Here is a 121,900-nt window from a genome sequence, read left to right as displayed (position 1 = left end):
ATACGTAATGTCCTTTTTTGATGTGGCGCTGATAAACAGCTGTGTGCGAGTTCTTTCTTGATTGCAGCACACTGACTTACAAGCCTTCTCAGAGCTTTGTGTGGCTCTGCAGCTGATGGATTGGTTACACTGACTGCAGACCGTGTCCCGGGACGTTCACCTCACTCCTCCGACTCAATGACTCACTTATCCGTTCCACGTGCCGCCGCTTACTCATGTGTAACAAAGAGACACGAAGCAGGTGTTTTACAAGATTTGATTTATTAACTATGATACAGATCACATAAGGCCTTGCTGTATACACCATTCCCATTGAGACAAATTACCATACTCAGCAAATAATGACAGGTTTTTTGTTTGATGTTATCTTTTCTCTTTACAGTACTTCATTTCTTTTTTTCTTTTTTTCTCATTTTCTTTTCCCCCCATTATTTCTTAATATTTTTTTTTTTATCATCATCTCTTAAATAGTGAGAGTGGTGGAGCCCTCTTCCTTGGTTGGGAAGAAATCATGCACTATACTGGGCTGGTCTCTCAATCGTTCACAAAGAAATTGTTAAAAAAAAAAAATCCTTTGTATTTTTTTTAATTATTAAAATAAAACATAAAAAGAAACTTTATTTTTTTTCTATCACCACTGACTAAAGGGCAAAGTGTTAGACCCCCTAACATACCAATAAACAACCATTTGAATATAGTTTTGCTTGTTTCTCATTTTAACTTAACAGACATCTGTCACCATTGTTGCAAAAATAAAACAAAAAAGAAAAAAGAAAAAGAAAAGCAATGCAGCCACATGTTATCGCTGAACCAAAGTCACATTTTTTTCTTTTTTTTAATTCAATTGTTCTTCTAAACTGTCACTTTGCTTCCCATCTCTCCCTCGACCCTTTTTTCCACAGTCTTTGGCTGCCTCACAGTCAGTTCAGTATTAACACATTGATATACACAGGGAACGCCACTGGCTGGCGTTCACACACAAGTACCAGTGGTCACCCCTCCTTCCTCCCTCCGTCTCCTAAATAATGATCCCATTCACCAGCTCGCTGTCCGTCTTCTCTCCCCTCTCACTCTCCCCGATCTCTCCCCCATCTCTCTCACACTTTCTCTGAGGATCAGTGTGTGTAATCTGGACGAGCTAACAGGGTTACACAGCGGGGTAATGACCGCGAGGAGAACTGCATTCCTCTCCTTCACGTTTGTTTGGATCACGCTGGTGTCTGGCCGTCTGCCAAGCACAGCTTGCTAGCATGTTAGCTCAAATCCACCTACCCAAACACACACTCTTTAATTCCTCCATCACACACACACACACACACACACAAGGTACATAGGTAGTGTAGACTGATAAAAGCTCCTGTAAGAGTTCAGTGATTGGTTAAAAGGCTTGGGTTTTTTTTTTTTTTTTTTTTAAACTCCTTTTGGGAGGAGAGGACAGTCTGGGGAAACATGCAGAGATGCTATTCAGTGTCAAACAGAATAAGTGACCTTGCTGAGCATCTGCTTAACATTAACACACGTAAGTTCACATACGCACACTCTTTGTCGAGACACACATGCGCGCGCACACACACACACTTCAAAAAGCTGCTTCGATCAGGGCTCAGCAGTTCCTCTCGAGCCCCATCTCGCCGGTTTCTACGGTAACAGCAGACTGGGCCGAGGAATTCTGGGATGCTCCACTCCAGTCATGCAGACGGATGAATGGACTGTCTGTTCCGTCTCTCCCGGACCCAAATGTCTCTCTTGGACAGGGGATGACTCGGGGATGTGGTGGCATGACAGTGACAGCAGGGGGAATCTGGTGCAGTGGTTACACTCTTGCAAATCATATTTCAAGTCCAGAGAGACAGAGCAGGTTTGAGTCATCTTTCCAGAGAAAATGATGCTGTGCCGTGCGGGGACAGCGTGCTGAGGCCCGGAGCAGTGGTTACCAATTATTTCTAACAATAAAAAGCCTCCCACCTGTCTAAGCTCGTACTCTCTGTCCTGTGATGCTACATTGTGCCTCAATCTCCTAAATCTCCATTTCCTTCCACTTAAATATGGCGTCTGGGAGGTGGCACGCACTCCTCTACAAAGGGCTGAGTGCTCTGGTGAAGTGGAGACTAACAACAGAGGACAGAGAGGCAATTTTATTCACTGCATGTCTAATCAACTGCAACATAGACGCTTGCTTTTTTGGCTACAGAGCCGGAATCTGAATAATCTCAACTGATTTGTACCAGAGTGAAAACTGCTGTTGTAACTTTATTTGTCCTCAGACACTTCATGAACTCCAGAGTTAAATTCACCTGATATACAATGATGAAAAAAAAAAAAATCACAACAATTGCACCTATAAGAGACTCTGCCGCCACAGAAAAAAAAAACAGTAGGAAAATGGTGCTACGCCCATGCAGTAGTGGAGGCGAGGTTTATGGCTGCAACACCCAGTTCTTCCTCTAGATGTCAGTGGTGTGCTCCCAGAGAAAAGAGAGTAGAGGGTGGACTGACAATAAAGTGAAAAGGTGGCTGTCATGTCACAGCAGCTCCAATTTAAAATGTGCCTTCAAAGTGCTCAGAAAAGTGCTTTTTTTGAACGAGGTCCTCACTGTGGAAACTGCAGCGTCGACTCGCTCGTAAAACCACCGGAGCGTGAACAGAAGCAACATGACAGGTGAAGGTCCAACCCCGGAATCATTCCCACTATCTGCCTAATACTGGGAAATTCAGGTTACACAAAATGGCACGGATACACGCGCACACAGTCACACAGACACTTGCACACGAGGCCACTCGCTGAGCAATCGGCCAGGAGATCTCCGTGTTTTTGTGAGAAGAAGAACAGAATTTAAAAAAGAAGTGGGATTGTGACCGTGGAATCAAGATTTAGACCAATTAAAAATGGCCACTTTTTAAGCTGCTGTCTTCACGTGTTTACAAAGACGAGGTCGAAGTTCAGACCGGGAGAGTGAGAGAGTGCGAGAGAGAGAGAGAGCAAACAGGAGACCGGGAGGAGGAGCCTTCGCAGAATGCCAAGGGTGTGAGAGCCCCCATAATCCTTTGCTCCAATTTGCTGCCTAGCTAGATCCGGTTGGTTGAGATTGTTTTTTTTTTTTTTTTTTTTTAGTTTAAGTTTTTTTTTTCTGTGCTTGGCATACTGCCTCGACTGAAACTGATTGTGTGTGTGCGTGGGGTTGACTGACAGGAATGTGTAAGTCGTGGAGGACAGAACATTCTGTCGGGTGAGTAGTAAGAAATGTTTCTTGCTCCAGTCCTCTGCACAGCGGTGAAATGAACAAACAGGCTCTCCTGGTAGGTACAGCGGGTGGGTCGCTTTGCAAAAAGCCGGCCACCATAAATTCCCAGCACAGTTAGAAGCTACTACGGGATTGAGGAGGATGGTTGTCGGAGGCACACTGGCCACTGGGTGTTTGTGTCAAGCGTGTGGCTGTTTGTGTGGTGAAGCAATCCCAACATAACAGATCATAATCGCCCTTGCACTTTACTTTCCGAGGCCCCTCCCTGAGTCCCTTTAACAGTTACTGGCAACATCTCACTCTTCTTCATTAGTGTGTTTGTGTCTAGGTTCTCTATAAGGCAAGGAGGGCAGGTCTAGATGGAGCGAGACTGAGAGACAGAGGGATAAAGTGGCGAGGAGGGAGAAAGATCATACTGCCAGTTCAGAGGCTCTTCAGTGTTCCCCTTTTTCTGCGTTGCGTGTGTGTCCATGTTTTCTAAAAAAGCAAACGGAGGCTCGAGCGCCCCTTTCTTCTCCCAAACATGTAAGTTTCTCCCTGTACATACTGCATCTCACTCAATCTCTCCCAAATTCTCTTCCTACCTCCTGTTCTCAATTTATCTTCTTTAATTCCTTCCCAAAACTTCAAAATCTCTTATTCTGAACCTTTAAATCTCTCTGAATCTTGTTATCCGTCTTTTTTTTTTCCTTCTTTCCCTTGATCCCTGGTTCACAGCGTGTGTTGTTCCGTAGGGGGGTGATGGGGGTGCAGGGAGGGCGGCAGCAGGGCTGGGATCGGGGATTGAGGGGTGGCAGGAGGGGAGTGGGGCGGGGACTGATGTTGATGTTGATGGTGGAGATGGTGATGGTGGTGGTGGTGGTGGTGGATAGGGGGGCCGTAGTGGGGGATGACAGGTGGGGTGGCGGGAAGGACGTAGGGAGCCGGGGACGGAGTCGGCGAAGATGAGTAGCCTCCAGCCATGCAGGAGTAAGCCGAGGTTCCTCCCCCGGAGGAGAGCGTGGAGGTGGGGGAGCCGGGCAGGCCGTCAGCCAGTGGCTGATTGTAGAAGAAGTACGAGCACTGGTGGATGAAGCTCTCGATGATTGTCTGGTAGGTGCGAGTGGCAGTCAGGGCGTCCATGGTTGTGAAGTCCGGTCTCATCAGCGTGGGCCAGAAACAGATGGACAGGTTCTCACTGGTCATCAGGTTCAGCTTGTTGTTCTGGCTCACCCTGGGACACACAGAGATTCTCATTTCAACAGAAACTTTCACAGAAGGGATGCTTCACATGATCTGAGGCTGATCAAAACCTCATGGTGTCCTCTACATGTCCTGATCACATAAGCTGATGCTATTATGGAAGGCTTTTGCTCATAACATGGCATGCAATAGGCCAATGAATCATGAATCTTTTACCTGAAACGGTCAGAAAGAAGAACCAACACGAGTGTATACTGTTTATTTTTAGGCTGTGACTAACAGTAATTTTGCATTATTGATTTTATTAATCTGACTCTCATTTTCCAAGAGTTCTAGATTATTTCACCAAATGTCATCTTTTGTTGGGCAAACAGTCCAAAGTTTAGAGATGATCAGTTCACGGTGACATCCCTGCTGTAAAAAAAAATATCTGCACGCTGATGTTTGCTAACCATGATCATTGTATCATCTTAGCTTAGTGTGGTAGCATGCTAACATTTGCAACTTGGCACTAAACACAAGATCAGGATAATGAGAAAGAAGTTTTGCAGCTATTTGGTGTTCAAACTCACAAAAGTCAGGAGGCTGCATCATCTGGGGGCGACTAGTTGAAACCAATACAACTAGTCCTCAAAAAAAAAGCACTAGTGACGCTGAACATTTGCACTGCTTAAGATACAAAGGGCTAGTTTAACCTTGGTGTCCACGCAGGCCTAGTTCAAACTTCTGTCCAGAAGATGAAACTATGTAGTAATTCACCTGTAGCAGTGGTTCACTGACTTTTTTAACCAGAGAGTGACTGATACTTCTTTGTTTGTTTCATTTGAAGGTGGTAAAAGTCTGATTTTTTTTTGGGAAAATAACGCTACATTTGTGTGGCTGTTCTCTTTTTTTCTATAAAGTCACTCACCAATTTTACACATTTAAGAGTGTTTGCAGACGTCGGGGAGTACTACTGCACATGTGAAGATAGTATAAAGCCTTTTGTGAAAGCTGCATTCAATCGGATAATTTGCCTCCAGTGATTCACTCCGAGGACAAGTTGCATTGTGGGGAACGTAGGTGGCAGGTTGTAAAAAAGAAGACAAATGCATGGAAAAAGAAGGATGATATCTGTGGTTCTAGGAGATTTGTTTGTAAGATAATGACTGGGAGTGCAACACTGCAGAAATGCAGCAGTACTCCCCAACACCTTTATCACACACTTTAATGTGTAAAATTGACAAAGTTACCCTTTAAGCATCTTGCGACCTTTTCAGATTCATGATGGCACCTCTCTGGTCTCCTGACACACAGGGTGGGACCCATCTGATCCTTAATATAATTTGGATTTAGACTACAAACTCTTCCTGGCATTTTTGGAGCATATGCAGGAGTCAATTTGTCTTACCTAAGCTGACAGAGCGACTAATACATAAATAAACTACAACATCCATTACCTTCCACACACAAAGAGATTAAATAACCTCAGCTCAGGACTCAACCTGAGTAGAACCTCTATTCTGTCAGTTTGGGTGATGTCACCACGAGGTCACTCGACTGGCGGTGTAGTCAGCACGGCTGTCAGAGGCCATCTCTGACCCCGTCACTCACTCACTTGTTCAAGTGGCTGATGACATATTTGAAGACCTCGTAATTCTCCTTGGGGAAGCGGCGCAGAATGTCCTTCATCGTCTGGAAGCGCTGCTCCCTATCGTTGATCTCTGAATGGTGGCAGAGAGAGACAGAGAGAGAAGTGAGGTTAGAGGAGGGAGGAAAGTTGCTGAAAGAAAAGATTAGGGGAATCTGAGGAAAAGATGTCAGGGTAGTGTGAGAGTACAGAAGGATGTGGAGGGACAGGAGAAGGGGGGGCGTGTACAATAGAGGAGAGGAGAGCTTGAAGAGCACAGTGAAAGCAATTGGATTCAGCTCTCAAAGAATCGGTGCAGGACACAGTGATTTCATCCTACAACAACACAAGTTTCACACATCCAAGTGATGAAAACACACAGGCACGCGATTCAAAAAGGACTCCAGGACTACACTTCACCAGACAAAGACCACACACATTCCAGAGGAGAAACATACTGCGCATACACCCATCACATCACCTACACACACACACACACACACACACAGACACACACACACACACACACACACACACACACACACACTCATGTACACTGGGTGTGTTGAGCCTGATGGCAGCAAAGGAGTGAGTCAGAAAAAGCTGACGTCACCGGCTAACACAGTCCATCCTGTGTGAATGTGAGCGAGGCGAGGGAGCAGCAGATGTTCTCATCCACATCACAAAATGTGATTTACAATCAGAGAATCTGAGTTTGTATTCCCTCAATGAGGTCAGCGTGGATCAAAAACAGATTTTGAGGCGTAGTGGCTTGACACAGCCTCGGTTTCTCCTGCTGCACATCCATCGTCGGCAATCAAAACTTAACTAGGACTTCCTACAGCTTAGTAAAGGCAAACGTCACCATGACAATATCCACCAGTATCCATCCACCGCTGCTGCTTTTTCTACGTCTCTCTCCTCCTCCGCCTCTCTGCGAAAGAGTTCTGAAAATGCCAAGCATAGTTTTGCCATTTTCTCTCGTCTCCACCTCACTTTTTCTCATTCACTCTCTCTTCTTCTTTCCTCTATTGTGGCACAGACTGCAGGAGCTTTATCAGGTCTCTGTCACGGCTGAAGGGTCTCGCTGGGGCCGTTAAAAACACACACACACACACACACACACACACACACACACACACACACACACACAAACACAGACACGCACACGCGCCTGCATGCACACATGCAGAGCCCAGTGAGTGACAGCAGCCTTGCGGCCCTGGGGTAAATCTCTCCGGCGCGATGCAAGACTAAGCTACGCCTTAAATCTCCATTCCGAAAGATTACAGGACACAAAGAGGAAAAGAGGGGCTGCAGAGAGCACAGGAGAACCCTCGTTTATCTAACATATGACTGTTTTCTCACGACTTCATCCAGACCCTGTTATCCACAGCGCTCCTGCATCCCTCCATCATGTGCAATCATCCCCACATCCCCCCCTCCCCCCGAAGCTTTAAATATTCTCTCCTCCATCCATTTTTCCTCTGCTGCCTGGCTCCTCACCGAGGAGGCAAATCCAATTCTCCCCATGGATGGATTTGGATTGCGAGAGTTTTGCTTGTTAGGTTGAAGAAAAGTTACAATGAAAAGGGAGAGGATTTAAGGCAAAATCCAACACACCCCAGAAAGTCGCCCGACATCCCTCTGCCCCCCTCTGTGTCCCCTCACACCCAGACCCGCCCCGGGACTTACTGAAGGCCTCCACCAGCTCTCCCTGCATGCTGTAGGGCACCAGAGGCTCAGGCAGCTCAGAGAAGAAGGCCTTCATGGCTCCGGCTACCGTGTTGATGGTGAAGTCTTTCTCCACCAGGTCCAGGTTGTGGTCTGGAAAAGGGTGAAATGGAAAGAAGACATTTTGAGAAAAAAAAAAAAACACACAGCTCACATCCATACATACAGTAAATAAGGGATGTGGGCAAAATGAACAGATGATAAACTCAGTTTTGAAATGCCCTGTAGTCTGTCAACTTGTTGGCTTAGCCGATCAATGTATACATTTGCACCATTAAAACACAATATCACATTGCAGATAGCTGTGCCACAGCTATATGTAACTCCTCATCGGCCATGTTACCACCCGTAATTTATTTACAATACCCCACCCAAGGAAAAGCCATGTGAAGTAATTTGTCCAATCAGCAGAGCCATCTGGTCGGTGACATCACTCTCCTGTAGTGCTCATCTGCTTGTCAGTGACGTTATGTGAAGTTTGGACTCACAAGGACATTAAATACCGCAGTCTCTACAGTCTACCTGAAGTCTGCAGATCCCTTCATCATCAATCATGATCAAATTTCACCAGATCACCCATCCCTTCACGGTGCCTTGACTAACGAATGAACAGGAGGGTTTTGTGGAAATGATGGACTTGTATATTAGTTTTCTAGCAATATGATGAAGTGCTTTTATTTGTCAGGTTTTCCATTTTCAGGATCAAAAACAGACATTCCTGTCACGTGATTGAATTTACACAAAAATTTATTAAATCAGAATAAATAGTGTCCCTGACTTCTCAATTTCTCTCAGCCTCTGGTGATGTAACACAGCATTGTTTTGGTTTATAAACACACTTTAATAAAAGCAGAATTAACTGTAGACAATTATAAAGTCGATTTGAGCAGAGCGAGACAGCTCAGACAGTAAAACCACCAGAGTGGTGCTCTAGTGCTCTAGGGAGAGAGAGCGTGCATGTGTGTGCGCGCGAGAGAGGCTTAATTAAAAAAAAAAAAAAAAAAGCCATTTTCTGATAACTTTTCTACTTACTACAAAAGGGTAGCATGTGTGGAAGTGAGAGTGGCGAGAAATAAAGGAACACAGATATGCTGAGCGGCTTCTTGAAACAGTCTCCCATTTTGAGAGTTTTTCAGCGCGTGGCATTTCTGATGTGGTAATGAGTTATCTGAACCTTCAGGGAGCTGATGAAGTGCCATCTTCAGTACGGCTGTGAGACACCTTCGCCGTAGTTTTCGGCTGTAATTGTCTCGTCCCGTCGGCCCCGAGGCTCCGAATGATTCAACGCGGGGGCTTCAACTCCGATTACCTGTGTTGGATTTTTAACCTCGACCAGGCGTGGATGCTCCGCGTACACACATGCGTGCACAGGCCATCCTGCTCTGCTATCTATCTCGGCAGCGACACGCTTCATTAACCAAACCAATCTGGAGGTAATTAACTGCTTGCGCCAGATAGACACACACACGTGGAAAGACACACGTTGCGAGTGCTTGTACAGTACACACACGCAGGAGCAGGTAGGAGATTGAGGAGGCAGCTCCGCAGTCTAAGGAGGAAGCCAAGGCCAATTCCCTCAGTAGAATTAATACTCCTTGGTTAATTAAGGGGATCCAGGCTTGTTATAGATAGAGGCGCGCACACACGCACACACACACACACACACACACACACACATCCTCATGGCCTTTTCTTCACACGAAGCAAGTGTACAGCTGAATCAAGAATTAAGCATGTGTGAGTCAGAACAAGCACCGTACCTTGGTCAAACTGCCGCTGCATGCTCTCCATCTCCGCCTTGTTCCCGCTCACCCTGTAGATGCCCTCTGTGCTCAACCCTGTTGGAGAGGGAGAGAGAAAAAGAGGAGTTTTATCAGCCAAGGGTTGGTTTCATGTGTTTAATTTGAGGTTTTTTTACAGCAACTGATCAATCATCTCCTCAGATATATCATTACTGCGCCGGGTACAGATGCACTCCGAAGGGCTGGGAAAAAACAGTAGAGCTAACGCAGGCGTCTCTAATGGCCTCGCCCCGTGTCCTGCTCCATCTAAACACACTATTAGCACTATTTATTAAACCCATAAAGAACTCCTGCAGGCCTGCTCAGAGCCCACTGGTGCTCTGTGACAAGCCGCGGTTACTTCAGTGCCACGCGCTTTTCAAAAGACTTGAGGGACTGCAGACGCCATGTGCTCCGTGTCTCACATCCAACGCCCCACTTAGGAGGATGTTTACTGAGGATTTGCAGCATTTCGTTTGACACTTAACAGTCGCGTTGTGTGACTTAAAGTGGCAACAGACAACTTCTTGCTTCTTTATCATTTTGAAGTAAATGCTTAATGCACAGCGTTAACAGATGTAGAACAAGGCCGCCATCTGCTCACAGATTGGTTCCCTAAAAAAAATGTCTCTTACACTTTGCCATCCAGCCTGCCCACCGGGAGGGCCCATCTTTGTCCCGCAAAGATAAAAGGCAGGAGGTTTGGGCCGATGTTAGATATAATCGAATACAGTACAGTACATGCCGTCAGATGATATGTTTTTTTATAATATCGAATACTGAATTGCTGTATTTCGCAATATATGTCAAGGTGGGGAACCAGTGACAGACTACCTTCACTTAATATTGTTCACAGATAGCTTGTTAGCCTTAGCTAGCTCGGTGCCTTCAGACATGTGGGCCTGTTTAATTATGCTCACTTCAGCTCCATCCACACTCCACGTCTTTGCCTCTGTTTGATTAGCTGGGAGTTGGCGAGGGCCAACCTGTGGATGTCATCACTTTGGCTCTGTGCACTATTTCATACAGTCGATGGTTCCCCCTTACCAGCGGGACTTGAGTTTGTTCACACCAGCATTTTTTTTCTACTGCATTAGGAACAAGAGCTGCCTACTTACTAATACAAACCAGGTGTTCTAATCTGCCTTTTCATAGCACTGAGATCAGGGTTTCTAGGTCACATTGGGATGTTGATCTTGCGGTTGTTTTTTTGCTTTGGACATCAGCCAGGCTGCCAGTGACGCAGCCATGTTGCAAACACTGCGACGGTAGAAGCACTAGGATGGGTTTTATATACTATATACTATGGTGCATTTGATAATTCAGTTTACTGAGGTAGCAGCAATGTAGCACACTGCAGGTGAATACATTAGGTGCCTTCACAAGAGCGCTCCATTCATTACTCCAACAATACAAAACAAAAGTAAACAGTGGGGATGCAATTTTTCACACATTTCTGCCTGTCTGTGTTTTTTCCCCTCAACTTCTGCTTGAATATGTACCTTCCCAGACTTTTAATGGCTCACAGCAGGTGCAGTCTTAAGAGGCCAATTGAATACTTATTAAGGAGGCCTATTTGGATTTTTATAAGCCATTTACAGCAATAATCCTTTAAAATCAATCAAGTCTTCTAGAAGTTTTAAGACAAAAAAAAAAAATCTCACCGATTTGTGCGTAACTCTGTCAGGCCTTTTTAATTAAATCACCAGTCTTTCTAGTTGTCGAGCTGACAACTGCTGACTAAATAAGCAGTTATTTCCTCACAGCTGTCTAACTTTCTTCCAGCGGGGGTTAAAAAAATAGCGGTTTGCAAACTGTCAGCCTTTCAAAATATTTTAAGTTCAGAGAGAGAGAGAGTGCTTGTTTTTAGCTCGGCTGCATTGCAGGCATGTTCAAAACATGTCCTCAGCAGCTCAGCGTCAGTTCTTAATTGGCATATCACATCAGGCGTATGTACTCTGAGTAAATACCTCCCGAAATTGTGGGAATTCATTATTTATTTATATTTACTATTGTATTTTAGAAATGAATCCACCTCAAAAGGAGGACACTTAAAGAAAACTCATTAATATTTTTTTTTCCTGTTCTATCAAGATAAGGGTTCCACCTCCCACCCTTGAAATTCTGTGTTCGTCGACACTTTGGAGGCGATACAGGGAGACAAAGAGCAATCCAGAGGGAGTGAGGGAGATAGGGAGTGGCAGAAAAAGAAGGCGAGATAGAGAGAGGCAAGGAGGAAATGAGAGAGCTCTCAGTCAAGGCATACAGCATCGATCTCCTCCTTCTACCAATCAATTATCCACAAAAGCTTTTCTAGCCAGACACTAGGAAAACAGGGATGGGAGGACAGATAGGGAGAGAGGGGGAAGAGGTGTAGCAGTGGTGGGGAGAGAAAGAGAGAGAGAGAGAGAGAGAGAGAGAGAGAGAGAGAGAGCGAAAGATAGGGGCAAAATAGGACGAGCACCCATGTATGGGAGAGATAGCGGGGGAGTGTGAGGACATCTAGGAGTGAGGGTCAGACTGATGAGAGAGAGAGACGGAGGAAAAATAAAGGGATTAAGATAAGGAGGGATATATAGAGGGATAGGAAATGTGTTAGGAACAACAGAAAACATAAAAGATGGAGGCTTTGGGAGAATGAACACCACAAGGCAGAGGGGAGAGGAAGAAGAGCCAGTGGATGAAGAAGGTCCGTACAAGAGTTTTACAGTGTTCGCTCTGAAAGGTGAGCGCTCCAGAACAGACGGCAGCATCCTCTTCCTCCGGGGTCAAACAAAGCACCAGCACTTCCTGGGGTCAACGTAAATACGAGCGCTTCCTGCGGCAAACAGCATCCCGAAACAATGTGTGCTTCCAGGCCTATGGAAAGTCTTCTTTTAAAAAAAGGGACAGTTCACCCCGAATAAAAAAAAAATACATCTTTGTCTCACCTGCAGCACTATTAATCCATCAACAACCCAAGTTGTTTTGGTGCGAGTTTTAGAGACATCTGCCTTCCCTCGATATCAGATTTCCACTCCACAATTATTCATTAAAAACGTACTTCAGTGCACTCATGCATGGAGCAGGAGCAAAAACAAAATACCTTTCATTATCTAAAACTAAATAAACAGAAATGTGTTTGCCACATTTAAAAGATGTTTGCTGATCTTTTGTCCTCCATTTTGTATACTGACGGAAGACCTTCAAGGTCGAAATCAGTCAGTGTTTCATTGTTCTGTGAGTAGCCATGCTCTGAATAAAGGCTTTAAAACATCATTCAAGTTATTTTGTTCCTGCTCCACTCGCGAGTGCCTGGTGTTTGTTTTTTTCCCTCTCATTTGCTGAACCTTTTCTTCCAGAGCATCTACGTTTTTTAGCTTCCTGCCCAGTGATACAGCTAGCTGGTGTAGTTTGCTAGAAAGAAAAGAAGCTCCTCCATGAAACTGCTCACAACAAGGTGTGTGGATTATCTTGAGTAACCAGGTCATGATTTCTGCAAAGAGACATAACTGTTGAGGTTTTCAAATGTATTTTCGTGGCACTCTGAGAACCACAAGCCGAGTGCAAACTAGTTCCTTTGTGTTTGAGAGAAGGCAGATGTATCTGTGGCTGATATCTCCAGGATAAATAGTACTACAGTTAAGAGGAAAAATACATATTTTAGATTGTAGGGTGAACTGTCCCTTTAAGCTACTGTCAGTCTATACTACAGCGCACATAGAAAGGACAAATCAATACTTTTATTGGCTGCTTCTGACCTCGTGCAATGCACACATCAACAACATAAAACCTCTATGGTGACTTTGCAGCTTCTATCAGCACTGAAGTGGCCAAAATCCCCCTGTGAGCCTCCAATCACTCAAACTCTGAGAGCATGACGAGTGCTCCTGCAGCATGCGACTGTCTGACAACGCTCAAGCTGATCCCACATCAGCCCCCGACTGAAGAGTCTCTCCGGGTTCAGCAGCCCAGAGGCCGATTTCATAGTTCACCATGGAAAAAAACAGCCTGTCGCTGGGTGCTGCCCTTTACGTCGCTATGGAGGCTCCCACGGCCAGCAGATATGCCCGCGAACGCTAACACACATTCATCACCTCGGCACCCATGAGCCGACCACACTGCGGCTACACCACGCTGGGAGAAAAGGCAGCGCCGAGGAGAGATAACAGCAGACCCTCCGGATTGATTTTTATATAGCTGCTTTTCGACAAGAATGCGCAAAGAAAAAAAAAAAACACACAATAACACATCCACCCAAATTATTCTGGTGGACAAGGGGAGAGAGGTATGAAGCACAATTAAAAGGCAAGACATTAGTTTAAAAAAAATCAAAATGTAAAATAAACTGTTGTAATTTCCCACCTGTAAATCAAATCTATCTTTTACCACATAGACTGAGGTCAGTTTTTTCCAGATTCACACTATAAGATGATTATTGATGACATTTTAACAGATGAGAATAAAGGCCGGGTTTGGGTTTAACTTAGCTGGGACTATTTTTGTCAGAAGAAAGAGGCAAAAGGGAAGGATGTAGGTCAAAGCTGCAGGTCCGGGGTCAGCCTCACAACGTCACTCATTATCAGCTCACACTATAGTGTCAAACACAGTGTCAGCGCTGTGCGGTAATTTCCTGCAAGCGCCATTATACCCACAGATTGTGGAGGGCGATACGGGTGAAGTCAGACTTACGGCGGCTACGGTCAGAACCAAGTAGCACATTGTAACTCATTTCCCCTCCAGCGGCAGTCGTTCTGTGTGGGTGTGCGCCACTCTGTGCTGCGTGTGTTAGTGTGTAAACAAACTATTCTTATTGGTCGTGATGGCGAGGTGTGTGGAACAACAGTGATGGAATGTAACTAAGTACATTTATTAGTATTTACATTTTTTTCCATTTTATATTTCCACTCCACTACATTTTGAAGGCAAATATTGTACTTTTGAATCCAATACATTTATTTAATTACTTTAGTTACTTTGCAGATTACATGCCGCAACAGAGCCACAGAATAACATTTTCAAACAATTTCAATCTTAAGAATCAAATAACAAAATACTAACTAATAATCAGTAGAGCCATGGTACGCACATATATATGCATCATTTACTTTTACTTGTACGTTTGATGCTTTGAGGTGCATTAAACATCAGGCACTTTAAGACCTTTAGACGAGTTTGACTTTTGGGAACCTTTTGCTGCACTGTCAGTTTATCACAACAACATTTAACACCACCACATCTGGAGATACGTTGTTTTCACTGGCAAATCTAGTGGAGTAAAGAGTACAATATCACCTCTGAGATGTAGTGGAGCAGAAGAATAACATTCCATAAAATGGAAATACTCAGGTGAAGCACCTTGTATTTGTACCTGTACAGTATTTGAGTAAATGTACTTAGTTACTTTCCAGGTTAGAAAACACTGATAACTGATGATAATGTAGTGGAAAAAAAAGCACAGGTGAAGTGTTTTGTAATCATGTCAGTTGCGTCAGTTGAGAACTTGTTTGCCGAGTTTTCTGTTGCTGATGAAATGTAACTGAGTACATTTACTGAAGTAATGAATTTGAGTACAATTTTGAGTGATTTTACTTTCCATCTCTTGCTACTTCATAAATACTTCATTTAACATTTAACAGAATATCTTTATCTTTACTCGAGTATGATTTTTGAGTCGTCTTCACGACGCTGCAAATAACACAGGAGGTAACTAAACATTTATAGAAAGGAGCTGAGCCCAAACATTCGTCCAATTTCCTACCCTGTGTTATTGATCGGACAGGGGGAGCGATGGGGCAGAACATTACCTGGCAACCCCCCTGGCTAAAACACACACACACACACACACACACAGACACACAGACACACACACACACACACAGCATACTGACAAGAGGAAGGAGAGAAAAGCAGCGAAGGAGGGAAAAAAGGAGACGGAGGTACAAAATGCGGTGAATTGAGAGAGGTGACGGTACGACGGGGAGAAATAGAAATATGGGTTAGCAGGAAGATGAAAGAAATCAAATGTGACAAGTGAAGGTACAGCGGGAGGAAGATGACTGGATCCAAATAAAGAAGTCGGGAAACAAGGGCACGGAAGGAGAGGAGGATTGGGCAAAATACTAAAAGGAGTGAGTGAGAGGGCGTGAAGTGGAAAACACCTCGGGAGAAGCGCTGCGTGCACACAACCGGTCTGCACGTATATTCAACCAGTTCCTCTCCTTCATCCAGAAGCAAGTGACTGCTCCAGTTAACACGTGAGCGGGGAGAGGTGATATCTAACGTGATGCCTTGTTATCTAGAGCTTTTCTTTTTTGCGCCTGTACTCCTGTGCGGAGGAGGGAGGCGGATGTTTGGCGAGGCCGCAGTAATCCAGGCTTTAATCAGGACAAAGATTACACTGGAGCGATGTGGCGTGTTAGTAAGCAACAGACAAAAAACTGACTTGGAGCAAATGCAACTTATAAACAAATGTAACGATCAACTTGCACGAGTGCGGACATTTTAATCCCACATTTACGATAATGCTGTGTAAATGATACACATCTCTTCAAATCACATTCATTTCTTTGCACTCGAGGTTTTGTCAAAGTAGGTGGCGATAATGCACCTTAGATGATAAGCAGATGGTAAGTCAGGTTGAAGTTTCAGTGGAGCTTCACAGCAGGACAGTGTTTTAATCGAAGTTTCTGGAAGCAACGAAGTCCCAAATTGTTTTGCAGAGGCGTTATTGACATGTTATTTAATGCTGAATAAATCTTCACTGCAGCTGCTGAGCTAGAAGTGTTAGCATGCACGCCGTCTGAAGTGGGTCCGTGAGCTCAACAGTGCATCGAGGTTGTGAATAACACCTTTTCATGTCAACTTTTTAAACAAGTCCCCAGCTACTCCAGGTGTTTACGCAAATGCTGCAACGCTGTTTTGCTGTGAAGCAAAAAAAAAAAAAGTAAATTCTACTCCTCCTCCACCACTTCAATACTGTAAACCTGGCAGCATGGAGAGCACTTTGGAACACCATTTAGAGTGTTTTACTGAAAAATAAAACTATCACTCCTCATTTTATTAACCCAATTTCCTAATAATTCTAAGGGAAATTTCCTTGTTAAATAGAAAACGTGTCTTTGGAACTACTTTTAGCTACATATTAGTTAGTCCAGTTGAATTAACTAAATTATCATATGCAAAAAAGCTAAATTATCTAAAATGTTTAGATGTTTTGAGGAGACGGATGACTTCCGTATCTAAAATCCTGGTTGCTGCCCAGCCAAGAATAGAGACGCGTGCCAGTATCTATACATCGACCCTGTGCTAAGTCACCCCCGGTTTACTGTAACAGCTGGTGTCAGACTGAAAGGCTTGCTGGCGGTCCTACAGGACAGTGGGGCACCAGATCAGCCTGGCAGGGGGTCTAACATCTGGGCACCACGGTAGCAAGGTTAGAGGAGGCTATCCAGTCACATCTGTGCTCCCGGTACTCCCAGAAAGGAGACAAGAGGAGAACCTTGGCTTTCACTGAGGCTCTGGTGACTCATTTTATATAAGATAAGTAACCTGCTTCCCCCATGGATGTTATCACACTTCATTCAACTTTAATTTTACGAGACAGCTATCTAGGTTATCAAAAAAGTACGTTTACATCCCCTCTCGGTTCACATCCCTGGAGGCGCCCGCGTCTAAAGCCTACAGCTCAGCCAAACACCACCATTTATCAAACAAAGAATAAGGGAGACACAATAGACAGCACCGTTGCACGCGCACACAGACACAAAGGCTGCGTGTGATTTAAGGAGGACGACAGAATCACAGTCTGAGAGGCGAAGACCACAGTACGCAACAATCCCAGTGGGGAGGAGGATTAAGATAAGGGAAGAAATGCAGGGAAAAAGGAGAGATCAAAGGAGGCAGGTATAGCATTCGCAGAGGCAGAATGGAGCCTTTGAAATCATTTTAAAAAGAGTTAATACTTAAATGACTGGAAACAACAGCCCGCGCTGCTCCTATTGAGCATCTGTACTCATTATTATGTAAATCAGAGCAGAGTCTTACCTGTTGTTTCAATGAAGCGGATGCACTTCTCAATGAAGATGGGGATCGGCCTCTCGAGACTGACCACCGTGGACAGCGGCATACCGAAGTAGTTGCTTTCGATGGGTTTGGAGATGGAATGCCGGGGTTTGGGTCGTGGTTTCTAGGGAATAATATTGAGAAGGAAGACGAGATTGGTGAGAGAGATTACTTGATATAGGGGAACATTTCTAAAATGACACTGGGCCTAGTGGCACTGTTCCTGAGATGACTTGATTTCAGTAGAAGAGAAGATGACCTGTTTCAAAGTGTTTCATGTTTGTGTCTGCTGGAGCAAAAAGGTGAGCACACCCATCCCGCACATTCCTTCAAACCTCAAACTGATAAGTAATCAGACATTCCTGTCTTCAACCCTGTCCTGTGCAAAGTCAGATATACATCAGCTCCTTCATCGCTCTCGTCCCATCGTCCTCGCCCTCCTTCCTTTCGCATTCAGTGTTTCTCTCTACTGCACTGCAGCTCTCAGATAATCAAACTCACTTATTCATTGTTTAATTACTTTTTAACTCCCGTTATTCTCCTGTTAAGAGACCTCTAATACACTCCCACAACATCCTCCGCCTCGGCTCCTTATGGCCGAGGCATCAGCAGTAATTGTACTGCGCTTTAATGGTGTTCATTGGGAATGTTCTGAAGGCCCCTGAGGCCTGGATCTCTAGTAAGTCTGTCAGCCCCCCGAGGCTCTGCCCTGGCAGGCAGGGTGGTGAGGCAGGGATGCATGGTTGGCTGGGCACATACAGACTGTGGGAGCAGTGCAGGCCTGACAGATAGACACAGGGAAGGAGTGGAGGAGTGCTCATTAGAGAGAGGGAGCCCGGCGCACCCTCTGCTCCAGATACCGGCCTCGCTGCACTCCACCAAACATTTTCGATACCATGTATATACACGCTCGCTCACAGCGGTGGGCTGCAACACTAATTAAGACTGAGCAGATCAACAAAGGGTCACCTGGACTTCGTCTGCACTGCCTCTTGTTTGAACATTCAGTGAATTTATTTAGTTGTTAGGCTGTCGTTTTCAGCTCAATAGTGCTGCAAAGTTATTGTCATTCATTAAGCTTCCTCCTAAAAGAGCCTGACCAGTACATCTGCAGGCCAGTATTATTGGCTGATATGTGGTTATTATAGATGAATCATTATCGGCCCTGCATGCAGGGAGATACACAAAAGAGATGGAAAAGTAAACCACAGCAATACATGTTTTTGCAGCATTCCTATATTAAACATTTAACTGGTTATGGAACAGTCTCAATCTAATACTGAAGTCTGTATATCACCTACGCAAGCAAACAAGGTCATCAGAAAGAAGATGGCTGTTCCTACATTATTGTAATTATTCTTGATAATTTATTCAGGTTGAATGTATCAAACTAGAACCTACTTCATCCAATGCCAAACAGTCCCCTGCATACAACTCACAGGTACCAGCCACCTAAATATGCCTATTTCTTTTCATGACAATTGATGTGTTACTCCCTGGGAAATTATCAAAAATGTTGAATAATTCCCTATCTCACAATGTCAAAGAAAGTGAGAAAAATTCCTAGATGTTTCATGTCGAATGCGCATCAAAAGTTCATGGGGTCTACTCTGGGCTGTGACTCATCCTCCATCCAACTTTCATCGAGATTTCTCCAGTTTTGACTTATCTTGCCGACAAACCAAAAGCCAACCTAGAAACAGACACAGGTGAAAATGTAATCTCCTTGGCAGTGCAGAGGATGAGATGAGGGGTCTCACAGCATAAGGAAAGAAGTCAGTAGTCACTATAGTGAACTTCATTTCAACCATCACCATATTACAGTGATTGACCTTACACAGCCACAAAGAGATGGATCACCTAATTGCTGTGCATCCGGCAAACAGCAAAGTTTAAAAAAAGGGAAAAGTGTAAAAAAAAAAAAAAACATTGCTTCTTTCTTTCCTCACTCCGCTTAATAACAAACACACACTAGACAGATCAAGATCTTTACGACAGGAAGTGGTATTGCTCATACGGCTTTTGCCTGCAGGGGCCGCCAGGAAACAACAACACATTATGAAAGTTCCTTGCAGTAGCTGTAATGTGTTTTTCTTTATAGTTAAAATTCAAAATGGTTGCAATCTGCCTCGTGACAGATCTCATTCTTCAACTGCAATATATTTTCACTCGTGTCTTTTCTCTGAAAGTATTTATGTAAAAAAAAAAAAAATACTGATCAGTAATGGCTTCAAAGCTCTGGCACCATTCAGGCTCTTCTATCTCGGGTGTTCTTATACAATAAATTGTAGAAAAAGGGCACTGTCTCTGCGTCATCTGTCAACTGGCTGCTCAAGTGTCAGGAAAACAAAATGTCAAAGATAACTCGGTGGTACTGACTGCCTTTACTGGAAGAGTCGGCACTTTATTCAGTAAAGGCCCCCCCTCCTGAGATGCTGATGCCGGCTCTGGGCTGACACGTAACTGCGGACTTTTACCAGCAAGACAATAATTTCTGCCCAGTTATCTTTCAATCCTAACTGGAATTCCCTCACTTATCACTCCAGCTACCTCCCACGCAGCCCTGCCCGATCCCAATCCCTCTGTGACACTCAACATAGAGTCATCCTTATACTTGTGGCTATGTCACATATGAATGCATCTACACAAAACACCCACATGAGGCTTTAACTGAACTAAAAGGGTAAGTAATAACAGACGTGACGCTACAGGACAACAGTCTAGGTGGCAGCGGAGAACTCGGCTGTCATAACTCACTGCCAGCTTGAGTTTTGTAGCTCCAAGTAGCAGCTCATAATTTATTTGTGTCCTATCACACTGACTGTGTTGTATATCTGTGCCCTATCTCAGTTTAGCAGACTGTCTCCATGCTCTCCCCCTCCTCTCTTCCACCCACATTTTCTCTCTCACTGTCTTCTCCCCCTGCAGTTTTGCCTTCTGGCCACTCCTTTTAGTTGCTGACTGAGACAGGATATGTTGCCAGCGCTGAGAAGACAAAACAGACCTCTACCACAAAAGACAAACAAAACACATCCTTAATAATAACATACAGACATCATGGCGAGCGTTTACATACACAGCACGCTGACACACACAAAGCCGCAATGCAAAAAAAAAAAAAAAGTGCAATCATAAATCCCTTTTCTCTCTGACTTGGTTTCATTTTCTTTCTGAGGTTGTGTTTTCTCCTGTTCTTTGATTGTGTCTTCCCTGCCTCTTGTTTCTTGTGAGAGGACACTAGACTGGAACTAGGTGACTGAGGAATTTGAAGCATTCCTCTTGCTGGCTGAGGAGGTTTGAAAAAAAAAGCTGCAGGAGAGAGCGAGAGCGAGAGAGAGAGAGAGAGAGAGAGAGAGAGAGAGAACGTTTCCGGCCACTTGCTGAGGGAGGGCAGGCAGGACGGGGACACAGTTGGTCATTGCCTGAGGTAAAGGGGGTTTTAAAATGGGCTAAGACTGTACTTTCAATTATTTGTTCCTACCCGTTATGACTCAGAGTGGTAGACAATGCCCCTAAGGCCTTGACCAGGAAAGTGTTTACACTGCATAAACCCAAAATTGGACTTTGTGTTAACCCTGACAAGCCGCTTCTGTACCAACTCTGAGTCGCTGCTTTACAACACATCTCCCTGAAATGACCAAATAACTCGATAATACGTCAGTTATCTGGAGGTGAATTTCAGGCTGCAGCAGATTGAGAATGACTCTTATCTCTGAGACAGCTGTTTCGAAAACAGCTGATAGAATTTGATCACTTTGTTACAACCACAATTAAGCCATATTGCCCTTTAATGTAGACATCCAGACCCCAGACTGCTGGAGGGCGCAAATCAGAGGCACTAATTAGAGTCATGATGACGACATTGATCTCAGTTCTGCTGGCTTGGGGATATGTTTTGAAACGTGTAGGTTTATAATGTGCTATCTGATACCTTATTGATCCAACTTGCCTCCCTCTGATGGCAGGGTCACAGCTTAGGGGCGGGTAAAGTCAGAGATACTGGAGCTTGTATACTCAAAGGGTAACTCGACCATTTTTACACATTAAAGAGTGTTTACAGGTCTTCAAGAGTGATATTGCATCTGGAGCCTACATTACCCAAAATGCAACTTAGCCACTGAGTGACATCAATGGAGGCAATTTATCAAATTACACGCAGCCTCCTCTGGAGCCACAGATGCTTCGTACCCCTGTTTCCATATACTGCATCAGTACTCAATTTGATGTGTTAAATTGGTGGGATTATCCTTTAATAACGTGGGGCATGAACTGGACTGACCTTACACACTTTTTCAGAGGGACAAATGGCATTGAGTTCATGATGAGCTTATGGAGTTAGCTGGTGCACAAAGGAAAGAACGTAGTACTGGCAGTTAGAAACTATGCAAGAAGACAGCCTTCACATAGGTACTTGGACATCACAGCAGAGTGTGTGAAAACATTAATCATCTCCCTCCTGTTCCACCTTACTGACAGCCATGGTAATTATCACAGATGCACAAGCACAACATAAGCAGCTGTAACTTCTATTCAGCTGGCACTTCTGTACCACACTGTGTGTGTGTGTGTGTGTGTGTGTGTGTGTGTGTGTGAACGAACAGCATACCAGGCAGATAAGCCTGACGGTGTCAGGTCAAAAGTGTCGTAACAACACGTGTGAGAGACAAGCACTGAAAGAACAGAAGCAGGGGAGACAGACGTTTCGGGCAGCCGCTAACTTTTCATTATCAATTAATCTGCCCATTAGAACTTCCCAGAGTCAGAAAATAATATCTTTAAATTGTTTCTTTAGTCCAAACAACAGTATAAAGCCCCAAATCTTCAATTACTAATCATACCTGACAAAAAAAATCTAACATTTACGAAGCTGAAACCATCAAATGTTTGACATTTTCGCTTGAAAAATGAAATGATTAATTGATTTTCAAAATACTAAATCCATAATATATGGATTTACTAATGCTAATTTTCTTTAGATTTAAGGATTAGTCAATCAACTAATCGCTACAGCTCTATAGGACACAAATGAGAGACGAGGTTCCTGCGTCAACGAAAAAACTCAAGCAGAAAAACACAAAGGGAGAAATGAGGAGGACATTATGGGGAGTGAGAGAGAAAAAGTGTGGCAGAAATGTAAGACGCAGAAAGCATGAATCAGCAAGAAGAGCAGACAAATAATGGGAATAAGAGAGAATGAAAGGAAGGAAGCAAAGAAAGCTAAGCTGACAGTGAAGAATTCAGAGTCTCAGGGAACAACTTGACCAGCCTAGGCACATTCTGTACTTTACTGCAGCAGCACAACAGTAAACACCGCCTTAACTAGATGACGCTGATCACTAGGTCAGTAATGGCACATGCAGTGCACCCTTTGGCAGCTAAGCTGTAAACAACGTGTGGCCATATTACATGTGGCGCTGACAGCAAGTCAGACTGTACAATCCGCTTTTGTAAATAGCAATTAAAGTGTAGGTTTAATGTTTGGACAAAAGACTCCGGTGCTTAGATTCTCACAGTTTTGCATTGCTTTTTAGTACCATTGTTTCCTGAATAGCAGGGATGTTTACAGCTAATTTGCTGAGATGTAACATTAGCTTTAATTCTTCTTCATACACTACTATAGCGAGAATTGTAAACTGGATGTTTTTCCCTTTAAAATCTTGCTAAATAAATTGCAAACATTATTATGCCAGTTCTAATATAATTGGAAACCTGATGCAACTAAGCAGACATACACATGTGGACAAACAGATAACGTAGTGCAGTATATACTGTGGCTCTGTCCCTATTCATTAGGAGTTTCTGCCTTCTGGTACAGAAGTTCAGTGACTAGAGTTTGACTGTTTTTCCTCTGATGATCTGGCTTGTTTAGTGAGCTCTCACAGAGCGGTCAGGGGAAAAGTCTGCAGACATGCCTTCCAGAGGAACTTCTATAGTATCTGATGCGTTCACTGAGTTGAGCAGCAGAATGTAGCGGCATTATACTTAAATCATTCGTCATTCTTCGATTTGGTGAATCAGTTGTTGAATCTTATCTTATCTTCAAGAACTTACAATACTGGAAATGTTATCCAATTTGTGCTTAAGCAAATACATGTGCATATGTACTGCAGACAAAGTAATACACATGCACGACATCGTGTATCGCCGAGTTGGTCATTAGATACAATTTACAGTAAGTGTTTTGCTCCAAATTCTGATTTCCCCTATTCAAACAAGTGACACTTTCCCTTCCCTTTAGGAGAAACAGTGCTTTACAGTTAGGAGGTTAGTGTATTTTCAGCTTTGGTTGAGAAAACCAAACTCTGAACTTACTGAAGGATGTAAGTGATGTACTTTGGCAATGGATGTGCTCCAAAAGTAAATATGCAACATTTTGGAATAATATCTGCTGTGTTTGGGAGTAGTAAAATCAACTAATTAAATTCAAATGTTCTCAGTTTAGGATTTAACACTATTTTAAGGCACCAACATAGATACATTTGCATATTCAACCCATATGTCAGTAATATTTAACTAAAACAGGCAGTTGCACAAACACTAACCTTTGTATTTCTGCGCAGGCTCTTGAGAATATTCCTCCTTTTGGGGTCCTCACTCTCCTCAATGGAGTTGTCTTTTTGGGCTCCCACCTCGTCCGGGCCAGCCTTCGGTGGTCCCCCCATCTCATCATCACTGCCTATAGAGAAGCTCGTCCTAAAACTGCTGAACTTGCCAAGCCGTTTGGATCTGTCTCTGTAGAGCTTAGGCTTTACGCCGATGGCAGACAACTTTCTCCTGCGTTCCAGTGAACTGCTATCAGCCTCGCTATCTGACCCATTCCCCCCAGCACTCCCGTTGGAATGACCTTTGTTGGCATTGCGGATGGTGATAATCTTGCCCTGTGTGCTGTCGTGAGGGACAGAGTAAATATTCTCCTCTTCTGTGGGTCGAGGTTTGCTCACAGCATCCATGGGCTCCGCGTAGTCTGAGGGGTCATAGCCACCATCGCTACCTGGTGCCCAGGTGACAGCTTGGGGCAGGGAACGGCGGTTGGTTCCACCCTGCTGGTCCATGTAGGGGCCGAGGTTAACCTTCCGGACAGGCTTGGGCTTCACTTGTGGAGGAACCTTGTTGTTCAGCTTGCTCTCAAAGGTGCTCAGCTCAGAAATGACAGAGAAGGTGTCACTTGAATCCAGATCTGGCAGCTTGAAGGTTCCCAGGTGAGAACCGAGACTGCCATCCTCCCTCAGGGTAGGGTAAGGCGATGAAGGATCGATATCGTCCTCTGAATCCATAAGAATGTTAACTGGACTGGGGGAGCCACAGCGAGGGCTGATGCTCTCATTGGTACAGGCCTCAGCCACATTATCATACATGTGTGTGGCCTCAACAATAGTGCGCTTTTCTACCACCTCTTTGAGGAAAGATTGGAAAAGGTCGATCTTATGAAGCCCCCCCACCACCCCACCATGTCCACATATTACTGTGTTAAATCTGGCCTCTATTTCATGGGCCAGTTCCTCTCCCTGACTGACCTGCTCCTTGGCTGACTCTGAGTCTGACAGCTCCATCTGACTCTCCCCTACTGCTAGCAACTGAACTGGGATGATGTCTTGGACCTCACACAGGAAAGCACATAATGTCTCCATAGAGGCCTTGCGGCGAGCAGAGTAAACTGCAATGTAGCCATGGACAAGCCTGGTCTTGCGGAGGGAGAATGAGGAATGGAAGGAGAGCAGGGATAGCTCAATGACCTGCCTCTGACCTCCTATACTCATTTCCAACAAAACTGAGGTGCCACTGCTGAGACTGGATGCAGGACGACAATGTTGGGGCAACAGGAAGGGAGCGAGGAGCTGGTCTAGGTCATACGTGTCTCCACACATGAGGCACATGACTATCCTCAGGTCTGCCTCTAGCATTGGCTGGGACTGAGAGTCTCTAAAGGCAGAGGATGGCGGGGGTAAGGGAGGGGAACTGCTCCCTATGCTTCGCCGTGATTCTAAGAGGCCCTTCAGCATCTGATTTATCTGCTTCTCATTGACATTACGCCCGTAGCCCATGCCTGGAGATGCAGGGTCTAGGTAAGCACACTGCAGCTTTCCAGCCACCTGCTGCCCTTGTTGGATAAGAGTCTGAGCTGTCTCCCCCCCAATATCCCCTATGGACCCCACCCCACGCTTGGTGACCAGAAGGAGGGACAGCGGGAGTTGGGATAAGCTGTTTTCCCTTTCCCTTCTGCTTATAGTTGACTCTCTAAGCTTCTCTAAACTTTCTACAACATAAGAGAGGGATTCCTTTGAGTTGTACAAACACAGACAACCATGGGGTGTGAAGGTTGGTGTGTGGAATGAATTGACTGGCAGACGTACGTTGCCCTCTATGGGACGAAGGGCTAACTCATACATCCTGCCATCTAACACGTACCGGTCGTCACTGGTGCACATGGCCCTTATTTCATTTGCCATCTCTCTGGCTAGTCCATCTTTCCCTAAGATGACAAGATTTATCCGTTCAGCCCTCCCCCCATCCGGTCTTGAACTGTCTGATGACGGATAACGGGTAGGGAATCTGGAGGACAGTATTTGCTCTAACTTACTGTCCACACAGTGGGGGCTGTTAGGACAGGTGTCCTTTGTGGGGTGGTAGACGAAGTGGATATGTTTCAATACCAGAGCATCCCTTTCTGCCTGCAGCTTCTGCAGAGCTTTAAACCTTTGCTCCTCACCCAACACCTCCTGAATGGCTCCCATTTTCTCTTTACTTGGCTTTGCATCTACTTCCAGCTCATAGAAGAGCTCAGAGTACTCAAGAAGCAGTTCCTGAAAGTCCTCTTTGGCTCGGTCAATGATTTCCTTCTGGTGTTTGTTGTAGATATCCAGATATTCAGCCTCATCCAGCCACTGGTAGAAGTCTTCGTTCATGATGAAGCTTCGGGCCTCCTCCCAGGGTTTTCCTGGTGTGATGAAAGGAGAGACACTTAGCTTCTCCTTGAACTCCCATCTCATCTCAGCCCGTTTGCGCTCATTCCTTAGCTGCTCCAGGTGGGTCTCATAGATAGTTTCAGCTGCAGGAGTCTCCAGGAGGTCCTGGGGGATGCGATCATCCTCCATGTTGTCAATGTGTGGTGTGGTCTCCCAAGGGGTGTCATCCAGCACTACGAACCATTGGGAGAAATCTCGCTTTGTCTCCAGGACTTTCTGAACTCCAGACCAGCTCAGGTGGTCAATCTCGTCCAACTCTGGCAACAGTATAGACAGGGCCTGTGGTAGTGTACTTAAATAGGCCTTCCTACGTTTCTCTATGTGATCTTGTTTAAGTCTATGCACATGCTGCTGGAAGAGCTTCTTGGCTTTAGCTGTCCCCTCAAGGAAAACATAGTCCTTGTACTCAGGAGCAGTCTGCATACGGCGACTGACAACAGGCCAGGTCTCATTGTGGTTCTTCACAATTCGGTTGACCAGCCACTCATAGCGGTCTTTGGCTGAGGCAATCTGTTGACTCTGCTGTTTCAGTGCCTCAAAGTAAGGGATAATTTTGGGCTTTCCCCTACTCTTGTCTATTAGCTGAACCAGTGTAAGAAAGGCTAGATCAACATTGACATTAGACCGTGCTGATGTTTCTACCACCTGTAGATTCTTCTTGGCAAGGGCAAAGGTATGTGAGTCTTTAATGTAGCGCTCAACTCCTTCATCACATTTGGTGAGAACCAGTACCACAGGTTTCTTCGTTTTGGCCAGCTGGTTGTACAGGTTTGTCACAAACTTCATCTGGTCCTCAAAGCTACGGTTCATACCCCTGCTAACATCCACACAGAGTAAGAAGCCATCCACCATCAGCTTGCCTTCGGGCATTTGTTTCTGCTCAAAGTCCTGCTCCAGCCCCAGCTGATCTGTGCAAAAATACATCAGCTTCTCAGCCGAAGCCAGCTTGGTGGAAGCTGCCCTCTTGATGTAAGGCTGGAGTGCTGTGCTTCTGTGTGGCTGGAACGTCTGATCATCGATGAACTCTGTCTGCTCCACCACATTCATACGGCATTCTGGCCCCTCCTCCACCGTCCGCCCGGCTTCTCCCCAGAAAAGGAAGTGGTCATTGTTCACCACACGGCCTCCGAAGTCACTGGTACTGAGAACGGAGGTGTGGTCCAGGTAGAAGTCATCTGCACTTGGCCGGACAAAGCGGTTACACAGGCAGGACTTGCCCACACCACATTGGCCTTTCTCCTTCTCCGTGCCTGATAGGCCAACCACAACCAGGTTGTAGGTGGGTGCCCGGACATCTTGCTTTTTGGCCATCATCATCGCTGGCAGAGGCTCATCCTGCCATGCTGGCCGCTAGCTCTAGGGAGAGGAGAAGGCTGCCAAGGAAGGAGGGTTTCCATGCAAGAGGAGCTCACTGGACTTGGGTCTGGCCCTGTAGAATAGACAGAGAGAAAAAAGGGGGGGGGGGGGGTATAATTAATCTAGAGGGAAAAAATACAACAAAAAAATAACATTCCAATGGCAGGATTTATTATTAGAGAGCTATTGTGTCTCTCATCTAAATTCCTACTGTGTTCCTATGTGGTGTTAATAATGTTTAATCTGTGATCCTATTTCTCCACTGAATGTTTCCTGAAAAGATTGAGGTCAGTGGCAAAGCTGCTGGAATGCTGCACATTACTTAACCCAGCTGTAGCTCAGTAAAAGGCAATTTTTCCGATTTAACACATTTAATTTGGATACTGCCAGGGCCGCACTGCTAACAGGGGTGCGTTCAACATTTCACTCCTATATTTGCAGAGACTCGGTATGTGTTTTGGCTTATTATCTAACATCTAACAGTATGGCTGGTCGTCTAACTGCCGACAGCAGTAGACTAAAGTTATGTGGGGTTTACAATCGCGAATCGTACACACAAACACATGCACTACCACATACTAGCGAAAACAGGCTCACTAAGCTCCCTGCACCCCAAACGACAGACACACACACACAAAGATGAAAGCAGATAAGTGTTCCAGAGCTAAAGTTACTAATTGGCCAACTAGGGAAAGCCATCTGCATTTTAAAAGGCTGCACTGCCTGTTGGCTGACTCGTCTCCATCAAAAACATGTTTTTCTATGTTTCTCACCGAACAGCACTCTGCAAACGGATGAGAGTTGGCTGATGTACCGTCACTAATGTCTCGACATATTTACCTACAGTGGATCCAACAAATTGGTGTAGGGCTGTCTTGAAAACAGCACATACACCTACAATACATTGAGGCTTATTTGACTAGCCAATCTGAGTATAATTTATTCCATCAGTAGATCAGACATAAAAATAATGAGAGGGAGGACAGAGGGTCGGGGATGCTCTTTATGGAATAGCCCTGTTTGACAGCACAATTTGTAAGGAACAAAAATCTTCCAAGACAGCCGGCACACAGACTTGCAGTGTAAGACCACCCCCTCTATGTCATAACTGAGGAGTTAATGTAGTAAAACAGACATTAAAACCACTATTAATCATGAATAGCTCTTTTGACAGCATGCACAAAAGCAGACAAAGCCTTCATTCCTGCTGAATTGAGTTTGTCAGACAACAGAGAACTGGGGATGCGCAAAGATGAACTTCAAAGTCCAACACGCCGACAATGAAAAGGAAACAGTAGGAGGAGTAGGAAACTCAATACATTAGAACACACTGTAGATAAAAACCAGCCTCACACCTGCCAGCATATACTGAATATTTCTGGGTTATATTCAAAAAAGTTGAGTGCCACTAATCGAAGTTCAAAGCTGACAGTTATGGCAAAGCCGTGAAACCTCGAGTTTCACGAGAGCAAATTCCAATCAGCGGTGAATTTACATTACAGAGGCAAGATCTCCCAAGTGCTTCACCAGGTGCTTCAGTGAGTGCCAGAAGAAAAAGGAATCAATATCAAAAAGAATGTCTTGTGTTTTGATATTTATACAGGAAACATGCATGAAAAATGTATCAAGGCACCCAGAGACAGACTCAGTCCATGTAATAATAAGGTGTGGTGTCTGTTGTGCTCAACCAGGCCTGCCGGTCGATACCCTTGTATAGGCGGATGACCTAGGGTTTGTGGATAATTCATGGTCTTCTCTTTCCGGAACTCTCTTTTCTAAGTGTTTGCTGTATATGTCTGTGCTTGCACCAGTTTATATAAGATCCCCATTGTGCGTACACGCAGTCTGTGGAACGTTCAGTCGGAGAATGTGCTGTACATGCAGCCTTGACCTGATGAGAAGAACTGCAGGTGTGGTGTCTATGGAGCTCGAATCAGCAGGTTGAAAGTGCACCTGTGTCCTGACCTAATCATGTTCACATTACAGAGCCGACAGCCTCAACTGCAATCACTCCAAAAGAACATGACCTGCTGCCCCTGGATGTGTTCCACTGGCCCCAACATGCATCCAGGCTGCTAATCCTCATCTTTTGTATACTGTGTCTACATTTTTTCCCGTCTGTGCTACACACTGAATTTAAAAAAAAAAAAAACGTATGGTGAAATGTCAAATACGTTCAATAATTTTAAATCTTTGCCAGTTGATTTAAGCTAAATTTAATGCTACAGTTGTGTGACAGACACCGTTAATGTTTCTATTCAGAGGTCAACCACAAAGGATTTCAGGTAGCTTTCTGAGCTCTGCTCTGGCAAGCATTGCTGTGAGCCGCATCTCTTCACACAGACTGAACTGTTGTGACATGCTTGAAGTCGCAGCCGACTGAGCTGACAGAAGGTGTTACATACAGATAAGTATGGAAGCCCTGGCATAGACCGACATTAGCACTAATAGAGACCTATATGAGCTCACACACAAAAAAAATGCACACACATACACAGACTGTATCCTACGCAACATCCCGGTGGTCATCGTGTCATGTGTGAAATAGGTCATGTTTGTGACCGGTTGTGAGAGTGTCTGGATTAAATAAAGTCAAGCGCTAGAGTCCCTATGGAGCTGGAGGCTAGCCAGGCTCAACACTCTCACAGATGCATTCACGAACATCTGCTTCCCTGACCCCACCTATTTTTTTCTAAGAATGTTCCTATGCGTGCACAGCTTATGTGAACCTGGACATTTTCTTTTTTTTTGCAACAGTCAACTAACACGCTCGCTGCAGCAGAGTACAGTTTGAGCGCCATAGCAGTGGCTTTTTTGCAGTGACATCAAAAGGAATGGCAAACAAAGGGGACCTGATGCCGTTCTCTTTCATTTTTCTCTGTTCTGTCAGGCCGACATGTCAGTGCGAGATGCAAACAGACGGCTAAGAATTCAGTCTTAAGTGATGTGCGGATGCAATAGTTTAGAAGATAGCAGCAGCTCATAATGGAAGAAAATAAAACGCCTCATGAGACTTGACTGCCGTGCTCACGCTGAACTGACGGAAACAGAATATATATGACTTTACAACTGCACAATTCAGCTAGTTTCTTAGTTTCTTCAGCCTCTCGACTGGCAGCCTCAGTGCAGCATTTCACATACAACAGATCCAGTCATTTAGGGAATACATTTCCTCTTTCCGCAGACCTATAAAGACACCACTGCCAGAGCACAACTAGTGCAGCAATCCGGTAGTCGAGCAGTGAGGCAGCCAGTCTCCCAGTTCACCCTGAGGCCTGGTGTCTGGTGCGCATGTCCAGCCACATACCACTGTCTCGAGGCTGAGGGCTGTTTAGGGCTGAGGCAGAGATAGGTTAGGGCCTGCGTTGCATCTGCCTCTGACCCTGAAACACTAGGGTAAGCAGAAAAAGAGAGGGAGGAGAGAGTGTGTGTGTGTGTGTGTGTCTGGGGGGGGGGGACAGGAAGGAGTTTGGGGGAGGAGGCAGAGGGTGAGAAGTTTGTGCAAATGGAGAGGATGGGGGTATGCAGAAGAATGAGGATGAGGGGAAGGGGAGAGAGGTCAGTGGCCTGGGTCATGTGAGCTGCACATTGGAATCCCCTCAGGGAAGAGGGGCCGGGGCCGGGCGGGGCGAGGCCTGGATGAGTTAAGGGTCAGGGTCTGACCTGTCACATCACTCTCCCCCTGACTAATCACAAACAGCATTACAAGCAGGACATACACAAACACCACATCTCAATTTACCCCGTTGCCTTTTCCCCTTCCTTTCTCTTACAATCCATCTCATGTAAGAGTCAAAACATACAACATCTCACCCTGACTGAACCACCACCTTTCTAGGTCACCGACTGTCTCAAGGACAAGAGAAGCAAAGGAAGAAGGGATGCATCTGTAGGGTACTGGGAGTGCAGCCTGAAGCTAATGCTAGGGCGACAGGGCGTGAAGTTCATCATAACACGTGCTACAAAGGGCAGGCTGTGTTCACTGCCCATGAGGAGAGACCACGTAGCCTTCACAGGAAGGCTGCATTCCTTTCATTACAAAGGGAAGAAGAGTCAGGGCCAGGGAATGAAGACATTGTCAGTCAGGCTTGTTTTGACACAGAAAAATCCTCATCTCTTTGACGCATTGGTTTAAATGGAGAGTGCACGTCTGAGGCAAATCCAAGTATGGAGACTGAAGAATGTCGTGGGGAAATGTTTCGAGTATCAAGTGGACGTTAAGAGCATCGTGTGCTGACAACGGGAAGGACAGATTTTTCAATTTTGCTGTTTTGATAACAGCTGCAGCACGGTGAAGTCCTCTCTCCTCACGTGCTACAGGACCAGGCTGCAAACCAGCCACCAAAACAAGCTATAGTCAGTTTTCTTTTGGGAAACAGAGGGCTGGATGTCCCGACAGGCCAAGTTTGTGCAATCTGCACAAGGTGAATAATTCACCACGATGGAAAACAGTGAAACCTAATGTAAGACCATTAAAAAAGGCCTAAGGCAGAATCAAGGACACCGACTCCATTCTGTAACATTATAAAACGCAGGAAAAAGGTGTTCTGCATTTACTTTTCATATAGTCAGTTTTAAGACAAGGTTATGTATAAATTAAATTAGAATTAGAAAATGTAACCTACAAGTTGCTCTTCATACAAATAAGGGGCTAATATAATTCCAGGATAAGTGGAGGTCCTCAGAGATTACTCAGTAATCTTCTTCAAGATATTCCCTCACACAACGACAAAACTTTCTGATACTAATCCCAGGGCTTTCTCTGCCCCGAGCCATTATTGGCACCACAAATAAGCCAGATGAATGTAAAAATCAATGTGCAGAAAATCAAAATTAAAAACGGTTCTTGTAAGTCAGAAGTGGAATTTTTTGCATGTGTTTTCTAACTTTCTGTACACACATGTAATAGTGATCCAATTGCATATTTTTTTTAGAAAACATTTTTTAAAATTTTCTTCTGGGAGGACCCCTGAACCCTCTGCCGAATAAGTGCAACTAAGTCTTCCACAAACCAAAGGAAAACACAGCCGAACACAGTTTGTATTGAAAACGAGAATAGACGAGGAGGCCAGCTTGCGTGGTTTCCCAGCATGCCCTGTGGTTGTACAGTATTATACACTCAGGAAGGCTGGGAGTTGACAGAAACAAAGGTCATGAAATAGTCATGAAGCGGTGTGTTGGTGCTGGTGATGATGACAGAGAGGCAGCAGGGAAAAACTCCTTCTCTCCCTTATTCTTCAAGATACGAGTCTGGCTCGCCCTCCCTCTGCTTCCGTCCAAAATATGTTTTCCCTCTCCTCCTCGCTCCTTCTGCATGATGTAAGTCCGCAAACAGTTGTACTTCCGCTCTCCACTCCATTTTTATTTTTTTTTTCTTCCTCCCTCCCTCCCTCCCATCTTGTGCTCTCACCCACAACATTAGCCTCATCATATAGATTTCCCATCTCCATCTGTCAAGAATTTTTCCTGCTCTGTCTCCATCACTCTCTCCCACACTCCTCACCTCCCCCTTTATTCCGCCCTCCCCTCTCTGGAGACTTGTTGTCCATTAGTAAGAAACTAGGGGTGTGGGCAAGGGCTGTGGGCGGTTGGGGGCAGCCCTCACACCGATGCTACTTCCTGCTCAGGCTGTGTTCTCATTACACCAGGGGCACAACCACACAGATGAATCTGCAGAATAAAGGGGGCGGGGGTGATAAATATGATATGAATGCAGATGAAGACAGGGGCCAAAACAACATAATGCAAATACACAGCACATAATCACTGGCGCACAGGCATGGGTGTTATATAATTACTCTAACAATATATATAAATATATAATAATCTGCCTCCACACACCATATTTAACACACTTTAGAAGTAGTGCTCAGTGGTGCAGCTTATCCACTCGTACAGAAGTCATTTGTCTCTCGCCGCAAATGCGACACATCCATCTATCACTCGCCAAACAGGAAGTACAGTAAGACGGAAAAGAGGGAGGGAGATTTCAAGAAAACATAAACACGAGCAATCGCACCATTCGCTAATGCATTTCACATGTGGCCACGAGCGCAAAACACAACAACCGAACCGCACCAGCAAATCCAACCGTCATAAATTATTCCTAAAAGAAGAAAACACTTACCACAACAGCTCAGCACAGCCTGAACCAATCGACCTATGTTACAACAAAATACATGTCTGCTGCTGCTGCACACCAACACACAGATATATTAATCCAGCACCCAAACAGCCCATCACATATCCAGGTCCTGATCCAGGAGAGCTGGTCAGTTGTGACTGGGATTATGGACACTCTGGATTAGCCACGGCTATTTGCATCTTTCCATTTGTGGGATCACAAGTTGGCGCTGCCCTGTGCATTAGCATGATCCGATGGCACGGTGATATAACCACATAAAAAAAATAAATAAAAAAAACAGACCACAGACACAGATAACAAAATCCCCCTGCTGCTGCTCCCTCACACTGCAAATTTGCATACTGACAAGAGCGCCAGAAAAACACATGTGCGTGAAGTAAATCATATTTATCCCACACCGGTCTGTCATGTCGGAGGTTATCGGTGTGTTATAGTCGTTAGTAACCTAAACGGCCATGTAGCCCGGCTCTGAGCTGAAAGTTCATTTCCACTTCCTCCCCGCGCCTGGCATGGCCGAGATAGAGGCCCAGTTACTGATCGACCCCCTGAGGAGAGAGGTGGACATACAGCGAGGGGGAGGAAGGATGCAGGATAAGAGCCGAAGAAAAGAAGGATGAGAGGGACAAAGACTGTAAGCAAACATCAGTCGACGATTGGGAATGCAGGATATCGGGAGTAAGACAGAAGGAAGAGGGCAGAGGAGACCATATTTAGAGCCTAATCTGGAATTCAAGACTACAACTGAGAAGTTCTAGGAGCAGAGACAGAAGAAAGAGCAAGGTTCAAGTCAGATAAAGAAGGGATCTCGAAAGAGTGGACAGACTATTTAGAGAGTGGAAGGCGCGAGCGAGAAGGGCAGGAGAAGGAGTGTGTCAATGTGGTTTAACCTCTTCAACTGTGCCAGAAGGCCTCGCAGATAGCACGGCTAAATATAATGTGCTGGAAACACGGACAATGACAGCTATATATTTGAACTACCACCGCATACAATAAATCCGCTGCGCTTACAAACATGCACGAGCACTCACAGTGTGGTATCTTCTTCACTGATAAGGTTATATTTTCTACAAGCTGACAGCAAGCAAAAAGTGAGAGGCTGAAGTGTTTCTGGAGCCACAACTTAGCAAACTGCAACAGCAGCTCTGTGACCTTCACACACATCTGCTGCAAAGTTATCTCTGATTTTGGTCACTGAAATGTATAATACAAAAGATTATCTGCTAATGTGAGGGGTTTACAGATCCAGTCTTAAACCTCCTAAACTAAATGCAACAATCACTTCTGGGAAGAAAACTAGCATTTGATTTGTATTGTGGCGACATGAGAAATAGTCACATTTGTCCGACCTATCTGACCTTTCTGTTGTGTTGCCTTGCTACCGTCTTTGATATCAGCACAACAGCAACACTTAAGTGCAAGCTTTTAGGTAAAACGCACACTGTCATTTTCTTGAACAGCCAATCACATGATCGCCATTTCATTTACATCTGCTTCGTCATGAGATCACGTGAGATCATGTGGTGCATTGCTCCCTCTGGCACAACAAGCTTAAGAATATCCTGCAGTGTGGGATGTGCCATTATTTTTCTCCTTGTCTCAAGACACAAGCCTGATTCCAAAACTGGCAGGAATTTAAACTCCTGTACATCTGACGTCATGCCTTTCTCAGTGATACGGGAAAAATTGTGAATTTTCTATCGATCAGCAAAACAGTCAATTGATCAGTATTTCCAACAGAAAATCAAGCGGTTCGGTGCTGAATGTCTCTGCTTCTCGTTCCTTTCCTCTATTTCACATAATTGGGGAACTGAGTATCTTTGGGTTTTGGACTGTTGGTCAGACAAAACAAGCAATTCTAAGATGTCATCTTGTGCTACTGATAATTAATTTGGTTTGCTTTGTTTGCATTTTATGGACCGAACAATTAAGAGAAAATAAACGAACAACAGACAGAACCCTCAGTAATGAAAAATAATCATTAGTTGCACTTGGGAAACGCAGCGCGACTGCCAGGGATTTGGGGACCCGAACGCTGAAAGCTTTGTACTTTTGACATGCACTTTGGTACACGGAGACATTTGCTCCACAAATTCCCTGTCCAACAGGCTCCGCAACGTAAACAACAACAGCAACTGTTGCTTTATATGCACGGCCGTCAAGACAGACGAGCCTGTGTTTTCCTTTGGCACAAAAGCTCATCTGTGGGCCTCTACTCTCCCTCCCACTTAATTCCCTCTGCCAGACATGAACTGCCTCGCTCCTCATTTCTTTCGCTGCCCCCTGGCCCTTGTCTAATTCTCCTTATATTTCCTGCTCCTATATTCCTTCGTCTTAGCGTTTCTCTGCTCTCTGGGCTCCGTGTTCGTACCTAACCTCGCAGCCCAGCCCCTGTCAGACGTGCAGACAGTCTGCCGGTGATATTAGCATACATCTGATCCCTGCTCCCCCGCTGGAAGGCTTGTCAGCATCAGCGCAACTGTATACACACTCTCAGACATCCAATACAGCTGTCCCGTCCTCCAAGCCAAACTCGACGAAACAGCACAAACAAACAGCTGCAACACAGACAGATACAGAGCGTACGCAAATATGTCCTGAAGACTTGACGGGAGAAGGAGGGATGCTCGGATGCTTTACACACAAACGCGTGCCTTTTTTTTTTTTTTTGCGGTAGAATATGACGGCGTTTTTTGTTCTCTCCATGCAGGAGGGGGATTGGACAGCGGGACTTCAAACCCAGCTGCTAATCTTCCACCTGAATGAGCCTCTAATTCCAAATGCAAGTGTAATTGGTTCGACAGCAACGGCGTCTGCGTGTGTGTTTGTCTCATTTCAGAGCTGGGGGCGCCCTCCGTCTTTCAATACCGAGGGCTGGCAATCATTTGAGGGAATATTTTCAGACCTGTGCCCGCTTTTCAAACAAAACGAATATTTGTCAGTGTTAATATACGTCTCGGTGCATTAGCGTAAACCGAAAATTGCTTCCAGCACATCCTCTCCTCTGCTTACAAATAAAATCAGACTGTGCATAATAGATTTCCTCAATAAAAGAGCCCATAAAGCAGGAAAAGGAGTCGTGTTCTCATACTGTAGCAACATTACAGCCCAACAGTGTTCGACCAGACCTCGCTCCTCTTCATTTCCTGACAGTCGATGGATCTGCTCTCTGACCTCTGGTCTGTGCAGTCAGAGAGTATCTTAATAAAAAGCAAATAGATTCAACATTTCTTAAGATTTCCAATAAATCGACTCAGTGACTCGCACTTATTCAAAGCCACAATCGCGCTCCTTGGGCGGAGAAAAGCCATCCATATAAAATACTATGATTTGTGAGCGACACATCAACTGCTGACATTACCTCCAATTTAATTGTCATTATTAACCCATTTTCAGCAGAGCGCTCATCCCTGGCTTAGAGTGGGGCCTAATAGATGTGCTGGGTGTGTTTTCCAGATGGTGCCCGAGACGGGGGAAGGCTGTGTGCGTTCTCAGAGTGACGCCGCTGCTGCCACCAGAGTTTAATTTTTATCACTTTATCTACTGCTGCGAAGATTGTGACGGGCCAGAATTAAATCACGGCAAGTTCTGATTGCAACACTTATGTGATCGCGGCCACAGAGCACCCATTGTTTTTGCCTTTTTCTACGACAGAAACTTTTCATCGTGCAGCATATGGGCTGCATTCACCTGTGTGCTCAGCATCCTCTGCATCCTTCTTTACCCGGCGGAAGAATAAGGGAGAACGGGAGTGCGAGATGCTGTGCAGCTGATTTGACTTCTCAAACCCACTGATGAAATATATTCAGACATATTACAGAGATTTGATGTGGTACACAATAGCAGGGCTAGATGACAAATTAAAGTTATTTCGAAATAAGATTTTGGTTTCCATCAATTATGAAAACACTTTCAACATAAATATGTTACATTTTTAAAACAGGCTTGTTAGTTTTGATTTTCATGCATGTGAGAGGTTTGATTATTTATTATTTACGACACTCTACCAACCCCAAAACATCAGTATTTGACATCCCGGGAACGAGACTTGTCAATTAACAATTTTTCTGGTGCGTTTACAAACAGCTGGGATAAATCCTACTGATTCAATACTCAATACTGATAATGATTTTTGTCATAATCCTGCAGCCGCACCTCGTCGCTAACAAAAGTCTCTGTATGTTGCTTGACTTATGCTCCCTCACTACACTCCCCAAACAAATTACATTATTATACATCAAACAGAGAGCAATTAATACACCAATTAATAAACTGCAGCACCTGCTGAGACTCATCAGCCAACATGTATTACACTAAATACGACGGAGTCAGAAAATTTATGACTCAGAAGTTGAAGCAACACAATAATTTGCCTCCCGATCGTCACTCAGAAGTGAGGGATGATGTCGCTAAAGTCTTCCCATCTGGACTCTTAACCTGCTTTATATATAATCAGGTCTCATGATCCCTGCGGGGAGATCTTACATCATCCAGAGATCACCCGAACTGTTACTAGGTGACAGATGGTCATCACACAAGCAGCCACCCAACACCTACACCATATGCTCCGACGTAGATACGGCACGTTCTCCTCTCACACGCCCTCTCAGTTGTCTGCTCTCTGCTTAAATAACAAACAGTTTTAATAAACAGCGTGTTAAAAGTTGTTTTTTTTTTTCTTTTCTTTTCCTCTCAGCAAAGACATTTTCAGGCGTTGCTGATCCGGGAGACCAATTAAATCTGAAAGTGACAGATATGAGGGAACAAGGATGGGCTAAGAGGGAGGTGGAAAGAAGTATAAACCCAATTTCTGACCAACGCCGGGTGTAAGTGTTAGCAGCTACGGTGCATCACTGTGAGGCCGCGAATGCCACACCGCATGCGGTCTGTTCTTGTCATGTTCTCGTGTGTGGAGCCTAGGTGCTAATGGGCCGGCCTGAGCAGCAGAATCCGTATAGCATCATCGCACCCTGTCAGTAGCACAAGACAAACTAGTCAATAGGTGCCACTTCCACTCGCATCTCCAGTCAATCCCCTCAATCCTTCCCCGCTCGGCGGAAGGCTAATAAAGCAGCCAGCAGTAATAAAAGCTACGGTCTGGACACTGCTCTGCCAACTGCTTTTGACAGGCTGAAGGCACAAACCAGATTCAAACAAGCTTCAGAGACAGAACGTCCCAATCCTGGCTTTTGTTTGTGTAATTACTTTTTCATCGAACTGGACACTTTTTGTACCCACAAACTAATCGACTGAGCGGCGCGACGGCGACGGGAAAACTGCTCGTTACGACAAAATGGATTTGAGAACTACAAATGGTTTTTGAAAGGGCTCGTATTGTTTGAAGACACCGGAGCAAAATTGTGTTGGTTTTTTTTCCTTTTTCATTTTGAGTGGCTCAAAGAAAAAATAAATTATTTTCCATCATTATATGCAACCCTTTCAAGAACCTGTGTGTCCCGCGGTATGAAAAGAGAGATGAAATGAGGCAAAGAAAAAAAAAAGTTTGTTGGATGTGGATGTAATGCGAGGGGGAGGACGGGAGTGTCTGAAATCATAAATGAGGTAATGAAAAATATTATGAGAGAACAAGAAGAGTTTCCAGCTAAGTGAAGAAAGAAGGGGAGAACGAGAGAGTTGACGTTGGGGGAGGAGAGGAGGAGGTTAACACAAGCAGCTTCTGGTAAGTGCTTAGCACTTGCGGTTGGCTAATGGTACACAGACAGGGCTACTTTACGATCGCTCATCTGCACTCCTTGCCGCTGCCGCCCTGACAAGCCTCGACGTGAAAGACCTAAGCCCCCTCTGAGAGGGATAGACAACCACTTTCTCTGCGTCTTTGCCCTCCACCTTCTTTACAGTTGTTTCCGCTGCCATTCAATTTTTTATGCCCCTGTCATACTCCTTCTTTAAATTGTTCTCTCGTCACTTTTTTCGCTCTGTCTGTCATGGTGTCATCCGTCAATACGGCTCCTCGCCAAAGTGCGGGGTAACCTTACAGACGGAGACAAGTGCTTGAGACACACACACACACCTTAAATCGCCTGAAAGAAAGCTACACAGCACAGTAAGAGAAAGGATGACACAGGGGGGAAATTAAAAAAAAAAAGAAAAGAAAACCAAGAGCCCCAGAATGAAGCGAAGGACCGCTGCCAAAGACGGGTGAGTCACTGCGGGGAGAAAAAAGCTAATGATACAATTGAAAACACCTGAACCTGCCACAGTGTAAATTAAAGATAATGACTTTTTACTGGTTGCCACAGTAACCAACTGTTGGCACAAAGGCAGATGGCTACAGAGGCGTCCCCCCCCCCTTAACGTTCCTCCCCTCCCTCCCCTTCCCCTCTTCCTCCATCACTTTCATTTTTTCCAAGAGCTCCACTCTCTCTTTCTGCCCTCCCGCAATCTCCGCCAAAGTGCAATTCATGCAGGGGCAATAGAAAGCCAAACAAACAAACCATTTCCATGCTTTAATAGCTCCAAGCTAAAATAGCCTCTGCTCTCTTCAGCGAGCCAGATTCAGGTTCAGTGAGAGAATGAACGAGCTTGGAGAAGTGGTGAGTTGGCTTAAACGTGATATATCCCCTGCAAGCTTTAACGGAGAATGCATATGTAAACACGTCACCTTTGCACACTGTTAAAGCGTGTGGGAGTGTCACCTCTGAGCTCCTTCTGCAGTCCGAGTGGAGGGAGCTGACAGGCTCTGGGGCAACTCGTCCAGAGGTTACAGGGGTTATGCTTGGTCATCCATTTTAAATCAGCCTCCAGACAACCACTGGAGTGCCATTACAGCGCGAAAACTTTGCTACTCTGCACTCAAACTGCCTGCAGCCGCAGCAGCAGAAGCAGCAGCAGCAGCAGAGCTGGAGCCCAAGGCCAATCTCTGCCTGCTGAGGCTCACTTTAGCGGTGTCCACTGGCCAGTTGATCCCGTCTACAGCAAAGAGGAATGCAGTCTTTTAGGGTAGTAAGCGAGTCAGCTTTCGCCACAGATAGATAAACACTTTGCAGGGTGCAGGATGTTTCGTAAGTGTGTCCTTGTGCATATACAACGTTGAGAACAGCTTCTTTTATCTCCGTCTATTTAATATTCTTGTGGTCATCCTCTGAATATACTAGTTTCTCACAACTTTAGGGTGTTCTTGTAAATACAAGTGAAAAGACATGTTTTATGTTATCCCCACAAGTGTTGATAAACTAACATGGTAAAGCCTTCATAGGGAAATATGTGAATACAAAGTGGAGGAGCTGGCGAAAGCGGAAACTGGATCAAGACATCCGAGTGTCTGTATGCTAGTCAAAGACATGGGGGCAGTTAGCTTAGCTTAGCATAGAGATTGGTAGTAGGGCCTCACTCCAATAGCCACAGCTACCAGTCTCTATGTTAATTTGAGCTAATTCCCCCCTGACTCCAGCTCAGTCAGAGGCACACACATTTGAATGCAGAACCAATCTTCATGTCGAGCTCTGAAGACAGCAAAATAAGGGCATTTTTCCCCAAATGTCAAACCATTCAATGAATAGCTAGCCAACAGTTACATGTAAATGCTCTTTGGGCCTGTCCCCTCTCATAAAACTAAACATTACCAGCGGTCAAACTAGTATTCTGGGGTAGAAGTCTCAATCTGTGGAGCAGACTTGAGCCCGAAATATAAACTCTGATTCTGACTCTGTTTTCAGTCCAGACATTTTCTGGAGGCGTTCTGTCACACAACAAAAGAGTATCCGTGCCGTTAAGTTTCACACACTGGAAATACTGCATTTAGTTAAAGTAAGGGTTGGCGCGTGGGTAAGCTGTGCAGGGGGAGGACTGGACTGTTTTATTCAGCACTACTACATTTGTATTCAGACATATCGGCAATACAAGTGAGGGCATGTACAGAAATATACACTACAGAAGAGCAAAAGAGAGTATGAAACAGCTATTCTCCGCGCAATGCTCATTGTCGCCATTAACACAGAGACTTGCTCACGGTGAATTCTCTGTACAATAAAATGGGCCAAATCTGACATTACGCACACTTTGTGAGAAAGGGAGCTGGACGCGTAAAGTCTATTCAATGTCCGGGGAAACTCATTCAGACATTTGGATTCAGATCCTCTGGGTAATGTCCAGAACATTTTCAGGAAGTGGTGCATGCGTGAACTAGGCTTAGAAGAAAAGTCTGAAGTTACACCCTGCAATAATGTACCATTGTTGAAATGTGAGAAATATAACGTTAGGGCATGGACACAGATGGATCCTTATAGAGAAAAAAAAAAATCGATCTTGACTTTTTCTGACCTCATCCTCCTCCTCATTTCTAAAAGTTACATGTATAGTGTATGATTTATTCTCCCTCAGACTAGTTTTCTATGCCGTGTTGGCCCAGTTGCCTCTCCAGGCCTGGAGGAGGGAAATGTCTCAGGAAAAGGCAGGGGGGCGAGAATTAGACCATTCTCTCTGCTGAAACAGGAAAGCAACCAGGTTGGATTTTAAAGCAGTTCTCCTGGCTCCGACCCAAGTTTTAACCCCCTACCTCCCACCCCAGGAACACACACACACACACACACACACACACTATTAAATTCCACTACTTAGCGATGATGCCAAGACTCCTTTCCACGATTCCCTTCCTCTCTCCACCCATCCCTTCTTCCCCCTCTGATTGGCACTGTTGCTCCTCACTACCTCATATCCCAGGGTTCTCGTATGAGCGCACTGGCCAATCAGGTTAGCTGATGTGGGTCCAAAATTTCTGACATCACAGGCCCTAGAAAGACAAAACAAGGACCTCTGGCTTAGGAGGAAAACCGTGTGCAATCCTTCATGCTGATTTTCACTCTAATAGCCTTTCTCTCTTTTTCATATGGGCTAAACTGAACTTTTAAGAGTATTTCACAATATATTCTTATCGTGTTTTTCAAAAGATAACTCCATTAAATAAATACACTTTTTATAAAATTCTTACATATTGCACTTTCAACCATTTATGGATGATTCATAGGTGATATAACTGTTGATGAATACATTAAACAACACTGCCCTTACATCTACTGAAAACCTACATGTTAGTGTGCTATAAACAAGTACTCATATGTTGCTCATTAAAGCTCAATTGTCTTGTCTTTAAAGCTGTGCACCAAAGAATAGGTTTATATCTCTAAAACATCCCATTTATGATTAATATAAACAGCAGTCTTCGTATTTTAGAGTTTTATATGCACCAACAGTCTCTTTGGGTGCTGCTGACGTCATCGAAGATAACGCTAAACCTCACAAAGACACACAAATACGCACACCCGGCTCGCCGTACCATCTTTTAAGCCTTTCTAATCCTTGATCTCAGACAAAGGAGGAGGCCACTCTCGCAGACACACCGCCTCACGCGCCCCACCTGTCCCCCTGAAGACGGAGGTCCGCCTATTGATGAGTGCAGGCTGAGGTCATTACAGTGATTGTTGTGTGAAGGTAAAGAGGGATTATTTTGCTCGCGTCCACTCAACACACATCAGGGGACCTAAGGCTCTTTCTTTTGTCTTTATCTCTCCCTCTCTCTCCCTTTCTCCTGCAATCTCTCCGGCTCACTTTGCTCCGTTTTCTCTCGCTCCCGTCTCCATGGGGATTTGAGCCGAGAGAGTGGGGAGGAGGGGGAGGAGGTGTGAGCCAGTCAACAAGTTTCAATTTTTTTATTTTCCATTTCATGACGGGAGATAAAGGAAGTATGTGCGAGCTGCGTGTGCAAAGCCCTCGACAGGCACAGTGACCAAATGACCTTGAAGGGGGCTCATTCATAAAGCCAAACTACATAGCAGGGGGGCGCAACCAAACATCCAAATGTGATACAATCTACTGTGGAAGGAGGGAGGGGAGGGGGGAAAAAAAGGCCGGAAAGAACGGAATAAACGAATTAAGCCAGATAAAGCCTTGTTCCTATTGCACTCTGGAGACTTGCTGCCATGGAAAGTCGAAAGCGGAGAGAGGAAGAGAAAGCTTTAAAAGGCCCTTGGAAGTGAAAGAAAGGAAAAGTGGCGACCGGAGTCACACACCGAAACCTGTTACAAAAGCAATTTGTAACTTTATCAAAGAGAAAAGGGATAATTCACAATCGCCTATGCAAGCAGCCAGAAACATGTCCCCGACTTTTCATTTTATTAACAACATTAATTTGAAACAACCTACATATCGGTTTCTATAGCCTCCAGTAACCTCTAAAAATCCTTTGGTGGCAGCAGCAGGAGCACCAGCAGCAGCTCCTGGCTCCCGTCCCACAATCCACTCTGATGTTTAGGTTTTCAAGTGAGGCTCTTGCCTGAGTAGAAACAACTCATGATAGAGGCTAAATCAAACTCTTGGCACAATCAGGGGAGTATGGTAATGAACGAGCAGAATTAAATAATAGGAATTCAAAGACAAATGGTGCGGCGAGGCCAATTTAAACACAATCTGACATAGTCCAGACTGGTAAATATTGCCCCGTTTAAATAAATTTACTATTCTTTTTCCCGACTGCCTATTAAAACCCTATCCTTTCATCTCCCCATTAACCGCCCTGTCAGGTTTGTCTGTTTGCTGGGCTGCTCTACACAATGACATGTTTACCTCCAGTCAGATTCCCATTTAGATCGCTGAAGGAGCACGGCGAGGTGAGACGCTCGTCTGTGTGTCCAACAGTAACTTAAAGCCTCACCGCGATTTCGTTATTATCACCCGTGTCGAAAAAAACAAGCTTTGTAGAATAAACAGCAGAATGAGTTAAGTTCAGTCGGACTTCGTGTCAATTAACAAGGTGCGGCGTACGTGACATAAAATGAACGTGTCAGGTAGGTTTTTAAGCTTTCAAACCAATTACAAAATCCATTTACAACAAGGAAATTAGCCGACTCCACATCTTTCAAACTACCCTCCACCTACGATGATGACACCAGCATAACTTTTAGTAAATGTTCTGAATGTTGGCAACTAACATTCTTACCTATTGCACCTTTAACGGCGATCTTACTTGCAGAAAATGCTGATGGAAAACATTTCTGTACATAACGCGCCATGTGACCAAGGAGCAGAATGCTTTGCATCACAGCACCAAACGTGAAAGTAGTATTTGACTGCAGTTTTTTTTTTTTTTTATAGGTCTATGCTGCTCACTTGCATCTCCGTCACAGCAAGAAAGAAAAGTGGCTGGCAAACTCCTCCCCCCTCCATCTTCCAATATAGGGTATGAATCTACAGCGAGAAAGAGTTTTACTGAACGGGACCTGTGTGTAAGTGATGCTTTCCAGACCATAAACCCAGCCATTTATGCCCAGTCATGCTTTGCAATCATTTTCTCTCCTACAAACCAGAAAAAACATCGCCGCAAGAGTTTCTTTCAGTGCTGTCCATACAGGGGTAAGCCTCCATAGAAAATACTGTTTTATACTGAGTTACAGACAACTGTATTTATTTCCTCACATGGTTCTGAGCACATCACCTTACTGCTGAGTCGGGGGTGGGAATACAGTGTAATCCGTAACCCACTGCAACGATAGTCAGTGATGCAGCAGGCCTACCAGAATCAATACGCTGCAAGATAATCACCAAACTTCCAACTGAAGAATACAAATAGAAATGAACTGGCCCAGTCTTCTGGAGTTCAAGTGTTTAAAGGAAACACACAACTAACGTATGCCCAAATAAAGTTGCGTGTAATTTTGCCTCTAAAGGGAAGTAGTGACATAGAGAAGTCAAACTGCCAGGGGAATCTGTTAGAGCGTCTATATGCTGTAATCAAAATATCGATATTTGGCACCAGTTAGGTCTGGACAGTGTAGCCTTAAAGCTCTATCACAATATTTTAAGGCTGTATGGCAATATACAATATACAGAATACTTCAATATTTATAAATCTTATCAGAAATACTTCCTGCATGTTGGATTGAAAGGAATTTGCTATTGGTCCTGACACAAAATACCAACATAATGACATTTTTGACCATCTGTTATGTGCAAATAATAACTAAGCAGCTAGAGGCAAGTATTAGAACAAGCAGAACAGTCTGGTAAGTTCAGAAAACACCTTCACTTTACTGTAATGCAGCCTTTAAAACCAGGAAAACTCACTTGTGCCATATCACAATACAACTACATCCAAAATCTAAGTTGATATATAGTAGTCTCATATCACTATAAGGATGTATATCATATATACTGCCTAGCCTTAGTACCAGTATATCAATAATCCTAGCAATACAATTTATTGCCATATCTATATTTGACCCCACCAAGACTGCTGAGACAGAGACATAAAATAAGCCAAGTCCAATTTGACCAATCAGTCAAAGCCAATCAAACAGGCTTTGGGGACTTGACAAACACTTAGAGGCATGAACAAAGGATTGGTTTGGAAGGATGTTCATTAGGGTTTTTGTAGTTTAAAAATACACTGGGATGAATGATGACGAGACGACACATTACTACACAGTCAAGGAGTCAAATTTACATTTAGCCTTAATAGAGTATCCCTGAAGCTTCACCTCAAGTAAAAGACTGACTTGAATGTGTGTCACACTGGGCGAACGCATCAAGTTATCAAATAGTCACACCTGCAGTTTGTAATTGCTGCGTGGTGTAATCCCACAAGGCTCTATGGTAACTTCCCATCCCAGCACTACCTGCTTCCACACCCACAGAACACAAATCACAGCCTGATTCATCTGCATAAAGCTTACAGGCATAATGTGGTGTGTGTGTGTGTGTGTGTCTGAGTATGTGGTGCGCACACTCTCCTCGTCTTCTAAAAAGAGGTCCCAGTGGGACCAGTATCCATCTATAAAACAGGAGGGAAAAAAAGACCTCCCCGCGCAAGTATGGGTTTTTCTGATATCACACACTTAAACCATATAGCCCGTCTACTGGAAGGCAAATTTATGCACACACGTCACCGTATCATGAATGTGTCTGGAGGAAAATTATTCAGCTCCTGCTTTGACAGCATTTTCTCAGGGCCCAGCGCTCGCACACCAACATATCTACATGCTGGCACAGGAGCCAAAAAAAACCACACACACACTCCCGTAATTACCCGTGCAAATGGAGAGGACACGGCTCTTTACTCTGATGCAAGAGACATTGGCCTGTTGCAATCGGACGTCCGCACAGGTGCAATGCCCACACGTGCGCGTGGCTCATGAACGCCACCCAAATGTTGTCCGTGTTAACACCTTGTTCGCGCACATGCGGGCGTGTGAACATCTTAACACCCTCTCATGTTAAGAATCGTTTCATTCAAGCCACATTAACACACAACCCGCCCACGCCCGCCCGCTGGCTGCGCGGACACACCGAACATGCGCCACTTGCGGTATAATAGGGGAACACGCAGCGTAAAAAGACAGCACAAAGGCAGCTGGACCTGACTAGTGACAACACTCCCATTCATCACCATGCCCCTGGAGACTCTACATCCCTCCACAGTGACAACAGTCAGCAGAGCGCACACTCGCACATGCACGCACACAGTTGTGTTGGAAGCATACAAGGGCCTGTGTCAGCATCACCACCAATCGGTTGCTTGTATGTGTGTGTGCGACTGTGTGTGCACGCTTGTATCCACATATATTATTCATCTGCATGAGCACATGAGCGAAGTGTCTCTGGTGGGAGAGATAAGGGGCTTCTTTATTTCAGTCCCTTCACTTGTGCGTGAATGAATGTGCGCGAGTGTGTATGCTTCCAGTCGTCTATCAAACAGACCATTTGTTAAAAAGGGAGGAGTGGAAACATATAGAGTCACCAAAAAAAAGGCGCGGGGGGGGACGAGGAAAAACAAGAGGAGGTAGAAAAAGAGGAATTGCTGTTTGGACGAGAGAAAGTGCGGCGAGGAAAGCAATGAAAGTGGAGGTGAGGCTCAGGGATGGTAAAGAAGGAGCTCAGCGGGGCTTATCGTTGTCATATTTTCATTTTACTGTACAACCTTGAATTTATCAAGAGAGATTTGCAGAATACAGAGACACGCGGTACAAGAAAACGCTGCAGATCTGCCTCCCCATTCAAGCCTGCTGCACTCAGCATTCATCCACCCCATCAGTGCTAACAAGCCAATACTGTCAACACTCACAGCCGGCTTTATTCCATCTACGTTGCAGGCTGCCATCATAAAAAACGTAACATACACAACGGCACAGGAGCACGAAACTACACACACACACACTCACACAAAAACATCTCTGGAGGAAAGGCACCGAAAATCCTTCTTTTTCATACTAAAAGGAAAAAATAACCCAAATTCTCTGGGCTACATCTGATCATGCTCCATCTGTCCACGCCCAGATAAACACGGAGTCTCGTCATCAGACGGGTGGCGGAGAGAGGATTTGATTAGCTAGCGAGGATTCTTCTGTTGAAAGATATAAGATGTAAAAGTCTGAATACATCTTTGGTGTACTTTACGTTGTGTACTTACAATATCCCAAATGTTTTTAACACTGTTCAAACCAGGAGAAATCCATCATTTTACGCGAGGTAATGGTGTGATTCCTTTGCTTCACCTGTCGCTATGACTTTCAGGGGAATCGTCAGATGATACGTCAGAGGGTGATGAAGGAAGTAGGCGAATGTGACTTGTCGTGAATGAAACTTTACAACGCCACCTCATCTGTGAACATATCTCATCACGTCAGATACATTCACACGGTGAGCACCGGCTACTGAAATTTGTTATCAAATGCCAAGACATTTTTGATACTCGACAGTATTTAGGGAATACCCGGTCCTAGTCAAAAGTAGCACTGCATATACTGTTACGTCACGTAGACTACACACTCAGGCCTTGAGATTAATTAATAGGAAGTAACCACATTTATTTTGAATTTCATCACAACAAGCAGACATCACAATTAGATATCTTTGTCAAATCTTTTCGGCCCCACAAAATGGTCATAGCTGTTCCCACATAAGCGACCACGCCCACGAGCAAGTGTGCCTTGTATCAGCAGCTGGTTGGCTAAAATATTTGCGCTCCTGTTGCTGTACAGTTTTTTGATATTGTATGTATGTGCAGACACTGAGGGGGGAAGCCACAGCACAGACCTCCTTCCATATTTTACAAGAAAAGCTATTAAAGCATGCATGTATTAAAGTGCTGCAGTGCAGGGATTCTGGGATTTGTCGTGTCTGAGTATTAACATGTTGCAAGCACAAAATCTCAGGCTGCTATCTTATGGGCTGAAACAGGAATGGTATACTTACTGTATGCATAATAATGTGTATGCACACACACACGCAAATACCCACAATAGAAAGTCGGTCAATGAATGGGAGGGGGCAGGCAGACTAGCAGGTGCTGTGTTGGTGGAAGATATGGCTTCTGTCCACCTCAGCATTTCTAAACACTCACAGTTATCTTCCCTCTCCACAGGAGGAGAGGTCAGTCCTTTTTTCTCTTTTCTCGCCTGCATCACTGTTCTCCTCTCCTCTCCTCATTTCTGCTCCAGCCTCTTTCTCCCCTCTCATTTATCTACCACCCCACCTCTCCCTTTTATACATTCTTCCCCCCTTGGCTTTCATCTTTCTGCCTTTTTTTTTCCGCTCCAGCATTCTCCCGCTTTTTCCTTTTTCCACTCCACCCTTCTCCTCGCCATCCCTTCCTTCCTCGTCTGCTCCTCGCCGTCTCCTGTGCTCTCAGTGGAACAGCCCATTCAGCAACAAAACAAAGCTGCCTGCAGCATCACACACTGGCTAATCAAGCAAGACCAGAATTCAGCAGCCCCTCAGATCCACTCAACGGCACCATGATACCGGCGCCACACTGGAGGGGAGAGGTTTCTCACACGAGGAGACGGAGAAAGCGTAGAATTCGATCGGGCTGAGGGGAATAAATATGCACAGGACAACATTACCTGTTAAGGTCTTGTAGCAGATAAGCACTAAGGGTAATAATTGCAAAGGCTGGGTCGGTGTTTAGATTGGCCTCATCCGAATGAATGTAAATGCACAGGAACGCAGGGCGAAGAGAATGAGTTTGACAGCACAAAGGGCCGTAACGGCTACAGGTAAAGGCGAGGCGAGAAGGAGGGCTAAAGGAGGGCATGAGGGAGAGGCAGAGAGATAATGGGGTGAAGAAAATTCTCTGACAGGCCATCACCGAGCGAGGCAGTGCATTCATGATGATGATGAAACCCAACAATGGTCAGCTGCAATCTCCTCCTGGACAGAAGATGAGCGTTTACAAGCGAGCGTGCCAGCCGCTCCTCTGTGAAGGAGAAAGAACCGCTGTTTGGCTTTGGGGGGGGAAAAAAACCCTCAAAACACAACAAAGAAGCTCGTCCTGCAAGATGCAGAGATTGGAGAGATATGTAAACACGGCAGAGCAACAACAGGGGGGCCACATCAAGAAGAGCTGGTGCATGAACAAAGAGTATTGTGAGGAGGGCTGCAGCTAACGATTATTTTCATTATCGCCTAGTGCATGACAATTATTTCCTTGATTCATTGAGCAATTGTAATTTCCCCGAGCCAAAAGCTTTGAAAAGCATCTTTTGTCCAAACAAACAGAACCAAGGACGTTTTTCTTGAACAAAAACAACTCAAACATACAATATGTAAGAAGTCAGACGCAGAGCCAGGCCCTCTGGAGAATAAAGACCTAGAGTCACATCGGATTCTGTTCTGATCAAGGGTCAATTACAGACAGGAGGAGAGCTCAGGGATTACTTTTTAAATTTAGAGATTAAAGTGTAGATTTATCTTCACTCCTGTTTACCAACCTGACTGCAGCAGCGATCCGTGCAGGTTACCTCCATTGCACTGTAATGTTGACTGCTGACAAAATGATTACTTGACCCCCCACCAAGATAAGATCATTACACTATGCCAGGGCCACAGATTTGTCCCATTGTGGGATTACAGTTGGTGCGCTAGTGACAAGAGAAAGACATCTTCTTAGTACAAGAGGCAGAGGGAAGGCTTAAGGACAAGGGCAGGGAAGAGAGTGGAAGCAGAACTGCTGCAGATATGGAAACGTGCTAAAAGAAAAGCAGGCTCTGCCACGTTACACTGTACCACTGTAATATTAATCTTTAGGTAGTGGACAGAACAAAACATTTGGACACAGTCTTGGGCTTTGGAAAACACTTTTTTTTTAACCATAAAACTAATCGATTGTGCAACGCAATAGCTTTTATTCACTTCATGTTTATTCTCTGCATCAGGATGTTTTCCCAGAAAGAAAGCGACAAGTGACTAAGTGAGACACACCGTTACCGTAAGTGTTTGTCATATTTCCAATGATGACTAGTCGTTGTAGACATCTTAATCCAGAAACGTTATGTATGAAATCTTTAACTGAGAAATCGACAATGAAAATGACCATTAGCTGTAGCCCTGACAACATAAACATTTGTAACACTACATATTGTAGAAAATATAAACTGATGATGATATGGCAGTTCTGGTTGTTTTGTTATTTAAAAAAAAAAAAAAGGTATACGTTTGTAATGTAGGTTTGGACAGGATGTCAGGGTGTGATGGAAGGCATTACATTAACGTTGCTACAAGTAGAGAGTGGGATGGTGAGGAGCACCAGAGGGCAGAGAGAGTGTGATGCTCGGCAGCAGAGAGGAGAGCGTGGCGATGAAACCAAGAGGCGCGAGTGATGGTGTGGAGGAGAGGAGAGTGTGATGGTAGGATGGGATTTGAGTCTTTTAACTTCATTAGTTCCGCCTCAGTCTGGGGTCTGTAGATTATGTCTAATTAAGCAGCTTAACATGGCTTAAAAAGCACCACACAGAAAGCACAAGAGCCTTATCTGTCAACCTGCTCAAACGATTCCCCGCTTCCCCTTTTCTTCCTGTGGCAGGCTAACATAAATTCCCTTTGCATGGCCTTTATGCTGGAGAGATTAGAGGCTCTGACATCGGCGAGAGCTGGATAGCTAGCAGCCGTGGCGATAGCAGTGTGGGCTGCGTGGAGAGAGAGGGAGAGAGCATGTGTGGCGAGCGGCAGGGAGGCAGAGGAGCAGGCAGATGCTTCCTTTCAGACTGCAGGGGGAGAGAGTCGATGGAGAAGGGTGGGGCTCACCGAACACCAGTCCTCCGTCGTCTGAATGAGAATCAGTACACCAGCCTGAATTAGGCTGCGCAGTCTGCTCATTATCGGTGTAACAACACATCACCAAGCAGGCCACAGGCCATCACCAAACAGTGTGGCCCAGGTAACATATGTAAATTACAGGTGGTTGGTTGAACTGCTGTGTAAGGAGGAGGGATGCTCCCCAAGAAATATCGAGAGGGTTGACAAGCACACTAGCATCACAAAACATGATCAGGCTTTGGGAGTATTCGAAAGTGTTTGGAAATCAAGTTACTGTTACAGAGAGTTTCTGATCATTGTATGCATGTGTCAGTTGCTTATAATAAACAATTCTAAAGATAAGAAGGTTTGAAGATATGAAAATGAAGATTTGCTGTTTTCTAATAACCTGACGTGCCAGATGGTTTGTTACACACAATCAGTTGGAGGGGAGTCGTTCGGAAAAGGTCAGGCACTTCAAAAAATGGGATGAAGGACGAACTGTCTATCAAGGGCTACCCAGACGGTCTGTAAATCAAACTCTAACCAAAGAGTGAAATCATGTTTTCCATTGAGAAAGGCCTTCAGTGTTGTTCTTTGGCCTTCTTTCGATTAAATATTCACTCCAGTTCTGATACGATGACGCTATAGCAGCTATGCTAACCTCGCGAGGAGTCACCACTGTTGTTTTCAAATGAAACAGTCAATGCTCTCACTGGTCATCACACCTAAACCACACCCTTATCTGATGTCTCTAGCAACCTGTAGTTCATCAGCCTGTGTGTTCAGCCATAAGCTTGAAGCCTGGAGAGATGCTGCCTTACTGGCCTGACATTTCTAATTCACAAAGGAGATCAACAAACTAATCCTCAGATTAATCGATGACGACAATCGTACAGTAAGGGAGTATGTGCAAGACATATCGGCCGATGTTCTCACATTTTTGTGGTGATCCCTCAAATGTCATTATGAATCAGTGGTGTCACAGATGTGTGAGGAATGTACATAATTTAACAGATTAACAGTGAACTTTTATCATCTACAATGAGAGCAGTGCACTCAAACAGTAAACTTCACAGGTAATTTAATAAACATAAATCAGCCCCAGTGTCCTTTTCTGCACTGTGTTCTGTGGTATTGGCTGATAATATTGGCCAGCGAACACAGAGAATGATTTACACACCGAGATGAAGTCTGATGTCAGTAATGTGAAGGCTAATATGTGTTGTTTTTCTCGTCCTCCATTAACTGCTGATCCAGCCGACTGGTAAATGCAGCAACGCTGTCCAGACAGCCAGAAACCAAAGTGACTCTGTCCTTAGCTGCTGATGTGTCTCACTTGGAAGGGTTGCAACCATCAGAGTCCAAGAAAAACAGCCCCACCTCAGATGATTAGAAACCTATCATGTCATAATCTGTAACCAGGTATCACATCTCTCTCGTAAATGTCTTATCAACTGTGATCCGAACCAGCATGAGCCTCAAAACTGGAATGTGCATGTAAACACACTGATTACAAAACAGAACAACAACCCCTAACAAACAGATGTCCCTTCCGGGTTGGTTAACTGTAAATCTTGTTTGGTGAAACACCTCATCACAAAGGCACAGCAATAAAATGCTCTCAAAGAAAAGTGTGTGCGTGTGTGTGTGTCCTCTCGACCTCTTCCTCTACACAAACTGTTAATTACAGAGCCGGAGCGACATATGCGACACATGTCAGCGCAGAGCAACAATGTGGTTTTTACGCAATTGAGGAGGAGTCGGAGGAAAACTGTTATGAGAATGATGCAGGTACACACACACACACACATACACACACACACACACACACACACACACACACACACACAGGTAGACAAAAACACTTCCTTCTTCTTCAGTAAGCTATCTTCCTCTCTAATCTTGATAGAGACCTTGGTTAGGTTAAATTTTTTGTTACACAGGTATGCAAAACTTAAAAAAAAAAAAAAGACAGAAAAAAAAAGCAATTCCCTCTAATCCTCCAGGTTGTACAGCATTATCTCTCATGTGGTTTCAGACTGGGCAAGGCAAGATGGCCGCCCTCAAAACTGGTCCATCTTGTTAACATGCACAAACACAGCAGGGGATCGAGGGAACTGTTCACTCACACACACACACGCAGTAATGTGCTGATGTCGATGAGTAGCCTTCGAGCAAAAATCCACAGAGCGTCTCTCTCTCTGACACCAACTCATCTCATTCACTCCAGGTGTGTGTAAGGCCCCTGGGCGGAGGGAGCCGGCTCTACTGCAGACACCCAAATAGGTGCACGACGTGAGGTATTCGGATAATATAAAAGAGACACGGTAGTAAAGAACAACAGCGACACAGGAGAGAAGGGGAGCGCAAGGTAGCAACAACAAGATAGAGCCAAAGCCTGAGTGATATAGTGAAGAAGAGAAAGGGACTCAGAACGGAGGGAGAGATGAAGAGAGAGCTGCTATCTGATGGAAGGGATTTGCCCTTCCCTGGAACAGTAATTTACTAAAGCCATTCTACAGAGGCCCATCAGTGGCGATCGGCTGGCAGATTAGACGACAAAACCCCATCCCTCGCTTTTCCCTCCAGCCAATCAGCGCCAGGCAGTGAGCACAGGGCAGAGGATGAAGGGAGGACGCGGGAGGGGAGGGGCAAAATTTCCTGTCTCCGTCTGCTGAATTTAGGGAGGCCGCATACACAAACACAGTCGCGCGCACACACAAACACACATGAGCGCAGAGTACGTACAGGAGATTGGATTGGAGTCGGAGCTATTACTGTTGCATTTTCCCACCCTCAGGATACGGCAGCTAACGCTGTTTGGTTGCGAGAGCTGGGGATTTGTCATTTATAATCAGTTTTCTGCTCTTGTTTCCTCTGCACTCGCTTGTCCTTTTTTCCTTTTTTTGTTGAAGTTTGTATCCTGCCCTGAAGGCCCTCACAGCATTCCTCTGTCTGTTCTATCGGTCCAGTCCCCCTCTTTCTACGTCTGCCTCCTCTCCTCTCTCCATGCACTGCAGAGGCCCGTCAAGTGTGCCCCAGCTGTGCAAGCAGTGGGAGCTGTTTACCATGGTACATCATCAGGGAGCCCCGGGAGCACCGCCCCAACACCCTTGCCGAGCTCTAACAACTTTCGCACAAGTGTTTCTCGCACATGATGTTGAAAATTACAGCACGTATGAATGAGGCAATGACCCAGCTTGGGCTAAAACACCATTTTTTTTCACTTTAAGAGCGGCGCAGAATCAAACGCACAAATCTCAGTTCGAAGAAGAAAACAAAATGGTTCCAAACTCTTAAAGCTACACACACTTCTTGGTCATCGAGCCCTAACCATCGACATCCTGCATCTCCCTCTTCGGCACTGACATGTGAAAAAACAAGCAAAGCTAAACAACGGCGAGCTGTTCCTTCCCGTCATCCCCTTTGGAGCTCCTGCCCAACCTCACAAGACCCCCGAGGACCCCCTCAGATCCCCTGAGGAGAGGCCTGACACCACCCACCCATGTCTCCTGTCAACTCTGACCTCTGGAGGGAGCAAGGAAAGGAAGAGAGAAAGGAAACGGCAAGGCCCTAAGATGTAAGCCCTGCTTTGTGGTTGAAAAGCTGCACGTGGAAACTCTCAGAGTTGCACAATTTCCTAGAATCTGATCCACTATGGCCAAACACTGAGCGACCGAGGGCAAAGAGAAAGAACATATTTACATACTTGAGAAGCAAAATCTGAAATATTGTGGATGTGAGCCTCTGTAATATATGAGTATGTCGAAAGAGGGTTTGCTTAAGGTCTGACAGTAAGTGTGCTCACATGTAATACCTTGAGTTGTGGTTCAAGGGCAGGTTGAACTAGTCTCAGGGACTTGTTTGGTTTGTTCTACCAAATAGCACACAAACAAGAAGTGCCCTGCAATCAAGCTAGCATGACTCAAATGATCTGACATGTTTATGGCAACACCTAAACTGATGGCTCTGATACACTCTTCTCTTACAAGTTTTCTCTTGCTGTTCAGAATAACCTCTGCCTGACTCTTGATCCTGCTGACAAGCACATACATATTTTTCATCATACACACACAGCAGGTGGTGGAAATAATGTAAGCTTCAATGTCCCTATAATGATAGCTTTATGTCAGTTCTGGCAGAGACTCATAAAGGCAAGGTAATATCCAATTACTGCTAAACTGCTTTCGTTTCTAACTTTTATTAGGCATCACGGCTTTTCAATCACATGTTCCAGACAAGATCAGACTCGTGCCGAGCTCTGTTTAAAATTATTACTATTGTTACGTTGTGAATATCACCCTAACCCAGATCAAGATCACACGCCTGCTTTCTGTCAAAAAAAAGGATGTTTTTTGGGTTTTTTTTTTTACGATTCTATCACCATATTTTTGAATCAATGTAAGGACTGAAACTTGTTAACAATGAATTAGCATTCTGAATGTAAGCCAATGTCATGTTAAAACATTAATGGTACCCAGTAGAGCTAAAAACGCCTTGAGAAAGCGAGAAAAAGAATCCATGATGCATCCGTCCTGTCCCAACAAACAGTTGATGGGGTCTATTTTGCAGCTGAGACCCACCCTCCATCCAAGCTTTGTGGAAATCCATTTAGTAGTTTTTGTGTAATCCACGTAACAAACCAACCAACTCACCAACCAACAAAGGGACATGGGTGAAAACTTCCTTGCCGGTAACAGGTAACTGTGCAGCGACAGCAGAACTGGATTGTAGTTGTATATAATTTAGGAGGTATGTCTGTAAGTCTTGCACATTTTTCACATGCCATGACACACAATGTCCAAAAAAGGATGGGACAGTAAAAGAAGTTATCAAATCTCTCTAGTTGTTCCAGAATCCTGAGCCACACGGCTGAAGGCTGGGAGCTGCTCATTGTATCCCTAACAAAAAAAATGTGGAAGTACTGTGGTGAAGGAGTGAAGAGCAAAAGGGAGATCAATTTGCATTAGTTCTATTTTATAAGTTTTAACATTCATTTGATGATGATGATGAATTGTTTTGAATAATGGCGACATGAAATACATCATCCCATGCCTTGTGTAAAATGCTATATAGAGGCTGTTAGATGCTGCCACTCCAGTTTGTTTAACGTAACTGTAGTCGTGTCTCAGAATCGACAGACTCAATACATATATGGTTAAAATAAAGCATTACTGTTAGTACTCTCAGACAACACTTACGCAGAGAAGTACAATTGATTTCCACTTAGTAACCCCATTCTTCTCAAGTAACTTTATCGGAATAAAATGTGTTGTCTTGACTGTGGACTAGAGCCTGAATAAACCCCGGGTTCACATGTTCCAGAACAGGTAAAACTGTATTTTGGATGCAAGCAGCTCTCGGCTGGGGATTCAAGTACTACCTGAGCTAAAGTTCAACAATTTTCTGATTAATTTCTTTTGCATAAAAGCTTAAATTTGATTTCAGGAGTGGAGCCAAACACTTCACAATCTACGTTAAATGTGATTAAGTAAATGCCAAATTCCACTTACAGTACCAAAATGTGTCTGAGCTTATTCAATGTTTTTCTTGATTGTTCAAAGATATATGTGGATCGAAGTCTTCTCATTGACCAGACGTGATCAACAACTGAGAACAAAAGACATTCTTAATCAGCATTTACCACAATCACTGTGGGGCGAATACGCCATTACTCATCCAGAGTCATTAGTGATTAACTACTTTGCCTTTTCGGAGTAACTGCATGACTGAAACCACAACAGCCTGAATGAACAAACACTGACAGAGTGCCAGTAGATTCACGCTGGTATGAGGGACAGTTTATCTCCATTGATCAAATGCTCAAGTTCATAAACTTATACAACATGCAATATTTTATCTAATTCACTGGGGAAAAAAATGAAAACACAGTTGACTTTACTGATACAGCTAATGTTTCTGTTCTTTTCTTGAAACATCCTTCCAAAAACATATTGGTAGATCTGTCAAAAGTGTGCTACGTAGTTTTGCAGAAGAAGAAATAATTCTAACAACACAAACCCTTAATAACAACTGAATAAACAGGCTGTTCTCAGAGGAAAATCAGGTCCCAGGAACACCGTTTGAAGCTAGGAAAAGGTGGCAGGGTCCGCCACACATACACAAAGTAAAACCATATGAGTTTGTGTTGTCCTTTAAGGTCAGTCTGTATCCTCAGTTTAGCCATAAAAATAAAAATAAATCAGTCAATAAAGATATTTCTCCCTTCTGATTAAAATGTCCTCCCTAAAATTACATTGCTCACCTTCAAGTGTGATCAACATGTGTTTTTAAAAGGGGAAGTCCAACAATTTTACATAAAAGTCAATTTACTACCCATGTTAATGACTGCACAGCCTGTAAAAACAAGTTGTCGAATGTCTCCTACTGGGTTGCATTATAGGAAATGTAGCATCCAGTGTTTTGCGGGGACTCCGTTATTTTTTTTTTTAAATCTTCTGTTACACAGCTTTTATCTCTTAAAACTATCCAGACTATGAAAATGAATTCATATAGAGCTGGAGTACCCATTAAGTGGATGTGAATCATTTTGTCAAGAAATGGTAAATTAGACATTTGACATTTAATTTTAAAATATCTCGCACACTTATACAAATGGAAAAACTCAAATGTCATTCCTAATGTACAGAGTGAAATTCTGCCTCCCCTCTCTGCATTATAGATCCTGTGCTCTTCACTAAAATGATCCAAACTAGACATATGGTCTGTAACTGAAAATAAAAATAACATCCAATAAGTCACACGCTAATGGACTGCTAGTGTTTTGATATTAGTGTCCGGTTGAGTTTCGCCTCTCTCCACCTCATTTTCTCTCTAGCAGTCACATGGATTTAAGCTACAAACAGGCCCAGCTCGTCCTGACCTGACAAACTGCATTCCCAACGACCTTTTCCCTCATTGGGCAAAAAGGTCTGCATTCTCTTCTCTCCGACGACTGTGACTAATACGAGCCGTGGTGCGGTGCGGTGAGGCTGTCCTCTCCCTGAACAACCCTCAGACCGAAAAACAACTCGGAGAAATGTTTACATTCTTCACCCATGTTTCCCTTACTTTTATCCTCACAATGTGGGACGTACACGGGAGTCAGCACAGCAACAAAAGGGGAGGCAGGACTCAGGTTCGTGGTTTGAGGTGAATTATGACCAATGATGAAGCATTGAAAATACTATTTGAACATTATCATTACTGTGTTATGAGAATTAAAACATCATCATCAAAAGCTACTTCAAGTGGTGTGTGTGACCTCCACTATGCCTACAGTTTATTACTGTAAAGCTGCAACACAATGAGTCTACATTATCCACTACTTTCGTCATCCTGTACAACACCAGTGAGGTCAGCTGATCCTAAACAATTTAAAACCATGAAACCAGTTTTGTAGAGTTAACAAACACCACACATGGTCTGTGAATTGAGACACATTTCCCCAGTCCTCATCAGGAATGCTACAAAATGGTGGATCTTCAGGAGCTGCTGGAGCACTGCAACAGGAAATGAACTCTGACATAAGAGCTGTGGACCTTGGGGCCCCCACTGCATCCTGGGAAATTATGGCACTGAGAAGAGAAATGACCCATGTCACTCCCATGAAAACCCAACTCGGGAGCTAAATCCATTCACAGTCCTCTGCAATGTCACACATGGATATAGATCTTCACAGCCTTCATAGCAGCCTTTCCTAATTGCCTCGAGATTCCAGGTGATTCATCAGTCAGAGTATTTATTTTGCCAAAACAATGTGCTGTTGTGCCTGACGACAGTAACAATGGGGGTAACAAGGTCAAAACCAGGCCAACACGGGGACTGGCAGACTGGCAGAAATCGTGGCCTGTCTTTCTCTGACTGAACTGAAAGAAGACAGAAAGAGTATACACTGTAATAATGAGAAGGACAGAATGACAGTACTCCCATCCCAAGATAGCACGACACTGTACCAGTTGGCTCGAGCTGCTTTGGGTGTGCCTCCTCTATCGGTAAGATCCATCTTTCCCTCCGACGCCGCCGCGAGTCGCCGCTCTCTGTTTTATGGTCGTTTTCCCAGCCGTGAGACAATAGCACGGACATCATTAGCTAAGTGGTGGCTGGATGACAGGCTGTGGCGCTGCGATCGATAACGGCAGGCGCAGCCATCCACAGGCTGAGCAGTGCTTACTCATCAGCCCTGGGCTTGCATGAGCCCTAGCCTGGGCTGGGAAACTGGGGCTAGGCCAGATAAGGGATGCAGAGGTGTCGGAGGCTCGCCGCCTGTGATAACAAATGGCTATGAAGAGCCACCTTATCTTCTCACCTTAAAGAGGATATGATGTCTGCTGTCACACCGCTGCCTAACGGCCAGAGCCGCTCTGACAGTTACGTTATGAGGGTGAGGAGAAGTCAGTCACTATTAGTCACAGTGTGTATGTGTGTAGAATTGTGTATTTTTTTCAGGCTGTTTAGGTGTCCTCAGACGGAAAACAACAGTTTCCAAACTTACAAAGTTGAGCCGCATCAACCATGAATACTAAACGAGAAGAGCCAAGTAATGATTTGCAAATGTTAAAATGCCTGGAGCAAGCCCCCGAGTTAAGAATACCTAATCACAACATTGTAAAAAATGTCCCCTGTCAAAAAACAGGGGTTTTGTGTGTCCTTGTTGTGTGTGGGAGAGAGACAGCGCTGGCACATGTTGACTCGGGAGATGCCAAAGGCCACCACAGCAGTGGCCAGATCCCCCTGAAGTGGCATCTGAGACAAACGTCTAGTGACAAGGTGGTGCCCTTCCTGTGTCCTTAAACACAGCTGACAATAACATTGCACTGTGCTCCAAGGGCAGAAAAACTGAGGAACGGCGGGAGCCGGGGGAACAGAAATAAACTGAAAAACAGAAACTATGTGGAAATTTCAAGAAAGAGAGAAAGGAAGTGGAGGGGAAACACGATCAATAGGGCTTTATAGGAGTTTGGGAAATGTATGAAAAACTTGGGGTCAAGCGGAGTACTTTCTGGTCGTCTGCGGGCCTTCTTCAATTCCTTCTCCTCTCTGCTTCCGTCCCTCTCTTTTTATTTCTCTCTGATGCTTATCAGTCTGTGATTAAACCTGCCGGCTTTAATTAGAATACGTCAGAAGCAGAACACCTCTCTGCCTCCCACTCTCCACCTCTCTCTTCTCTTCTGTCTGAGTGCTGCAGGTGTGCCAAGACACTTTCAATAAAGTTGTCAGAGCGCTGGGCAGAAGCCATCACAAGAGATGGACGACAAGGCAGGATCACACACACACACACACACACACACTAGACATCATGTTCCGGCAGTGCCAACTTGCATCAACTGCGAAAACGAACATACACTTACCTAAAGTGGTTATACTTTTCACTAGACACCTAATCTTATTATGGCTAATGTGTAGAAATGAAATAGCTTTAGTTAGCAACACAACTTAAGCTTTCTATTGCAATGTTTACAAAACAGTTGGAGTGGAGGAGGGCAGAGGAGAGGAGCTGAGATGAGGGTGCTTGTTCTACTTGATTTTTTGTAATATTATACCTGAAAGGAGCAGCTTACATGTGCAGCCAGTCTTCACAGATAAACACCCAGACCTCCGAGTCTCTCCGTCACACACAAGTTGTTGTTACAGAACCATTTTCCCCTCCTCCCCCCGAGTGAAATTAATCCTACTGATGGTGCCTTAAGTATAAATAAAATGTCTGCACAAGCTGGATTATTGACATGTTTTACAGAAGCTAAAAATCCGCTGCACTGCAACGCTGTCCTCTTCTAAAAGGACGGGCACGGATTGACGTGCACTGAGCTTCATACTGACCCAACAAGTTGTATGAGAATACAGAACAACTGCTCTGCTATGAAGCGGAAGGTGTGCCAGCCTCCCTACCTGCCACTATTCAGAACGAGGAAGCACGATCAATGGAGACAGCATTTATGTGCCAAACTATTATCTGCATAGAGGAAGTGGTTCCAATGGGAACAAGTTTAGTCTGATTTGGTGATTATTCTGACTTTTGAGGAATCTTAAGCAATCAGGAGGACAAGGCCCTCGCTGAAGAGAGTTGAACAGCTGGTGGAGGGTGATATTGATGTCAGTATTTGGAAGTTTATTATGAAATTAGGATAATCTTACATCAACTGAATTATTTACTATTTGTAGAAAAAATAAACTCCTGAACGATGGCTGCAACATTATCCATTAATCCGTCGATCATTTTGCTTCAGGGGATGAGACTTAAAAACAACTTTTCTTACAAATGGCACCTTTAAAAGGTTTACTTTTAAGCAATTGAGATTATGGCAATTTCTTGTTGCATGTGATTCAAGTGAAGAAAAATGTGTATTTACATCTTTTTTTTTTTTTTTTTACAATCATTAACATATGCCGTTAAGAAACTAAGTTAACGTGTATTATTCTGTCCCTTTGAAATTATGTGCTGGTACACCTACATGAAAAAGTTAGATACCAGTGAGATAAATTATTGAGCCCTGGATTGTCAAGTATTGCAGAATGTCAACTAATTAAGTAGTTGACATCTAATCTATTAATGGGCTAATTGTTGCAGCTTTATCAAGAACCAACCACAGCATCTGCAGAAATACATGTGATTATGAAGAAATATGATGAGGTATAATTTGCAACCGTTACAACAGCATCTGATAGTTAATGCTCATCAGAGTGGTTGCATTATACTGACTTGACTGTGATCCTAAATATGACCGGAATAAAAAAAATTGCCGCTCTCCTCTGAATCGTGCCCTCACCTTTGACCCTCAGCTCTCCTCGTCTCCTCCACCCTTATCCTCTACTCCTGGTCTCCCGCATACACACACACACACACACACACACACACGACCAGGCATCGTAGGTGGACTTCCTTCAGGAAACTGAGGGGCGCCACGAGGGAGAATCTCCAGAGAGACAGTCAAACAATGACACACGGGGACCTCTCCTCCCGACTCCGGCCCAATTTAGGCAATGAAGCCTGGAGACTTGGGACATGGGGGCAGGTCAGCTCGACAGGTTAAGACAAAAATGAAGTGCGTGGTTAGTTGTGGGAAGTGAGTCTGCAGACTGCAAACTGGCTCGGCATTATCCTTTAATACGTGTGTAGGTGGATTTCAGGGCAGTCTCTTTGTCTCTAAGGGTGAGAGGTTTTCCCAAGTAACAGACAGCGTAAACACTGACTCACCCAAAAACAAGTGAGACGGTCAAACCCTTAACATGATAATATAATGGACTATGTATTAATGCATGACAGTCCTCTCCATTCAGGCTCCACAAAACTTGGTAAAACATTCAAACCTGTGCACGTAGGTGGTGCAAGCTTTCTGTGTCCATCCTATTGAACTCCGGGCAGTGGCCTCATTTCATTGGCAGTGACTCAATCATAACATCTTATCTGCGGACATGCTGAGTCATGGAATTCAGCTGTGGCCAATAGCCAAGCAGCAGGGTTACTTATGGCTGTCATTGATTGGTTGATCCCGGAGCACGAAGCTGAAAGGGCACATACCAGGAACACAGCCTGAAGCACAAACTGGCAGCCGTTTGCTCGGGCTTTACTTTACTCTCTCGCTCCTTCTTGTAGCTTTTCTCTCTTCCGACTGACTACCAACTTTGTCGTGTCACTCTCTCTCTCCGTCTCTGCCACTGATCCCCTCGTGTTCCCTCTCTAACGGCCCTTTCAAATTACCATAGCCCCATTACCCTTGTCCCTCTGTTGCGTAATTGTATCTGGAATAGCAAAGCGGGGCCGCTCACGTCCAGAGGTCACCATTCCTCTGTGGCTTACATCCTGGTCCTTCATCTCCATGGCCACCGGGCCTCCAAACAGTGTCACCGTCTCAAAATATAAAGGCTAGTTAAAGCAAGAGCCCCACAGAGTCACCATTCAAACCATTAATCATACCTAATGCCCCTGCTTTCCACTAGCATTATCTATTAATAATACATTTGTATTGGAAAAGCAATACCATAATAACATGGGCTTGAGATATAGAGTAAATGCGATCTTTATTACCAATTGATTTCTTAAAAAAAAAAAAAGTTTAAAAGTTCTTGGGTGAATCATGCACAGGACTACTGGTGATATTTTTTTTCATAATTTGTTCCCTCGTTTGCTGATTTGGGATCACTTCCCTCAAACATAATTCGTCCATTCAGGATTCAGAGTAGAACTGGCTCTGGAACAGAATAGGGCCACACTACAGAGGCCTTTATATCAAGCTGTCCCCATCTGCAAAATCTGTAATGAGCAAGGGAGCTGCAGCAGTGGGGGAGAGAAGAGAACCTCAGTTCAACTGAGGCAGGCACACTTTCTAATGGAAATTCAGATACAATCATCCCAGAATGCACTTCTCTCTGCCTAATAATCGGCCACTAGAACAAGGCGGCCATTGAGAGCAGAGTGACTGTAATCTGGTCCACCAAACTCCAAAGCTGCCCGCTATAATTAGCTCTTTTCTCCATCAAACACAGGCTTACACTGACTCACAAGCAAACCTCTTCTGTAATACAAGAGAGAGGGAGAGATTTAGTGACGTTAAGTTACATCCTTGGCATATGGAGTGGCCCCGCGTTGACAGGTAGGCTAGCTGTGAAATCGGCAAATGAGCAGGTGAGAGGGGCCGCCGTTTCATTCAGCGCCACGGCGGTTTGTGGAAATAAAAGCCTGGGTTGACGTGGAAATTATATGGTGCGGGCAAGTTTTCAAATAGAGCGGTATTACAAGCCAGTAACACATCGTTCCTTATTTAAATAACCTACTCTACACTGATTTAGGCAATGTTTCACACTAAAGGGCTTAAGTACTTTCCCAATTACCTTTCTCATTTTATTACCAGTCCAGAACTGAGAGGTGAAGGAATAGCAGAATTTAGGGATGCACCGATTCATTGGCCGATATTCGCCTTGTTGACCGCTATCGGCGAGGAAGATGACATTCGAATAAGGTCAGTGGCTGATGTTTATCTGTTGCGTCGTATCAATTTTACGCTGGCACATTCATGATCTACTGAGTGTGACATCCCTGCCATCAGCTTGTGAGGCTGTGTAAGCACTGGAACATTCTCATCAATCTGCTAGAAGTGTAGAGCAGACAGAAAAGGCTTTGAAGCAGTTAATTTTCATGTAAAAGAGTGTTATTTAAAAGGAGCACTATGTAGTTTCAAAGAAGTATTAATATTCATGAAGTAATAATACAAGCTCAGGAATACATATCTTCTATAACTGGGTAAACAAGCTGCACTCAGAGGAAAATAAGGTCCCAGGAACACTGAAGCTAGAAAGGTGACAGGGTCCGCCACATAAACAAGGTAAAACAGTATGAGACTGGGTCGTCCTTTAATGTCAGTTTGTCTGTTCAGTTTATTGTTTAATAGGTTTGTTTGGGCATAAAAAAAATAAGTGAATGACAGGAATCTTTCTTGTCAGATTAAAATCTCTTCCCCACAACTACACAGTGCACCCTTAAAAGGGTTGTTTCATAACTTTGCGTGATCAAATATGTGCTTTTCCAAAAGGTAGAGTAACAAAGGGCAGACTGACTTTTCATGATACTTTTCATGATAAAGATTTCTTTGTTTCGCTGGCACAAAGGGGAGAATAGATAACATGATAAACAAAAGAAACAACAACAAAAAAAACAACAACATCTTTATCAGTATCGGTGCCTCCCGTGATATGAGGAGTAGATATCCCCCTCCTGTGTCTGTTACTAAGCACGCCAAACCCTGTGTTTATCCGTCCACGTAACGCGGGACAGAATCTCTCTTCCACTGCCCTCATCAAAGGATGTATCCGCATCTCTGGCCTACATCCTGACAAACAAAGCCTGCCCGCCTCTAATCCCAGGAACATGTTCTAGCCCAGGGACTCACGACACGATCTGCAGCCCAGAGGCACAACGGACTGACAGGGGCGAGTGAGCGAGCGAGTGAGTGGGTATATGCTGGTAGCTGCAGCCTGCTGCCTGGGCAAATGGCACGGCTATTAGGGGGGAAAAGGGGCTTCCTGGAGAGGTGTGACTGCACTGCAAAGGGCCCAATCAAGCAGAGAACAGAAGTGCTGACAGCTGCTAATGCGTTTACCTGAGAGCAAAAGAGACCGTCCTACCCAGGAAAGTGTGTGTGTGTGTGTGTGTGTGTGTGTGTGTGTGTGTGTGTGTGTGTGTGTGTTTACTGCCTCCATAGCATGGTCTTCTCAATAAGGTTGATTGAGATCAAAGAGAGAAAAACTCAAGTCAAAGCACAGCCGGCACATGCCACCATTCTCGGATGACAGAGTCCCTCTATGTGGCGGTGACACAGCAGTGCAGGCCACAGCCCCTGCTACGGCACGCACCTCTGTGTTATCAACAAACCTCCGCTGACAGTTCGCCCACTCATCTCCCTCCCTGAAGTCCTTCGGTCAATCTTGAATCACTGCTCCACACGCAGGCGGGCAAATCACTTTTTAAAATGAAAGTCCAGTGGAAGGACTCTGACGTAAAAGGGAGTGGCTGGCAGCAGGGCAATGACCACTTCGCACTGGCACTGAGATTAAGCCGTGCTCACAGGGGCACTGACTGGCTCTGGCGCATAAATAGGTTAATGGTTGTGCTGTCATCAGGTCACCCTAAAAAAAAAATCTGCATCCTTATTTGACAACAGGGGGGGGCACATGCAAGACATGCTTCCAAAAGGGGCAGTTAAATACCCCCTACCTGAGACGTTTAATTGGTGGTTGAAAAAAAATAAATAAAACCAAGCCAGACACTGAGTGTGTATCCTGTCAGAGCAGAGTTACCTCCCGGCAGGGCGTACGCACATTAGCTAAGTGTGTCACCAGGAAGCCCTGTACATGCAGCTTTGATGTTTGCCAAAGTTAGTGGGGCATTTAATAAGGGAGAGAAAATAATCACCCACGACAAAAGTTTCTCCTGTTCGAGAGCTTACGTCATGACCCAAATCTGACGCAACGTGCCAAATAACAGCGGTTTACACCCCATTTATAATTCAACTAATTGCTTTGAGTCGATCCAGGAGACGATCAGGACACGAAGAAAACGCACACACAGAACCAAACAGTTGACTTGACAGCCAAACATCCTATTTCCCCCCTCCAACCAATTGAAAGTCCTTATTTTCTCCTTGTATTCAAGGCAACACCAGGAGGGAGGAGGAGGAGGAGTTCTCCAGGCCTGACATGACCAATGCATTCCAGGTGTTGTTGTACAAACAATTTTTTAATGTTTGGACAAGGTCCATTTTTTTTTTTTTATGACCTCTCTCCTTTCTTCCTCTGTGAACTTCCCATTTAAACACGCACAGCACCAATCTAAACCAGAACAGGGTTATCATTATCATGTTTTATATATATAAAAACACACATATAGGCCATTAGAATAATCATTATCATCACTATGAAGGGCTTCAGATCCCACCAGCCCTCAGGGGGACTGGGGTTGACTCCCAGTTTCTTGTTATTCGCAGCACTTCAAGATTTCACCCAGGCTGCAGCTCGGGGAGAAGTAAACGCCTTTAAATAAATAAAAAAAATAATAAAAATAAATAAATAAAAACGCCTCTCTAACATGGCTCAGCTCTTCGACACCGTGTGTTGTGTGGTGTGATAAAAACAGAAGATTATCCAGTGTAGTCTACATACCATAGCATTCCTCCCTCTCTCCAGCTCTGGTCCGCTCCTTTTTCTTTTTCTCCTTTGCGACTCACAGCCGGTGAAAGACTTTAAGCAGGGCAACACACACACGCACAAAAAAACCCCACTTCCTCCAAAAAACAAAACTCACATCGATTATTTTTCCGCTCTTTTGTTTTTTTGTAATTATTATAGTAGCAGCAGCGCTCCCCCACGTTAAGTGCTCGTTCTCATCAGCCTGAAGTTTTCAGAGACGAGATTGTACATCTCTCTCTCTCTTTCAGGAGAGAGAGAGAGTGTGTGTGTGGTGGAGAGAGAGAGAGAAAAAAAAAACCAACTTAATTCTCGTCGGGAAAAAAGAAGAAGAAGAAGCAAAAATGTTGCTCTTCAAACTCCAGTCTTCTCACCACGGCTGGGGAAAAAAACGTCTTGCGAGGAGAAAGAGAGAATTTTAAAAAAGGAACAGAAAAGGTGGTGGAGGAGGTGGGGGGAGGAAGCGATGGGAAAGCGAGCGCTGTTTCGGCGTGTTTTTCTCCTTCTTGGTCCAAGCACCACGTTGTTTTGACCAATTATTATTTCCTTTGTTGTGTCAAAAAAAAAGGGAGAGAGTCCGGAGAAGACGCGACCACGAGCCGTGCCTTCTTCTTCTTCTTCTTCTTCTTCTTCTTCTTCTTCACGAGGCGAAGACCGCTTTCCAGAGAACAACAGCTCGTCCCCGACCGCCTCTGTTTTCCTTTCTGTCGCTAAGCCCCTTACAGGCTAAATGTGTGACGGTGTGTAGAAGTCTGTTTTTTTTCAGCTTCCCCAATAATGGCGGACCTTTCTCCCGAATCCAGCATCTCCCCTCCCATTCACAGCCCAGAGGGAAAGAGACACTGAGAGAGAGAGAGAGAGAGAGAGAGAGAGAGAGAGAGAGAGAGGGAGGCTCGCCCAGCGGTTCATGGACACAATTACAACACACACACACGGTGTTTAGGAACATTATTACTCAGTCAGGATTTATAGTCTAAAACTATTAAGGGGGCGCTGTGTAGTTCTGGAGAAGAAAACTCAAACTCGTAATTTTAACGTTTTATGGTAATAATGAGGTGAAAAAAACAAGCCTAGCAAATGTTTTATTTTTTCCCCCCCTATAACTGAATGAACAAGCTGTTCTCAGAGGATAATAAAAGCGATGGAGCCACGCCCCTTCCGGTTTCCCTTATGGGACCTTATTTTGGAGAAACTTTGCATGGTAGTGAATAAAGACTTGTCGGTTTAAAAGATAATTTTTAAAGTAAAGTAAAACATCATCTTGTTTTGTGTTAAACCTGCCAGTGAATTACATCGCCAGTCACCATCCCCGACATGGCCGCCGACTTGGCAGAGAAAAATGTACTGAAAAAGTTGAAAATCACAATAAATATGGTATATATTGACAAAGGCAGTTATGTGAAAGAAGTGTTTGTCAGTTTTGTGAGCTGTTAATATAAAGGAGCAGCTCTACAATGTCTATGTTACGGGTTTTGGTGAGTGCCTCTGGTCACTACCAAACAAAGTTTTTCTGAAAGAAGGTCCCATTAGGGAACTTCGGCTCTCTATTGATGTCTCCAGAACACTGTTTGAAGCTAGAGAGGTGGCAGGGTCCGCCACGCATAAACAAAGTAAAAGGGTGTGAACTCATGTCGTCCTTTAAGGTCAGTTTGTTTATGACTCATCATGATGTTTTTTCCACCTCTGATGATAACACTTGCGCACATTGTTTGATTTGTTTCATGGTTCATGTTTACAGTTTACAGTCATCCTCCTCAAAGCCCTTGTTTAGTTGTCTGTCTCGGTGGTTGTTTACTTGCTTTTCATGTGCTTCTACGCGATATCAGATCATTCCTGTCTGTTCCAGTCTGTCCTGTGGCAACACTGTTTATGAGCTGTAGAAACGAGGAATGTCTTCATGTCACCGTGATTGTAATTCATTGACTTTATTTTGGTCCATTTGCCCTCTTGGCCCCATGCCTCACACATCACTTCCTTTCACAGCTGATCCCCGTTTCCATGTACAAAGTCAAACGTTTGTCATCCTCTAACAGATTTTTAATGTTCCGTGGCTACACGAGAGGTAATAGATTTGTTCTGCCTTCACCCGAGGATTTCTAAAGCCTTTTCCAGCAGCGCAGAGGAAAAATATCTAATGCATTTCCTGAGCAAATCAATCATTTCAAAGGTCACTTGTAATTATATGTATGGTGCCCTGAGTCATCCACTTGGTAAAAGAGCTGCAGTGACGTCACATTTCCTTTTGATGGCTTCAGCGACTACACGATAAAAAATTGAAGCTCCCCAAAGTAGACTCAGGCTTGTTGTCCCCGGAAAGACAATGCGACTACTTCCCCGTACTCTGAGAAATGTCTGCAATGTTGTACAAGACAACTGCCTGTACTAACAGCTCAAACAGATGTTTAGTGTCTTGCGCTGGGGCTTTCTCCTGGAATCCTCCTCTCTCTCTCCCTGTTGGTCCCTCCATGAACTTCCTCAAACATGCAGTTCCAATCTGGTAATCTAAACTGTGTGTGATATGAAAACAAATACGTCACACAGCGGTGAAACTTATTCATTGGTTTTGAAATGGAGTTTGACACGTGTGGAGATATTTAAGGCTGTGGAAAGGACACTGGCATGTCGGTGGCATCACGGTTAAGGGTGAGGCACCAACAATACTCTGTTAAACATAAGACACAATCATTTGCATGCACAGTTGTTCTATCATCATTCCTTCATGAGATGTAAAATTATAATGTACAAAGTGCGCTGTGTGTGCGCAGACAGTTTGAAATGTGGCCCACCATTAAATACACAGCTGGGGAGGGCTCAAGGTGCACTGGCCTCAGTTTGAATAAGTCTACAAGCTTCTGTCCAATCATGTTAGTCACTGCGATCTCAGCAATATTTGCATGACCCCAATCACACAGAGCGTGATTAGCAGGGGTCAGAGTTTCTCTTGAATAATCTGCCTATGTTTTACATCCTTTTCTCTTACCACAGGTCATCCAACAAGGGCCCGGGCCCTATCATAAAACTTTTGTCCATTTGACACATGCATCCATTTGAGCTATTTAATTTTCACACACAGATTACCACATCTGCGGTGCTGTTATTACCCTGGACACAGCAGTATCAAAACACAGCTGCAAATACTATATGGAAGAACAACACTACATTTATTGTTTACTCACGGGTTGGTTTTCCCTTTCGTTTTATTTCTTTTCCCCATCCCACCTCAACCCACTCTGTATTTGCAGCTGAAATATTTCTGGGTCCCAAGGGCAGGCACATTCCTTCACTCACAGTTGTGCAATCCCTGACAATCACAGTTCCCCCCCATCCCCCATCTGACTCCCTAAACGCCCAGAACAGAGAGGCAAGCTGTCCAGGCGGTCTGGGCAATGTTCTGTGGTGAATGGCCGCCCAACCAGGCCAGTAAACAAAACGCTGAGCCCTGACTCTGCAGAAAACAACCACAAATGATGTAACCTCAATGGGGTGGATATATATATATATATATATATATGTATGTGTGTGTATATATATGGCTACTTTTTCATTCTGTTTTGTGTATGCAAGTGATACTGAGGTGTTTCACAAGTGTGGGGTCATAACCACATGTATACACACTCTACTATTTTTAAAGATGGAAAATGAATGTGTTTTTTTTTATTATTCTAATAGTTAGTTTCTTTAAAAACCTTAATGATAGTCAAACTCAACAGTCTTGCAGAGGCTAATCCAATTCAATTTAAATTATTTCATTGAAAAATGTATGTCATAATGTACGTTTGACATTTACTATCACATTAAAATGTTTGTAAGTTTTGTCATCCATCTCTTCTTCAGTTTCTTTTAATCTATTCATTATTTAGTTTCTGTTTAGGAGAAGAAAAAAAAAGTAATCGCCCTTTTGCCTCTCATGTGATCCAAAGTACGACTCAACGGCGTACGCTACGAAAGAACGCTGGTCCTTGAAGTTCTATACCGCATGTCATGCATTCTAAATGGGGCGACAAAAACTACATTCCCCACCATGCAACGCAACTGGCGTAGTCTTTCACTTCCTGTTAGCTCTGTGAAGATAGCGGACGAGCGGTCGAAGAAATTACTGATGTATTTATGTGAAATCGGAGCATAATTGTTCAGGAACGCTATTCTGGAGCCCCTGGGGTCCATATTTAGGAGACGACAATGGTAAATATGTCTCAGATGAACAATGTTTTACATTTTTTGTATGGTAGTAGCGTCTTACCGTTAGCTTTTTAGCATTTGAGAGTTCGCTGGATGGCTTCTTCATTCAGTCAGTAGAAAACGGTAGCTAGCTAGTTAGCTAACTTACTACAGCAGTCTAAGGCCACAGATTTGAAGTCACGATGTTTTACCGCGGACTCAAATCAGCACTTAACTCCAATAGATCGCTCGGTGATAATGTTGACTTTGTCAAGGGTTTTGCACAATCATGTTATCAATTTCATTGGGTGTGGTTCAACTAAAGCTAGCTTACACGCTAGCTTAATCTAACGCTGTCAGTATTTAGCAAGCTAACGCTACAGTTGGCTAAATGATGGTATCTCCGTACAGATACTGCTGTTAGATATAACTGCTGGATATTTAAGGACTTCTGGTGTTGAATATAAGTTAAACGAATGACAACTATACGCTAACATCAGATAATCATCCTGACCATGACAAGTATTTACGAAGTCTGTTCTTATCTCATTTTTGTCTCTCTTTATCATAATTTGTCACGTAGATCCGCTTCATCCTCATCCAGAACCGAGCAGGGAAGACACGACTGGCCAAATGGTACATGCAGTTTGATGATGATGAGAAGCAGAAGTTGATTGAGGAAGTGCATGCTGTGGTAACTGTCAGGGATGCCAAGCACACCAACTTTGTGGAGGTAAGGGATAAATCAGTATTATACATATGCATGCATTGGTTGCAAACTTCTTCTCTTCTCGATGGTTCACTGGTATTGCCAATTATGTTGCTTTGTTCAGTTAAACCAGCACTTTTTTTCCAATGCCTCACAAGGACCACAGTATAATGACTGAAGCCAAACTGTTCTTAAACATTTCTTCTGTGGCTTCTTTTTAGTATCATAATTGGGTGACTCATATGTGTCCCACGTTACAGGCATTTTCCACCAGCTACTTAAACAAATCATAAGTCAGTTTTTGAAATAATTTGAAAAAAGAGCAATGCAACAATTAGGTGGTGTTCGAGAGAAATATAAAATCCTCATCTTTTTATATTATGTTTTCTGAGTTCTTAGAAATGTACTGGGTGGGTTTTATCTGAAAGATGGAAGGATTAAGTCTAAGTAAAGCTGCTGTTGTTGTCAAAATACAAGAGAGAGAGAGAGTTCTCAAGAAGCTTAATCTGTGTTGTTCTCACAGTTCAGGAACTTCAAGATCATTTACCGGCGTTATGCTGGTCTGTACTTCTGCATTTGTGTGGATGTGACTGATAACAACTTGGCATACCTCGAGGGAATCCACAACTTTGTAGAGGTAACTGACACAACACATTATATATACACTCAGTAAGTGAACTATGATGATTCAATTCTTATGGTCTGACTGCTTCCAGGAATGTCTGTTAATGATTTCCTACTAAATTTCCCCTTTGGTACAGTCTCACAGCTCCTTAATCTCAAACCTGCATTCATGCAGGTAGTATGGACTGCAGTCAAATAACATTTACTTTACAGACATTAATTTTTTATTAGTCAGTGTTCAAGTTTCTGGGTGATTCATCTTACAATAAGAGAAATGTAAGGCGTAGTCCACACTAACTGTATGATATTGCAGTGGTATCTAAATAACTCCCATAATTACCACGTGAAGTTCTGTCTTCAGTGGAATATGGATTATCGGATTGGTACACGAGGCAACAGATGAGTCACCGTTCAACCATTTAGCATGACAGTCTATGTCAGTTCAAATTCCAAAACACACTCCTACAAGTTTCCAAATTCATTTAACACTCTTGTGTTCAGGGACTGCTGTTACTGACTTTGCTCAGGGTTAGATAATACCAGGTCAAGTGATGCTGGAAACAAGCCTTCAGCAATAGAATAACAAATTGATCACTAATTATAAATCAAGTCTGATAGTAACTGACAGCACGGACAGTGCACAATGAAATAATAACCCTGGCTTAAAACAGCCTGGCCAAAAAGATGTTGCTAAGCAACGAAACAGGCATTTCAGATTTTATTTATTTTTAATGTGCATGCATTTTGGTTGGAACAAAACTTGGTAGTTTCATAATAAGGTCTGTGTCCACTACTGTAAAACCTCTTTCTGCGCAGTCACCTCCTCTCAGTACTCATGTTGGCCCATAAAGTGCCACTGCAGCTAAATCAGAAAACTGCGCATCATTTCAGATCTTGGTTCACAGCAGATCTACCAATAATGTTATGGTTCTATTTTACTAGTAGTATATATTGCATATACCAATCAGTTTATGCATGATGCCTATAAAGTAAGAATAGTCAGAGTGTGTATTTAATTGTGAAAACTAAATTATTTCACTTCATAAAGAAGTTATCCTCAAAGAAGTGGACGAAGAGTTCAGCAAAGGGAAAACATATTACTAAGGAGAGCCCACACAGACAATATTCACCAAAAATGCTGGCTGATTATTGCATCAGTGCTGTTTTGGGTCTGACTGCCAGTATTATAGATACATTATAAAATGTGCTACTTTGGCTCTAATGCAGCATATATCCTGTCTGTTTTCACCACGCTGTGGTCTTGCTCAGTGTCCTGTCCACAACACTATCTGAAATGTGATGTGACAGAAATGGGCTGTCAACACTGGAAACTGGAATCAGCAAAGTTACTAGTAACAAAAGTTGAGGGGATTAAGTTGCAGGAAATGGAAATACTCAAGTAAAGTACCTTAAAATTGTACTTTTACGTCCAGTACTTGAATAAATCATGGTTACATTCCATCACTAAATTTTGATACTAAGACTTTTATTTTTATTGTAAATATCTGTTTTCGGTTTCCTTGATTACTAGTAATGAATTTTGGCCCTGAAAAAACCATATCGATCCTAAACTAAAACATGGAAATAAATAAAAATTTCAGTGACTTGTTGCAAAGCTTCTGGCCATATTTCGATCCACAACATTTCGCTAGTTAATCTTTCATTAAATTCAGCACATATCGGCCTGCATTGATCACTGCGTGAATCATAATTTGTTCTTCTCATATCCGCAGTTTATCATTACTTCCCACTGTAGTGTACTGTATGTGGGATGTGATATCGTCATTCTGGCATTTGTGTTTGTAGCAGAGTTTTTTAAACACCATAAACCCAAAATGGAAATTTCCTACTTACGCAACAGGTTTCCCATGTGGAGGTGATACTCTAATGAGTTTCTGCAGCTCCTTGCTGTGTACAATTTGCATGTACTGCGAGACAGAAATGTCTGACATATTTCAAGGTAGAGACTATATTTTGGAGTAATATAGCAATCAGTGTAAGTGTAACATACAGTGTCACACAATTTATATTATCTTCAGAAAACTTGATGCCAACAGTCCATATGGAGTAGTTGGTGTCTTAATTTAAATGGTGGGTATCTCATTTGAAATAGAACATACAAATAGGAGTTGCTATGGTTATTATATATCTTACTCTCAAAATGTTGAGTCATTATACAGCTCAAGTGCTTCTTGTTCTTAATGATTGTTATTTCTGGGAAACAGCTTTTACTTTTTCTAATCACATTCAGTTTTATAAATCAAATACGAACCTAGTGAAATTGTGAGCTTAATGTACAATCTGCTGTTTGTTTTTGGCTAAGACAAACAGTAGAGCATTTTCTATCCAGAGCCGTCTGGAGTGAAGGTCATTCCATGTAATGTTTGACTATGAAGGAATGCATGTAAGTGCATTCTGAAATGCACAGCATGGCCTTAAGTTGTACTTTCCAGCCTGGTTGTTGGATATAGCCACGTGTTCAAGGAAAAATAACCCATTTAAAATCACTACAGTAGAAGTTTCTTTTTTACTACCTTTTTTTTTTAGTCACTGCACCCAAACTCTAAGCAGGAGTTGTGCCATTGAGAACTGAGAATGATACTGTGTCACTTAAAATGATCTCTTGTGGAAACCAGATGAGACGAGAGCCACATAGATTTTCATGCAGTGTATTTTGGGTGGATGGCCTTGTAGTGGAAATCGGCTTATTACATGGCTGTTAAGTGGATTCTGCTGCTGCTTCGATGTCAGTTTATTTCTGCAGTAATGCATCACACCAAGACACACAATTACCTTACATCTGTATGTCTTTTTAGAGTAGAGTAGTATGTGGTTATCTCCTGGCTGCTGTCTGAATAAATTGACCTTTTTTTTTCACTGTTCCTTTCTTTATTTTAAGGTGCTGAATGAGTATTTCCACAATGTGTGTGAATTGGACCTTGTGTTCAACTTCTACAAGGTAAGGATTTTGCAAGATTGTTCTTGCCTCTGAAACTTCAAGTTATTTTTCCAAACACCTCAATCAAATTAAGGAGCAGAGGAGAAACAGATGAAAAAACAATTATTTCATTACAGTGCCATGGCAACTGATATAATATTCACAACTTGAGCATTCGTTCAGTGAGATTCATCTAAATCATTTTTAGTGGAGGATGGATATACATTTCCCATAAATAGAAATGATAAACAACAAACATCTCTGAAATTGTGGCCACAGACTGCTGCTAGTGTTTGTTCTAGTTTTCAGGTTCAACTTTTGAAGATTAAATATGTAAGAATTCAGCATTAAAATGTTGAAAGAAAACTAGCCCAAACGTCGCCAACAACTTTAAAACGTTGCCTTTTCTGTGAACATTTGCGCCTGAGTCACGTCAGTGTATCATCAGTAATGTTGGTCGTGCAGTGGTGTGTTTGCCAAGCGACACGAACCGTCCGCTTTCATCAGAACCTCCCTGTCCTTCCCATCCAACAACATCCCGCTGCTCCTCAGCCAAAACTATTTCACACACTCAGTCGCCCTCTTTTCTCAGGTGTGTGGCAAGAAAGGCTGATTCATCCCATTATACATCCATTTCACATGTGGTCATGTTTGCCAGGAGTATTTAGTCATCCGGCGGTTATTTTTACATTTTGATGACACAGAGGTGGGGTTGGGTAGTGATGACCACAGGCTGGATGATGTCTTGTCATAGGACAATTTTCCTGGAAACCCAACCCCTTTTAAGAAGATAATGTCACTTTGCTTTCAACAGTGTTGCATGTGGTTTGTGGTGTTTGTGCATTTCCTGCTCACTAATGCACTTCTTGTGTCCACACTTCAAGGTGTACACGGTGGTGGATGAGATGTTCCTGGCAGGAGAGATCAGGGAGACCAGTCAAACCAAGGTCCTCAAACAGCTCCTCATGCTCCAGTCGCTTGAGTAGAAACCGGACACCCATCCTTCCTGCCCGCCTCGGCACCGAAATCAACCTCCCCTTAACTCTGGAAAAAGGACCCCCTATCATTGGCCTGCCTCTACAGAGCAGACTTCACTCCTTAGAGAACTTAAGGGGCGGGGTGTTTTTAGAAATAGAAATACAGAATATTGTTTACATATGGATATATAATATGGAAGTTCAATTAACCTGTTTGTCATAGCAGTCTATCTGTTGTACTTCTAATGAAGTCATGCAGCATGAAGGCTGTACATTTCAACATGTTAACATCTCATAAAGCCTTGTTACCACCCAAAGTACCAGGAACTTTTCGTGTCAGGAACTACTTTTCGATAAAACCAAAAGGTTTCTTCAACCTGTTTGTTGCGTTTACGCCACAAAGCTTTAGGGAAATTTGTCCCTGGAACTTAATTTAGACCCTGTTCCTGCAGTGGAAACGCACCGAGTTCCTCAAGGTTTCTAGTCCCTGGGGTGGAAATGCGGCTTTAGTCACAATCAACTTTATATTCTGTTCACTTTCCCCAAAGCTGCAGAAAATGATTTATTTCATGTGGCAACCAGTTAGTATGTGCATTTATATCGCTGTGCAGTGTGGAAACACTGATGTAGATCAGTCTCCTGCGTTCCTCCTCTCCTCCCCTCATTACTCTCAACATTCATTCAATGGCACTACTGTAACTAACAAGCACCATGTATAAAGAGAGACCGCCTGTAATGATACGTGTGCGTTCATTGAGCACTTACAACAGCCCTGCAGCCAGTCCTATAAATCCACCAGAAGACAGCCCTCGCCTATGATGTGGCAGCAGACTCGTCACGCCTTCTGCTTGTTTTGTATCTGGATCGCAGTACAAGCAAACTACAACTAGAAAGCCCTTTAGAGCAATTGACCCGCCATGGCAGGTTCATTATTGAATGGAGTGTACTCAGGATGAGTGCCATTCTGACAGGGTGTTATTGCGACCTGTGCGCCGTGTCAGACGTGGCTGATGATGATAAACAGTGTAGGTTATGTTAGCAGCTCTGTGGATGTTGTAATCGTTCTCATTATGTTTCAGACTGTCGAGATCATTCAATGCAACTCAGTACGTTAAATGGTGCTTGTTGGTCACGCTTAAAAACACTTAAGACACAAACGCACTCAGATAGACTCAGACTTTGGAGAGTGTGTTTTACATAGGGCAGTACTGTGAAGTTTGCTTCGTATGGTGTGTACATACAGTGTATCTTGTTGAATATTGTGAAATTAACACATTCATTCCAAAACGAGTGCTTCTTGCTCACTGTACGGTCTGAGCAGTTAGAATAAATTGGCTTTTAAATTCCTCCTGCAAGCTTCATGAACTTTGGCAAAAACAAATGTCCCTTTGCTGGACTTTTATGTTTATGAGGTCGCTCGTTATACTCTAATTTTAACCATATCCAGTCACAGTGGTGTCAAAGGTGGTTTCACAATGTTACTGTTGTTCAACTTTTGTATTTTCTTTCTTTCTTTTTTTTTAATGATTAGGCAATTGTGAAATATGTACTGCTTCCCTTATTGTCCACCTGTGTGAGTCTGTTGATGGAAGACGTGTGTGTGTGTGTATGTGTTTCTGTCTACGACTCTGCTACCCGCATCAATACGTCCCATTATATGTAAATAATAAAATAAACAGATGAAGTGATACATCAACATCAACCGTCTCTGCTTCTGATTCCTAATCGATGTGTACGAAAAGGAAATTTTATTATTAAATGCAATCTTTGATATTTTCTCATCTATACTAGGGAGTCAGCAGGTCCTTAAAAACTTTAACATTTAATGTAATATTCGGCATTGTAAGTTATTAAATGGTCTTAAATTTGAATTTTTCATTAAAAAGCATTCTATTTAACTGATACGTGCAGACACTATGATCTAGACTCTGATATGTCTTAACACGTAGTTGACAGCCTTCCTTTGTATATTTGTCAGTTTGACAGGTATATAGTTCAACTGAACCTCTTCACAAACAGCAAATCCAGGTTTTCCTGTCCAGTATTTTAGCACCATCTAGTGGTAACAGATCAAGCTTCTCAATTTATCATGAGGTCATCCCGACAGCCTGCCTCGGATCAATAAATCAGTCAATATATCCACTTCAGCTACATTAAACCACTCTAGCCGTTGCTCCATCGACCCGAGAACATAAATCCAGACAATTGGACACGGAGGGCATTTACTCTTCATCATATGAGTCCTCTGATATCCTAACCTCACCCTGACTGCCTCTGAGAGAAATGAGTCGACTGAAGAATGGAAGATGGTCCAAATGAATCATGTGCATGGATTCCATTGTTGAATTTCAGGGTCTGTTAAGTCGGCTGCCTATAAAGCTGATGTGTTATGGCTTGCTGCTCACAGGGGAGAGGGAAGAAAGTAAGATTTACCTATGTTCAGGATGTGACATACTTCAACTGTAGCCACATTTCCATGGCAGGGATTTTCACAAGGGACTTGGAACCTTTAGAGGACCTCAGTGCAGGTCCATCGCAGGGACTGGGGTCTATGTAAGGGACAGGGAGGAGGCAGAACCCAGACATTTTTCATGGGGGGGCCAGAAGGGGCCACTGAACATCTTTGGGTTGGTCGTGGCACCTTCTGGATAATGCAGAAGCCATATGCATGTTGCAGGTAATTTTACACCTGCCCCCCTTACACTTCAGTTCCCACAGTACGCCCACTGTTAGTATTTTCCGAGTAGAGGAACTTTTGAGTTGGTTCAGTGTTGCAGCAAGTGTTTCAGCCACCATTTCTAAGACCATCTGTAGTCGCAAATCCACAGGAACCTACAGTAGACAAGGATTTACATTCACATCCAGGAGACAGGCCAAAGTTATTAACTGAAAAAAACAAGCAGTTTACTGGGAATTGCATAATCAATACAATCAATGAGCAACACTCACCCTCAACTGACAATAGACAAATCTTATTTACAGCATAGGTTACTTGAGATGTACAGTAGAATTTAGGGTGATTATATAACATTAGTTACTAAGCAACAACTGAGTCAGATTGTGTTCGTCACAATTTAATCAATGTTTTTTTGAATGGCTATTTTGAATCTTATTTTGAACTGTACAATGAATACACACAGGTAAATGAAAGCCAACTATTGCTTCGACCATTTCGATGATTTTTGACAGTTTGAACATATACGACTGCTTGTGAATGAGTGATCAGAGCCGCTGCCACTGACGGCCTCCTACAGCTCAGGAAGTCGACGCCCTTTCATCGTCACCTCCACGTCAGCAGGAGGCATCCAAACAGGTCAAACCTCAGACGCAGCAGGCGTTTGCCACCACTACAGTCACAAACGAGGACATCAAATCGAGAGCCTCAGTTGTTATTTAGTAAGAAATGAAAACATCTACAATTAAAATCTTTATTACAGGATACTGTTCATGTAAAATAAAATGTACATTTCTATAGTTGCAGCATATAAACAAAACAAAAAAACATACATGAAAATTCAAAAGTAAAAGTGCACTTGCAGAAGGAGTCGAACTATCACACGATGCCAATATATTTTGAAAACGACTTTTTGTTGACCATCTGTCTCTTGATATCCTATACCATCTCATGTGTGCTCACCATCTCTTTTCCCTTCAGTGTGCTGGCTCACTCAAGCTTAAAACGCATATGGTTTGTCTGGGAGGACATATGCTTACACTTGAGGAGGAGACATGAGAGACAGGTTTGTTTTTTAATATCCTCTGGGCTGGGTCAGTGTGACCTGCTCTCAGTGGTTAAGACAGAAGCAGTGCCTTTGACTCGACAGTAGGGAGGGGATGTTTTTGAGTTATTAACTCACAACCTCATTCTCCTCCCGCCGCACCACGAACCACGCTGTGTGTTTTACGCGGAAAGAGGAAACCATGTTTCAATGGAAATTCCCTGTTTCTCTCCAGGGGCAGCTCAGGGTCTGTTCTGAGGAGCAAACATCTGGGTCGGCTCGGCAAACTCAATGACACAGAGCAGAGGTGTTACAGAGCTTGACGAGGAGGACTGAAATCTACTTGAACAGAATCCTGATTCTCATCAAGGCGCACTGACAACCTCGCAGGATTAAACAGTGTCGAGCCTCTATGAGGGAACTGAGTGGGCAGTTTGAAAAGTCTCCCAAACATGGCACCGAAGCAAAACCAACTGTGGTTTCCTGTGACGTCCCTTGTACAGTATGTGCAGCATGAAATAAAGGGAGGTCAAGAAAATGGAGAAAGTGCCAGCAGGAGGAGTCAGAGACATTGTTTTGCGAAAACTGATGACCCTTTCCTAACATTACACTGTGATAGGACCAGAGACACTTGGGGCTAAATCTGATAATGCAAAATGTACAGACTTTGGAAACTTTGGAGTAAAATAAAGAGCAACATCTCTTTTTTTTGTGCTTTAAACCTGACCCACAGGCTCCTCTATGTGGATGTAGAGTGGGGTGACTGGACTATTCCTTTGATAGAGACAGGTTCACAAAGAAAATAATATACTGTAGATCAACAATAACAAGTATATTACTAAGGCCAACACTCTATGGCATAATAGTGCATGTTAATGCAAGCCAAAAATGGCAAATGACTGAACATAACACACATCTCAGAGTGCGAAAATGAACATTTTGGACCTGTTTGACTTTTAAAATCTTAAACACACTTCTAAAAAGGTGTAATATTAACTTTAGTTGAAAACCTTCAAAAATTAACTCAATGATCAACAAAATCTGAAGAAAAAACAGTTTTGATGTTATGAAGTCTACATTATGTTGGAGAGATATCTACTGAATTTACCATGCAAACCAGTAAGCCATCCAAAGTTCCTGTGCTGCCGGTGTAAAACACCAACACTCCCCCGGTGCTCCGAGATCTGCACCACCAGACTCACAACTAACCGAGCCAGCAAGCTAACTAGCTAACAGCAACTGAGGTTAGCAGCAATTAGATGCTACTTTGGTCCCATGCTGCTCCTTATTTGTTTTGATTATAATTTTGACAGGTGTAATTTGTATATATTGCACCTTTAACTCACTAATTAGCTGCTTCCATTACTGGGAAAATGTACTGGATCACAACTGCAGAAACCGTTACAAAGATTTGCATTGTATCTGGATCTCAATTTATATACAGTTATTTCAGAACCAAAATCTGTTTTCTCCATCTGACTTACAGGAGGATACTTTTATCACTATGACTGATGGGCTGAATTTGTGAAAAAAAAACAACAACACTGGATTAAAATAACTGATAAGAAAAAGCAAGTTATCAACAGGTGTCTTCATGAAAGTAACAACTCAAAAGCTCTGACCAAAGTAATCATGAATCATATCCAGATAGGTTGAGCGATGAATACGCGGAAATAGTTTACCAATAATAATTTATAAACAGTGATGTGCAAACATAGAAAGCGGGATTGTGTTACTAAAACCAGAATGAAAAAGCACAGCGATAAAACAACAGTAGGACAGCCCATACACACAACCCTTGACGCGTCATTGTCTGGTAAGTAGCCGAGAAACTGCCTTTTTTTTTTAGAAGAAGAAGAGGAGTCCTCTTCTTTGTGATCCCAGCATGTTCACACTGAGGGGTTTCCCTGGCCAGACGCAGGGCCAAAGGGGTTGCAGTGATCTCCATGACCACTCATCCAGGTGATCCAAGGTGTGTGAGACTGAAGAGGGAAGGGTCCCACACACCAAAAAACACCTGGAGCTGAGACGTGGGAAAAGAAAGGAGACGGGAAAAGACGATCACTGACTTGTCAACACTAAAACAGGTTAGAGGTGGACTTCATGTCAAGTTGTGATGTTACAGCCGGAGTTGATGACATGTCACTGACCTGTAGTGGGCGTCCTGTCTGTGTGGGCCTGTGGGCTGAGGTGAGGGTGGTGCCCCCCGATCCCTAGCAATTACACTGCTGTTTATTCTGTGTGGTGGTGCCTCTGGGCTGTCGCAGCTGCCTCAACGAAGCATCTCCATACTGGATACCTGAACCCATCCTCTCCGGGTCCAACTCGCCTTTGAAACAAAAACAGAACAAGAAATGTCAGACACACTAGATTAAAGGAGGGTCCACAGGGCTGCATGTACTCAAGACCATGAATAAAACCAAACACAAGTGTGAGTAATCTGACAGGAACGCCCAATCTAAAACAAACAATGAAATGAGTACCTGAGTCTATCTTATTGAGGATGGTGCGAGCGCACTTCAGGAAACCCTCCTCCACATTCTCCCCAGTCAGAGCGCTCGTCTCCAGAAACATCAGCTCTAATGTGCATATAAAGAGCACACATTCAAGGTGGAGTGAAAAAAAAAGAAAAGAGTGTAAAAGACTGGAGGAGCTACAAAGGACAGGATGTGGTGGCATTAATCATGAAGAGCAAGGATACAGAATAAACCAGACTAAAGGAATTGAAATGCAGGATGATGTAGATTTAACATCAGTCACCGTTCTCCTGAGCAAAGCGCGACGCCTCCAGGAAGGTCACCTCTCTGTCTGCATCCAGGTCTTTCTTGTTGCCACACAGGATAATAACAATATTGGGGCTTGCCAGAGTCCGTGCATCTGTCAGCCAGTTGGTGAGGGCGTTGTATGTCTCCCGACTATAAGACAGGATGAGGCAGATGGACACTTAGTGGAACATGATGGCTAGTTTATCATCTGGCTGTAAAAGATCAACATGAAACATGTTCAGCTCAAATGGTTTTGCATAGCCTCAAGGTGCAAGTGACATGCAAATTCTGTCTCACGTTGTTGTCAGCAAGGACTACAAGTGCATGTGTGTGAACATGTCTACCTATACAGATTTACATACACATCTGCGGTCTGCGTCTGTTTAGGAGTATATATAGACCCTTAAAGTGCTCTTGACATGTGTGGTAATAAATTAATTTTGATTGCCATGTGTTGAATTCACCTATTAAATGATGATGTGAATAAATTCTCATAAATGCCTGTACTGTGACTTCTTCCTTTATATAAACACCTGAGCTGCTCTTATATAATCACATGAAAACTTACATCCAGCTGATTATTTCAATTCAAGGACTCAATAGTATAACCTTGGTACTAAATTTCAGTATCTAAGGACAGAGTCTTCAGAGGGTTACTTTTTTTTCTAAAAAGAAAACAGTCAGTCTAAATTTAGAATCGCCAAAATGAAACACATTTTTCATGTTTGGTTGGTGGCTGACACAGAGGAACTCTCATGTGTAGATGACTAATAAATAAACCGATAAAATAAACTTTGTGCTGCTTTGGCTCTGATGCAAAATTCCCCTCACACGGTGTGCCGCCCACAACAATATCTGATTGGTAGAACATCACAATGAATACCCTATAAACAATGAAATAGTATGAATATGCAAAGTAGCTGGTAACTAAATTGATCAATAAATGTAGTGGAGAGGAAGTATGAAGTTGCAGAAAAAGGAAACATTTAAGTCATTTTTACTGCAATTCAGTTCCATATGGTTATCGGTCTCCTGGATTTCTTATATCAGTGTCAGCCCTGAAAAAGCTGTATCAATTAACACCTAGTAATAAATACCAACCTTCTATCATGATTATTATAGTTACTACTCATTAGTGAAAACAGCAGCCCTTCTGAGACTTTAAGTTGGATACATATTTTCACCTCAACTCACTGGATCAGATTAACTATAACACAGACAGGTTGATCTGTTGGATAATGAAGAACTTTTGTAATGAACTTCTTTGGGTTAAAGCCAAGGACACAGGACCCTGGTGTCCATGGTAACAAGGGGCCAGTGAAGTGAGCAGAAGGGCGTGGGTCAGCAGAATAATGTTTAACAGCTGCTTTCACAATAAGCCAATGAATGGCGTCATCAGTCCTCATCCCCACGCTGATGAGACAGAGCAGCTCAGCTGCGATCTGATTCAGATACATTCATCCATCCTGCTAACCTTTCCACCTGTGTAACGTGATAAATGTCTCCATCTCCCCTTCTCTTCTCTTTCATGGTTTCCATCTCCCTTCACTCTTTCTGTTTTTTTCCCTCAGGTGACACATTCTGTGATGAACTTCTGCTTTCCTGCCAGAGGATGCCTCTACATTACAGCTCCTGCCACTCTGCACTCCACCTCTTCTGCCACAAAAGCCTATACATTCTTACAAACACAAACTATATCACATCCCTGTCTCTTTGCATTACCGCATTCACTCCATCTTGATTTCACAACCCAAAGCTTATGAAATACAGCCCACACACTCATATCATATCAAAAGTATGGATCCCGGTGTGTGCTCATTAAATTGCACAATTTCTGGAGGTGGTATGGACACACTATGATTTTCTTGTGCCACAAAGACTGAACGCAACAATATATGTGCACATGAAAATAAACTGAGAGTGAAGCGAAATGCTATTTACAGATAAGCCTCATGGGTCAGTAAATTTCAATTTCAAATCCAGCCAGATCCAATTTCAACAGTTTGAATATCATTGCTGCGAATGCATGGTAAGGTGCACCTCTGACCGCAATGTTGTGAGGGTTTTTTGGGGGGGGGTACTTTGTGATGATTTCTCATTTAATTGAGAACATTCCCAGGTTTGGGAGACATTTCCCACACTGGTAGGACAATTTAAGTAATGGGCTTTTGTCATGTCGCAAAATACGGAGAATGATAAATGTAAATGTTTATTTTGTCGCAGATATTGTAGAGAATTAGAGCTACAGTGAGTGCAGTGATTGTTTCACCTGGTAATATCATAGACGAGGAGCGCTCCAGCTGCTCCTCTGTAGTAGCTGCGTGTAACAGAACTGTGGAGTGAATGAAGAAATCTTTGGTTAAAATAATAAATTTACAAAATCAACACAGCTGGTGAAACATGGCTGCTGAGGGTGAATGCGAAACTGTCCCTTGCTTTGAGCTATTATCATCATTCAGGCAAGTAATTACTCCTGCTGCTCTGATAAACAAGACAGTGGCATCTCCGCATGGGACTGTCTGAAGCTGGATGTTGCCCAAAGACAGCACATGCGCCCTGTAATTCCTGTTAACCTTGTAATTCTTTTTGCCAGACCCTTAGCAGTAAAATATTGCAGGCTGTACCGGAAACGCTCTTGCCCAGCGGTGTCCCAGATCTGCAGTTTGACCGTCTTTCCACCAACATTGACCACTCGGGAACCAAATTCCACGCCGATGGTGTGGTTGGAGTCCTGTTTGACTGCAACAAGGACGCAGAGAGAAGAATGAAGCAGAGTAACTTACTTTGGCTTAGTTCATGGCCATTTTCTATTTTTTTCTGCAATAACAATTCTGAAGATAAGCCTTTCCAACAGATATCCACTGCCATAATGGAGACAAGACTTTCAACTCTGCTCCCAGAATCATACATCTTTGCTTTGTTGTTATCTTCCCGCGGCTCATATCCACATAAGAGACTAGAGGGAGTCGAGATGAGATTAACACTGTCAACCTGCCCTCCCTTTCTTTCTCCAGTGCAGCACAGGGACCTAACACGTCTTTAATCAAATTAATACAAGCATGTGGGTGAGTGTGTGCATGTGGCTGAGATTTCAGATGATTTGTCACACGATTAGACATTACCATTTGACAATTAACAGCAAACATTAAAATCCTGACTTTTTGATTTTAGAGAAATTTATGAGAAATCCTCCAAAATTAATGACTTGTTTTGCTATGAACTAGCTTACTCATCAAGTTCTTATTTATAATGTTCGGTAGGAGGTAATAAACTAAATAATACGTTTATCAGGCTCAATTCAACAGCCCTGATGTATTTCCTGACTCTGTGAAGCTCATGATGTTTTATTGAATCTGGGGGTGGGGTGTTGTGATTGCACTGGTGGTGGAATGTAACAAAGTACATTAACTCAAGGATTGTACTTTGATACAATTTTGAGTTACACCCACTTCATCCTACTTTATACTTCTACTTAACCAGACTTAGCCATACTGTGCGATCATCTCAACAAATATGAAGTGTTGTTATAGATTAGAGGTGCCATGCTCATTAGTCAGTTCAGGATTGTTGCTGATTGGAACAACTCAGGTTGTGCAGTGTCTTGCAAAGTTGTGCTGGAATTGAAGCAAGGTCATCACGTACTTGTAATAATAATAAAATAGTAAAATGCCCTGCAACAAAACTAACAGGAGATCCCCTAAAGTCCAGAAGCATTTAAAAATAATCAGGATTGTTTACAAGACAATAAAAAATATAATCTTTCAGGACACTGAAGTCTTGATAAGGACCATTTTGCACAGGAAGTGAGTCTCCATTTGAAACTGAAGCACATTTTGGTGGTAATACCACACATGGGTTTCTAATCAGCTCATTTTTAACATGCATTGTCAATGTTTTTAAATCATGTTTTTAAGTTCAGCATGAAATAGGCATCTAAATCAAAGTCTTTTTAACATTTTGTCAGAAGCATGCCTCGGATTATTTTCCTCCATTCTGAATTTTAATACTTCTGCCACCACAGGACTGCTCTATGCAGAAAGCCTGCATTGTGCTAGACATTGCTGGCTCAATAATTACCTAACGTGAATGTCAGGAATCTGGACGGACACAATTTATGCAGTAATTTCAGTGTGATTCCACATGGAAGTCAATGAATAACTCTGCACCCTCACAGAGGCTTCAGGGCTGCTTTGAAGCATGTGCCATGAAACACCTCAGGAAATCCGCAGCACTAATTTCATGACCATGTCGATTTCTGTGTGTCTGTGTAATGGTACAATTATGTCTTCACTTATGCAAACCCGATGTGACTAATGGCCTTTAATGGGGAGAAACTTACACTTGTTCTCGATGAATTGGTGGAGGAGGCAGGATTTCCCCGTCCCGGCGCTGCCAATCACCAGAAACTTGAACAGGAAGTCTGAAAGCAGAGGAGAGGAGGCAGAGATCAATGCAACAAACTGTCGTGAGAGGAGAATCCCCAGAAACAATCCTCAGATTCCCTCCTAATCCTATTGAGCTCCTACTTACACAGCATCCAACAACCTCAAATTAGCCTGCTAATCACAAAGCCTGGCATGTAATCAGCATAACCTGCTACTTATGATTCTAATTTAATATGCTTGTTTGTCTGAGGTGGAAAATGACACCAGCACTTAATAGGACATGTCATTACAGCAAAGCCAAAGCTTTAGAGTTATTGAACATGGCTAAGGTTAACTGACTTGCTAAGGGATTTAATGAATACAGCCAGCTGGTTGTGCAGATGTTGTTGTTGTTGTTGTCTCTTGCTCTGGAAAGTACAACCCAACCCACGCAGATGATCCACAGCCCAAACGACTAGGGCCACTGACATGCAAAGCCATCCATTGGACAGGCAACCATTGTGTGCTGTGACACTGCAGGGGTCATTTACATACATTGGCTGTGCTGCAATTCCTACTAGATCCATGAGATAAAATGAAACTATGTAATGATGTCGGAGGAGTATGAAAGTGTGTGTAGATCAGTGAGGAAACGGTTTCATAATAAACTAACATAAAATCCCCAATGGTTCATTTTACTATTTCACATCTGAACTGACATTAAAATCATGTTGTCATTACTGCAGCTTAAAAAAAACTCACAGTACATACAGTCAATAGCAGTCTCCCAGATGCAGGTGTGTAGGCACTGTGAGCAACATGGGTTTGTTTTGTCAGTAAAATCATTGCAGAAGGCAGTGACCGACTCCAGAGATTTTTCAGCTTTCTAAGACTCTAGAGGAGCGGTTTTATGTTGTTTTCTTTGGAGTGCTGAGAGACACTTGACTGAGGACTGTCATTTTGTCTGCAGAGCCTGCAGAGGGAAAATCAGACCGCCACCTACTTCAGTGGTTATACACCTTTTCAAATTGCAATCAGGCTGGTGTTCACATCCCGCTGCCCCCTCCCCCACAACATCCTGAAATGGTCAAAATGAAATAAATAAATAAATAAATAAATAATATTTTTAAAGTGTGTAACACTTTGACTCTCACAAAAACACTCAATGAAATATATCTTAAATCAAATGACATACGCAATGCAATGTAAAAACTATTCCTCAATCTGATGCAACGATTTACAATGAATGTGTGCATCGTGTGTGTCTGCAGAGTCTATCCATTGGCTATGTTATCATTCTAATGTTGATTGATTGATGTTGATTTACAATTCAAAACTTGATGAAATGATTTCAGTGTGTACCAGTTCTTTAAATTTAGGTCCTTATCATGTTGTCATGGTCATACTGTTTCATCTCTTCCGTTTATGTGTGTGACTCATACGTGAGCGTGTGTTTGTGAGTAATACATAGAGAGCCGGTGAAAGAAAAACAGGAAATCTGAGAGTGACGCTGTTTTCCTATGACTGCAAGAGCAGGTCATGATTGCAAACTGCACCTTTCCTCCTGAGAGCCTGCTTCACTTGGAATTTGAAGACAGTGTGCAATTTTGGTTCAAGCTTAAGCGCTGGCTCTGCTGGATGAAGTGCTGCCCTGGCAAATGATTAGTGACTACTGTTGAGATTAACAGCCAGGTAAACTTGCCGCCAGTATTCAGCTCCATTCAAGGTCAACAGAAACAGTCATTTAGAAAAAAAAGAGAAAAGAGGCACGGATGAGACTGATCTTTAATTCCTGGGTGACATTTAGACTTATTATGATAATGCTCTTGGAGCCACCTTTATCTGCCGACACTTGCCACCCGCCAGCTCAGTTTACAGTGCACTTTTTTTTGTTGAAGCGGGTGTTTTCCCAAGGAACACAAGCTAGAGGTCAAAATTCATGGTAACAGAAGTGCTCAAGCAAACCAAAGGTGCCCACAAGCACTTAGTTTTCTTCAGCAACAGCAGCCAGTGTTACATCTCAACCACACGTTGTCAGCGGCCATGACAGCGGCCGTGACAGAATGAAAAGCTAACAGCTCCGTTCAAAACGCTTGCCTCAGCTTTTCAAAGGCTTCCCAGACTTCATATATCCCCATGCGAGATCTGCATACAACAATCAAGCTGTCAATATGTCAAAGCAATGGGGAGGGAGGGAAGCAGTGCTGCCCTCTCAACAGCAGCCTCTCAGGCTATTGTATTCTTTACACATCAATATTAAATAACCCGAGGGAACAGACAAACACTCTTATCTGCATTCACTTAGACTATGACAACACTTAACACACCCAGGCCAAGATCTACCTACGGTCTACGTGTGATCTGGCCTCTGATCTACTGACAAAGTACACAAGGCTTTTGCATTTGAAATTGCATGAGATGTTCGCTCTATTTATCTGTGCACTCCTGGAATGCTGCACAATAAGACAGAAGAAAAAATATGGAAAGTAGAGAGATAAGATTGAAGTCAAGCAGTCATAAATTATTATCCAAAAAGACCCGTGTAGGAAAGGCCAAAATCAATGCCAAGCAAAGGGTCATTAATTTTTCTTTTTTTACCCAACTAAAGGTAATTTTTCACAATCTGATGACATTTTATGGACTAATCAATTAACCACAAAATTGAGGCTGTAATTAATGATTACATTAATTGTTGATTATTCTCAAGATTAATGGTTTAGCCTATGAAATGTCAAAAGATTGTGAAAAATGCTCAATACTGACTGATTTATCAATAATGACAACTGAGGAAAAAATGAAAATTCAGTGTTTTCAATTAAATGGTTCATGGCAGCTCCAGTACCTATTGACATTTTGCCTACATGAAGCAATATAGACTTCATAAATAGATAAACTCAGCTATCTATTAACACCAACCAAAGTAACTAGTATATTTTGACTTTTAGAAGTAGTATCAGTCAAATTTAAAATTACTCAGAAAAATCCCTCCCAGTCCATTGCGACTGAAAAACTACCATTTTGTATTTCATCTATTGTCTTACCTAAACTACATTCTGTAGCTATACAAATAAATGGATGAAATACTGCCTTATACTGAACCAAGGAATGAATTAAACATGTTCATGAATTCCATCTGGGACTGTTCAACCTGGCCGTGTGCTTATTGTATTCATAATGCTTCTTGCCAGTTCCAATACTCGCGCTCCAGGAGGGGAGACAGCACCGGAGACTGAGACAGAAATCAATAAAAGGCTATTACAGCTACCATTAGCGCTGGCACTTTATATAAATACTGCCCACTGAGATGAAGTTTCATACAAGGAATGAAGGAGAGAGGATACAAGTAGAAATAGATGGAGAGAGTGTGTGAGTGTGTGAGAGAGAGAGAGAGAGAGAGAGTGTGCAACAGGAGAAGATGATGGTGTGCCATTTCAAAACAACTGGGTCTACAGTGTCAGGCCCATTGTGCCACTGATACTATCAGGCAGAGTCATGTTGAAAGAATTCATGCAGAATAGTAATGTCTTTCTGTCTGTCAGTTGGTTGTGTCAGTGACCACAGACAGCTGCAGCCACGTCTTCTTGTCTGTACTACTTGAGATGTAGACTGTCTGAAGTACAAACAGAAGTGAAGAAACTTGGATTCAGGATGGGAGCAGATGTGGAAGAAACCACGAAGACACCTGACAGCTACCGCTCCACAGGTGACCAGCCGATAAGCCACAGCTATCCCACTTCCTCATTACAGGCCTAGTAGCTGATTGTTACCTTCGAAGTGGAAATACACAGTACCTACTGGGGCTGAATCTGGTTGCAAGGTCACTCAATCTGCCTGAAATTCACGGCTCAGGTTACCTCGGCGTCTGGGGGAAGGTTCATCGTGTACCGACACGCTCCTGCTTGCTTTGTGTCTCAAGTTTGGCCAACTTTTTTTTCTTTGTACCTGGAAATGTCTCGCCATCTGTTTTCATGTTACTGACCGTTTGAGGAAGCAACTCTCTCCGCCATTGTAGAACAGAGGTGTCACTTTAATCACGCAAAGACATCGACTACGACAGAAGCTCTGAGTGAACCGTCAGCAGCCAAACCTCAATTATCACTATCAAGACCCGCTGACCCGCTGAGGTGGCTGCTAAACTAAGCTAACCATGTAGCCAGTTAGCTGACTAGCAGCGTCTGTCACATCACACCACAGAGCAGTGTGTATGTCCCAGCTAGCAAGCATGAAATGAGTCAAACATACCGTATGTCTCTGACATGTTGACCCTCGCTGTATGAAGGGACTCAGTCGGGCCTTTTTTTCTACCGCTCCCTCGGTATTGTGACAGTCGTGTACTCGCTGGGTTAACACCTCTTGGGGGTGTTTATCTAACGATGCTAGAGGTTTTCTCGATCCCTTCCTAGCTTACTCGCTCCGACCACAACCAAACACGGCAGCTGCGTGCTACGTCATCCGTCGTCGTGTTGCCTTCGGATACTAATGGCTCTGTGGGAATTTCGACACGAACAAGCCCGAACACGAACAACCTACAAGGCGGTCGAAAATACTGTGTTTGGTTTGGATTTATTGTTGAGTTGTTGTTTGTAAATGCCTTATATGTTGATTATGAGTTCATAATCCACAATCCCCCCATAAATCAGTGGATAAACTGACCACATTGGCTAATTTATCATGAAATTTCCACTTGTAATCTTCTTTTGTTAATAATTGTGTTCCCATTAATTTCATAATAAAGCTAAATATACCAGAAGTATATTATATCATAGTTTCCGTTTTGCTTTGTCGTTAATTTACTTGCATATCCGTTCAGTTTTGAGAAGAAACTGCACACGTACAGAACGTGAATGCAGCATTAAATCACCAGTCTCACTTTAACTTGCTCTCTCTCTCTCTCTCTCTCTCTTTTTTTGAAGCACTTTTTTTCATGTAATGCAGGCGTTTTCCAAATAGTTTAACGTGGTTAATTTTTTTTTTTATAACATTACAATAGTAAAATCAAACATTAATGATACTGTAGTTATGCTGTTATATATCTCTGCAGGTGCAACAACTAGCCACAAGGTGGCAGGCAAAGATAAAGGTACTCCAGGACTGAATCTTCTAGAGACAGTAAGGTGCAGTCTGACCTGGTTTGATAGAGAAGCATTACCATGACATGATATAACATGATCTGGCATTTTTGGTTCATTTTGGTTTATTTTATGTCTATTCTGACTGTTCTTACTCTTACTTTGCTGCAAAAAAAAAAAAAAGAATCAATGCATGAACATGTTATGTCTGTGGTAAAGGGCGTTATGCATGACTGTGGTGTCTTTGGCAAGCAGATGACTACTTTCCCCTGGAAATAATTGCTCATAGTAATGTCTTTTGAGGTTTTAGAGGAATGAGGAATGTCTGTTTTCTTGTTCTTTGCTTATTCATTCATCACCTTTCCATACCTGCACACACACTTATACACAAACACATACTTGTACACATTCAAGCAGAGCCCAGGGCGTGGAGTGCTGGGCCGCCCAAGGGCAACAGGTGATAAATTACAGAGCCCTCCACTCTGCTACTATCTCCCCTAGTTCCTCCCTGCCTTTGTTCTGGTTTGGCAGATCCACTCATCCTCCCCAGCCTTGTTAAAAGCTCTTTTCACTAAGATTAAAGACAGAAGGAAACACAAGGCTCAGCGTCGTGTGGGGGCACGGATGTTTTCCTAAGGTGGGCTACAAGAAAGGCTGGCCTCAAAGGTGTGCACCAGGCAGAAAGAAAAGAGGGAGGTTTTTGCTTCCGTTAGGCGCTCTGCTTACCTTTGAGGGTGTCTCATTGTGTCTTTGTCTCTCTTGTCCTCTTTCTCGTCCTCCATCAGAGTAGATATTTGTTCGAACTGCGGGAGCGAAGAAGCTTCTTGTGTGTGTCTGTGTGCAGGTTGATTGGGGATTTTGACCTTGGACTCTCCCCCGTCACTCACTGCTCAGACAAACAGCAAGAGAGGCACGCTGCATTCACGTGCTTTTAGAAAGACATGTCAAGCAGAAAATAGCCATGACATAGAAACAGACCCTTTCATACGCCACAGGCAGTTTTAGTCCAAGATCAAAACAAATGCACTCATGATCAGCACATCGGGGAAGCCCCTCATAAAAAACCCCAACAACATTATGTTTTACAACAAACAATGAGTCATTTTCCAGAGGATAATTTGAGTGAATCACTTCTCATGACAGGTGAGCTCTGCGGCTGGCTGGCATCACTGTAAACACAAAAAGGTGTCTGTCACACCATGAGTCATAGGCCATACAGTAAAGCTGTGTGATGCCTGATGACCAGCTGTTTTATATACAGACTCAAAGGCATTCTGTGAAGTAAGGGCTATTAAAACACAAGGGTGGTGTAATCATAGCCGAAAGGTGCGAATGCAATAATGAGTTGAAACAAGTACAAGAATTCCGTAAAGGCAGAGCAGACGTCTCCTCTGGAGGCTCTGTGGTTGCAGCAACTGAGGTTTGAAAAATCACCAGTCTGAAACTGTCACAGACTCACAGACAGGCGGTTGTGTGTGTTGGAGTGGAGAATGAACAGTGCAGCTCTGATGCAGACTGCAGGCGTATATTTATGAGCATACCTAGTCTGTAGAGTTGTGCTTGACAAATCCACCTCAGTACTGTACCTCACTCTGCACTGACGAAATCAGTAAACCCCTTGTAGGTTGCCCTACATTAGAGCTGAATCCTCAGGCTATTTGTCATAACATTTGTAAAGGGAGCCACATGTTAACAAAGGACAACTGCAGTCTCTGAAAAGAATGGCAAGAAAAAGAGAGCATCTCTTTAAGTCACACATAAAAGAGAAAGGTCTGTCATATCGACTTTCTTTTAGCAATTCATAGTTCAAGTCACGTTCATCGGCCCATTATCAAGAGAGATGTAATGCTGTAGATACCCTGCAGTCAACTATAAATAGACTATAGCCTGCATGTTATCTATGAAAATAACAAAGTGAGATAATGGGATGGCTATCTTATCCGTCATGCCCACATTATGCTGGCAATATAGTTTCATTGTGGTATTTAATTTCCACCCAACCATTTTGTCACAAATGAGCCTGGAGCTAATCCCAGCTGACAGTGCATTAGTTATTTTTAATTAACTTATTATGTTTGTTTTACTTGAGTTTTCCATTTTCTGCCACTTTATGCGTCCACTTCACTGCACTTTGGAGGCAAATATTGTACTTTATGCTCTGCAGCATTCATATTATAACTTAAGTTACTAGTTACTCTGCAGAATACATGCTGCATTGCGGCATGTGCCAAGTACTATTTTTCTGTCTCACTTTTGCTTTAACAAAGTATTATTTTATCATGATATCTTTACTTTACTCAAGTGATACTTTTTGGACTAAAAATGGACTTAGCCTAAGGCCACAGCCGACAGGGAGCTGCTGATGGATGATCTAAAATAGAACGAAGGCATCACAGTCTACCCGGAGACCCACAGACCTATTGGTTTTCACTTGACATTCATTTAGCTTTTACCTCACTTATGAAACATACATTGAAACTTATGAGACTTCACATTGAACACAACTACGGACTCAGTGGAAGATCCAGAGAAGCATTCAGCCTATCTGCTTGTCCACTTATTGCAAGTTGACTCTGTAGGTGGTCATGAAGGGGTACTGACGTGAGACCAAGTTCCAGAGAAACAAAGAATGCTGATGAGTTCAAGGGTCCAAGTAAACCCAAAACAGCAACAACCCAGGCATCTCATGACAACCACAGCCCTGTAAGCTGAGGTGATGCTGAAAGGTTAAATCTAATGGAGCAAAGCACGCGAACTGGATCAGGCGGGCAAGTCGCACTGCTACCTTCACTACCACCATTCAGTCAGTCTTGTTGGCAGCAAGTATCTGTGTTGACTTGCTGCACAAAAGTTAAAGTGACGGTTCAAACAAAACTCAAAAATACGTGTTTAGTTCTGACCTATAATGCTATTGATCCATCTAAACTGTTTTGGTGTACGTTTTCAAGTTTTATAGATGTCAGCGATAGAGATATCTGCCTTCTCTCTAATATAATGGAACTAGATGCCACTCGACTTGTGGTGATTGAAGCACCAAAAAATTAATTTGAAAAACCCAACATGACCTGGTTAATGAAGATAATCCACACTACTTTCTTTGTCCCAAACTACACCAATCAACCGTATTACTGCTCCGAAGGATGCGTGCATCTACTCATGGACAAGAGGCTAGCTAAGCCGGAATACTCTTCGAGCTGGGATAACATTAATGTTTACATCCAGCACTGTCATGAGCAAAAGCCATCCAGTTCCATGAAGATGAGGTAGACATATTTGCAAAAATATCTCTTTTCGCCCTGCCCCTCAAACATCCTGAGTCCGCCAATGGGTAAGAGGAAACATATGTATTTTTGAACTGGGGTTGAACCATCCTCTTCAAGGATCCCGCCAACAAGCCCAATGTTTGTTACTTGGGTTATGAGTTGATCTCTTGGCCCGGTTTAGTATGCGTTTTTGTGCTTGGCATAATCACTAATTACCGTCCCTCCAAATCTCTTTTGAGTTCGCCATGTTCATGAGGGAAGTGACGAGGTCAGAGCCTCGATGCCAAAAGTCAACTCTGTGCATACTCGATATAAATCCATTCCACATGAGCTGGCTGACTAAACTAAGGATTTACGACCATATTATTCCTTATTTACTCCGTTCTGCTGGCAAAATGACAGTGAAGCTGAAACCATAAAACTCCCATCACTTCATTTCATGCATTCAGAATGCAAACGAATATCAGAAGAACATCAAAAGCAGATATAACTATCCTGCTAATTAAGAAACCTTAACTAAACCTAACTAAAACTAATATAAGCAGTATAATACATTAGCCCTGCGGCAAGAGTTCTCTTGAAGAGTAATGCTCAGCTTTTTGTTTTTAAAAATAAAGTCATTTTTGAGGCTCGCTTTGTGTCCATGCTATTTATTTCAAGGTTAGAAAGGCTCTTTAACAAGTTGCATTTTCAGTGAGAAATTGGTCATTTAAGATGTGATCAGGAGGAGATCAGAGGTTAAGAGTGTGGACTGAAGCGTCTGTGTTAGTGGAAAGAATCCTGCTGACCTCTCCAGTGAGCAGATCTCTATCTAAAGCCCAGCAGCCTCCTCCCATATATCTTCTCCAATCAGTGCTCAGACTCACCTCTCTTCACCTCCCTAACACCAAATCTGCTCCCCTTTCCGCCTTTCACACTGTCACACCACAGCCTGGAGGAGGAAAAGGGAGCAGCAGCCAAATATTGTTTGTGGTCAGGTGCTTTGGAGCCGGAAAGAAGGTTTCATGGTTGTTTGTTTTTGTGCTGCACCAAGCTTTTTTGTTTTTTCACGTGGAAGTCAAATATGTCGACAAATACGACTGAAATAATAGGCCTTTTCTTAGCAGAAAATATTTTCATATATCACAGAAGAAAAAGCACAGGTGTAAATAATAATGTGATCGATGGCTTGATTCCATTTAGCTGCTTCAGTGTTCAGTCCTGGTGTTGTACATGCTGGCTCACTGTCACACGCTCATGAATTACTACCAGACGAGAACAGAGACATTACTAATGTTCTTGATAACACCTGCTGTTACAGGTCAAAGTATGTGCTGGGAAATTGGCCTACATTTTGGAAAGACAGTTCTTAGTTTTGGGACCAGCCTGTGATGCTCTGTTAAAGGATAAGTTCACCAAAAATAATAGTTTAGTCATTATCTATTCACTGCAATGCTGATGGAAAGTCACGTGACGTTTTGACGTTCGCATATCTGGACCTTCACAGCAAAACAGTGCTGCAGCATTCTCCTGAACAACTGAAATAGATGGGGACTTTTTGATCAGAAAAGACTTCATTGTTCCTTTAAAGTATCTGACATCTTTTCTTATTTGTTCTCTCATGAAAACGTTTCATTCTATATCTGGAGAATGCATCTTTGTTTTGTTTTTCATGTCAAAATAAAACCTAAAAGAACTAAAAGGAGAACAATAGATGACTTTCGCTGTGGTGAGAGAATTATTTGCCGGAGGTGGGAAAAGGGAAGAATGAAGAAAAGTGAACGTAGCATACATCCTGTGAGAAGACAATACAACATTGTTGTTCCTCAGGATGTCACTGCTGGAAGTTCCTGTTGTTCAAAACATCAGGTTTCAGCCAACACTGAATTGTCTTCTCTCACATGTTGCATCAGTCCGTTGCGTGAAAAGCTTGGACTCATCATCGGAAGATTATTGCTGAAATCATAGGAGGAAATAAAAACATTACCACATAACATTTCAATCAGCAACGTGCCCTGATGTGTTCCTGCCTTCTTCTTGGCCCCATTAAGATAATCAATCACAGTCTTTTTGCCTCATATGACACATAACGACATATGGAAGGTCTTATCGTCTGCTTTCACTGCATGCTGGATGTAACTTGTTAAGGAATCTTTGCATGATGTCATTCGCGATGTGTGGATTTCAAACAGATCTGCCGTAAAGATCATCCTGCAGGTCCCCAAGGGGTAGAAAAAGCGAAGCGGTAGCCAGAGGCGCCACATCTCTCCTCTCTCCTGCTGCTCTCTGTCAGTGCTTGTTTTCCCTCTTTTCAGTCTCCGGCCCCGCAAACAAGGAGAACTCATATTTCTTCATTTAGGGGTATTCTGCAAATGTGAGTGTCAGTTGATCTTTCAGCACATGCTTAGCTGAAAACTCCCCTCCAGAGGACATCAAGGGGCACGCCAGACTGCACGTATACAAACGCTGCGAAGAAAAGGCCCTTTGCTTTACATTGTATCTGCGTGTGTGTGCAGAGGAGGGAGGAAATCCCTGCTGCCCTACAATCTCTCCTGAATACATATAAAGGATCTATGCAGAACAAACACACACTTAAAAACACCACGGCCTCATTATGAGCTTCTCAATCTGTGCTTTTGATGTTATCTTCCTCTTTCCTGAATCGCCTTCTTTGCCACTAACTCTCCCATCTCAGAGGTTATCTCTCATGTTGTCTCGGTGGGCTCATATATCTCCCTCAGGCACAAACATTATGCCAAACCCCTTCTCTACCTTTCCCATTCCTCTCACACCTGTCAGAAAGCCTGAGAATGTATCATCTCCTCACAGATATAATCCCATAAGTATTTGATTTCCTAACTTTGTTATGTAAAGACAACTTGCATCGCTTATTTTAGTCTTAGGATAATTACGTAGAGAGGTTTTGTTGCTATCACGTTGCTAAAACAGAGCCCAAACTCATAGCTGATGGAAAAATGATAATTCCCAGGACAACAGGCACAATCAGGTCAGTGGAACTTGTCTGTAATGAAGTCCAAATTGTGAACGAGAGTGGAGCCATCTCTTCAGGTTGTGTGCAAGTTCATGCATGCCCTTGGCCGGCCCTGCTGCAAATTGTCTGGTGAGAGAAAACATCCCCCTAAGGATGAAGTCAGGGGCCCTGATGGATGACATCACTGACCACAACACCCATGTATCCACAAATCAAAGAGACGTCTGCACACATCCGCTTTGTGTCTCAAAAGTTTGGAATAACTGTTCTGGAGTTGCTCACCATAGAAGTATTCTACGTCCAATTTAAACTAAACCAGTGCACAAATAGTAGTACATACAGCCGTGTGGTATAGTAATGTTTTGATAATCCTTCAGACATGTAATTAGTGTGACTAGATTAGTTGATCAATGAGATAAAATACAGACTAAATAGTGGTTTGAGTATTTGCTGCTGTCATCCGTTTTGTTTGATGCTGAAATGCTTATTTTTGGTTTTTGGATGGATTCTTGATTACTAAGACTTCTTCAGAAAAAAATCAACAATTTAGAAACACCATCCCGGGTCTGTGACATTTTGATGGGCATTTTTCACATTTTTATACAATTTGCAGGCTAAATGAAAATAATAATCATAAAAATAAACAAAAAAGACTACATCTTACAGATTAAACAACAAATAGTTGAAAAAAAGAATAATGGAGAATAATAGATAAAAAAAAGACAATTTTGACAGGCTAAAGCACAAATAGATTATTAGATAAATTTTTTCAAAAAAGTCAGAACAGTTGTCAATAGATTCATCCTTCCATATAACGTGTCTGTAAACTTAGAAGAGGTGCTGTCAATGGCCTGAACCTGCTAATGTGTCCTAATTCCACCTCACAAAAGCCCCTGTCTACTTGTAACAGGAGAGACAGTCATTGACCTCAGTTAGGTGGGTTAATCTATTTGGCTAATGGGGATACCCAAAGGCCCAGGTGTGCAACACCTGTGCTTTGGTCAGACCGCTTTTGCAGGTGAGTGTGGCTCACCCCCATCCCCTCCTCACCGCTTTTCTCCTCTCGCTGCCCTCCCTTAAGCTCCTCTAATTGTGTTCTCATCCCACATCCCCTCGAAAAGCCTTCAAACACAACCTCAGCCCCGCCTCACGCTGCCGGTCTGACGTTTTTTTTTTTTTTCTGCTCTTTTCCTTTCTTCTCACAGAGAGGAATGTTTACTGTGTCTGGTATATGACAGACTGTGTAATATTCTTGCCAATAGACCCATCAGATGAATAGATGTTGAAGTACAATGGAGTGCGGGTCTATATGCTTTATGTTTTCTATTATAAATGATGTGCTTGGCTTTTATGTACCCATCTATCTCCCTTGATAGGCAGGAACAATCTCACATGAAAGAACCTGGGGAAACATGATCAGCCTTTTTATACAGAACAGTAAAGGAATCAAACAAAGTTATCGATATCAGATACAGGGCAAGGTAAGCATGATATGTGTTTTTGCCACCTGATGAATCAAATTCATACATTCACTCTCTTTTAGCTCTGTTTTTGGTCTCCACCAACTCCTAATGGAAATATTTGTCTATTTAGCTGCTAAATGCTCCACTGCGTTCATCAGCTAATCATTAACTGTCATTTGGTACTGAGCATGATAGTGTACAGTGGGTTTTTTTTTGTCATATTTTGCTGAAAAATTAAGCCGTGAGGGCGGTGAGAAGTTGTGGAAGTTGTGGGCTGGAAAACCAAAATGATCGGTGAAAGGTTTTAGAAGGTACAATACGGAAGAATTCTAGATGAAAATATTAAAAGATGAACTAAAACAATCATTAAATCATGACTTTAATGTATTTTGTTGCATGAATATCTAATGAGGTTAGCATGCTAGCCAACTAGGCCCAGATCATGCCGGTCAAAAGCTCCCTGGTGTACGAGTTCAAAATTTTTACATATTGCATCTTTAAGAGTAACTGTGGAGTTGGGTGATAATTCTTCTGCAGACAAGTGGTGAAATGATTGATTGGTTTTAGGGAAATATCGACTGAAGCTGCTTTAACTCTATTGGCCTGTTGTCTGAAAGTCAGTTCAGTCAACATTTGACCTGAATGTGGTGATCAGAAGAAATCTGAAAATGAATCAAACGAACAGTGAAACAGTGCACTGAGACTAAAGGTTTTATTATATGGTTGTGACTTCTGCAGATTTCACTGTTTTGTAACAGTGAATATGACTTCTGACTGGGACTGACAGCAGATGGTCTAAGGAATAAAAAACAGACTAAACAAAATGATATAATAGCATGGATCACATGTCCAAGGTCGGCTGAGGATACAAACACCTCATTATGGCGAGGTGGTGATGATGAGTCCAGCTGCAGCTCTGTCCTCACGTCCTCTCACTTCCAGTGGCTGCTCACCTCAAATGACAGGGTCTCTGCAAACAAAATGGTCTCTTATTTCCACCAGGAGTGTGCCTCTGTGTGTTTGCCCAGCCTCTTCTCTTTAACCACCTTTAATTGTCTCTCTTTCTGCCTCAAGTCTGCGCTGCACACTTTACCCACTCACATGTCATCTTGGCTTAATTAAAAGGCCAAACTTAACCCCCCTGTCAGCATCCTGAATCATTTCATCGTTTCCTTGGAGGGTCAGCGCCGACTTGACCGCCTCGAGGGACTCTCAGTTAATAAAGTCAAATCCCGGTCCAACACCAGGCCTTTAGAAGCCAGGGGTTAGATTAGCTGGCTGCACTGCTCTGAGAGGCTCGCCTCCGCTGGCCTGAACGGTGGCTGAGCAGGACACAATGGAGAACAGGGATTATCTTTTGTGGAAGTGACAAGGTTTGAGGCTGAGTTGGGGGGTCAGGAGTCCATCGGAGCTCACATGGGAAAGTGGCAATTTAGTCGATCCCCTCCTTAGTTACTATGGCAACAATGTCTCTGTCTCACACATGCACACACACACACACACACACACGAGTGTAAACATGCATCACGTTATAATCCTCTCAGTCCTGTCGTGATTTTACCACTCTGCTCCACCTTCATCCTCGTCTCCTACGGACTTTCGCACACTTTATTTTTTAATAACCTGCTCATCACTTGAGACAAAAGCAGACCTTCAGGCTATGACAGCCCCTCCACAGGGACCTCCCCTCCTCAAACACACACACACACACACACACACACACACCCAGTCGCCCCTCAAGGCAGAAACAAATAACCTCCACTGGGATTTCTCAGCAGGAGGCTTCGGCAGTGCAGAGCTGCTGATCACGTTCCCGTGTCCAGCAGCTGAAGAGATGAGAACCTTTTGGTGTTTCTCCGCTCTAACGTGTGACTTTATCTTACAGTAAACACGTATGAGAACATATGGACAACATGTGGAAGTCTACCTCACAGGACGCCTGCTTTCTTTGCCTCACATGAAAAAAAGAATTCAATTACTTTCCCTTGCAAATGTGGCATTGATTAGCCAAGCCAAATATCGCCCTCGTGTTGTGATTGCAGTGCAAACCGTGTAAGCTCTCTCCCTTTGATCACAACACATGTAACTAATAGCAACGGGGTGCACAGCATATGAAAGCTAATTCATCTTCAGACAATGGAACATAGTCGCCCAGGTGGAAAATGCCAACATCTGGGTGGAGATCTCACGTGATTTTCAGCTGTCAAGGATGAATAATTACTTAAAAGTCTTTGGGGAGTCAGGTGGAGACGGCACCTCTCTTGGTATGTGGATGAATGGATGTAGGAGGAGGCTTATTTAGGGTTTGTTTCCCTGTAGCCATGCTGAATCAGCTCCCTCCATTATTGAGTCAAAGCTGCGAGTGGCTACCAGCCAGGACAGGACAGGCAACCCCTGTGACCTCACTTCCTTTACCTGCTTGTCACACACACTGACTCATGTAGACTGACACACACACACACACACACACACACACACACACACACACACACACACACACACACACACACACACACACACACACACTTACTTCCACTACTTTCTATACATCCACACACACTTAAGGTTTGGATTAGTTATTGCATGTGCACATGGGTATGCATGCATGTGTGTGTGAGTGTGCAGCTCTTTCATTTCCTCTGTAATCTCTTAATCATACACCCCTCCTGGGGGCTGTAGCCTCTGTTTGCACAGCAATCACTTTCCATGATGTCACTTCCCCTCTCAGAAAGCCCCACCCCCCCGACACACACACACACACACACACACACACACACACACACACACACACACACACACACACACACACACACACACACACACACACACACACCTAAAAACTATTTCTCACATATACAGACAAATCTTTGTGAAAAAGCCCCACTCATACGCTCTCCTTCCACATTAAAAATGTCTTGTCTTTGTGTTTGGTGATTATTCAATGCACTTCATCTCCCAGTAATCAGTAGGTAAGGATGTTATAACGTGTGTTTACATGTAGTGTGAAAGAGTAAAGGGAATTACTATATACACTTTTGTTGACATGACTAAGGTTCACGCCCCCAAGACAACACTGCACACGTGACCGAGGATGGCTGCCAGGGTTTCAATAACATGTCTCTATTTTTAAATGTTTGTTGTTGTGACTTTCAGCAACTCAGGAAGTTTACTCCGGGCTTCCACACATTGTGTTCGTCTCTAAGGCTTTGGACAATTGATCACTTGCAGTGGAGAACTATGGAAGGCCTAAGAGCCATCAGAAATATTAGAAATCCATTCATTAATTGATGGGCACAACTGTGATTGGGTATAGCATGAGAACCATGTGGCTTTATGGCTGCTCCTATACAGATTCATTTCAGAGACCAAACTGCTGAAGCGAATCATTCAGTGCTCCCCACATATTATTAATTCCTAGGTGAAATGATCAGAAAGTCTGTTTTCATTCTCACTGCGACACCTATTTTACTTCATCCATCCATCTCTTCAACATCTTGGATACTTTCATGGAAACATCAGATCATCGACAGAAGATTGTTCCATTAAGAGGTAACACAGCTCTGTCCTCAACATGATGCATATTCCATACACGTGGAGATGAAGTGATGAAATACAATGAGAGAAACGTTTCACCGGAGGGCTGTAAACAAACCTGGAGAACAGGAGGAGAGCAGCTTCTCTGCCATAAATGCTCCTTTTTATGTGTGTGTGTGGGAGAGAGAGAAAACCGAAACACAAATCTATCAGCACATATGGATTGTGAATGAGGGTGTGTGTTTTGCAATAATAAGTATGTTTATAGGTTTACTTTGTGTGTGTAGTTCAGGAAGCATGCACACACACACACACACACACACACACACACACACACACACTGACACAGAGAAACAGTGTCCTGAAGTTTCATCAGCTGCTGGAGGGCAGAAAGGCGACTCCCACACAAACACAATAGTGTTCCTACATACACAGCCTATCACATTTTATAGGTGATATGCTGGTTAAAAACCTGCACGTCGCTGCTTGTTTGTTAGTGTCAGAGTTCCCCATCTTACTTTGTGCCAAAAACAAGTTTGTTATTTGCTCTGGCTGAAGCTGCATGTGGTCCATATATACTCCCAGAGTATCTGAGATGAACTGTATTGTAAAGATGTTAAGTAGTTCTAAGCTCAATCTCCTCAGTTGACCGACTTCCTGTGTCTGTGTCCGTCTGTCTGCTGTGTTCAAATTATGAAAAATAAAAAAATTCATGATTAGCCTACACATTGAAAGTTGTGTTTTTGTCACTTTTACTGGAAACATCTGGTGGGCCTTCCATCAGTCCACTTTGGCCAAGTAACTCAGTTCAACCAACTTTACGGACCTAAAAAACAAAGCGATGATCTAAAAAGGGCTGAAGGCAACCTGGAGCTTTAAAAGAGTTTTCACAGGGATTGGGGGTACAATAAACCCCCTGACATTATGAAATTCATACTTCGAATCTGCATATTTGACACATTATATATATATATATATACTGTATATATATATATCTTTCTGTACGATGTGTTGCAAGTGTATATAATGGGCCTTTGTTTAGATCAGCGATTTAATTCAAACATACCGCACTTGAAAGTCACAGCGTAAGTACGCAGCAGGCAGAGGGCCGTTTTTAACACAATCCTGGTCAAAGTTTTTTTCAGCATTACAGATTTATCATAGGATCTCACAGACTTCTCCTCTTGCACAGTGTCCTGTTTACTGCTTATGTGTTACATTTTTCTGCTCTATCATAGCAAGGGTGCCACTTTGTGATGAAAAGTGACAGGGACATTAAGTGTCTTCATCATGTATTAATATCAATATTATAAATGCTACTGCTAAAGCAGCTACACGAAATATTCGTAGTGAGTTGATCTGGCGGCCCCTGTGGACAAAAGCAGTTTGAGCACCACCAGGTTGTGTCTAAAGCTCTCGACCTGCACGTGTGTGCATCTGTTTTGAGCGCGAGTGAACGAAGGAGGTATCTTTGATACTGTCTTTCTGTTTACAACAGCTGTTTGCAGGATGCATCCCAATAAGGTGACGTGTTTGTGGTTATGTGACATTAATAACTGTAATTTGGCGACGGGGAAACAAAGCTGTTTTAGTGCAATTTACACCACCAGGTTAGCCCACAGCTAACAGGTGTAAACGTAATTTTATGGAGAAAAAGCTGGAGTTTTCAGCATCACCTTGTAATTTTATGATTTTGCTTGTAAGTCACAAATTACGGACATGCTAGCTCATACAGAGGGATCAGTAGTAAATTAAGACTGTTTCATATCGTATTAATATAAACAAACAAACAAAAAAACTCTAAAACAACAGATTTGACACCCACATGCATGGATGTGCACATGCATTGATTTGTGTTTTTTAGAAATATTTAAAGGTAACCTCATATCATCCCAGTCAGCCGTCTGAAGCTGTTATTATCACAGATTTTCCCGTGCAGCCCAGGTATCGCCTGCCAGCCGGGCTTCTTATCCTCCACTGGACAGAATCAAGGCCATCATTTCTAAAATACACAGCAATTTGCCAGTAAAATAACCAGCTTCTGCTCGCTATTCAAATAAATCACTTTAAGCTCCTCTGACACGGCACTGGCTAGACGGTCCCTAATAAATGCCTCAGAGTAACGCACACTCAGCGAGGGATCTAGGTTGCCACACACATATATACACACACCAGACACATTTCTACACATACGCGCGTGAGCTGAGGCGAGTACACACACAGTCTTCCCCCGTCATCCTGCACGGCGTCGCTCTTGATCCCCTCAGCCTAAGCCAGTCTGTTCTGCCTCCCTCTCAACCAAAACAAGCTCACGTTTGGAGAAGAAATTGGTCCAATAAATCAAAACTGTAACCAACACCAGCACCACGCCTGCGTCTCTCTGACCTCAGGAGCCCCATTAACCGGCTAGCGGGGTCCAGGGAGGAAGCGGGACAGCCCGAGCTCCTTCCTCTCTTCCCCCTGCCCGGCTCAGTGCAGCACACGGCACAGCACGTTTCCCACACACTGTCGGGGCTCACCTCTGACTTCTGACCCTGCAGGGGGTTGGGGGGGTGGGGTTGGATTGTGCGAGGGGTGGGGACCACCCACTCAGGCTCTTAGGGGGCCCCCTGGGGATGGGACGGCTGAGGAGTGTGGGGGAAGACTTCGGGGGACAGCACTGAGGGGGGGCAGAAGTAGATCAGAGACATGTAGTTGCTGAGGATGGGAAAGGACAGTGAAGGAGGGGTTAAAGGGGCTTTAAAGTTGGTGAATGGGTGTCGGGGTCACTAAGTACTTCACTGAATGACCAGAGGACAGACAGAGAAACTCTAAACACTCACATCTGGGAAAAAGCTCGTCAGAAGCTTGTATCTCTCTTACCTCACGTCTCTCACCTCACCTCACCAGCTCCGGTCTATTTACTCATGTTTTACTTGAGCATTCCTACTCCACTAAATGTATTGAATGTATGTTGCAGATTTAGTTTCATAAAACAAAATTATAGTCAACAAATACATTGTGATGTAATATTAAACTTTACTGATAATTCCCAAGGGAAAACCTCCTTTACCTTTACAAGTACTTTATATGTATCTTGATGCTAATAACCACTGCTACTCCTTGTGAAACGCACGTCATTTTGCCGATCTGTATCAGACTGATAAAGAACCTCACTGATTGAAGTCAATCAAGGTTGGTGCTGGAGGGGGAAATGATAACATTAGAGCGGGAGTGAGCGGGATTGATGGAGTGAAGATAGACTGATTCTGTCCCTCGGTTGTAAATCTCTCTTTATCACCTTCCAAATAATAGTCCCCGGGCATTCACTCACGCAGGAAAGGCGCCTCAATAAAGCTGCCAGATTGTACCAACACATCATCAGGCTGTGACGCCTCGCTGGTGTTACTGAGCGGTTACTGTAGCCGCCGTCAGCCACACGTCACCTTTCCTTTTTCTGTCAGGGGCGTGTTGACGTTGCGATCATCTCTTTGTGACAATAGGCAGCAAGAATTAATAATAAGAACACCAACGTGACTTTAAGAAATAGGCCCTTTCTATTAATTTTCGAAAAATCATCATGCCTTGCGAAAACGAAGGGAAGCCCGGAATGTAGAAAACGTACATTGTAACGTGACTAAATGTAAAGGAACACAATTTGTAAAATATTCAAACGAAACCCAGTCACCAGAAATGGAGCTGGCGATGCATGTCTCTGCGCACCGTTGACACTTTAGGTTTCATTATACTGTAACTTTCATTTTCTTCAATTTTCAAAAATCTTTCTTTGAAGGGACGACAGGAAAGAGAGAGAGCTTAAGGTTGGATTCAAACCTGGGGCTGCTGCGGTGAGGACACAGCCTAAGCTACTAAGCTACCAGGGCGCCCCTGATGGCATGAAAAACACTTGGTAAGTTTCAGTAAAAAGATCATGTTTTGGCTTAAAATGCCCGGTTTTGTTCCCACAAACAAGGCTGGACACGTCCCGACGTCTCATTAAGAATACCCAGTGGTTACATTCTTATCCAGTGGCTGGATAGCTGCCTCTATCCCCTCCAGCTAATGACATGAAAGTCACCTTACACATGTAATTCCATGATATGATGCACATTGTACAAATGTCAGTGATGTAGGTATGATGTGTAACAACTTGAACACACTGTTTCCCTTGCAGAAACATCACGGACAAAACACCAACAACAGCTTTTGGCACTCAAAGAAGGAGGCCACAGTTCCTCTCATTGTGAACAAATCTCGTGAAAAGACCAACAATGTGTTTGTCTGTCTCTCGATTCTTTCTGACTTCTGTACTCCATCTGCTGCTCTCAGCCAGCCCTAAGCCTATTGGCTCATACTGCAGAAGTAAATCTTTTAAATGGGTCACAGAAATAAGGTTTCATTTTTCTAAAAGGCTCTGTCATTTCCCAGAGACGCCGGGCACAGTAGTGTTCAGCAAATGTTATTCCAAAAGGCAAAAGTGTATTCTTTGGAGACTATTTTTCAGCTGCAGATTAACACAGATTTGGTGCTTTAGTGAGTTTAGAGCAGCAATAACTTTTATGGTAAAACGATGATGTGACTAATTTAACACTATTAGCTGTATGACACAGAGGAATAGACTGAGTTATGACTGTATCTGTTAGTCAAATCATACTTTTCCCAACAAAATCATTTGTTTGTCTGATTTAGTTGAAAATAATAAAAAAAAAAGTATATAAAGAAAATATTCCTGCTGAAAGTGAAGTATTTGTCACAGCTACTCACGGATGAGTTATAATTGTACGATGCACTGCGGTGATCCTATTTGACCAGAGCCTGCCACAAAGCTGCCGCCACGTTGCCCCGACCGTGTGTCATGTTGTGCTTGGTGCAGCGTGGCGGGTCAGCGGTGGACAGGAGCATTACGGATTACACACACACACACACACACACACACACACAGACACACAGAGGAAGAAAGGTAATAAAGAAAGAGTGACAGTGGAAACAGAGCAACAAAGAGCACGAATACAAAGAGATTTGACAGGGCCGTGGCAGGAATGTGCCGGCAGGTAGTGCAGGGGCCCAGGAAGCAGGAAGACATGGGAAAACATGGAGGAGGGAACAATAGCGACCGTGTGTATGTGTGTGTGTGTGTGTGTGTATGTGTGTGTGTGTGTGTGGTTGGGGGGCAGTGCAGCCCAGGGGGAGATCGGTTTACCCACCACCACTTACCTGCTCGGCACAGCACTCACACTGGGAGCAGGCCTCAAAGGGAAACGCATCAATGGCTGCTATTCATATCAGCCCATGAATGTGTGCGAGCGTGTGTGCGTCGATGTGCGCGCGAGTGTCTGCAACAGACGCGAGCTGTTGATTAATTGACACAAAGATAAGGCGGGGAGGAAATCTTTCAGACTTCTGTCAGCTGCATTCTAAAATAAACACCGGTGTTTGAATTACCTGTGTGGTTTCTATGAATTCTGGGTAAAAAAAAAAAAAAAAAAAAAAGCTGCCCTTTAATTAGACCAAATCACAGAGTGGATTAACAAATTTTCTGGCACTCATACAGAGAGAAGATTAAGAGGCGGCGTATGGGAGTTTTTAATTTATTACATTACACACAAACATCTCATTTAGATGTGTGGGTAATGGTGACTGTGTGCGATGCTAAAAGGCTTGTATCACATGAATCCCTGTGAGCCAAACATTTGCTTTTTCAGCAGATAAAGAGGAGGAGTCGGGGGTTGTCTCAGGGAATCAACGCGACGGGGATTCCTTGAATAAACAAGGGGGGATTTCGGTGAAGAAGTCTGACAGCGGTGTGAGATACTGTGTTTGTAATATTTGTCCCTCTCGAATTTAACGCAGAGTTGATTTAGATTTTCCCATATAAGGCCGGCTTGTGCTGTATAAACACACCAAGTCTGAAAAATCCCCCTAAGCAAACGGTTTGGCCCTTTGTGTCTTTTGCTCTCAAAGTCTCAAACTTGCAATAAAAAAAAAAAAAAAGAGATACAGAAAGCAACGATTTCATCCTCACGACCACACTGAGACTCCAACAGTCAGACTTCAAACATTACTTTGGTAAAAGTGAAAGACATTGGTAGGAATAGAACTAAATGTATCATACATTTAAAAGTGTTCATACTGGTACATTACAGGTTTGAATACTTGTCACTAGTTATTGGATTTAATAAGTAGCCTTTTTCACATTACTGGAATCTGTCTCTTCTTTTTATATGATGCCCCGATAACATAAATCAACTGAAAAATGTGCTGCTTTGGCTTTGATGCAGCCTGTAACCTACAAAGTGGTATGTAACTAGTAAAAGTACAATATTTGTTGCCAAAGTATTAGTGGATACGGAAATACTCAAACAACATAAAAGTACTTGGTAAATGTACTTAGTTACCCTCTGCTCAGACATGAACATTTTCCATGTTTATTTTTCTATTCTGCTACAAAATGTTTAGATGTCAACACTTTGACAGTTAAGGCTACTTTGACAGCCTATATATATATATATATATATATATATATATATATATATATATATATATATATATATATATATATATATATATATATATATAGGCTGAGGTTATATATTTATATATAACTTCAGTGTTTTGGCTTTCTAAGAAAGATCTGAGCAGATTTTCACCCACTGATTGTGTGTGTGTGTGAGTTTGTGTGTGTGTGTGTGTGTGTGTGTGTGTGTGTGTGTGTGTGTGTGTGTGTGTGTGTGTGTGTGTGTGTGAGGGAAAGATGTGCGTCAAAAGTGGCAGATGTTGGCGCGTAACCGGAGACGAGCTCAGGTTTTCTCCCAAGCGACAGAAGACATGGGTCACAGTGACCAAAACAAGTGACCCACAGCAGCTGGGGGGACATAGTATGTGTGTGTGTGCGTGTGTGTTGTTTCACATATGTGCATATGTTATGTTTGTTGCATACATGTGTGACACATGATAGTGCACAGGGCAGATGCCTGAAACAGAGATAGCCAGTTGTCAGGGATTCCCACGCTAGATCTGTGACGATGATGGAGTTTAAGACTTCACTTCCCTTGAATCAGTTGCCAGTCAACACATGTGAGGGACAGCCTCACAAATGATTAATAAAGGGTCTGGTCTTGTCATGAGCACTGATCAGTTGTCAGGGAATTTGAACTTAAGGCTGGATGATCATTTCAGGATGATCCAGAGACTTCGTGCGGCACACACTGATGCTGCTGTAGGTGGTCTCCAAGCACAGCCACAACAACGCTGATTCATGCTTCCCTGAGCTCACTGCTTGACTACAAACATGAAATTACACCCCTGCATCTGCCTCTCCCTGCCTCCTTGTTTGTGTGTGCAGCAGTCAACACGTGCCTGTGTGTTTGTGTGTTTCCACGAATGCAAAGTCCCGTAAGAGGAGGTCACGTTGCAGACAGGAAGGAGCTGATGAAATCTTCATTTTCCAAACAGTGCACTGACAAAGCAAATAATTGTGCCTGTTGAAAGTATTTTGTTCTCAGAAGATGTAGTGGAGACAGTGGGACTGGGACCAAACAAGAAAATAAATAGTCAAAATGTTTTAAGAACTGGAAGTCTTAGAGTCGTGGTGCTGGAATCTGAAATGCAGGGGCAGTTGTGCGCGGGTCCTCTGGAAAAAGCATCTGTTGACATATAGAAAAATATTTTAAAAAAAGAGCATCTCGCAATGTTAAAGAAAGTGAGAAACAATCCTGGATCCGTCCCTTTATCCGGATCTGCACCAAAGTTAATGAGGTCTATTCTGGACCGAGACCCATCCTCCATCCAAGTTTGTGAAAATCCCTCACATAGCATTTGTATTATCCTGCTGTAAACCAATCAACCAACAAACGGACACAGATGAAAACATAACCTTGCAAGTAGGGTGAAATACATATCTACTTTCTGCGCACTGGTGCACTTTTCAGGGTTTTTTTCGCCCCTGCCCCTCAAACATATTGAGCCCTGCTCGTCATGTCGGTGTAACATGTAATTACCAGGTGAAAATATTGTCATAACACTGTTCAAGTGGCACGAGCAGTGGAAAAAAAAAAAGGAAATGCTAATATATAAGATCTGCATTTATGTAATATATATCTCTGTTGCATCAGGGAATAAAGACACCTAGAAAACATTAAAGGCTTCATGTGTTTCTCATGAGAATGACACCATGTTTGATGAACTTCTATTGATTTTTACTGAACTCCAACCGTATTTGAACAGAGACACTGTTTTGGCTCATATCAGGCACGTGTCAGTGTTTACGCCAAACACCAGACTGAAGGCCATGTGAGGATAGGGGCATATTATAGTGCTATTATTTACTAAACGCCAACTATCGTGACGGGAGATATAAGGAGATATAAAACCTTCTTGTTGCTATGACCTCTCCCAGCTGTGACACTTAGACTTTCAAGCGATAAGACGCAGAGCCAAAAACATAAGAATAATGTGCTCAGGAATATGTACGCCCTATATAGCCTTAAGTCTTATATTTGGCACGCAGACTGATATGTGGTTTAAAGCCCTGAGCTGTGAGATAAACCCCTGAGATTGGGCTTAAAAGGGCTCTGCTCTCAGCGGTGTGACATACCCCTTGTTTGCCCTCATTGGCCCGGCAGGGGTGTGTAATCTCTCTCCAGCCCTCCTTCCCAATACTTCCCCATGGGAGTCGGGTGACCAATCTGAAAGGGGGATGTTCATCAAATGTTTTTTTTAAAATGTATAATCTATGTTCAGATTAAGATTGTTAAATTCGAGTCCGTCTTTTTTCTCTCAGCCTCTTTCTCTCAGTGTTTTCACAGCAGGAATCTGAGCTCCAGAGAAGATAAACTTTTAAAAGCCAGCAGCGCTGATAGCAGCAAAGTTAAGGCTCGGCGACCAACACTGCGTGTCAGGACTTTAAAATAATTACCTCAGTCGGTTTGGAATCTCTGTCTCATCATGTGATAATATCTGATGACTTTTCAATCATAACTCACATTAACAGCCGCTTGTTATCACATTTAGACCGGCTGAAGTGTCATCAAATCACTATTTTCTGCTTGTTCAGTCACCTGACAACAAAAACAGGATAAAAGCCAAAATGGGATAAGAAGGGATTTAGACATTTTGTGTGCGTGTTTGTGTTTTGGCTGTGTGGACCGGCTAGAGACACCTGTCGTGTTCTCAGTTTAACCGCATTTTCAGATTCAGATTTATGCTTTTATTCATCCAATGGCTCAGATCATCTAAAGATAAACCTCATCTGCCATCGTTGCCTCTTCCTGACAGCGTCTCACTGCCTCCACGAGAGTTCCCTGTCTTCTGCATGTCTTTGCAGTGTTTTCAGTTGAATAACACAATGGAAACGCACCTGTGAAAGGATGCTTCTCTCTTTAGAGCCTCTGCTCGGCTTTACAAAGTTCTGTTTTGGGGAGGTCTCTGGGACAAAGACAAAGATTGGCGACTCTCCCTTCCGGCTGCTCACCCCTGTGGTTGTCTGCTTGTTCAAACAATCAAAACCCCATATACAAAAAATGGTGGCGTCCCATCCTGCCTTTAAAACCCAAAATGATGCTGCCGTTACTGTAGTAACACAAAGTAAAGAGGTGAGTCCATTCTTACTGTATCGTTCCATTAAAATAATATTTTTTAAAATATTTTTTTAGACTCATGAATGATGCACTGACTGGAGAGCACTTTAAATGTTGCTGTACTTGTGACAATGACAATAAAGACCTATTCTCTTTTATTCAGTTTATGTTGAAGACCCTACAAAGAGGTTTACGTGAATTGTCCACCACAGCTGTAAGTTTCAGTTCACTGTTTAGCTTTCCGAAACTCTCATAGCACTGCTGTGGCAGATGGCTGTCGTCAGCGAACAAGCTCATAAACCAGCTGTACACTACCTGCTCAGCGGACAGACACACTTAGCATCCAGCTAGTGGAACGTTAAGCAGTTAGAGAGACTGACATTTCCTTCAGGAGTTGCCAGAGAACACAAACTATTAAAATGGTGTGATTACTGGACATATAGTAACTTTGTCTGGAGGAAAGAAACATAAGTCCTGTTTCTGCTGACCTCAAGAAGCGAAAATATCTGTTTTTGCAAGTTTAAAGCAGACGGAGATTTGTTCATGCTGACTTAGATAAAGTCACTGGTCACCTAAAACCTCCAAAGGTCATCCCAGTGCCACTCTGAGTACCTGACAGCAGTACCCGCATTCCCACACATCCACACCCAGTAAAGAAATGATTTCTGTGATTAAAGTTCGTTTTGCTTCACCACACCTGAGCGCCCTCAGCAGTTGCCCAGGTGTGTGTTGTGCGTGTGTTGTGCGTGTGTGTCAGTGGGCTTAAGTCAACAAAAGCACAACCGAAGGCGACCCAGAGCTGTTTTTATTACACGCTCACATGATCACACTGACACACAGGCCTCTCTGCTGTTATCTATACCGCTGGAAGGGGCTCCCTCTGTTCTATAAGAGAACAAAGTCCACCAGTTTCACTGTAATAACCCTTCAAAGAGAGAGGGAGAGAGGGAGAGTGTGTGCGTGTGCGTGTGTGTGATTGCCTGACTTCCAGTAAATGCCCTTACAACGTTTCGCAGCAGCAGCCATGGTAAGCAGGTGTCCTTTGTTAGGCCTAATCCTCACAAACCTCTTTCGAAACCGGCCTCATATTTACTTTTCTCCCTCTCACTGAGAGCCTCTGACGTCAGTGCTGCAGAGTTACTGACAAGGCTGAAGTTTGTGTTCCACGGCAATTCATCCTGGGGACAGTTTTTACAGCCTCTGTTTCACTAACTCAAGATTTATGAGAACGTCTCTCCTCAGCTTCTCTCCTTCTTCTTCTTTTTCGATTTTCCAGACTTTTTTTTTCTTTCTCCAAACTCACCTCCCACCTCCTTATCTGTTCCCTCTGCCCCCTCTCGCCTGCTTCCCTCCCCCACTTGTATCCTCCTTTATATCCCTTCAAGAAAAGGCCCCATTTCTCCCCCTTGTCTTGCCTGGAGTTACACCATTGTGCTCATCATTTACTTCTTCTGCGTCCCCTGGTTATGTCACCCCCTCTGTCTGCAGCCCCGGGGGCTTCTGTCAGTCACCGGGCCATAAAGCGGCGCTCATCACCCGACCCCTTCCCACTTTCCATCAGCCTGTAGACACTTACATAGTGTCACTCTGCTGTTTTCCTGACCTCCTGTCTGTAGTAGTAGGTAGTAAGTTGCAGTAGTTGCATGTCTATTTCCAGGTGAAACTATGAGACAGCGTTTGCATTAGCCGCCGTGTCTCAAATAGGCCACCGGCTTTATATAACGCAGCAGCCTCATCCAGCTGCTTGTCGGGTCTGTTTATCTTGCTATATTTATGTTACTGGGTGTTTCTAGCGTCTGACTGATTCACTCTCTAGTCAGTGGGGTCTGCAAGCAGCTGCGAGTGCTCTTATTAGATAAATGTCTGAGCAAAGACTGTTTAATAAATTCAGAGCACTGAGCACATTTAAAATTATGAGCAATAAGTATAGCACGTCTGCTTTTTTTTTTCTGCAGAAGATAGTGGGTTGTACGTCTCTGTCACTCTATTGTTCAGTGGAGTGTGTCTGCGTGTGTGGATGAATAGTACATTGCAGTGAAGTTTAGGGTGGGTTATGTAACTTGGGGGTGGTGGGTGGAAGAACAGAGTAAAGCAAAGGGCCGGACATACAGCGCACTGTCTTTCCATGCTGCAACATGTTGGGATGAGAGAATGCCACTTCTTGTTTATCTGCACTCCTCAACGCATCAATAAGGCCCTTTGACAGACACACAGATACACTGTACATCATCCGTCAACCTGCCGCTCACTCCCACCAGCCGACCCCTAACGGCCCCCGGACGCTTTCATTATTTTCCATCCCACCTCCACGAAGTCAAAACAAAACGTCCGTTCAAAAAACACCCCACCCACGTTTCATAAATAACATGTTCTGCTTTTCAAGCCTCAATACTTGATTGCCACGTCAACACAGTTGATAAGATACTGCAGCGTGCGATTCATGCAAAAGTGCAGCTTGTACGATTATCTGAATACACCTATCTCAGTCCAGCCCAAAGTAAATGGTGTTGGGCTCTTTTGAAGGGTTGCAGCCTGAATTGTTGATCTGTGTCTTATCTTATCACTGATCCACAGGAGTTTGAACACAAGTTATATATTTTTCTCACTTGATGCTGATGCAATAATATGCCTGTAGATGACCTGTGACTGCCTCTATTAGCTGGAAAACACAATGATCCCACATCATATAATCTTTCATGGCCCAAGTTGAAATTTAATATCAACATGACTAAACATGGAAATTCAACACGTGTTTCTCTGAAGAAATATCCAGACGACTGGCAAAGAAAATGCCATTTTATGACCTCAAAATACCTCTGTTTTAAAGTAACAGGAGCATTAAACTCATTATAGTTCATTATCACCTTATTTGTTTGTGTGCACATAAAATAGTCACAATAACAAGTGCTCAGGAGGAAAAACAGCCTTCATGAGGGGCAAATTGCTGAAAATGTCATAATTTGCATAATTTCTGATGTTAGGGCTTTAAAACTCATTAGTATTACACATTTGCATATTTAAAATCTCATTTGCTAGTCATTAAGAAGCTGGCGTGTAAGTGGCTCAGAGGAGAGAGAGGGTCTCCTGTCTTACTGAACACTTGTTGGCTGTTGAAAGCCACAGGGCGGGCAAAGAAGGGCGGGCAGTTGCAAATTGTAACAAAACACACAAAAGAACATGCACATAAGTAGATAGAATATATAAAATATATGTTAATATCATAAAGTCTCGCTCTATTCCTTTCCTTTTGCTTTGTGCTTCTACTTACCTCCTTTTAAAGTACTTGCTGGCTTTACTTCTACAAGTGCTTGTTCAAGTATGGATCAGCCTCAGGGTATCTTCACTGTTACATGTCTGTTGTCACAACAGTCAGCAGCATGCTCAGGGTTTGTATCATTATAGACAAGAGAATATGAATCATTTTGGTACAATAAGACACAGTGTTGTTCACACAGACCTAGGTGGAGGAGCAGACAGATGTCCTGATGACAGCACTGTTTAAACAGATGTCAGGTGTCACTTGGACTCAGGTTTTCCACGGCTGGCAGCTCAACTGTAACTCACTCACCGACAATGTGATACTCTGACAACAATCAGGTTGCTGTGGCATTCGATGTACTACGATGTAAAAAGTGATTTTATGCATCGCATTGTGCTGTGGAGTCATAAAATATCAAGTGTCAGGCTTTGTACGCACGCACTCGTGCAGGTTTTTTGGGTAGCGTGATATGTATCGCTGCCCTAAATCTGTCTGGATTTTGCTGCTTGAGTGTGCCACATTTACACTGTGTGTGCGTGCTTGCGAGCGTGCGTGCGCGTGTGCTTAGATGAGCTGATTTCAGCATGGAGATTGGCCTGCCAGTCTAGAGTCGTTCTATCTATAGACCCACTGAGACATCTGCAGCAGCTGGCCGACGCAGTCACCGGGCTCATTTTAGGCAACAGTCGGCCACACAGAATGGCAGGATTGCCAAATGAGAGAGAAGGAATAGACGGAATAAGTGTGCTCTTCTGAGCGAATGACAGGGGAGATATGAGATACACGCAGAAGGATAACCTGCTATTAAGGCCAACTGGGAAATGAGTGTTTGATGAGACACAGAATGAGCTGCGTTATGGTTAAACAAACTCAACAGGCTGTCCACAATGACAGGAGGTCTGTTAACCTGTTTGTAAAAAAAAAAAAAAAAAAAAAAAAAAATGCACTGCGAGACATAAAAGATATCTAAATTAAAGAGAGCTGAAGCAGTGCAGTGGGCAGACATGACAGACTGTATTTGAAATCACATTTACATACTACTAATTTGAAACAGCATTTTGAATGAAGGTACAGACATGTGAATTATGTTTCTGGCAACAGTTTTAAAGTAATAAACCTTAAGATTTTACTCTCTTATAAGAGTATTTTAACATGTCAGGAAACACTTGTTGAACATCTTCTTTGTTATGAATACAACAGAAGAGCCACGTCTGGCTCCTGCTCAGGAACCGTGTTTTCCACATCCGTGTTTTGTTTCTCTCAAAATATCATAATATCAAAAAAATAAGAGAAAGAATCTGAAAAAGCTCACATGTACACTGCAAGAACATGCAGCTTCATTGTCAGTCCTGTAAAGTCATCAGTCATCACTTCAAACTTACGCCAAAGGATGGAGATAATTGGCAGAGAAGACAGAACATGAAGGAAAGCGAAAGACAGAGAACCCTAAAGATTGAAAATGATGGATAGATGTTGTGATCTGGAAGAATGTCCTGAATGATGTATGATTACAGAGCAGCATGTTGTTCACGCTGGGCTGATGATGGCAGAGTTGCGTACGAGCTGTGGCACCGACTGGCCTAAGGGACCAGTTTCTTCCTGCTCTTCACTCAGGCTACTAACAAGCCTCCACTGTGTGTGACAGCAGAGAAACAGACAGTAAAACTGCCCCGTGTACACACTTAGCATGTATGAGCTGCTGCAGCGAAAATATATCTGAGGAGGAATGTGAGTTTTATAGGTTAACAGACACAGCCTCAGTCCATCTGGGGAACTAAGAGACAGATTACTGCGGCTGCTGGCTAATCTAACCCAACGAGTTTTCATGTGTACTTGGCTGTTTTTAGGTGAACTAAAAAGTTTCCACGTGAAAATAAGATAATGTCAATTAAAATCATGTGAAATTTGCTTCTTCAGGAAGTGAATTACACATTTTTACACGCTATTGGCCATTTTAACGTGAACTTTTTGTGACATTTCATGAAGTGGCTTTTTCCTTCTCTTTTACTTTTTTACAAATGAAAATGTCCACATATGAAATTTACATTTCCACATGTGAACTACATCCTTTCATATGTGACTGACTGTTTTCACATGTGGATTAGAATTTCCAAATAAATTACACATTTTCACAAGTTATATACTTTTTTTCACATGCGGCTTTTCTCCACATGTGGATTAGAATTCCCACATCTGGATGGCAGGTGAAATCCACCGACATTTGAGTTGCATATTTTCAAAAGTTTTCACATGTTAACTCAAATTTGAACACGTGAAAATCAAATAATGTCAAGTGAACATTCCCGCAAGTGACTGGCTTTTTTTTCACATGTGATCGAAAATTTCCTCATGCCTCATGTGGACATGAATTTCCGGACTTTGACAAGAATTACAGACATTCTCATGTGATTGGCTTTTCTTTTCACATATAAGAATTTGTGGAGGGTTCGGTCCTCCTCGTATTCAGTGGCAGACTGGACGTGAAAAATAAGTTTCTATGTCAGTGAACTAGATTTACTCTGAACAAACATGCCCAGTCTTTCTTGAGCACACAGAAGCAGCCATGAACACACACATTACGCTCATTCATTCACATGTATCCACACACACACACACACACACACACACACACACACACACACACACACACACACACACACACACACACACACACAGGCATGCAGTGGTTGACAGAGAGAGTGGTTGTTCCTCCAAGTCCTCCCTTGCTCGCAGCTTCTGAGACGCCATGGGTCTATATTTCAAAGGCCAAGGTCAGAGCGGCAGGCATTCACCAGGAAGTTACACAGTAATGAGACCAATTAGGAGGCTGCCGCAAGGAGGTATTCAATCTCTTTCTCTGTCTGTCTCCATCCCTCTCTCAAATCCCACCAGGAATAAAAGCCTCACTTTGTCCTCGGAAATGATCCACATTTTTACGAAAAACCTTAAAAACAATAAATACGGCCTCTCCTTGAATTTAGCTGTCGGCTGCAGCTGTCACGTGACTCTTTTCCCACAGCCGGGCAAAATGGCACCGCTTTCGATTCACCCTCTCATTTCCACTCACATCACCCTCCCTCACTGTCTGCTCTGCTCTGTCTCTCCCTCCCTCTGTCTCTCCCAGACCCTCTGTATCTCATTTTGTCCTTCCCTCCCTCCCTTCTTGTCTCCGTGTGGTTCACTCCCATCAGCCCAGTGTCCCATATGAGCGATCACACACGCACACACACACACACACACACACAAACACAGGTTTGATTCCCACAGCGGCCAGCATGTGTCCATTAACAACCATGTGTGCTGTTCAACCTTGACTGAGACAATGAACCTCTGTGCTCACTTCATCATCCAGCGGTGAAAAAAAGTAAAATACTGGCAGGACAGCAGTACAATATTATCAACAAAAGCATTTCGTCTTAAAAGAATCTATTATACAGTGGATTAGGCCCTGTTGTGGTTATGTTTCCATGCCTACAAAAGACTGTTTGATCATTATTTCTAATGCATTAACATTTAAAAGGCTGCTTCATCGATTTAGTTGTTCAGATATCTTCTGTGGCTCTCACTTGCTCTCTTTTTTACAAAAGGTCTACATGTGGTATGTTAAATATTTGGGTATAAAGGAGGCACTGTGAGGTTTTAATGATCGATGCTACTGTGTGGAGGATGCAGATTATTTGGAGCTTGAAGCATATCAGAGACATCACAGACTCTTCTGCTTTGATTCTGAACAGTTTCTTTCATTTCAATCTGCCTTCTGTGACCATGTTGTGTACACACAACAGCACTCATTTAAGCAATGCTCTATATCAATATATCAATATTTATATTTTTATCGCCCATCAAAGTAATTTTTAATCATAACAAAATCACACACTGTATCCTGCATCCCAAGTTAAAACAACATTTTGGAGGAGTTGGCATTTAGAATATTTATCCACCATATTCATTTTGTCTCAGCTGGGTGGATCTCTGCTGATTTAAGGCTCTATCCTTATACATTTATCTAATTGATGGGGTCAACACCACAGTCTCCATCAAGCTTCTGCATTCATGTTTACTTGTGCCTTTGCTGCTCGAACTGTCAAATGCTATACAGAAGTAAAAAGTAGTGTAGGAGCAGTGTGAAGTGGTGTAAAGTTACAGTGCAGTACACGCACATCAGCAAATGACTTAAGGAAAGTACTTGAGTAGATGTACTTAACTTACTTTCCACTCATCTGGTTGATTATCTGCCGAACATTAAAAGTCTGAATGTTTGCAAACTGCACACGTATGAAAGAAATACTGAACACAGTGAACTTTGAAGAAGTTTCACAACGCGAACTGTTTCCCATTTACCAGAACAACACATCATATTAAACTGTAAGTACTTAGACCCAGTGAAATCCTGCAGCAGGTCTTTGTTCCCATTCTTCTGTTGGTGAAAGCAGCTTTGTTGCTGACACACACCAGACGTCATGACCCCGCTCCCAACGCGTCCAAACCCTCTCCCTGTTCTTAACAACTCAGCTCTTCCTGATGTTTTGTTGGCTGACGCTGTGCAGGCCAACAAAGGAAAGAATCACCAGTCCAAACTGAAAGGGAATCGCACAAAAACACCTCCGTCCAAAGCATCAAAGCCGTTTTCTGAAATGAATAGAGAAGCTTAGATGGTGGTTGGGCTACCTTTCAGGGCTGCGCCGAGGAGAAAAGCCTCAGCTAAATACAGCCACAAAAGTAAATGAGTGATGTGGATTCACATTGCTCAGTGGCATCACAAAGTGAGTTTGTTCTTATAAA

The 121,900-nt window shown here is 43.4% G+C and overlaps 3 protein-coding genes across 4 annotated transcripts; 1 reads left to right on the top strand and 2 right to left on the bottom strand.

Annotated features, from left to right (window-relative positions):
• Positions 1-242: 242 nt before the first annotated feature.
• arhgap35a (Rho GTPase activating protein 35a) lies at positions 243-68,597 on the bottom strand. Its single transcript, XM_037121715.1, has 7 exons — positions 67,728-68,597; positions 24,134-27,983; positions 17,574-17,715; positions 9,528-9,605; positions 7,729-7,860; positions 6,022-6,127; positions 243-4,455 (listed from the first exon to the last, which is right to left on the bottom strand). The coding sequence occupies exons 2-7, from the start codon at positions 27,869-27,871 to the stop codon at positions 3,954-3,956; spliced, it is 4,698 nt and encodes a 1,565-aa protein (XP_036977610.1). The 5' UTR covers positions 27,872-27,983; positions 67,728-68,597; the 3' UTR covers positions 243-3,953.
• A 3,177-nt stretch (positions 68,598-71,774) lies between these two features.
• Positions 71,775-78,855, top strand: ap2s1 (adaptor related protein complex 2 subunit sigma 1). The gene is made up of 5 exons (XM_037082257.1): positions 71,775-71,933; positions 72,493-72,642; positions 73,142-73,255; positions 76,142-76,201; positions 77,065-78,855. Exons 1-5 carry the CDS (start codon positions 71,931-71,933, stop codon positions 77,164-77,166), a joined length of 429 nt encoding a protein of 142 aa, XP_036938152.1. The 5' UTR covers positions 71,775-71,930; the 3' UTR covers positions 77,167-78,855.
• Positions 78,856-80,036: 1,181 nt separating this feature from the next.
• Positions 80,037-92,451, bottom strand: rab4b (RAB4B, member RAS oncogene family). Of its 2 annotated transcripts, none has more exons than XM_037079168.1 (8): positions 92,248-92,451; positions 87,981-88,061; positions 86,266-86,380; positions 85,911-85,973; positions 83,637-83,791; positions 83,360-83,455; positions 83,027-83,205; positions 80,037-82,899 (listed from the first exon to the last, which is right to left on the bottom strand). In XM_037079168.1, the coding sequence occupies exons 1-7, from the start codon at positions 92,261-92,263 to the stop codon at positions 83,090-83,092; spliced, it is 642 nt and encodes a 213-aa protein (XP_036935063.1). In that variant the 5' UTR covers positions 92,264-92,451; the 3' UTR covers positions 80,037-82,899; positions 83,027-83,089. The 2 variants fall into 2 exon arrangements, with proteins under 2 accessions (XP_036935063.1, XP_036935057.1); XM_037079162.1 differs by lacking the exon at positions 92,248-92,451 and adding an exon at positions 91,985-92,027.
• Between the last annotated feature and the right edge of the window lie 29,449 nt (positions 92,452-121,900).

This window comes from Acanthopagrus latus, chromosome 2 (genome assembly GCF_904848185.1).
Source record: "Acanthopagrus latus isolate v.2019 chromosome 2, fAcaLat1.1, whole genome shotgun sequence".
NCBI classification, from domain to species: Eukaryota; Metazoa; Chordata; class Actinopteri; order Spariformes; family Sparidae; genus Acanthopagrus; species Acanthopagrus latus.
Note: the sequence above shows the minus strand (reverse complement) of the source record. Positions and strands in the feature narration are given on the sequence as shown.

Excerpts from the sequence above, each read along its gene's own strand:
- ap2s1 (XM_037082257.1), top strand. Across the intron at positions 72,643-73,141 it reads AGCACACCAACTTTGTGGAG|TTCAGGAACTTCAAGATCAT; the intron begins GTAAGGGATAAA and ends TTGTTCTCACAG. Across the intron at positions 73,256-76,141 it reads GAATCCACAACTTTGTAGAG|GTGCTGAATGAGTATTTCCA; the intron begins GTAACTGACACA and ends CTTTATTTTAAG.
- rab4b (XM_037079162.1), bottom strand. The coding sequence starts at position 92,012 with ATGGCGGAGAGAGTTGCTTCCTCAAACG. Across the intron at positions 88,062-91,984 it reads GAGAGTTGCTTCCTCAAACG|ACTTCCTGTTCAAGTTTCTG; the intron begins GTCAGTAACATG and ends CTCTGCTTTCAG. Across the intron at positions 83,456-83,636 it reads GCGCTTTGCTCAGGAGAACG|AGCTGATGTTTCTGGAGACG; the intron begins GTGACTGATGTT and ends TATGCACATTAG.
- arhgap35a (XM_037121715.1), bottom strand. The coding sequence starts at position 27,871 with ATGATGATGGCCAAAAAGCAAGATGTCCGGGCACCCACCTACAACCTG. Across the intron at positions 17,716-24,133 it reads GCCTGCGCAGAAATACAAAG|AAACCACGACCCAAACCCCG; the intron begins GTTAGTGTTTGT and ends ATTATTCCCTAG. Across the intron at positions 7,861-9,527 it reads GCAGCGGCAGTTTGACCAAG|ACCACAACCTGGACCTGGTG; the intron begins GTACGGTGCTTG and ends ACCCTTTTCCAG.